At 35.8% G+C, this 124,459-nt stretch overlaps 5 protein-coding genes, 3 long non-coding RNA genes and 2 pseudogenes across 10 annotated transcripts; 2 read left to right on the top strand and 8 right to left on the bottom strand.

Moving 5' to 3' along the window:
- Positions 1 to 8,284: 8,284 nt before the first annotated feature.
- Positions 8,285 to 25,572, bottom strand: LOC125656665 (acetylcholinesterase-like; annotated as a pseudogene).
- An 11,251-nt stretch (positions 25,573 to 36,823) lies between these two features.
- On the bottom strand, positions 36,824 to 46,795 carry LOC125656719 (uncharacterized). The gene is made up of 2 exons (XM_048887313.2): positions 46,669 to 46,795; positions 36,824 to 38,529 (listed from the first exon to the last, which is right to left on the bottom strand). Exon 2 carries the CDS (start codon positions 38,515 to 38,517, stop codon positions 36,982 to 36,984), a length of 1,536 nt encoding a protein of 511 aa, XP_048743270.1. The 5' UTR covers positions 38,518 to 38,529; positions 46,669 to 46,795; the 3' UTR covers positions 36,824 to 36,981.
- A 5,745-nt stretch (positions 46,796 to 52,540) lies between these two features.
- On the bottom strand, positions 52,541 to 58,206 carry LOC125656821 (nucleoside hydrolase-like; annotated as a pseudogene).
- Positions 58,207 to 67,452: 9,246 nt separating this feature from the next.
- LOC125656805 (nucleoside hydrolase-like) lies at positions 67,453 to 81,085 on the bottom strand. Of its 2 annotated transcripts, none has more exons than XM_048887389.2 (6): positions 81,064 to 81,085; positions 78,101 to 78,409; positions 76,514 to 76,688; positions 71,696 to 71,812; positions 71,432 to 71,574; positions 67,453 to 67,855 (listed from the first exon to the last, which is right to left on the bottom strand). In XM_048887389.2, the coding sequence occupies exons 2-6, from the start codon at positions 78,281 to 78,283 to the stop codon at positions 67,526 to 67,528; spliced, it is 948 nt and encodes a 315-aa protein (XP_048743346.2). In that variant the 5' UTR covers positions 78,284 to 78,409; positions 81,064 to 81,085; the 3' UTR covers positions 67,453 to 67,525. The 2 variants fall into 2 exon arrangements, with proteins under 2 accessions (XP_048743346.2, XP_056004577.1); XM_056148602.1 differs by having other exon boundaries at positions 81,048 to 81,071.
- Positions 72,170 to 74,582, top strand: LOC125657115 (uncharacterized). The gene is made up of 2 exons (XR_007363191.2): positions 72,170 to 73,004; positions 73,614 to 74,582. It is a non-coding gene; the product is annotated as an uncharacterized LOC125657115 (long non-coding RNA).
- LOC125657142 (uncharacterized) lies at positions 73,844 to 75,574 on the bottom strand. The gene is made up of 2 exons (XR_007363207.2): positions 75,231 to 75,574; positions 73,844 to 74,804 (listed from the first exon to the last, which is right to left on the bottom strand). It is a non-coding gene; the product is annotated as an uncharacterized LOC125657142 (long non-coding RNA).
- Positions 81,086 to 84,830: 3,745 nt separating the features above from the next.
- LOC125656916 (B-cell CLL/lymphoma 7 protein family member A-like) lies at positions 84,831 to 94,792 on the bottom strand. Its single transcript, XM_048887541.2, has 7 exons — positions 94,632 to 94,792; positions 93,303 to 93,361; positions 91,736 to 91,758; positions 91,421 to 91,550; positions 87,696 to 87,866; positions 86,687 to 86,737; positions 84,831 to 85,107 (listed from the first exon to the last, which is right to left on the bottom strand). The coding sequence occupies exons 1-7, from the start codon at positions 94,721 to 94,723 to the stop codon at positions 85,037 to 85,039; spliced, it is 597 nt and encodes a 198-aa protein (XP_048743498.2). The 5' UTR covers positions 94,724 to 94,792; the 3' UTR covers positions 84,831 to 85,036.
- A 10,868-nt stretch (positions 94,793 to 105,660) lies between these two features.
- LOC125657181 (uncharacterized) lies at positions 105,661 to 108,614 on the bottom strand. The gene is made up of 4 exons (XM_048887876.1): positions 108,327 to 108,614; positions 107,735 to 107,979; positions 106,839 to 106,952; positions 105,661 to 106,754 (listed from the first exon to the last, which is right to left on the bottom strand). Exons 1-4 carry the CDS (start codon positions 108,612 to 108,614, stop codon positions 106,649 to 106,651), a joined length of 753 nt encoding a protein of 250 aa, XP_048743833.1. The 3' UTR covers positions 105,661 to 106,648.
- Positions 108,615 to 112,470: 3,856 nt separating this feature from the next.
- Positions 112,471 to 119,297, top strand: LOC125656448 (uncharacterized). The gene is made up of 4 exons (XM_048887054.2): positions 112,471 to 112,567; positions 113,982 to 114,162; positions 115,949 to 116,016; positions 116,225 to 119,297. Exons 2-4 carry the CDS (start codon positions 114,005 to 114,007, stop codon positions 119,170 to 119,172), a joined length of 3,174 nt encoding a protein of 1,057 aa, XP_048743011.1. The 5' UTR covers positions 112,471 to 112,567; positions 113,982 to 114,004; the 3' UTR covers positions 119,173 to 119,297.
- Positions 112,471 to 122,104, bottom strand: LOC130050052 (uncharacterized). 2 transcript variants are annotated; one of them, XR_008798439.1, is made up of 2 exons: positions 121,997 to 122,104; positions 112,471 to 114,151 (listed from the first exon to the last, which is right to left on the bottom strand). It is a non-coding gene; the product is annotated as an uncharacterized LOC130050052 (long non-coding RNA). The 2 variants fall into 2 exon arrangements; XR_008798433.1 differs by lacking the exon at positions 121,997 to 122,104 and adding an exon at positions 121,553 to 121,682.
- Between the last annotated feature and the right edge of the window lie 2,355 nt (positions 122,105 to 124,459).

Below are 124,459 nucleotides of genomic sequence, written 5' to 3'. Positions count from 1 at the left end.
ACTGATCAAAGGCAATGTTTTGAAGAGGCCGTCTCTTCTGACCAAGTCGAACGCCTCGGTCAGATTAACGAACGCTAAGTAGAGTGGTTGATTCTGTTCTCACACTTCTCTAGTAGCCGGCGGAGGGAGAATATCATGTTGACAAAGGATCGTTTCGAGCGAAAGCCACACTGGGATTCTGGGTACACCCTCTCAGCGAGCAGTTGTAGTCTCTGCAACAAGATGCGTGCAGTTTCCCAACTATGCTCAGCAGTGAGATGCCAAGGTAATTGTTGCAGTCGATGGGATCCCCTTTATTTTTGTAAAGGGTGACCATGCTAACATTCCTCATGTCTTATGGTATGGAGCCTTCTTCCCAGCATTGAAGCAAGACCTATTCGTCACAAGAGCAGATAATTAATGTTTTCCATATGAGATGTCTCCAACGAATACTAGGTGTCACCTGGCAAGACAAGGTTACAAACAACGAAGTTCCCGCAAGAGCCGGGATACCCTCCATGTTTACACTCTTTCGTGAAAGACGCCTACGCTGGTTAGGTAATGTACACCGAATGAAGGACGGGAGAATACCCAAGTATTCACTCTATGAAGAGCTTGTCGGTGCTAAACAAAGCGTTGGACGCCCTCATTAACGCTCCAAAGATTTCTGCAAACGCGACATGAGAGCATGCAACATTGATCCAAACGCATGGAAAATATTTGCTCATGATCGCACTGCATGGAAAATATTTTCTCATGATCGCACTGCATGGAAAAAAGTGACAACAGCAGGCTTGAAACACGGTGAAACATCATTTCGCATCAAAACACTAGTTACATCAAATACCACCAACAAAATTGTATCTGTCTTCACGTGCCAGGGCTGCAACAGAGCATGTAAATTTTAAAAAATGGCCTCAGTCTCCTTTGTGCAAGTAGAATTCTGATATGTTTGAGGGTGTATCTCTCAGGAAACGTAGTCAATCTCTTTACATGTATTTACATTAAACAATAACAAATATGTAAACTTGAGCTTGCTTCTGGAAGGAATCTGATATTAACTATATACATGTATATATAGCATTTTTCAAGTATTAAAAGTACCTTTTCTCTTTTCCATCGTTCAAAGATCTCTGCCATTGATTTTCCTCCCTGTGAGTGTCAGTTCGTTAAACACTGGAGCTGTGATATGAATTCACGTATGCTTGGGGAAATTAATAATTTAAAATTCATATACGATTAGTAAGATTGCATCAAAGGAAACACTAACCAAATATAAGTACCAGCCTCGTATTTTTTATTTCATTCAATGTCACCCGGAACAATGTGGTGGGGATATCTTTCATTTTTAATTTTGGCTTATATTCCTGAAGGTAAGTATAGGAAAAAATATTTTATCATTTATAAAAAAAAAATATCTTGAACGGAAAAAAAATCAATTATACTAAAGAATGAATTGATTTTGTGGTATAAGTTTTTCGCAATTCTAAAGAAATAGAAGGTATAGTGTACGAGACGTTGATTTCATGAACATATCACGGCAACAACGAAAATAAGTCACCGTGAAAATAGCGTCATTTTATATTATAAGGAATACGTTTCTATTTATAGTATTCCCCAGAGTCGTTTTCGACTCTTCCCCTAAGTTGATGAACATGGGCGTGTCACACCCTAATTTGTGCCTGTGGAGGAATCCCAAATCTGCATCAAATGTCGGGGAGTGTGCCAAACTGTGTCACGCGGACAGCAGCTGTTTGTCGTTCACATTCCACCATAAAGTAAGCCAGTGTCAGGTATGTGCCAGTTACAGATGCACCAACTTTGCTTTTATGTCAAGTTTCATCTGAAATATATTCGAGTCCCCAATATTGTCCATTTATTTAATGAATAGTCTAAAAACTTAACAGTGTTCTTGTGATGCAAAAAGTATTTGGAGGAGTATTGTTAGCAAGCTGGAGTGATTGAAAATAGTGTTTGTAAGCTACGAGGGAAGTCTGAGGAAGTCTTATTGATATAACAGTGGAAAACAGTAAAATGTTCATTCTGACGAATTAACGGGAAAAAAAACAACTGATTCAGGAAGGAATGGTCTTGAGAACTTTCATATACACATGTATTACATGTACTAGTTATTGCTAATGACCCAGAATTCATTAATATCTGCAATGACAGAGAGGAGTGATTATGATCTTTTCCCAGATCTTTGTTTCCATGTTTAACTGCCTCTGTATAAAAATAAAAGCTCCACGTAAAATTAGTGGTGATGTCTGCTGTAACTTTTTATCTTTTGATTCCAAGTCCAAAAAAAGTATACCTTTGTATGAAATCTTTTTATGGGAAACCGTTCACATGAAAAGCAATGAGGGACAAACGAAGATACACCCTAATCTATAGATTCTGCAATTTATATCTTTAGTATATTTTCTTTATGTACTTTAAACAATACACGAACAGAAAAATAAAATATTACATAAGGGAAAAAAATGGATTTGGTATATTGTTAACATTTGAAATAATAAACTCACTGCCACGTCAAACCGAATAGGCTTAGTTGACACAGACCACTTACGGTTCCTTCGCCAAGAGCTCTGTCTTACAAGTGATGGTCACGGGTGCTTGGAATATGACCTTAACAAGGCATGGTGATCCCCGTAGGCATTTGCATAAAGAACCTTTATGCCTTCTATATGATAAATCTAGAAGTTAAAACATGTTTCCCGCAGCTAGTTATTTTTCATCTCAACAAACAAGTAATTATTGTAGTTGTAAAACTGTCATTTATTAATGACAAGATATCAAGATAAACAATTAGGGAGATCCTACTTTCTTATCAAATTGTACATAGACTTGGTTTAGGATCTCCCAAAGTTACATGTTAAGATATAGTGTGAAAATTATAATCACTATGATGAAAAATAAGGTGGCAACAAACAATAGGCCACAACTATGGCCAAATGACAACGTGTAAAATATATACAGCAGGATGGTTGAAGGGGTGGCGGTGGGTATCTACAATAATATCACTTTATTTCTATGACCGTGAGCGCCACGCATATATCAAAATTTGGGGCTCTTGACTTTAGGCTGGTGAGGTCTTTACTGATAAGAACTTCTACACGAGAACACAGGGGCTAAGCCTGTTTGGGCCCGAACCCTGTGATATCACAGGGTTTGGGCCCAAAACGGGCTTAGCCCCTGTGCACGAGAAGAAGAAATTTCTTGCTGTGGCCTTCAGCTCCACAATTAGATACATCAACAATGTCTTATACCTATTTTCATTCACATGTCGTATCGATATACCCTAGTGAACTGAAATAAAAATCACCACAGAATCTTCCACATATGTTTATCTTTGGATGTTTTACTGAACATAGACTTTAATTTAACTTTATAACAAACGAAATGATTTCAGCTTCTCCATCATTAACTTCCCATATTAATGCTGCAATACTTCATTATTACCTGCAAATCGTGTTTATTTCTCCCAATTGACCGGTCGCGGTATCTCAGTGGTAGAGCGTTCGCTTCGTAAATGGAAGGTCGTGAGTTTGAATCCTAAATCGCATTTCCGTAGAATGTTTGGCTTATATTTCTTATATACAGAGATGCAGCAAAATAAGGCCATGACAACTATTGGATTTGTTTTTTGGTCTAATGATAATAAAACAGTTTTGGGTCAATCCCATTCTTAAACTAGATATATCAATATTTGGCCCGTTTCGATTTCTTCATGAATCACCTCTTGTCTGACTGTAACTATACACAGTTTGTTCTTTATCAGGGACACAATGTATTACTGGAGGAAAATCACGTGGATTTGAAACAGACTGATGGAGCCCAGTATTTCTTTAATTCCAACATCCCCACAAGTACGTAGTGTTCTGTATGATCTACCGATAACTGAGAAAAAAAATCTTCATTGCCCATAGCGAAAGGTACGGAAGCCGGTTGGTGCCAGGTGAGAAAATTATTTCATTTGGCTGCCGCCAAATAAGTTTCTGTCGTCGCCATATAATTATCTGGTGGCAGCCAAATATATTTCGGGCTGCTGTCTCATAACATTATATGGCGGTCGCCATTTAAATATCTGGCAGTCTCCATTTAAATATCTGTCAGTCGCCTTTTAAATATCAGGCAGTCGCCTTTTAAATATCTGGCAGTCGCCAAATAATAAAAACAACCGTCAGATATCGATATGACGACCGCCAGATAATTAAGTGACAACCACCAAAGGCGTATTTAGCGGCCTGTCAGTTAAAATTTATTGCTCACCTGGCACCAGCCAAATTCCATCGAAATGAGCACATGTATAGCATATACAAAGTAATTAAAAACAAAATTCTAATTATAAATATTATTGTATTACTCACTTCTTGTGGTAACGATTTGCTAAATAATCATCTGACCCTGGGAAATTATTTCAAATTCTAAAAACTTCGTTTATTTTTCTTTAAAGCTACAATGGCTACAACCACCACGCGGCAAGGAAATGGAAAAGGGAAGGATTAACAGGACGTCCTTATAAGGACTGTCGGAGGAACACTTTACCCCACCACCCCCCTTGCTCGTTAGATTCTACGAAACTCTTTTAATTATTGCATATATCCATCTCCATGATTCAAACTTTCCTTACGTTTTTAGCTCACCTGAACCGAAGGTTCAAGTGAGCTTTTCTGATCGCTTTTTGTCCGTTGTCTGTCCGTTAAACTTTTCACATTTTCGACTTCTTCTCCAGAACCACTGGGCCAATTTCAACCAAACATGGCCAAAAGCATCCTTGGGTGAAGGGCTTTCAAGTTTGTTCAAATGAAGGGCCATGTCCCTTTCAAAGGGGAGATAATCACAAAAATGCAAAAATAGGGTGGGGTCATTTAAAAATCTTCTTTTCAAGAACCACTGGGCCAGAAGAGCTGAAATTTACCTGAAAGCTTCCTGATATAGTGCAGATTCAATTTTTTTCAAATCATGGCCCCCGGGGGTAGGATGGGGCCACAAGGGGGGATCAAAGTTTTACATACAAATATATAAGGAAAAACTTTTAAAATCTTCTCAAGAACCACTAAGCCAGAAAAGCTGAGATTTACATGAAAGCTTCCTGACATAATGCAGATTCAAGTTTGTTCAAATCATGGGCTCCGGGGGTTGGATGGGGCCACAATAGGGGATCAAAGTTTTACATACAAATATATAGGAAAAATCTTCTTCTCAAGAACTACTGAGCCAGAAAAGCTGATTTTTACATGAAAACTTTCTGACATAGTGCAGATTCAAGTTTGTTCATATCATGACCCCCGGGGGTAGGATGGGGCCACAAGTGGGGGGGGGGGGTCAAAGTTTTACATACAAATATAGGAAAAAGCTTTTAAAATCTTCTTCTCAAGAACCATTGGGCCAAAGAAGTTGACATTTACATGAAAGCTTTCTGACATAGTGTAGATTCAAGTTTGCAAAGGGTAGTTTGGGCCATAATAGGGACTAAGGTTTTAGACGCAAATACATATGGAAAGTCTTCAGATATGGGCCAAGGTGACTCGGGTGAGCGATGTGGCCCATGGGCCTCTTGTTATATTTTGTGCTCATTGTTTTAGAATTTCCTGTCAAAATGAAAGGTCTATGGTTTTTATCGTGAAATATCTATTTTCACCTACTTTTTGTCGGGTATAAACCTTTGGTGCTTGTTTTCCTTTGGGATTCAGTAATCCCCAAAATGCCTCGGTCAATATGGAAAATATCATATATTAAGCGAATGAATATATTGCATTTGTGTGTATTTACAATTTTAACATTTAGTATTGATAATTAGCACTGTAATCCATCGACTAACCTATTTCATATTTATTTTAAAAACTTATAAAGGTTTTACCAGCAACAAAAAAACCTCTTCATTTCTATCTGGTTACACATAAGATATCAAGAACAAAACAGTTACCATGGGGACCGGGACAATATACCTCTTGTTTGCCGGGTCGATGAAAGATACAAAGTTTGATTTAGACCCAAGAGGCATTTTATGAAGTTGAAAGCACTGCACATTAGATTTAAGAGTACTTTTAGAATTAACATGATATATAAACTACACAGGTTTGGTTATGCGTGGTGTATCAGAGCTGGATTTCGCGAGTGAAATCTACAGCTTGAGAGCGCATTTCAGGATATAAGAAATTGAATCGATACAGAAATCGAGATTTCTAAAGAACTTTTCCGTTGAGAACAGTCGAATTTAAATCGATTTGAATTAACTGATCTTACACATCACATTTTTATTTCGAAATATTACCGGTACTATGAATTGATTTCCCTTCTTTTTAATTCAGGATCGATGTGGTATAACAAGCACAAAAGACAAACCATATTTACCTACATAAAAATAGCAGGGGAAAGAACAGATAATTAGTTTACCAGATATTAATTAATATTTTCAATCTCAAATATAGCAAATCAATCATCTTGCTATTTACTACAAAATATATATCCGAGTCGTTTTCAAAAATTGTCACATTTTCTGTATTATTGAAATGAGGAAAAAAAATCAATAAAGTTTCTATTTAAAGATGTCTTGTTTATCATAGAACGGAATGTTGTGTCATATCTTGTGAATGAATTAATTTGTCTTATCAATTATTTGAGGTCAACCGCAGGTCTCATTGAGTAAGTTTAGTTTGCCCCACACGATGATATTTTTGGGAGGGTTGTGACAAGTTTATGGTATATAGAGAATTTAGACGTCTCCCTTTGTTTCCAGACATTTACACAAGAATGGTGTCCTGTTGAATAAAACTTTTATTAGGTAACAAAGAACAAAATATGTCAAACCATATACATGTATTTGTACAATCGCTGCACCCATGGGGAGACAAGTAATAATAGGATTTCTTGTATTCAAAATATCCTTAATCCTTGTGGTTTATCGAGCAAAACTCCCGTAATGTTGACTTTGTAAAGACTATTGTCAATCAAAGTCTTAAAGACCAATATATTTAAAAGTGGATACGTTCGATTCTTCCAAAGGTATTACATAGGTATATACAGAATATTTAAAAAAAAACCAAACCCAACGTGAAAATTACTTAGGCGTTCTGCCACATTAAAACCATATAGATTTGTTTTTGATTATTTTCAGTTTTATTTTTATTTGTTTATTTATTTATTTTGTTTTATTTTCAGTTTTAAATATGTAAATAGCATACATGTATGTATACAACATACCTTCATATACTATTTTATATTGTATCTGTATAATACTGCTGTCTGTATATATGTTTTCAGGACCACAATGTAAACTAGTTTTAAACTAATTGTGCTATCCTGTTTAAATATAGGATATTATTATTATTTATTATTAAACATATTTGTAACATTTCGAACTGGTAACCACCGATCCCTGTTGATGTGGGTAAATGTAGATGGAGCGACAGTCTATGGAATAGAAGAATCTGTGATATTTGTAGATGTGGGTACATGTAGATGGAGTGACAGTCTATGGAATGGAAGAATCTGTGATATTTGTAAATGTAACAAAATCGTTTCCATTTGTTTTTCATATTTTCCATTTGTGTTGTGTAACTTTTCATTTGTATCGTATATTTTCCATTGGTATTGTATAGGAATTTTTTTTTTATTATTATTTGTATTGTAAGCCTATTTTTTTTTTTTTTTCATTTGCATTGCATAATTTTCATTTGTGAAGAAATTAGACAATACAAATAAAAATTATTTTATACAGTTAATTTTTTTTTACAATACAAATGGAAACTATAGAATACGAATGAGCACAAAATCCAAATGAAAAATTATACAATACAAATGGAAAAGATCAAATATTGCAACGTTTAGTATGTCACAGACTTTAAAAGCGCCTTGCATCGGTACATGTGCGTGTACTGTGGGGACATAAAAACTTAAACTAGCTCACATTTGATCCTTTGATCCCAGTCGCACTTTTATAGAAAAAACCAATTGTGAAAAACTAGGTCGAGATTAAAAGTGAACTCGTCTAAGTTCTATGGCCCGGGAGCGTATTTTAAAGAAATAAATTACAGTTTTGAAAATACATGAGGGTATGAACTGCGACGCTTCACGCCGGCATACTTCACGAGGCACGTTCGTGTTTCTGTCGATATTCCGATACACTAATATATTTATCTGCATTCATACGCGTATTGTTTACAACTATACTGTACAGCACGTTTATGAGGAAATTGTTATCATTACAATCTGTAGAGATATCAGAGGCAAAACATTAGAAATGTAAATATACATACGTGTAAGTTGTAAGTGAATGGGACGTAACACAACATGACACTCATTGATTGTCTAGAAATTCTATATTTATTGTATACTTTGGAAACATGCGATGTGTCCTTTAAACAATAAACACATTTGCTACAAATCTTTTTTAAATATGTGTATTTTTTTAGTTGTTGAGAAAGGCAAAAGGTGGCAATATTCGAATGTTGAATTCGCTTGATGTGAACAACAGTAATTTGTGCGTATTCGTTTTCCTTCATGAACTCTACTAAAATTTTAACTAACCAATAACTGGGACAGGGCGGTGTATTTTTGAAGAATTGTGAGTAGGGTTAGCGTAATAACTAAGATAATCAAAACTGTTCCATAGTGGGAGTTGACGCTGTCTCGGACTGGTCTGGAATTGGAGGGAGTTTCCTATAAATAAGAATTGCTTCTTTGAATTAAAGACATTCCACACAGCACCAGAGGGTAATCTCATTGACGAGGCATTGTTGTTCCTGAAACAGGATTTATATTGCAAGTTATAGATATTAAATGAGTAAATATCAATTGATAACTTGTGCGCAGTGGCCCTACTTTTGCACAAAATTCATTTGCTTGGAAACTTTACTTACCCCATCTTTGCAAAATTACTCCACACGTCAATAACTGTTTTACTAATAGCTGAATCCAGTTGATTCCATTGTTGATAAGTTTTCCAGATCTGAGGACACGTAATACTGGGATCTTCGGGACAAGGTTCCGATGTAGATAGAAGTGATCCGAACAGGTAGTACAGTTCCGCCGCATGGGGAACTCCTAACAAAACGAAAATGTACGTTATCCGTCCTACAGAAAAATATTGCCATTATATCTTGTTTTCATATGTACAGTATAGTATTCTTACCCATCCAGCTGGGTTCTGGGTAATTTTGAGATCGGTAGTTGAAATCATACAACCATGTTTTCGATCCCTGTGTGTTGAGACCAAAAGCTAACTTTATTTGGGGTATGATGTAACCATAATCTGACTTCAACTACAATTTAAGCAACAGGAAATCTATATGAAGAACACTGAGCAGTGCTGTTCTGCTTCAAAAAGAAAAGATTGGAATTCCATAAAAAGATTTTTACTCAATGAATGAAAACTTGGAAATTGTATTCAAAACATTGCTAAATTACTGTTGTTGCTGATGATGAGGAGGATGAGAATGATGATGATGATGATGGTGGTGTTGTTGAGGATTATGATGATGGTGTTGTCGAGGATGAGGATGGTGGTGTTGTTGAGGAGGATGGTGGTGTTGTCGAGGATGAGAATCGTGTTGTTGAGGATGAGAATGGTGTTGTTGAGGATGAGAATGGTGGTGTTGTTGAGGATTATAATGGTGGTGTTGTTGAGGATGAGGATGGTGGTGTTGATGAGGAAGATGGTGTTGTTGTTGAGGATGAGAATGGTGTTGTTGAGGATGAGAATGGTGGTGTTGTTGAGGATTATAATGGTGGTGTTGTTGAGGATGAGGATGGTGGTGTTGATGAGGAGGATGGTATTGTTGTTGAGGATGAGAATGGTGGTGTTGTTGAGGATGAGGATGGTGGTGTTGTTGAGGATGAGAATGGTGTTGTTGTTGAGGAGGACGATGGTGGTGGTGTTGAGAAGGAGGATGGTGGTGTTGTTCAGGATTATGATGGTGGTGTTGTTCAGGATTATGATGGTGGTGTTGTTGAGGATGAGAATGGTGGTGTTGTTGAGGATGAGAATGGTGTTGTTGTTGAGGAGGACGATGGTGGTGTTGTTGAGAAGGAGGATGGTGGTGTTGTTGAGGATTATGATGGTGGTGTTGATGATGAGGATGGTGGTGGTGTTGGTGATGATGGTGATGGTGTTGAGGTTGAGGATGTATGCAGTAACATATTTAGGGGGAGGTTATGGGGTTGCAACACCCTCCCACCTTTTTGGCTGAATATTTTGAATGAAAAAGGTGATTGTTTGCCATTTTGTGGTCTTTATTCTCCACCCTTCTACATGTGTATTTCTTGTGTGTGTGTGGATAATTGGATCGCATCCTTTTTCATTTTTTTTTTTTTTTTTGGATCTGCCCCCGAGTAATATTAACATTTACTTGCATAAATGTCTGCACGTTTTCTCTGTCATCCCTGTCTGTGGGTGCATAGTAACACGTGACTGCTGATTTGATGTGACTGCTGTGAAGAAATCGACTACTCCAGTCATCTAACAGTGAATTGTAATAACTGACGTCATATCCTCCTTTAACATTGAAGTTGGTTGGTATTCATTTGGAACGTAGCCAGTCATTACCCTAATGTTGTGGTTAAAGTTTCCTTTCTGAAGCAGGTTTTCAGGCACGTCATGTATAAAATATCCATCCACTCTGGGAGCAAACGCCGCTATCATTTGATGATGCTACATGTGTAACAGGAAAGGAGAAAGTGCAATGAGCTACGTCACACAGTGGGGTTTTTCCGAGGGGTGACAATTTTGGTTTATTTTAGCGGTTTGGTATCACCCCGTCAGATTTTTAATAGCTTATCTTGCACCCAAATGTGTCTGTTATCATTTATGTATTATTGCAAGAAAGATAACTTTGTATAGTAGTTAGTTCTTATGTCAAAGGTACATGCCCAGATAAGTATAGCGATATAATTGCATGTGGATAAGTGTAGCATTCTTCAGCTTAGGAGGTAAATAAACTTCTGGGTGTCTTTTTAGGTCAGTTGTTTCTGCATGATGAGAGTAAAATGTTTTACGGATATCAAAGTGATTTTAAAACACTTCACTGCTTTATCAATCTTTATGTTTTAGAACTCTGTCCATCAAAATATCTTATGAGCTAGAAATTCGCCAAATTTTACACCAGTGGGGAAAACCGCTATGCGGTATAATGGTGTCCTTGCCTTACAAGACTAGAATAAAGGTTTATTACAGCGATTGAATACAAACTTTGGGCTATGTGATGACGACATCATTTGCAGATTTTTGTCGCAAACAATCCACCATAGCTAGGGATGAATATACAGGACAATGTAACAGAAGAGCCAGATTTCTTGTCGTGCTTCGTACGGAGTGCGGAGGTCTGTAGATGGAGAAAGGACCCAACTCACACCCACTCTGGGGTATCACTGCCTGAAATAAACCTACAAGAGTCGATCGTATTTTAGTACATTCTAACTCGATGACTTACCAGCATCTTCGCTAGCCAAGGGTTTACCAGATGATTGACATTAAATTTTGGACAATCATTCTGTAACGTTTGATTAATCAATGGACGAAATACGGTGTCTAAATATCTACCCCCCCCTCCCCCCCCCCCCCAAAAAAAAAACCCAAACAACCAACCAAACAAACAAACAAAACATCATAAAAATGTAAAACTAACGTGAAACTCTTGCTTTTTAAATTAATAACTGGTCTCTTACAGTTTGTTTGCTCCTTTTGCAAAATTCATATTGAAATTCGTGAAGAAAATCGTAACTATTGATAATACTATATAGAGAACGAGGACTTTATTTTAAAAAATCAGACGTATATTAGGGGATTTTCGAGTTCTTCCGTTCCGTGCGTATTTTGTGTTTTAGAATCTACCTAAGTCACGTGATTTGGCGATTTTTCTAGGCATGCTTTCTTCCAGTTTAGCTAACAATCAGACGATTTCGTTCATTTATTTTACTCACTGGTTTTGATACCGAATTTAAGTACCTGCAGTGCCATTGGTGTTTGGCAGAGGGATGTGCATGTAATACGGATTTACGTAAGAGAGGAAAACAGGCACGTAGCATCGTTTTTCAGGGAAAGGGAGGGGGGGGGGGGGGTAGTCAGAGAAGATGCCTTCACACTACTTTGTCTAAAATTCTTCACAAGAATAAATAAATATATCAAAACAAACAAATCCTAACATGTTCATTTGACTAATATTCAAAATCTTTCAAATTTGAAATGCATGGATGAAGGTTAAGTAGTGGCATACGACTTATTATACCTCAATATATATTTTTTCACACCTTTTAAAATTCAGGAGGGGAGGGGTGAATGATTGATTGTTTTTACAACTCGTCGAGGAGTTTTCACTCATTTCTCATTTTAAGACACCAACAGCTTTAGGTTAAGTACTGCAAATTTAGACCTATGCTTAGCGCTCAGGGCCGTAGCAGTGAGGGTTCTTTATCGTGCCAACGCCAGGGGGGGGGGGGGGGGGGTGTAGGGTAGGGTAGTAGCGTATCATATATATTGCCTAAGATTTTTTTCCCCACATTCTGATTACTTCAATCGTAGGGAGAACACATTATGGATTCACTTCATAAATTGAATTCGTACCATTCACTTCTGCCGCCATGAAAAGTCGGAAGGGGGGGGGGGTGGTGGCTTGGTGGTTGTGTCAGGAAATATATCTTTATTTGTATATATAAATGATAGAAAGTTATGGTTGCTAAAATGGGGATCATTCCCTCCCCCTCCCTCGATCATTCTACGTGCATGCCTCAGAAGTACCGATATATCATTATCGGATTTGCAATGCCGAAGTCGCCGTTCATTCCAGTGGTGCCAATATTTGTAAAGATAAATCATGACATAATAACTTTCAATAGCTGGTATATCTCTTCATTCAATTTCCCCCCACAATTTTATTGATGATTTCCGACAACTCAATCATTCAGTCAATTTTCTTTACCGATCGGCGATTGATTTTCAAGAGCTTGAGATTATTTTTTATGTATCTAGGCTACACTAACATTTTTGGAAAGGATTTCCAAATTTATACCAATCGCAAGCTTACATAGCCTTTGTATGTTACTTTTACGGTAAAAGGAACAAGAAACACTTATCTGTAACAAAAATTTCTTCAGTTCGATTATACTTGCATAGAATCAACGTCCATCTATAGGCCTACACTTACACAAGACTTAGTGTATTTACGTTAACTACGATAAAACCACAGGCACTCGACGTTTTAAATATCTATAATAAAAAAAATTGTCTTCCTGTAAACATAATATTGACAAGGTATACCACGCCGCCATCTTGGTTTTCGTTTTTATCAGCTGCATCGCTTGAAAATTTCGGCGAAAAGTTCGATATAATACAATAATTAGAACCCTACCGTCTAGCAACAACTCTGTCAATATCCTATCTGTCGCATCGTTATGGAAAACTAGAAATAATGTCCATTGATCAGATATAATCAAGCATCAACTATCGTCTACTGCTCCTCAAAATGCGATGAATCCTGATCTAGGGACGGAAGTTGACATCATTATGCAAATGAGAATTCCCTTGCTAATGTACCCACTGACGCTTGTGCCGGGGGAGGGGGGGGGGCACTGAATGCAGGGTAGTTGCAGTCCTGCAAACAATAAAACTCTGCACAATTGTGTGGTTTCGGGACAGGCTGGCACGGGAAATTTAGTGAATCTATCACATTACCAAATAACATTGGAAATGTTCATGACCCCCCCCCCCCCCCCGCCCCGCTTCGACTCCAACCCACGTTTTGTCACCCACTGTGACAACAGATAAGCAGGACAGGACATTTGCATGAATGTATAAATGTTAGTGTGTACGTTTGAGAGTATACCCACGTGTAAGCGCGCGTGCGTGTGTGTGTAAATTCAATTTTGAAGTTTTCTTATTACGTTATGAAATTTACTTTCAACAGAAACGAATGCATGAATAAGTGAAGTTATCATGTTTAACGTTTAAAAAAATAAATGAAGTATATATTAATAGAATAATGTTCAAGATCTATTACCTCGCTCACTAGAACATATTTACAGCTAATTATAATATTTACTATTTTTAATTTTATCGACCAATGAAAAAAGGGCTATCCCAAAATTATGTCAACGTACGTCCACCTTTCAGCGATTTCTCGCATTTGAGAAGCAGTAGACGATGTTTGACGGTTGATTATAGCCGATAAATGGACTTTATTTCCAGTTCACCATGACGATGCGAGAGGTAAGACCTTGACAGAGTTGCTTCTAAACGGTAGGGTTCTAATTATTGTATTATATCGAACTTTTCGCTGAAATTTTCAAGCGATGCAGCTGGTAAAAACGAAAACCAAGATGGCGGCGTGGTATACCTTGTCAATATTATGTTTACAGGAAAACAATTTTTTTTATTATAGATATTTAAAACGTCGAGTGCCTGTGTCTGAAAGAGGAGAAAACATATGAAGTGAAACTGCTGCCCCTCCAGCGCTTTGACCAAAGAGGGTCACCTGATCAGGATTCCCACCAAAATGGCGTATGTTCCGGTTCACCCATTTCAGAGCCAGTACTTGGTCCAGAAGTCCCTGGTTACCACTGGTGACCGAATCATCCGTGGATAAAAATCCTATGTGTACACAATTCAGAATGTGTGAAGAAAACAATTGGATATATATATTTCAATATTTAGCACTGCTTGTAATGTATGGAGCGCCAAATTAACATAAACTCAAATAATTGAAGATATCTTCAATTCAATTATTGCTCTCTTTAATTGAATTAATGCGCGCATTAAATCAATTATTGCTCTCATCAAATGAATTAATGCGCACTTCAATTCAATTATTGCTCTCATCAATTGAATTAATGCGCGCATCAATTGAATTAACGAGAGCAATAATAGATTTGATGCGCGCATTAATTCAATTATTGCTCTCTTCAATTCAATTGATGACAGCATCAATTTTGTAGAAATATTGCTCGCAATAATTAATTTAGAGCTCGGTATAAATAATTTGATGATCTCTTTAATTCAATTGAAGATATCTTTAATTATTTACAATGCCTTTGTATAAGGAATTAATGCACGCATCAATTCTTTTAAAGAGAGCAACAATTCAATTAAAGAGATCATTAATTCAATTGTGGATATGTTGAATTGAAGATATCTTTAATTATATAGTTGCTCTCTCTAAAAGAATTATTGATCTCTTCAAATGAATTAAAGATATCATTAATTCAATTGAAGAGAGCAATAATTGAATTAATGCGTGCATTAAATGAATTACTGCTCTCATTAATTCAATTGATGCGCGCATTAATTCAATTGAAGAGAGCAATAATTAAATTAATGCGCGCATTAAATCAATTATTGCTCTCATCGATTGAATTAATGCGCGCATCAATTCAATTATTGCTCTCATCAATTGATTTAGTGCGCGTATTATCTCAATTATTGCTCTCTTCAAATGAATTGTAGCGCGCATCAATTCAATTGTTGATATCATTAATTCATTTGAAGAGATCATTAATTCAATTAAAGCGCGCATCAATTCAGCTGAAGGATTAATGCTATCATCAATTCAATTAATACGCGCAATAATTCAGAATTGACGATATCATTAATTATTTGAAGAGATCTTTAATTAAATTCTTGCGCGCATCAAATGAATTGATGATATCTTCAAATAATTCAAGATATCTTCAATTATTTGAGTTTATGTTAATTTGGCGCTCCATAGTAATGATCTGGACATATTGGGTGACCAGGTAGCGCGATCGCTTTTCACCTGTGCGACCCGGGTTCAAACCTTGTTATCGGTAGTGGTTGTGAGGGTTTTGTTTGTTTGTATGTTCTTTTTAAAAAGTTTTGTTTGTTTGATGTTTACGTCCCATTTCAGAATTTTTAACTCATATAAAAGCGTCATCAGCTTCAGATGATTTACCCTATGCATGGCGCTGACGGCCGTGTTAGTGAGGGTTTTTTTCTTGTACCAGTTCCTACCATGACACGGGACCTCCGTTTTAAAGGTAATGTTTGTAACTTTCACTTCTAAACCTGGGTCCTTGGTGAAGGAACAGTCGCGTCTTGGGTTTGGCGCGGTGTCGGGATCGAGAGTCGAACCTGGCCAGGACCTTCCATTACAGGGTATCACACCGGTAATTGTCCAATCAAAATGTAGTTCCATATATTTAAAAGAATTTTTTTTCATGCGCGATTTTTCTCATTTCCTCTTCTTCTTTTCCCTTAATTTTTGTACCCCTGATTAGGAGATGTTGTGTAATTTGTAGAAATAACCAAGTGTATACAAAGGAACTATTTGATGTTGGTAGCTGAAACTACTTCCTGAGGTGCAATCCGGCTGTTTACACAAATATGAAAAACACGTGAATTTGAGGGTAGTATTGTTTGCGGGTAATTTGTTTTCGAAAATGCCGCGTAGGGTGTTGTTTTTCCGGTGTCGACAGACGAGACAGATAACATAGAACATGTCCGACTGCGTTATTCGGCATCAATTCTACAAACTGATTTTTAATGATTTTTTCCCCTCTATAGTAATATATAGTGAAAATAATTACCGGTGTGATAGTACTGCTGGAACTTGATTCGCAGCAAAATCGGGCCGCCGGTCATGTGACCGGGCTGAAAATGAATCAAGTGTGGCGGCACCCCCAGTTCCAAATCCAATATGGCTGCGCCCAGCATAACCGCTACAGTTTTATACACATTTTCTAAAGAAGAGCTTGACGATGATAACGACGAAGTATTCATTGCCGCAACAATGCCGTATGTGTCAGTTATGTTAATTAGACATCTATTGATAGCATGCCATATAGTTATTTTGACACAATAATTGGACAACCATACATAAACTACTGTCTGCCCTAGCCTCTCTTGCAACTGCAAGTGGCTTTTCTAGAACTATTTATTTAACCCTAATAAAAATAAAAATTAGCAACTGACCTGCAAGATTGGATGAGTCGTAACTAAACAACTCACATTCTTTTGTTATTTCATAAATGTAGGGTCTTCGAGGTGTATGCATTGACAAAAGTGATGAAATGAATAATAAAAATATATGTTGTTACAAGATCTTGTAAAAATATATGCATAGTGCACTTATGTAGAAGCTGCTGTTCGTTAATGAAACTGACAAAACTTGCATATCTAGAAACGACGCCATCTTGGTCCCGCCCACGCCTGTCAAAAAATTCGGCGCCATCGGGCCGGACCGGTTGATGCGCACGCATAATCGGCTTCCAATCAAGTGTTCAGCCGGTCAAAAACCGGCGGCCCGGTAATAGCGGCGAGGTCGAATCAAGTTCCAGCACTGATACCATTAGCCTAGTACCCGAGGCCTTCCGAATGCGAGGTTTGTGTTTTGGAAGGCCTCGGGTACTAAGCTAGACCTCTTATTTGCGAAGCAAACGCCTAAACCACTTGTAGGGTAAGTAGTAACAGGACATAAATACGACGGTTCCTACCTAAAGCTCCTAGTCTGTAGTTGATAGTTACTACGATGACACCTCCCCTGGAAGCTAATAGTCTCCCATCGTACTCCGAGCCCGATCCATACCGGAACGATCCGCCGTGAACCCACACCATGACGGGAAACAAATGGTTCGGATTATTTGCATTCTGTTACATTCAAAACACATTCTGTTCAAAGTATTTGTGGCGCTTTGAAATATCACTTATGGAAGAAGCATTATAAAAAATCTATATAAATACTAATATATACATATCAATAATATGTATACGGTGTGACCGAGCGAAGCATGAAATGGTCATTCAGCGTGTCCCAAGTGATAATTATAATTTCGTTAAGTACGATAAATTACAATAATTCATTTAAAAATTATTTTTTATTTATGAAATTCCCCTTGCGCTAAACTCCCAGTAACATCTAGATATGAAAGGGGACATATGAGGATAGCTGCATGATCCGCCTATTCATTTAACGCGGGGAATATACCGCCAGGCGACGTAAAGCGTGCATTGTGACGTCACATTTAGCCTCGGCGTAAGCGTAAATATATCGTATGGGTTTTTTTATATAAAAAAAACTCATGAACTCGTTCATCTATTTACTCGTATTACTGTTTTTCTATTTGATGAGTGGCCAAAAAACTTTCACAATAATAATCATCCCATTCATTTTTAACAAACTAAGTGTATGAATTACAAATTACACGCCAGTCTTGCATTTTGGCATTCAAAATTAAAACACGAATAACTGTAGGAGCAGCTAATGAACAAAACAAAATGGCGACCCCCATATGGATCACAAAATTTTCAGTGAAAGTATGTTGAGATTATCTCTATTGATTTGCTGATTTTTTTTCTTTCTTTTTTTCCCCTTTTATATAAGCGTTACCGTTAGAGCCTTGCTTCGCGGACAGGCATTCGGCCCGTCCGAGCTTCGCTCGGTATAAACTGCCTCAACTTACTTTATATAGTATAAAATGAATAAAATATAAGATTAAATGTCCAAGTATTCTGTTTACATTTCTGTCCATTGAGAAGAGAGATATAAATAACCACGATCAAACTCAATACATCATAGAACCTGGTGCAAACCAAGTCATTCTAATAGAAAAGTTATGGGATGCTGTTATTGTTAAAATAATATACAACGAATATAGAATTCTGGGTATCGAAATAGATCCGTTGAACCAAATGGAGATTAAAATGGTGTTTCATTGCAGTCAGTTTTAGCTTAGTATTGAGTACAAACTTCAATATAAAACGCAATTTGTAACATAGTGAAATGTTATCACTCCAGTAATGAACAGGACAAAATAAATCATCAATAATTTCCTGTAAATGCAAATGGCTGAAACCAAGCAATACGATGTCGCTAGTCAGTGGTGGATTTAGCGAGGTTACGGGGGTTGTAACCCCATTTGGTTTAACAATTTGAGCAAATATGGTCCTATTTAGCCGGTGTGGTTCTTTAATCCTCTCACTTTTCTGGGCGAAAAAGATACAAACTTAGTATGCAACCCCTCCCCCTTTCGAATATTATCTTGGATCCACCTTCCACATGATGAAAAATGCAGTTTCCGCAAGGCTGAAACACTGCGGAAACTTAGGTATACATAAGGTTTCTGCCAAGTTTCCGCTTGGAAACTTCAAGTTTCAGCAAGATTCCGCACTCCGGAAACTTAGGGTGTCCACGAATCCATATGGTTTCCGCAACGGAAACTTTCTGAAACCTCAAGTTTCCGCGAGTTTACGCAGCCATAAACCATTGACATACATATGGTTTATCATAAGTTTCCGCAGTCGTAATCCATCAACATGCATATATGGTTTATCATAAGTTTACGCATACATAAACTATATTGGTTTATATATGGTTTACGTCAAGTTTCCACAAAGTTTACGTCAAGTTTCCGCATGCATAAGCTACTGATATGCAAATGGTTTCTGCATACATGCATTTGATATCAAGTTTCCAACTTGATGCTCAAAGACCTTCTACGGTACAGAGAATACAAGCCACAATTTGACAGTTTTATTCATTCTTAAATATTATAATATTCACACAAATGAACTTGATGTAATAATACTGATACACTAGTACTAAAGCAGAACAAATCTGTATAAATATATCAAGGTAACTCCATACTTGCAATGTACTCTGATAAAAGTATCGAAAATGCATTTATTTCAATTTATTAAAGTTTATTAAAGTTAAAATTAATAAATTATCAAATGAAATATATAGGTCATCACACTTTTTAAGATGCTAGACATACTTAAACAGTATCAAATATAAACATCCGAAAAATTGCAATTCTCCTTCAACAGCATTATTAAAATTTCAAAAAAACTGGTTATAACGGTATAATATTATTAATTGTGACCTTGACCTTGAGCCTTTGGCTCAGGTGAGCTAGAAATGAGGAAATTAAATATAACTATTAACAGTAATAGCCCACTCTTGAATGCTCCTAGATGGTGGGGTCATAGTCATTTCCGTTCTACTTCTAATGGCCTTGGCTTTTTGTCTCTTTGATTGAAGTTGCAAAGATTCAGCATACTCTCTGTCCAGGTCGCACTTAACATTACGTATCCTTTGACAAATCATACTTAAGGTGATATAAAACTACTAGGTAAATTTAGGATTCTATAAATCAATACTAGTTTTCAATGGGCTAAATATTGTTGTTTGGAATCTTTACTAACGGACATCACTGTATGAAAGGTGAAGATAACGAACAGTGATCAATCTCCTAACTCCTATAAGGAATACAAAATAAAGAGTTGGGCAAACACGGACCCCTGGATATACAAGAGGTGGGATCAGGTGCCTAGGAGAAGTACGCATCCTCTATCGACCGGTCACACCCGCCGTGAGCCTTATATCTTAATTAGGTAAACGGAGTTATCCGTAGTCAAAATCAGTGTGCCAAGAACGGTCTTATACTCCGGTGTATGGATTTTTAAATATGACATCTTCGAATGTAGAATCCCCTCCCCCCGAACTTTTATAACTTATTTCAGGACGAATAAATAACTAGTACAATGTCTGCATTGACTGTTGATCAGGTCAATCAATGCCTGTATTGCCAGTTGACCATGTCTAATGCTTGGTTGTTGCTTATGTTAATGCACGTGTTGGCTGTTGATCAGGTTGATTATGCCTGCATTGTTTGTTCATCAGTTCAACCAATGCATATATTGGCTTTTCATCTGGTCAACCACTTCCCACATTGACTGTTGATCATGTAGTCCAATACCTGGACAGGCTTTTCATTAGGTCATTGTTTAGATTAGCATAAACTGTGATGAGAAACGCATTTCCTATTGCATGAAATGCACGTGCAAGTTTGTTGAAGACGATTTTGATTTCACTTGGACACAATATTGCCAGTTATGCAGTTATTAATTTTTTAAACAGAAAAATATCTATGATCCTTATCAAATTTTGTTATATATATATATATATATATATATATATATATATATATATATATATATATATATATTTATATTAGTAGAGGTAACGGGATGATTTTAGCTTATTAATCGTCAATTCTTCCCATATTCATGTAGCAATATTCCATTATCACCTGCATATAGTGTGTATATATCTCAATTGATTCGATACGCTAGAGCTTGTTCTGCTTATGATTAATTTTTTAATCGAGGCAGGGTACTGACAAACAAGTTGATGGTGCAGGGGTCTCGTTTAAAGTCAGCATTTCGCAAATTCTACGGTCGTTATAACGATCTAGTTTGCCAATACATCCTATCATTGGGTCAAATGTTGTCTGATGTGTTTCATACCAATTGTTAGGCCGTTCTTGGCACACTGATTGAGTACGGATACTACGGATACCTCCGTTTACCTGATCAAGATATAGGGCTCAAGGGGAGTGTGACCAGTCGACAGAGGATGCTTACTCCTCCTAGGCACCTGATCCCACCTCTGGTATATCCAGGGGTCCGTGTTTGCCCAACCCCCTAATTTGTGTTGCTTATAGGAGTTATCAGATTGATAACTGTTCGTTATCTCAGCCTTTATATTGCAAAAAGTGCTTTACGTCCTTGTTTGGCAACATGTTTTTGTGTTTGAAAAAAAATTGCCATTGTAATTGAACAACATTCCTACATACTTAAATGTATTTACAACTTCAAGACATTGATTATTATACATTCATTTGTCAGTTTTAATTCCAATCATTAGAATGATTATAGAGAGAATGTAACATACTCTGTAACCCTGATGGAGTCTCCGATGTAATTACCATGTCGTCAGCATACATTAGTAAAACAAAATGTTAATCAATTGTAATTCAATAGATGGACAATCGTCACTAACGAAATTTATCTCAAAATCATTGACATGAAGAGCAAAGAGTAATGGCGATAACAATTCGCCCTGCACAAGACACATTTCATAGCTTAAATATTCGCTTAAAACCCCATCGAATTTTACTCATGATTTCACACTGCTGTATATAGACTGGATAAATTGAAGCAGTTTCCCTCGAATACCAACATTAGATAATTTGAATCATAACTTATACCTACCAAGCAAGATATCTCAAGAAAGGAACGTGATGACCCGCCTAACATAGGGGGACCTATTCCCCTCTGAAAATACCGAGACGTCACCAGCTGTAGGTAAAGTACAACACATTTCGACCTATGCATGACGCTGACGGTTGTAGGATTTTTAAAATTTATTTTTACCATGCCAACGCCCAACGTAACACTGGACCTCGGATTTTAAGGTCTCATCCGAAGTGGGGATTATGAAAATGTGTTTAGATATCGTTCAGACAAATCTAAAAATGTATGCAGCTGTACATTCTCTTTAAACATTTGTATTTTTTGTGTGCTTAAAGAAATCGCTTTACCTTTGGAGAAAATACATTAAGATAAAGACAGTCTTCGTCAACATTAGAGTAGGATTTCCCAAAGCTGTATCTGGAAGAAAACAATCTAATTGAAATTAGATGTTAGATCCGCTTGCATACTCGCTACACAAACATCTAACAACATTACGTAGAGGGTCACGTCAGAGGTCAAATTCAATTGACCAATGAAATCACCGCTGGCAAAATCATTGAATGTTTGTTGAAGCCGATAAGTCTAGAGTGATACCGAATTCGACCTCTGACGTGACCCTCTATGGGATGTTTTTAGATGTTTGTGTAGCGAGTATGCGAGCGGATCCAACATCTTATTTTAATTAGATTGGGAAGAAAATGAAATATAATTAGTAACCTGTTTAATCAAGAGCCTGTGTAAATCCGTTTCACTCTATACTTTAACCTACATTTTCAATTGTAATTTTTTTTAGATTCTTCATTAGATTCTTCATCCTATACAATCCGACATCTTGTCTAATACGATCTGTCAAAGCATATCCGATTAATGAGGTTTTACTGTACTCTTAGAATTATACTTATAACTCCGTCTAAAGCAAAAGTAGATAAACCGATATCCATCTTGTAAAATTAAATATATAACTAAAGAGAATAAATTATAATCAACTTTTCAATTTCACAAGTATGAGTTTTACAGCAAATTCAGAATATTAGTAATGATTTAAATTACGACAACAGTACCACATTTACTAGAAACAGGACCGCATGAACCGAGTATCGCATTCACCGGAATTAGTACCGCATTTACTTGATGATTTATGACCCGACACCTCCCTGGTGTTTCAGGAGCATCGATCTTTAATTTTAATCATATTGTCAGTGCTTCCAACACGTAATAAACGTAGAGCTCAATTTACGTTTGGTCTGCGATATTCCTACGGGGTCCGTAACCTGACCGGATGCGACATTTCCATGTGACCTCCGCGCACTAGCAGGCAGGGGCTCTAGGATTTTCGTAAGTAATCACGAGCTCTTTATCTTATATGATTTTGTTTAGTTGAAAGTTGAAAACAAATTTTTAAACATCGTTAAGCCCATATTTTGCGGAGAAGATGCGGATCGGACATTTTTGGAGTACACTGGGCTAAGAAAAATAATCGTACAGCTTCTGGACGCCAAGCGGACTCTGAACGATTTCCGTAGGGAACTTATGGAGATCACACGGAGATTGTTGTATAATTACACGGTTCTCGAACAATCTCCGCGCAGCCACCGTACCGCCTGACCTCTCGCCGAGAGGCCGTGCGAGAAATAACACGGTAGCCGTATAGTATAAATACACACATGGCCACCAGCTTTCTTCTCATAGCCTAGGTTTGATAACTAACATTTCATACTATAAGGTGAATGAACAGTTTCATGCTTGGCAATATTTTTTTTATCTCTAAAAATGTAAAAACTCAATCAGTTAATGTATTCTTTGTCATTCGTTTTAAGAAGACGTGATATTGTGAGGAATATTCACCATAAATAACTATGCCTATGTAGGTTCAAATGGCTATCATGAATGAAATAAAGTAAAATGAGGTTGATTTATTGTAATGTGACGTCTTGTTACTGGATTTTCACTGTACTAATTAAAATAGAACTCTAGCTCAGGCTTTTGATGTAAATCACTTTAATAGTATCCTTCCTCTAGCGAGGGTGAAAACTGTAACACAAAACAAAATCCTTACACAATTTTCACATAAACTGACATTTGACACATATAACTTTACTGCAATATAACACACAAATTCCATGAACGAAGGTGAAAGTTAGTATCCTTTGACTGATTGATTGATTTATTGCTGTTTTCCGCCACACTCAACAATTTTTCAGTTATCTGGTTGCGCCCAGTTTTTATTGGTGGAAGAGAGAACCCAGATACAATGTACCTGGGAAGAGACCACCGACCTTCCGAAAGTAAACTGGGAAACTTCCTCACTAACCGGCGCGAACGGGATTCTAACCCGCGCCGACTAGAGGTGAGAGGCCGTGTGATTTTAAGCGGGATGCTCTAACCACTCCGCAACGGTGGCCCCCAGTACAAAACTCTAAATTATTTTCGAAGTGAGTTCAAAAGTCGCATGGACGATTCTCGGCCAACAGAATATACATCGGTAAGTATGTTGTAAATAAAGGTACATACTTAATTTTTATGCCCCCGAGATCGAAGATCGGGGGGGGGGGGGGGGCATATTGTTTTTGTCCTGTCTGTCATTCTGTAATTCTGTCTGAAACTTTAACCTTGCTAATAACTTTTGAACAGTAAGTGATAGAGCTTTGATATTTCACATCCTTGTTACAAGACCTTTTCGTGGGTACCAACATTTTTGACCCCGTGACCTTGACCTTGGAGTTTAACCTACTTTCTGAAAACTTTTACCTAGCTAATAACTTTTGAACAGTAAGTGATAGAGCTTTGATATTTCACAAGGAATACTCATTGGTCATAACTTCTAAATGGTAAATATTAGAGTTTTCATATTGTACATGAGCATTTCTTGTGACAAGATCTTTCTACTGGTACCAAGATATTTGTCCTTGTGACCTTGTTCATCTTCGGAATTGGCCATTATCGGGGGCATTTGTGTTTCACATACACATCTTGTTTTTTACTGAATTCAAAAGCATTGTTTTGTTTTTAAAAATTATATGACGTAACCTTGGTGATGCAATAATTTTTTTCCATGTGTATATAAGCTTCTTGCGATGGCCATGACAAAAGTAAACCAGGCTTTACGACATATTTCATTGTCTTCTTCAATCTGTAGATTTAAAAAAAAAAACTGGTACACACCGGAGCAATATTGTGATATAGTAATTAAATGACTTACTGTTGCAAAAAAAAACACCAAAGGTTGCGGACAAGCGGGAGCGAAAGCAGTGGCATTTAAAATATGTGACCTCCAACTGGCTTTCTCCCGTGGTGGAGCAAATCGCAGTTTCCCCACAGGAGCCTCAGCGAACGGAATACCCAGGTACATATCCAGATATCCATCAGAGTGGGTGCTGACACGATGACCACGCACTTGTCCATTGACCGTGTCCGTGATCACTAGCAGGTTGTAGGAAGGAGGGACAAAAAGTAACAACAGTACTGAATGGACAATCATGGTCTTTTATTGAGGTAATTGCATTAACACGATTCAATGTGTCTAACTTGCGATAAGATGACCTAACCACACCTACCGTCCCCCGTGTCGGATCTGACCATATATACGAGGTGAAATAAATAAGGATATATAGAGCATCAAAATGACGAACGACACGAACAATATGGAATTCTCAAATTTTCGGGATCACCCGAATAGGACAACAGAAAATTTACATAGTAACGAAAGTCAAATTAATGTAATAACAAGGGGCCCCATGGGCCACATCGCTCAACCGAGTCACCTTGGCCTTACCGTTGTTCAATGTCAACACGAAAGTACAATGATACTAGTATCTTGCCGTAAAGAATCTATATACAAAATATAAAAGCTATCTTAAATAGTTCAGGAGATATTAGATATGTTAGGTTTCTCTGAAAGTAGGACAGCCTCCAAGGTCAAAAGATCAAACACCATTAAAGTATGTTACCAATGTCTTGCCATCTTGCCTATACAAAATATGAAAGTCCTACCTAAACTAGTTTCTGAACTGCCAGGAACAGAGTTTTTAAAGCAGGTGATAAGGTGTTAGTATTTTCGTCTCTCCTAGTCATTACAGGCCAGATGTCATGATTATTAAGAAATTGAAAGCAAGCTTAGTGACGTGAACTATAAGACCGGCGTAAATGAAAACGAATTTGTCACATGTAAAACATGTTAAAAGAGTATTTTGATAGATATGACTCAAATCTTGTAAAATAATTCTCCATATTGGCCAATGTCAAGACATTTCACGATTTTAATGAAATTTACATTAGTAGAGAGACTTTAATCCTAATGCCCGTTTGAAGAACGCCAAAATTCTTGCCAATCTTGATGCCAAGCTTCGACATTTGATAATTCACCTGAAAAAACAAGTTCAACATCTGATGACTGATTTACCTTCAACCTTTCTGGATGTTCCAAAAACCAATGCTTCTTTTTATAATGCTACATGTATGTTATGTTGGATGAGACTTTGTCGATCAAACAACATCCTTATCGTCTTAATACAATAAAATTACAGTTCCTAAGAATAGAAGTGTAGTACATGCTGGACAATGACTTTATTGAACCTGATAAATGTGATTGAAGTTCACCTGCGGTGTCTTTGACGAAAAACCGTTGTGAACTTTGCAAAGCTCTGAAAGAAAAACTTTGATGCTAAACAAGGTAAATAACCGTTAAAAAAAGTAAAGTAAATTAATTTTATTTAAAGTCGGCACTATATACATTCAACATATCAAACACAAGCTCTGTAGAGCTTTTTAGCCGACTATCCCATACATGTATATCAAGGACAAAGACACATAGCATGCATGTACACATATCTAAAGACATATCACAGATTAACAAAAGAATACAAAATAAAAGAAAACATTTCATGCAAGAATATACAGATACGAAAGCATAAGACTAAGAGGAAGAAATAAAATACTACAAGCAAGAGTATATGTATATAAAAATCATCATTAAATTTTAAGCCAATTAGCTATGTTTGTTGCTAATATTGCGAAAAGTGTAAGCTGTTTCAAGTAAAAGCTGGGTATATAGTATAAGAATTTTGAAAATAATTTAAATATAATTATAATCAATAATTGTAGTAAATTAATCGTATAAATATTTAAAATTTCATTGCTGATGGAATTAACTAAAAAATGAATAATAAACTAGAAAAGAAAGGTTTATTGAGCCATGCAAACGCTGTATAGATAAAAAGAGCAGAAGCAACATATAAAGCTACGTACACTGGACCTAAGATCTGCATGATTTACACTTACATGTGGGGCCAGACCAAGTGGAAATAAAACTTTTAAATTGATTTAAGGTGGTAAGATGCCTAGCTTCATTTGGCAAAGAGTTCCAGATCTCAGGAGCACTGTACCTAAAGGATTGCAACCCATACCTGGTTGTCCTGACACTGGGCACAATGGCAGTGTTTGTGTATCTAAAACTAAGAGTGATCTTTAAATGCAATGATGTCATGAAGAAACAGAGGGCTGGATTTGTTTATAATTTTATAATTTTCTATAGCCAGTGTGTGCATATGCCTTTAAACAGTTTAAGTGGTTTTAAAGATGTTATGTATTCCAGTAGCATATTGCTATGGTGAATTAATGTGTTCAGGTGCATGTACACAGAATTTTATTGAACTGTATTAAGGTAGGTCCCTAGTCCTGGACCTACTTGTGATTTCTCAAAAATTTGAGTTTAGATACTTAGATTGTTCATTTCAGGGTATGATAAAAACAAAAAAATGGGGGGTTGTCAGTATAATGAGTAAATTATGGTATTTTTATTACGTGTACCCCCATTTGTCAAACGGCAATATCAGAATTCATTGAAGAAGTCCTAGAATATGTCCATAAAATTTTGTTTGAGGTATGATGCTGCAATTTTTTTCCTCAAATATGAAATAAATATGTTTAACTAAATAATTAAAAGTGAAATTTTAACATAGTTTCATGTTTTTTAATAATGGTGGTACAAAATTGAACTCAATACAGGCCCTCGGCAGTCAAAAATACGGCACTGCAACACCACTAATATGAATATTTTAAAAATTTGACTTGTGATTTTTCATTCAAACTCACATATTATGTTCATATATGAATGCTTGTTAAAATACATTTAAAAAATCTGCCCTTTCTCAGCATAATATTTTCACAGCATCTCAATTTATATTTACATTTTTGGGCCAAAATAACCATTTTGAAGATGATTTTCACATAACAGAAGATAACAAATATATAACAAGATAACAAATATATAACAAATGCAGAATTGTTTTATTTAATTCCACAAGTGCATGACTGCATATCATGAATTTTTTTTAATTTACAGATAATTTTAACATGTAATACCCCGGCCTGTATATCAATTAAACAAATATGTACCTCTGGTTTTATGTGTGAATTAGATGACAAAAAATGGAAAGAAGATTGGATCCATAGTCTACTTAAATATAAGTGATGGAGTGTTATTGTATTCATTTTACTAAATTAAAAAACATCCAGGTAAATGTAAAAACAGTATAAATCCACCCAATAATAATAGTACGTGAACCAATACTGGAGTTCGATCCGGACATGACGTCACGCTACTAGACCCCTACTTTAATGCGTATTAAACTTCCCATATTTTGTTTTGTGGTCATGTACAGTTGCTAACTGTTGGTTGTAGAAAATAATACGTACGGGTACAAGAGCTTTTAGACTGTAGTAGTGTAACGGCACTCTATTACCGTCAATCTAGTATGAGTTCGAAAAGAACTTCTTTGCTTAACTAAGTATAATTTTCCTTCGATGAACATTCCCGACTCGCTTGTTTTGTGAAGAATTTCAGACGTCCCAAAACTCAAATGTGCAACATTACCATCCTTCGAATTCTTAGATTTGTTGTCATCTGTTGCTACATATTTTCTCCCAAACTGTGACTCTTTCGGACTATCTTTGGTTGACAAAAAACAAAAAATATCTGCACCCAGCTTTCCACAAAAATAACATTTAGGCCGTTTGCTTTGAAACTGGTCCCCTTGTTTAGAACTGCAGTTTGATGGCAAACTCTGGCTCTGGCTGTCCTTAATTGCTTTCACTTCTTTTTGAAGCGATGCTAAAGTGTCTGTTATTTCCCTCAAAACTTTGTCAGTTTTGAATCCTTTTACATTTACTGCATCATTTTCCATAGCTCTTACAAATCATTGACTTTCCTGCGTTTTCTTGTCTGCGTTCTGAAATGCCTGTAACTCAACGGCATGATGTAAAGCACCATTCAAATCCGCCGGAGCTCCGATTAGGAAAAAATTACCGCTTCGGTGCAACACCCTCTTTACATAGTAACGAAAGTCAAACTAATGTAATAACAAGAGGCCCATGGGCCACATCGTTCAACCGAGTCACCTTGGCCCTACCGTTGTTCAATGTCAACACCAAAGTACAACTACAGGAGTTTTACGAAGAGGCTTACTTTTACAATCGACGGCTGACTTTTACAATTTAAAGGGGCCTACTCCAAATATAAAAAAATTGCAAAATTCAAAGACTTTACCGCATTCAATTGTTGTATACATTGTATATTGTTTAACGTCCCTCTCGATAATTTTTCACTCATATGGCAAACCTTAGAAGTCAAAATACATGTAGGTAGTGATTGCTACTTCGCCAAACGCTCGGCATTTAGAAGACTAGTGAGGGTCACGGGTCGTTCAGGTATGACCTTTAAAACGTAGGTCCCGTGCCGCGGCATGCGTTGGCACGATAAAGAGCCCTCAATACTAAGGCGATAAGCGCGAAATATAGGTCGGGTCTACATTTGTGGTACTTCACCTACAGATGGTGACCTCTCAATATGAGTGAAAAATCCAGGAAGGGGCGTAAAAGCAACCAATCAATCAAATGGAGACGTCACCGGTCCCAACCCCCTAATGAATATTGACCTGTCCCTTACATTGATAATTGCACGATATAGAATAAAAGAAATGTGTTTTATTGATGAACGAGTCCTGCCACAGAATTTAATATAAAACCCTACATAAATATGGAAAGTTGACGATGGAGAAGCTGAAATCATCCCGTTTATCATTAAGTTGAGTTGTTAGTTTGTCGTTAATATCTATTTTCAATCAAATATGAAGCAGAAGTGGATGACTCTGTGATGTCTTTTATTTCGAGTTCACCGGGATACATCAAATCGACATATGAATGAAAAATAGCATTATTAATGGATTGATTGATTATTGTTGTACGTCCCGCTCGCGAATCTTTCACTCATATGGAGACGTCACCATTGCCGGTGAAGGGCTGCAAAATGTAGGCCCATGCTCGGCGCTTAAGGCCTTTGAGCAGGGATGGATTTTTATCGTGCCACACTTGTTATGACACGGGGCCTCGGTTTTTCCAGTCTTATCGTGCCACACATGCTGTGACACGGGACCTCGGTTTTTGCGGTCTCATCCGAAGGATCGCCCCATTTAGTCGCTGCTTACGACAACCAAGGGTACTGAGGACCTATTCTAATCCGGCTATCCACGGGGTACGGCATTTCTAAAGGAGAAGCACATGTCAAATGCTGATATCGATAATGTATAGAATATACAAGTATGCTAGGGAAGGTATCAGGACAACTCGCCCCCAAGACAACTCGCCCTCAAGACAACTCGCCCCCTCATCGGGACAACTCGCCCCTAAGACAACTCGCCCTCAAGAAAACTCGCCCCCTCTTCGGGACAACTCGCCCCATCTCTTGAGATATCTCGCTCCTTCATATCATACATATAATACATGTTTACAATTGTTATTTTTGGTCTAAATCCAAGAGGTGTTTTAGCAAAAATTAATGAATTTCTTATAGATAGTATATACATCACAGACAATAAGACGTGTTCACATAAACACCGAACTTCGTGTCTTTTTATGCAAGACGAAAGATTTTAGTGAAAATCCAGTGTTTGGGTTCAGTAAATTCATCATCACTTTTATGTACATGTAAAATATATATTTTCAGCGGAAATAAGTTAGCGTTTGGTATAGGGAGAGTATTAGCTTGGTCTACAGCTGACGTAGTATAATTATCAATAATCTGCCTCTGTTGTTAAATCTAATTGTTTGATTTCCCCCAAGCTGTTATAAATTTACTTCAAACGTTATGAGGTACTCATCATCAGAGTTCTTTACACTTTGAAATCGCCGCGTAAAAAGAATCACCCCGCGTAAAAAGAATCAGTAAAGCAAAGCCGTTATACAATTTCTAAAATGGGAATTTTATTATTTTTCAACGGGAATTAGTTGAGAAACGCATTAAAAGATAATTACATGTATCAGAATATTTATGCTTCACCTTTACACTTATGTACATTGTATACTATATCGATAAAAAAAACAAAAAAAAAAAACAAAAAAACCCACACCCTCAACCCCAAAATTACCTGAAGATCAGTAAATATAATTTTCCTTGCCAATTGATTTATGAAAAATATAACTTTTTCTGAAATGCAATAATCAAATCTGTGTATAATTCTATTAGAATTTACCATTCGTGTTAAAGTATGAAATAAAAAGACGTATCTTTATAGGGTTAAAAGTGTAAATAACACACACAAAATAAAAATAAAATGTGATAATATATTTTTATATAATATTGGGGGCGAGTTGTCTCAAGAGAAGGGGGCGACTTGTCCTGAGAGAGGGCGAGTTGTCCTAAGAGGGGGCGAGTTGTCTTGAGGGCGAGTTGTCTTGGGGGCGAGTTGTCCAGCATTCCTAGGGGAAAATCGACTTTCATGGAGGCCAATTTTCATTAATCATTAATTTACCACAAACATTGTTGATTCTACTGTGTATATTGATATACATGTATACAATTACACATCACGTATTGGTTGTCTTCATTTAGACCTAGAAATTCAACGCAAAAGAGAGGGAAACAAGGACATAACATTTTTATTTGAAAATGGGAGGGAGGGGCTATGAAAAATATATATCTCGACAAGCCTACCCCCAACTGTTTGGTCTAGTATAGAGCTGCCGTTCAAAGGTATGTGTGGGTGGGGGTTGCTTTGTTCCTAGGGGAGCCAGAATCCTAAGATGTGATATATAGAGAACTTTTAAGATTTGAGGGCTGATGACACATTATTTAGAAATGTCAGGATAACTTGAGTTCCCCTGCTTACATTGAGCGCACTGTGGTACACTTATGATATACAGGAAAACTTAAAACCTCTCACTATGGCAATTTTCTGGGTCCCTTTATGCATTTCTCAGCTCGTCATTCGCAGTTAATGGATTAATTTCGATAAATTTAACTTAATAAAAAATCAAAACTAGTAGTGCATTGCGAAAGTGTCGAACAAATGTAGAAAGAATAAGAGTTGCTAAAGAGTTTACAATACTCTATTAATAAACATAATGGTCGGTTTTGGTGTTTTTACTGAAACAGTCTGTATATTTATTTAGGTCCAATTTCTGTAGTTGGAGTTGATCCCTTTAAATTGTAAAAGTCAGCCATCGATTGTAAAAGTAAGCCTCTTCGTAAAACTCCACAAATACAGCTTCTTTCCTTGCCTAGCAAAGTTTTCACCAGAGTGATTCTGGAGAGGATAAAAATAATTGCAATTAACACTACTCTGAGAGAACAACATGCAGAATTCCGGGCCGGGAGATCATGTGAAGACCAGATTGCAACTCTACGTATCATCATTAAGCAATTGCTGGAGTGGCAGTCACCGCTGTATGCAAGGTGAAGATAATGAACAGTGATCAATCTCATAACTCCTACAAGCAATACAAAACAGATAGTTGGGCAAACACGGACCCCTGGACACACCAGAGGTGGGATCAGGTGCCTAGGAGGAGTCAGCATCCCCTGTTGACCGGTCACACCCGCCGTGAGCCCCATATCCTGATCAGGTAAACGGAGTTATCCGCAGTCAAATCAGTGTGCCAAAAACGGCTTAACAATCGGTATGAAACACGTCAGACAGCATTTGACCCAATGCGAGGTTGTATTGACGAACTAGATCGTTATAACGACCATAGAATTTGCGAAATGTTGATTTCAATCGAGACTGTTGAAGTCCCTGTACCATTAACTTGTTTGTCAGTAGCTTACCTCGATTTAAAAACTGACTATACCCAGAACAAGCTCTTGCATATCGAATCAGTTGAGATATATAAACACCATATGCAGGTGATAATGGAATATTGCTACATAAATGTGGGAAGTTGACGATGGAGAAGCTGAAATCATCCCGTTTGTCATACAGTTGAGTTGTCAGTTTGCCGTTAATGTCTACTTTCAATAAAATATCTAAGTATGAAGCAGAAGTGGACGACTCTGTGGTGTCCTTCATTTCGAGCACACAGGGATATATCAAATCGACATATGAATGAAAGCTATCATTGTTAATAGACAAAACGTCATCGATATATCTAAATGTCGAATTGTATGTCAACTTCGTCGATATCAAGAAGGCATTTGACATGATGGATCAGGTAACAATCTGGCGAATCCTCAGACACTACGGCATCCCTCAGAAGATCATCAGCATCATCCAGAGCCTCTACAGGGACACCAATTGCAGGGTCATCCACAACGCCAACCTGTCGCCATCCTTTGAGGTCAACACCTGAGTCAGACAAGGATGCATGTTATCCCCTCTAATCTTCCTAATGTTATTGACTGGGTAATGAAAACCAGCATGGATCAGCCTAGAGGCATTCAGTGGACCCTGATGAAAAACTTGAAGACCTGTATTTTGACAAATAATGTCTCTTCAGTGATGCTCAACCGAAATCTTTGAAATCCGAAATAACTATGAAGTTTTAGAGCTAAATCTAGCCAAAAAACAGCGTGCCAAAAAATAAAACGGAGAGTCTGACCAACGTAGCCAGGAACACAGGGGCGCGTTTTACAAAAGAACTTACAACTTACGACCAAATTTACATACTGGAATTTTCCAGTTTATTGTAAGATCATTCACTTCAAATGCAAAATATTTTTTAATGTTGCAAATTAAGCCTCAGAAAAGTTTTACTCCATTCACTCAAATAAATAACAGTGTAATACAATTTAAAACTTGCGACTTTGTCTGGAGATCAATGTAGGTAAAACAAAGAGCTTGCGGGTTGATACCACTCAAGAAGCATCCATCAACATCAATGGAAGAAGTTGACCACTTCATCTACCTAGGCAGTGTTGTCAGGAAGACAAGAGGAGCCGACGAGGGCATAAAAGCCAGAATCAGCCAGGCGAGACATGCATTCGTCACACTCAGACCAGTGTGAAGGAATAACAACCTTAGTCTACACACCAAGCTTAGGCTGTTTAACACCAATGTCAAATCCGTGCTGCTGTATGGTTCGGGGATCTGGAGACGCATAAAGAGTCTTGATAGCAAGTTACAAGTCTTCATCAACAGTTGTCTTCGCCATATCCTACACATCAGAACTCAACTCTGTAAAACTCCTATAAGCCATACAAAATAGAGAGTTAGGCAAACACGGACCCCTGGCTATACCAGGGGTGGGATCAGGTGCCTAAGAGGAGAAAGCATGCCCTGTCGACCGGTCGCATCCGCCGTGAGCCCTATATCTTGAAAAGGTAAAATGAGTTATCCTTAGTCAAAATCAGTGTACAAAGAACGGTCTAACAATCGGTATGAAACACGTAAGACAGCATTTGACCCAATGATAGGATGTATTGGCAAACTAGATCGTTATAACGACCATAGAATTTGCGAGATGCGGAATTTAAATGAGTCTGTTGAAACCCCTGCACCATCACCTTGTTTGTCAGTAGCTTGTCTCGATTTAAAAAGTGATCATACGCAAAACAAGCTCTTTCGTATCGAATCAGTTGAGAGATACATGTATCAACACCATATACAGGTGATAATGGAATATTGCACATAAATATGGGAAGTTGACGGTGAAGAAGCTGGAATCATCCAGTTTGTCATAAAGTTGAATTGTTAATTAGCTGATGTTAGTAATATATAGAATTTGGGGCTGCTTTGTTTCAAGAACACAACCACAATGAAGATATTAATTTTTCCAGAGACGGATCAAGCAATGACCCCACCCCACCCCACCCCCCTTTCCCCCAGTGAGAAATGTATTTCAAAATGAACAGGGTAATGCTTACTTGGCAAATCATTAATTCGAATATAATATCTTTGTTTTAATCTATTATTCAACTATACATACAGAGAAAGATGTTTTACAACAGTGATTTGCGTACAAGTAGATGTTAATATTGACAACAAGAAAACGATATCTGTATCAAACCGAAGAAACTTATTGTACACGTTGACTTTCTATCCCATAGAATTAAGGCTGAAAACAGTGCTGCGATGTAAATTTAGAGAGAGAGAAAAAAATAGTTCCGGCTCTGGTTGTCAAGGGGTGTATCCCCATACCAAACCAGATGACCAAACCAGGTTATACAAAAATAACCTGCGTTCCTCAATTGGAATTTGACCAATCAGAGACAAGGATACAATAAGAATTAAATTATATATATATAAGACTGTTTTGTGTGGGTTATGAGTGTTGAAATAGTCTTATACATGACCTGTGCTAACCCACTAGGAAATTGTTGCTTCACACCATTGACTGTCTGACTCTAAATGAGGAAAACGTTAGTTCTCAATAAGCTTCCTCCTTCAATTTCCATGATTTAAAATAAAAGAGGCTAATACAATAGCAATAACATGCACATCATTCACATTACATCTTGTCATTTCCAGGAAATTTTCAAGTTGAAAATCAAGTTTTAAACTGATTTTTAAACAGTGATACTTTATAATTAAATTTTTAACAACATAATACCTTTACAAAATTTGAGGAAAGAGGTTTCGCCAATCTGTGAAGAGGGCACAGATGTGAAAAATATTCAACAAGTTACGCTGCTTTCATAAACATTGATATAATACATAAAGCTGTATTCACAATTCAATGATAGCCTTGTAAAAAAGAAATTATCCTGGACATTGTGAAAAACTGTACACAGCTTCGAATTCGCTTCCTGTTTTTCCTGCATTAATTAATTTTCACGCAATGTTAAATTCATTGTTTTATGCCCATCTCATTCTTATACTAAGGAAATGCTATATAGCTAGATTATATCCAATTCAGTTCTTTGTTTCCCTTTGAGAATTCTTCACCTATATCTAGAAGTCACCAAATGTAAGTGATGTTCTACAAGTTTTGACCTACGCATGGTGGTCAGTGCCGTAACAGTGAGACACTTTATCGTGTGAACGCTTGCTACGATCTGTTACCTTGGTTTAAAGGGTTTCACCCAAAAGACCATCGTCGCAGGCCACGGCTGAAACGTATGCTCCTCTAGCTTCCCCGTGGGTGAAAGGGACGAGGGGCGTACGTTTCAGCCGTGGCTTGCGATGATGCCAAAAGACGTACACGAGACCCACGTTTTGGTGCCGGGCGTTTGTCAAAGGAGCAGCCACTACCTATTTTCATATCTTAAGTATGACGCCACCATGGCACGAATGGGGCTCGAACCCGTAATGGGTAAAAAAAATCGAACGCTCTCACCGTTGAGCCACCGCCATTTGGTGACGCTTGATTCACACATTAGAGTTGTTTGATGTTACGAAATTAAAGTAATATTAGCTCTAAATTTGAAAAATTTATTTTTGTTGTAAAAATGCGCTATTGTGGTAGTTTTGTATGTAACTTAAACTAGTCATTGATCAAATTAAAACTAAGTTAAAGATTTTATCAAAATAAAGATTTCGGTTCTTTTGAATATATAGCATTATATAGAAATCAATTTGTGTACGGGAAGACAATGTAATTTTGCTTCACTCAGAGCCTCTGGATAGGTTTTCTAACACAAATATCAATAACAAAAGTTTATAAACCTTATTTTTTTCCGTCATGAAATAGTAAATCACAATTTTGTAAACAAAAATATTCGACACCAAAATGACAGATAGTACTGCTTTACGAGCAATGCAAGACATTGATCACATAAGCTTGAAACATATTTTACTCTTCATGCCGTTTCATGAAAATCTGTGATAAAGACTGTAAAAATACATAGCCGAGTGGAATCTGAAGAACATAAACAGCGGGTAGACTATGCTCTCTAGAACGGACCAGGTGGCTTTGTCCTTGAATATATCACTTTGACCTTCCGATATAACTTGGCCATCAAGTCCAATAAATGTTGCGGTAAACCAGAAGCTAAGATTTGATATAAAAAGATAAATCAGAGTAAAACGTAATATCCGGGAGGAAAGGTTGGTCGTCTGCTGCCTGTAACGTGTCGAATCTAAAATGAAAATCGTTTGGAAGAATGCCTGAAGCAACGAGGACACCTCACTGACTTGAACCGTTGTACTCATAAGACAGTAACACCCACTGGCAGCGATTAATCCAAAAGTATCGTCTGCAGCCTGACCTGCATTGGTCAGAAGCAAGATATACTCAGATGCCCCGGGCTGCCATGCGCATATCTGTACTTCAGCTGTTCTTCGTAGAAGATGAAAACAGATGAAGGTTAAAATCAAATTTAAAACGTTATGAATGGAGACAATTACATGCCAGACGTCAAATGGAACGCCAGTGTCCCCCTTGTATACAGTAGCCATTAGCAGTGTCTGGATGAAGAATGGAAGGTTCGTAACAGATGCACATATTGCAGCAGCTATCAAAGTTATCCTCTCTCTATTTCCGGTGTGGTACGAATTCGAAGTGATTTCAAGTTCCCTTTCTGGTGACACGGAGACAACTCGAAATGTCGGCCACATCCGGAATACAAACATCGAAGCTAGAAGCAGGTATTCAATTCTGACGGGAATCAAATAGGGTTGAATTTTGGAACTAAATAAATAAATTTTGGATTTTATAGAACACTCCGAGTCCAGTGAATCGTTTTGTATTGGTGGTTCGGCATCGGTTGCGTTGAATAGCGCATGTGAAATTTCATCAGACACAACTGCACACCAAATCGATATATTACAGATTATCATCACAGCCACTGAATAATTTACCATCTTTCTACTTACGAATATGGAGTTTTGCAGATAAGTAATAAATCCCATTTGCCATACTATGTATAAGACTTTAAACATTGACGATATTAAACTTCCAATATAATATGTGGACAGAGAATCCTCTATTGCCAGGCAGTCAATATTTATAGCAGCAGTGAGCGCAGTCTGTAATATTGTACCACAGCCAAACAACCAAAGGAACTTCACCTTCAGTCTGGTAGCAGGATCCGGGCTCTCAGTGCGAGGGTCTACCCAGTTTCTCTTGTTTCGAAATATCATCAAAGACAAGAACACGATGCAGATTAGGCTGACCAAAACTAAACCCATAGTCAGGAACCATAGCAAGAGCTTGGCGCTGCGGTTGAACAATGACAAAGGTCCGAATACTCCTATGATGACCACTATTATGGCCAATAAGCAGGAGAAAAGAACAGCAGACGACACGTTTCCATCCGTTCTTCTCCTACCACCTGACTGTCGGATGTTTCCCACAGAAAGTGGCTGAATGACAATCGCTTTCAGAACCTCCTTTATGAACACCATTGTTCTTTGTGCCTATGAAAGAAAATATTACCGAGTCATATTTTTATTTAATTTATGAACACCCATAACGTTTTAAGATACCATACAATATATATATAATTGGGTGGGACTAGTTATAATACAAAACTTAGCGTGGAATATTTTGCTTTCCTTAGCCACGTGTCGACAGATGTAATATTTCAAAAATTGTTTGAATGGGATGTGAAAAAGAGAAGCCCCATTAATGAATTGTAATGACAATGGATTTGTAAAATCTTAGCATTTGCATGTATGAAAAGTGAAGATAACGAACAGTGTGATCAATCTCATCAAGCTATAAAGAATACAAAATCTAAAAGTAGAGCAAACACAAACTCCTGGACACACTGAAGGTTGGATCAGGGCCGAGTTTTACTCAAACGTAGGCGTAAACCTAGACGTAATCGTAACTTGCGAGTTTTTTGTGTTTTACTAAAAGTCGTAACGTACTTTTACGTGGAAAAGTACGAGAAAATCTACGGGTGTTTTGAGGCTGACGTAGATCTACAAGTAACTTTTAAAACTGCATGAAAGTATAGATGAATTGATGATTGACATGGGAATTATAAGAAACCTACCAAATATGCGATCATTATGAAATGACAAGATCCTAATAAATGACATAATCTTGTTCTATCTTCAAAGTGTTCCAAAACACGAAAACATTTCAATGACCAAAAAATAAATATTACAAAAAGAAATAATTATAGAAAATAGTTGGGACTCGACCTTTGCCCCAAAGACAAAGCTAGATTGAGATTATTGATTTTGATATGTGTTCTAATACGCATATCTAGGCTAATATATATTTTTTCAAACATGTATGCCCCGTTTCAAGTCTAGTTGACACAAAAGATTATAAAGCGTAAACTGACCCAAACCAGGTTATACTCGTATAACTTGCCCCAGAATTAAAATCATTCCTTAAATATATAATTTCTTTGGATTGCATTTGTCTACAAGAAATCGAGCGGTACTCTTCCACAAAATACTGTAGACATATTTAATTCCATAATTTCGCGGATTTTCATTTTTGGTTTAGTCTGCAGGTAAAAAATTCCGCTGAGTTGCTTATGATTTGCTTGAAAATAGCTTAAATGCTTCAAGTCCGCTGGTATGAAATTCAGCGGATTTTATGTGACCGCAGACTTGGCGGAAATAAGAACCGCGCGTATTAATGTACGTTTACAGTATTGATGAATTGCCAATCTGATTGAATGTATTCTTAGAGGCATCCTAGTTTCATCATTGTAGAATAAAGAGTCACTAGGAGTTGAATTTGTCCCAAAAATTGACTTGGTTTCTAATCTGGAAAATCTATGGGTCAATTCACAGAATCTGAAGCAAGTCTGAGTAAATGTCCTTGTAAGTATCATACCTGTAACATATTCAGTTACAAAGAATTGAACCTGGCTTCAAAAGTTTAACTTGGTTACCCATGCAGAAGATATAGCCCAATCGTGGACTATGAAGTACTTCTGATACTCTGCATCCCGAGTAACGGGAAAATATCTTTCACTTTTTAGAATACTTACGATGAAACTGCCTCCAAATACTCATCCTTTTCATATACGCCAAATGCTGCTCCCGAAACCTTATTGCACATCGGGAGGCAAACTAATAGATTCTAAACCCTAATCTGTAGTGTTCCAACGACAAGTGATCTTAAGAACCCCACCCCCTTTGATCACTATTTCGACCACTCGAATTTAGATTTAAATTCCAAAAAGTTATCAACTGCAAAATTTACCCATACATTTGCAAAGAGAACCTTTTTAGCCCCAAACTTTCAAGAATTCTACGGATTCGGAGCCGTAACATGAAATTTCAATTGTCCTATGTACTATGTACTCCGAACAAGTGAACAAGATGAATGCTTGGAAGCAGGTTCAACTATCGTCCTGAGGAAGGGACAGGTCGAAAGTTTGACAATTCACTATTGTTTGTGTCGTTGGTCATTTTTAGTGCTTTTTATATCCTAATTTATTTGACCTCGTATCTACTATTAGATTAGCTGCAGAACTGTAGCTCCCTGAAAAAATATTGTGACGAAACAGAGAGCTATGTACAGATGCACCCCTTATAAAAACTTTCGATTTACGGCGCACAAAAAGCTGCACACTGTTGAGGCCTGATATCGTTGTATTCTTGAGTTGCTGTCTCATAAATTTAATATAAAAATTCTTAACATAATTTCCTACTATACTTGTGTCCAAACATACCTTCAAATATTCCTTAAAGTCCCATACGACCCGAAAACTCACAGCTTCAAATGGTTTCGTTCAGAAATAGGAGATGAATTCCATTTTATTTTAGTGTCCAACTTTTTCACAATTAAGGAAAAAATACAGACAATTCTTTTTTTCTGATCTATTGTCAACTCAAGATATGAAAATATTAAAAAATCTCTGTGTTTTTATTTCTCATATTTTTGAGATTGCCTGTTGTTCTTCGTAATTGTTCTTCTGCTACCTCTTAAATGTATTACTATTATTTATACAAACAGTGCATATTATGTTCCCTCTGGTATCTAAGAAAGTTGCATTGTTCCATATATGAACCTCTGACAATTTTTCTTGCATGTATTATATTTCTTGTACCTCATGTACCGTTTAACATGGTTTGAGCGAATAAATTGAATTGAATTGAGAACGGAATGGAAAAAAGATGTTGTAACATTTACGTCTTAAAATAGTTTTGTATCCACAATATAATATGGCTATCAGTGACTGATCGCCTAGTGATTAAGGCGCCCGGGTTCAATTCTCCATTAAACCTAAGTTTAAGGAAGTCAGCCATCATGACGATGTAGAGTACCTCCTTAAACCTAAGACGTTTAACAAAGGTAGTGATTATGTTTTGCTAATCGCCCGATATAAGAAGTGAAGGTCACGGATCTTTCAAATATGACCCTTAAGAATGGAGGTCCCGTTTCATGGAAGCACAAAAAAGAAACCCTCACTGCCACGGCCGTGCGCGACATGCATAAGTAAAAATGTGACACTAAATCTATATGGAGAGCCAAAGAGTTCAATATTCTATCTTTGTAATTATGTATTTGTTGTTACTAAATGCGCCATTGGTTCTATGTAAAATAGAAAAATGTTAATCGTTATCTTGACATTTGTAGTACATAACGGTATATTCGTTATTTGAATGGTGTAAGATGTAAAGGAATGTAATGTCTGTGTAGATGCGTAACAAGTGAATGCATTATTTATTCAATGTAAATTTGAAATTAGATCTTCGTCATCCGTATTTGAGCATTTGCACATTGCAGTTGCGATTTACAGTAAATTTCTTTGGTAATCCGTCCGATGATAGTTCGACATTCGAATTTGCTCATTCGTTTACTGCATTTCAACATTTGTTCGTTGTTTTACCATTATGACGACAGAGGGCGCGCGCTACATCGAATCTTTTGGGAAACAGACTATAGAATCATATTGGAGGACCAGTTTATGTGACATTCCCTCGGAGCTATTATTTTCCCGGCCTTTCGAAACAGAGAAATAGAAGAAATTTGATTTAAAAAAAGACGACTGTTTACCGATGTACTGATTAATAGAAAAATTCGATTATCTAATCGAAATGGCCCCCGATTATAGATAATCTATTAAAATTTTTGATAATCGATTAATCAAAATATAACTTAAAGTAATTTATTCTCATGCTTTCTTGATTTATTTTCTGTGAATGTAACTAATTCATAAGTATTAATTTGATAAATGAATCCAATGATAAAAAATGCATTTCAGAAATCACCCCAAATTTTTTACCAATTCATTCTTCATTCAATAATAAACAAATTTAATACTTGAAATTAATCGATTATTAATCAATTATAGTGCGTCCGATTATACTGTAAATCAATCATGAAAAAATATTCCGATGGTTCATCACTACGACTGTTTAAAAGGTTGGACACAATTCCCTAACAGGGCAATTGTTGCACTAAAAATGGAATTGTTACTCTTTTTTTAGTGTAATTAACTGTATCATGGGATTTTCAGTTGTTTCCTCTCTATTCTCGTGTTTGCTTTGAGTAAAAATTTAAGTGCAAGAATACTTCTACATCCTCTAAATATTTAGAGTCTAGGAAGCATATATTTACATATGTGTACAAGGACTCTATATGTGGCCAACAAGGTTTATAAATAACCTCTAACAGCTAGACTATGAAATAAAAAGATAATGTTTCTTTCTCTGCTTTAAACAGACAAAATGAGTGGTTTACAATAAAGAGGCTTGACAGAGGACAACTGGAACAATTTTTTTGACAAGAGAAAAGTATCTCAAATTAAACTATATCAAAACACCCCCGGTAATGTTGATTAATGATACATTTTTAACAAAAATAGGAGTTTTGAAATTGGGGTGTCTGAAATTGAGTTAGCTATCTTGTGGAGAGAAAAAGAAGGGGGTGATCAGATACGAAACAAGTCCTTGTGGAAATAATGTAAAATTCAAATCTAGGCCATGGCTCAGGCTACTGGTTTTATGGCCTGGCCTAGTAAAAATTATGGAAATATAGCCCGACTGGTCTATTACATAAAAACTTTAAATACGTTACATGCAAGGTTGGCTGTCAATTAATGAAAACAACTGGTAAATGATAACTGATTCACTTTGTTTACAAATATAAAACCCATAGGCGTCGGAACCGGGGGGGGGGGGGGGGCCTAGGGTGGGGCTTAGTCCCCCCCCCCTACTTTTTTTGCAAAGATAGACATAATAGACATAATAACCCACCCACCCCCAAACGACGTAGAAACTTTTTTGTTGGTTTAGCCACACACCCCCCCCCCCCCCCCCCGACTTTCCGACGCCTATGAAACCAGAATAGTTTTTGCGTGTTTTAGAATACTTACCCAATGTACATATTAACTATTTAATATTGTGAATTACGTATTTCAGTGACAGTAATGCAAAAATGGTGGGGAAGGGGCGCGAAAACGAAAATCAATCCCAATCAAAGCAAATATGTACAAGAGATTTTGGTCTCGCACAAATAAATGTAACGTCCCTGGTGGTATATGGTTACTAAATGGCATACACTGTTTGTTTAAAGTAAACTCATGGAAAAAATCAGTCGAGTCATCTATATTGATACTTACAACAATGTTCTACATCAAGTCTCTGATCAAACTACTTCAGCAGCACATTTTCAACGACTTTTAGCGCCAACCGGTTAATGTTGAGTGTGCTTGACACCCAAGTAGTCCCGAGTGTTAACTGGTCCTCCTATATGATTCTATAGCTGTTTCCCAAAGGATAAGATGTAGCGCGCGCCCTCTGTCGTCATAATGGTAGAACAACGAACAAATGTTGAATTGAGCAAATGCGAATGTCGAACTAACATCGGACGGATTACCAAAACACATTTACCACAACTCGCATAGGCTTAAAGGACACATCTCGTGTTTTCAAAGTATACAGAATTATATGCATTTTGTCTTCCTTATGCTTATAGAAATTAATTGTAATAGTTCGTTCGCTGAAGTAATGCGATAATTAGCCACAATACGGACTTAAATCTAAGCCCCAATTTCAAAAAGCCTAGTTAATTAGATAGGTAGTCACGTGGTACAGTGACGTCATATGCGACCTTCGTCGATCAACTTGTTGTAAAAGTAGTGTTAGATATTTTTAAAAACTCGGGTTTTAGGAGCCTAATTTATTTACCATGGATAACATTCATTTCGATGTTGACAAATTTCCCGAGTCTTATATCTTTTAGCCACCAGTGCATACAAATAGCGACCCAAATATAGCAAGGAAAGCGAGTATGAAATCTGCATAAATTTGCGAGTAAATAATGTTTACATGGGATCACTGTCTAAACACAATTTGGTAATGCCATTTCTGTAAACAACTGTAATTAGCGGTGTTGCTTTTCTAAAATAAACAGTGCAATATATTATTAAATTTATTTTTGGAGAAGTTAGATAGACCTAAATTATGATACGATTATGTATCAATGACAACTAGGCCTGACTGTCACGGGTGCATTTCGAAAAAGAAAAAATAATAATAATGATCAAACTTATTGTGAAAATCACAATACTTTTAAATTATTTTATTAAAGCAATTTTATTAGGCCTAATCATTTTTTTTTTTGTTATCAACACGTTGTTACTTAGGAAGTGGGAGCGCGGCGTGCTGTTGTTGTAAACACGTACGCGTTCCTTAAAAAAAATGTAAGCATTATAATTCAATTCAAAGTCGGGAAATATTATATTTTATTATTTAAAATTGAAAGTTCAATTATCTTTTATCTTTAAATCTCTTTTTTAAAACTACCAGTTGGTAGACACTGTTAGCAAAGTTCTGCCTATATGTTGTTACAAGGTGAAGGTCAGTTGGTGCGAGTGTGTATTGAATTCGAGAGCAGAACGGAAAGCATATGCCGTAGGCCTATATGTAACAGTGCGTAGCTTCGATAGAACCATTTTCTCGCAGTTTATCTACGTATTTGTCCAAGTGCTTGTTTAAAAAAGTACAGGGACAAATTCTACTGGGGGGTTTTATGGCAAAGTCGTTGTGCCGACAAAAAATATTCATGTCTTGTCCCTCATACCTTCCTTCGAAAATTGAAAAAAACACAGTCCAAATCTTCTCTACTGACAGCAAGTACACCCTTAAACGGCACAAAACACCCTAATGCAGTGCTATTTACAAGCTGTTAATGTGATAATTGTTTGCTTGTCAATTAAATCTAATCTGTTTATGAAATGACTATCAACTGTTTTCAAATCTTCTCGCTCGAGGTCGCATATGACGTCACAGATAATGGCGCGTAAAATATCGAAGAAAATATGCATATCGCAAGATTTGAATTTCATCGCTTTCAAACTCGAAAACTACGCAAACTGTTTCATTTAAAACACATGTAAAGTAGTTTTAGGCATGAAATGAATTAATTTTGCTGAAAAAATTAAAAACTTTAAAAACATGCGATGTGTCCTTTAACAAACTACAATGTGCAAATGCTCAACTATGGATGACGAAGATCCAATTTCAAATTTACATTAAATAAATAATGCATTCACTTGTTACGCATCTACACAAACATATATTCCATTTACATCTTACGCAATTCAAATGACGAATATACCGTTATGCACTACAAATGTCAAGATAACGATTCATTTTTCTATTTACATTGAACCGATGGCGCATTTAGGAAATTACAAAGATAGAATATTGAACCCTTTGGCTTTTCATAAATCTACAGCTGGCGACGTCACAATACTAAAAGTGAAAATTCTCCAATGGGGCACAGGGGAACAAGGGATGACACGAAAATAGGATACCGGTTGTAAACAAATCTCAAATTCACCTTAGTTCCAAGAAACAGATCGAATCTTCCTATCCAAAGGGTGTTAAACATCTCGTAATACAAGTCCAACGTAATCCGATCCTTTCATATTTAATTTAATGAATTTTATAAACGAAAATAATTCAAGCTGTCTGCGTTGTCGTCGATCACGCACAGGAAAAGATAACTCCTGCAATAAAACTAACGTAGTCCAATCCTTTTATGTTCGATTTAATGAGTTTTATAGACTGAAGTGTTGTACACTGCATTTAAAATCAGGCTGAAATAAAATATTACCTTACAAAGAAAAACAAATCCCGTTTTAAATACCGTTATTTGCGTTAAAAAAATTCTAGATTTTTCGTCTAAATATAAACACTCCCGAGAGTTTCCGAAAGCTGGAAGTTAGTTTTATTGCAGGAGTTATCTTTTCCTGTGCGTGATCGACGACAACGCAGACAGCTTGAATTATTTTCGTTTATAAAACTCATTAAATTAAATATGAAAGGATCGGACTACGTTGGACTTGTATTACGAGATGTTTAACACCCTTTGTATAAGAAGATTCGATCTGTTTCTTGGAACTAAGGTGATTTTGAGCTTTGTTTACAACCGGTATCCTATTTTCGTGTCATCCCTTGTTAGATATTTATATATAGATTGAGAACAAAATGGATAAGAAGCCCCTGTGAATGGGGCGTAATTTAAGATAAAATACGTGTAATTTTGTATATTCTCGAACAGTAAAAGGTAAAATACACGTAATATTTCATGTTGTAAACAGTGTGTATTGAAGGTGAACGTGAACTTACCACATCAACATGGTCATTACGTCCTTTAGTACAGGAATATTTGTCCAAACACTGACATATACTTGTACAACCAGCTGGGCTTTAACTTAAATAAGGAAATAAACAGCGAATTCACCCCATAGTATCGAGCAGTGCGGAAGTATTTCTGTCAATACAGAATAATTACAAACTGAAGAGAATCATATACATATAGACATGCATTCAGACGGAAGTTTAAAAAAAGAGGGGGGGGATCGAGGCATTCAGATTATTTAAAAGAAGTATAAAACAACATACTCTACTCCCCAGAAGTACATGTATGCTCTTCTACAGGTATATGGTTTTGATAAATCTTTCAATAGAAAAACATTGAATAGAAAAAACAAGACTCGTGTCATGTTTTTGTTTACATAGGTTCAATATACTAGTAAAGGTTTTGTTTGAAGCAGATTTTTCAATTTACAAATTAAATCTGAACACGGTGTTTCTAGTGTTTGTCACAACTCATTTTGTTCTAAACAGGCTATTTTGTTTAAGCACGCTATATGTAAACAAAAACATGGAACAAGCCTTGTTCATACAACAAAGAATTGTGAGTGCTCTCTCACTTGTAACTCAACAAATGACATTCAAATTTTTGCTGACCATTAGAAATGCTTTGGTTAAGCATTGTAAACATTAAAAATATGGGAAATAAAATTTGAAAAATTTCAGTCCAAATCGTGTCCATGCCCCTTTAAATCAGACGAAAGAAATGTGCACAATGTTCATAAAAAAAATCCGAATATTTCACAGTTAATGACAACATGATCATCATACACAACAGTACATGTATTCAACGATTAGTTTGGTTTCTGTTATTGTGTCATTATGATATATTTTATTTTTCTATTTACATGTAAATGGTGAATATGCATTTCTAATTCATTCCATTATCCCAAGGATAATCATTGTGAGGAGAAAAGAAATCCTCTCAGACCTAACAGACATACACTGTATATTATGTATTGTCGTTGATTCAAAATAAATTTTCAATGTTGAACTTGATAGATCAATGGTCAATTGAAGTGAAGTTGCTCTTCAAATTCACAAGTATCACGTGCATCGCACCTAAGGTGTCGGACATTTTAAACGTTTGAAATAAGGACAAAGTGCAATGTGAATGATCTAAATCACACGTAATGTATTTTTCAAACATTAAAAAGACATTTAAAACTAACCGTTCAATTAAAGATTTTCAAAAGAATCACCAGAATCTTTATAAAATAATTATTCCTACATTTTTTTTTTTAAATTACAAATCACCCCCCCCCCCCCCTCTAATTTTCACAAACTTTCAACATGTTCAAAGGACACTAAAGAGAACGTTGAATCAACGCTGAAATACCAATATCAATCTAACATTGAAACTACGTGGAATTTTAGTAAATGAAGATATTTCTTTAATACAAGATATGGAACCTTGTTCCAAAGAGCTTGAAAAAAATGTTGTAGCTTAATTTCAGTAGCGGATTAAAAACAATTTTAAGAGGAGGGGATTGCTACTCAAGTTTATATACCTTTTCCGACCTAAAGGGCTGGTGATGAAAAATGACCATTTTTGTTAAAAGTATTCAATTTGGTGGGTGGGTGGGTGAGGGAGGTAATCCTCGTAACCCCCTCTAGATCCGCCACTGAACTTTTTTTTAAACGTTAACTTTCAAAGAGGAAACATATTAGTAAGATCTACGTTGTCAGAATGCTGTTCCTTCAATATTGTTCTAACGGTAGAATGTTTAATACACATTGAATTCAATCTCTCAATGTTGAAACATGCTATGTGCCTGCTAGTGATAGAGTTTTTAAGTTGGGGACTTTTCGACAGATGGTATTTGTTCATTTATCAAAGCGAGTCTGAGCATGTATATATGTTAGGTAGTACCTCATCTTAGATAGTAAGGAAACACTTTTTGTGTTTCCCATTCCACGCCATCTATAGGTATGGCAAATCATTTTCACAGGAAGAGAGTTCCATCATTTATCAGACCAGCTACCACCGTGGTGCTACTGTAAAGCACCTGTCTGTTGATTTTATCTTAAGCTGCTTTGTTTTGTATGTTTGTTTTGCATTAACATCATTTTTACCTTTTCCGCCGCCCATAGATATTCGGGCAGCAACAACGATATTGAGTAGAATATTGTTCCTCTTCTCATACAATGTATCATTTATATTATATGCCCTTCCATCGACATGACAGATGTTAGTTTCTTAGTTGGAGGTTGTCCTTAATTAACTGATTTTATTATACTTTCATGTAAAATACTCGAATCTGATTGGTCGAGAAGCATTTGAAAAAAACATATTGTTACCCTCTGAGAACAGAAAACACGAACCCCAGGGTGATAATATCTAGCAACGGGTAACAGTACTTGACAACGGGTGATATTATAAAAAATTATCACATGCGTCAAATTTATGCGCGTACGGTTCGCCGTAGATTGCTAGACGACGTCGATAAACGCGAGTACCCGCATCGAAATACGAAATATCGGCTACGCCTCGGTTGACAATGGTTTTCTCGGGGTGAAAATTTCCAATGTTACCCTCAACTACATGCAATATTTATATAGTACTGAAACTTCAAACATATATATCGGTCATTTAAGGAGGAATGACACACCAGAGAAATTTGACATGGATGAAAAAATGGAGAATATGTACTACAGTAATATTTTGAAATTGGTAACTTTCAAATTTACTTTATCAAGTAAAAAAATGCAGTTTTAATAGAAAGTAAAATGGGTAAAAAATAAATAAATACCCCTGCTGAATTATGGATCAGCAGTTACACATTAACCGACTAAGCCACCCATTTAAAAGGAATGTACAAATATTGCTGATATCTATATATCCATTCATGTTTTAAAATGAAGTCAGACATTATGACGGCATAGTATACCTCCTTAAGGAAAAGATTTCACAAATCCCTTAAAACAGAACATTGTGCATGATCATGCATTTAACTTACACTTCACAAGTTGTAATAAGACAGTACTAGTAACTCAATTTCAAAAGTCCTATGATATTGTAGCACAGGGTTTCGTCACTAGGGATACACAGAACAGAGGAATTTAAAAGATAATCATATTGTTTACAGAATATCAGATGTATAGAGTATATAAGTTGTTTAGAGTATATTAGCTGTTTAGAGTATATCTTGTTGTTTACAGTATATCAGCTGTTTACGGTTTATCAGTTGCTTAAAGTATATCATGTTGTTTAGAGTATATCAGCTGTTTAAAGTATAGCATGTTGTTTACAGTATATCATGGTTACAGTATATCATGTTTTAACAGTTTAGCAGTTGTTTACAGTATATCAGTTGTTTAGAGTATATCATGTTGTTTACAGTATATCAGCTGTTTACAGTTTATCAGTTGCTTAAAGTATATCATGTTGTTTAGAGTATATCAGCTGTTTAAAGTATATCATTTTGTTTACAGTATATCAGTTGTTTAGAGTATATCATGTTGTTAAGAGTATATCATGGTGTTTACAGTATATCAGTTGTTTACAGTATATCAATTGTTTAGAGTATATCAGTTGTTTAGAGTACATGTATATCATGTTTTAGAGTATATCATGTTGTTTAGAGTATATCAGTTGTTTACAGTATATCAGTTGTTTAGAGTATATCAGCTGTTTAGAGTATATCAGCTGTTTAGAGTATATCAGTTGTTTAGAGTATATCAGATGTTTAGAGTATATCAGCTGTTTACAGTATATCATGTTTTTAAAGAGTATGTCAGTTTACAGTATATCAGTTGTTTAGAGTGTATCAGTTGTTTACAGTATATCATGTTGTTTAGAGAATATTAGATGTTTACAGAATATCAGTTGTTTAGAGTATATCAGCTGTTTACAGTATATCATGTTGTTTACAGTATATCAGTTGTTTAGAGTATATCATGTTGTTTAGAGTATATCAGCTGTTTAAAGTATAACATGTTGTTTACAGTATATCATGGTTACAGTATATCATGTTGTTTAGAGTATATCAGTTGTTTACAGTATATCAGTTGTTTACAGTATATCAGGGTTTTTTTTATACAGTATATCAGTTGTTTAGAGTACATGTATATCAGTTGTTTAGAGTATATCATGTTGTTTACAGTATATCAGTTGTTTACAGTATATGGTGTTAGTATCACTGCGATTTGCTCTTCTACTTGTTTCTTGCGTTGTATGTTTAGGTCCTAACCATTATAACAGTGTGCTCAACGATGCTTACATTCCTTTCCACACATTGTAAATTCGAAGGGCATTGCATACCGGAAGTGACGATGCACTAGGTTTGACTATCAGTAATTGATATTCTGATCAGGTAGTTCGTTTACTTAACCAAATAGTTGATTTATTCTTCATCGAAGGTCAATTCGAAAACAGATAATCGGGTGAGGTGCAAGATTGGAAAATTGTCCTTTTTTGTTTATTTGTTTTACGTTCATTCGAAGATGTTTACTCATATTTATTTGAGACATCACTAGCTGCTCATGGCTGTAGCAGTGGAAGTTTTTTATATCATGATAAAGCCTTCTTTGTCAAAATATTGCAATTTAAATAAAAAATACCATGAGTAAGCAACGAAACTTTAGAATATTTTAATGCAATCATATTCTAGTACTAATTTCTTTCATTCCAATCCCCGTGGGGATCCGGGTTAGAATAGGTCTTCAATACCCCTTGCCTCTCGTAAGAGGCGACTAAATGGGGCGGTCCTTCGGATGAGACCGCAAAAATCGAGGTCCCGTGTCACAGCAGGTGTAGCACAATAAAGATCCTTCCCTACTCAAAATCCGTAAGCGCCGAGCATAGGCCTAAAATTTGCAGCCCTTCACGACAATATGAGTGAAAAAAGTAAACAATACTTATGCAAACAATCATCTTTCATTTCAGTCAATTTTGCTAATTCTCCTCTCCACTACTAAGCCTCTCCATAGAGCTAGCGACTTCTCTATGTCGTTTTGCTCTACAATGGTAACATTTGGGGTTTTGCACAACTTGTTTCTCCAATCAGCAACTAACGTGCCTTGAATATTCTGGTATGGTTTACACCTTGAATTTGTTATGTTTTCTCTGTTCAGATCAGGGAGGAAACGCTCAGTATAGCCACTATCAAGTGATAATCTCAGGAACTATTAAAGTTAACTGAAAATCAAACAACTGATAGTTTTGAAACATGTATACATATGTAGGGTCTGAACCATTCCAGTGACCTTAAGGTATCCAATGTATAATGACCATATTTCATATCTAATAAATGGATGGTTGAATATTTATAATCATGGTATCATTTTGAAGGGTTCATCAAATAAAAATAATCCACCATAGGAATTTTCAAAATTTTGTTTATCGCTTGATTTATTTCACATAGAATTTAACATTGAAACATATGGGAAAAGCATGTTTTGTTACAATATTTTAAAAACAAATTATATTTTCATACTAATCTCTTGGTAGAAAGTTACATACACTTTCTTTTTATGAAAATATGAAATAAAATTAATCATTGACCACACACATTTTTAGAAAATTAGATTATTCTAATTTTTACAAAGGGCAGACAACATTTCCAAAAAATTTTAAGTGCAAAAAGGTCAGCTTCTTATCATTTACCAGTCTTGTGAATTTCATCTGCTTCACTTTCATCATTATTTAACAATAAACTTTTAAGTTGATCTAAATCCTTCAAAATTGTTCATTATCCTTTCATTATACATGGAATACCTTAAAAGACATTTCCCGTCAGACCCATAGACCATGAATTTCATAAGAGTTGTCCTTTCTTTTTTAATACTGATTACGACGTAGATCTACTATAATTTCTATAAGTAAATTTCTATAAATAAGAACTTGATATCTAATATTTTATTGCAATCATATATACATAGTAGTAATTTTTCCCATTTTAATTAACTTTGTGAATTATTCACTCCAGTACCATGCCTCTCCATAAAGTGAGCGATTTCTTGGTGTCAGTTTTCTCGACGATGGTAACATTGGGGAGCTTGCACAGCATGTTTCTCCAATCAGCAACCAACATGCCCCTTGTGTTGCTTCCATTCAGCTCCACCACAGTGAACATTTTAACAGATTCCAATATAATAGAACTGTCAAGAGCTACCGCCATTGCAGTGGTATCGCAGGAAAGATAACCAGATTCTCCTCGGGCTTTCTGTTTCTCAGCTGTTGTTTTAGTGATGGCTTGAAGAAAATTTGACTTTGGAGTGTGTAAATTAAAACACTCATGAGCCTTCTCCTAAAACAAGAAAATATTTGAATATGAATCAATTAAGTACACGTTGTTGAACACTGCATTCTACGCAAGTAATGACGTCATAAAATGCATTTTACGCAGATAATGACGTAAGAACACTATATTTTACGCAGGTAATGACGTAAGAACACTACATTTTGCGCAGATAATGACGTCAGAACACTGCATTTTACGCAGGTATTGACGTCATGGTAACTTAAATGGATAATATGATCGAAGATACAATGACATGTATTCACAAAAGCTTAAAAAGAAATTACGTGTTCGCTCGGAAACTTTAAACACCAAACACGTTCGCAAAAAGATATGCCCAAATTGAAATCCATGTTCAGAAATAAAGCGACCAGTTGAGGTCGTATCAAATATCAAAGGGACTAAATTACCTTATGAATGCAAAACAGCCAAGTGACCTTTATCTTAAAATTAATAGGGATCGTCCCTTAGCCATGACCAACCTGCCATTCAAATATGACGACCACTTATCAATGGCTTCTCTAGAAAATGGTCGGACAACTGATGTATGCATGCTAGAAAGTCTCATGACCTTAATTTGACCTCATAATCACCAAGGATCATCTAAAACTGCCTATGAAGTTTGATGTTTATCATTTAATATTGGGCTCTCTAGCTATTAGTCGAACAACTGCTATCATATAAAGGATATGTGACCTTTGATCTGGCGATAAATAGGTGTCATCTACTTTTCATGGCTAACCTGCCTATGAAGTATGATAACCATTGGAGGAAAGTTTTTCTAGTAATCGCGGTCGAACACCATAGTCTATACAGACCGACCAACCGACCTACCGACAAATGCAACACTACAAATGTATATGGCCATCTTCGTCAAAGGTAAAGAGGCAGGGAAAACCCCATTTCCCCCTACAATCAGACGCATTGAAGTGATAAACATTTTCATTTGTATGAAATGTTTATTGTTGCCTAATGACACACCCATTTCTTCAGAACTGATTCGCGACCTTTCTGAAACACGCCTACCTACACCAACAACCACGAGTGCTTTACTGAAAAGGTGGATGAAAAAAATAAGTGAAAGGAAATCAAACAACGATAGAAAATTTCAATTTATTTTATTTTATAAATGACATGTACATGCATATATATATATATATATATATATATATATATATATATATTGTATTTGCATGTATATATTTGAGTACAGCAACATGACATATTTTTGGAAAGAGAGAGATTAAGTTTACTTTTAAAGAGGGTAAGTATTTTTTCTTTTGACGTCCGTAATATGGGAGTGAACCGGTATGAAACCTTGCTGTCCAAAATACTGAGAATGACACTTTCCGAGTTATTTTTGTCAATTGGACAGTCATTTATATCTCCCGAAGTAAAACTAATCTTCCATAATCATTTTTAGTTTGATTTGCCTCACGCCAGAATTAGAAAAGTATATATATTTGATGTTCCATCGACACATTTAGAAGAAAAACCCACGTACTTTTTTGCGTGGATCTTTAGAATCACTATATTGATGCTACTTTTTAATTCTAAAGAAATGGGAATGTGATTATGTCAAAACTAACGTTTATCAGAAAGCCCAATACATTTTGTACTATGTACTTCAAGGTCTTTGATTGTATTTTTTTTTATCGATTAAAATTCACTATTCTAAAATAAATCTTTAGTATTTAGTCTGCGTGCTACTAGTATTACTGGTAATATTGGTACTCTAGAGATTGAGATTTATAACATGTATTCAGAAAATTTACCCATGGATAAGTATTGGACAGACAGATTTCAAAGGAAACAATGGTGATCTCACACGCCATCTCGTGGATAACGACATATGCAGCTTCTGGGTCCGTGCCGAAGTTGAATTCCGAGGCAATAGAAGCGGACCTATTCCCTTTGCCTTCAATACATTTAAAGGAAAAACGTTTCTGTTACATTTCATCTGATCATTTTCAATTTCATGTGATTTGATCGATTGCACGTTTTGTTATCGTTTAGTCTATATGATGATGTTAGATATGTACCTTGAATGTTTCATCCCATTATTACCAAGCTTTGAAGACGTCGGGAAAAATCGGGATCCATTCGAAGGGCTACCCCAAGATTAGTCAACGGTCCCATCGCGACCATTTTAATTTCACCTGTTATCAACACTTGTACAGTAATCTTTCGTATAGAATGTGGGGGATATGTCAACAAAAAATGTGAGATTTTTTTTAAAGCACAAATTGTAAAATACATAATCATTTCAACCGACTTCATTTCTATATATAAAAAAAAGACGAAATTATTCACGCAATTTCAAATTGTGCAAGCAGAATTATATCACTTCTATTACATCATTACATAAATATACCGACTTGGGAAATTTTCAAGAGCACCAATTACAATATCATCAGTCCAACATATATTTCAGAAAAGCTGATAGCTAACCTAAAACTATACCATATATATTGATGTTCAAATCATCAGTACACATTAAGATCATGAAGACTACGTATACTTCCGCAAGTTCCGTAAATGACAGGATATGGACAACTTTAAATCTGCACAATGTTCTGTCATAAAATTCAAAATCATGTCTGCAATTTATTCTTTTTATACATTTTTATTCAATTTTTCACAATGTACTTATTATTACCATAAAATTGAACGCAATTAAAACGATTTTTGTTGAGAGGAAAATAATACAAGCATTCCCAAATGTAAACATTTGATACGTAGATCTTCCTTGATTTGCTATTAATATCTGCAAGGAGCAACATCCGGTGAAAATGCATTGCATTCTCTCCCGATATGAGATATGAACTTCGATCGGAGTAAACTTCTCCAAAGTCTAATACTTTGATATGTTTTGTTTCACATTTTAATTGATTGGTACTTGCATCAAACATGTATGTATTCTAATGATCAGTGTTGCAAGTTATGTACACTTTCCAGACTCCTTTCTACAAGAGCTCCATTCACCAGCAATGGTGATGTTTCCATATGAGTGAAAAATTCTCTAGCGGGACGTTAAATAATATACAACCCACCAACCATTAATAAGAGCTCCACTAAATGCGGGACCTACGATCTTGCATGTATCAAATTGTAACTGGTAATTTTCGGTGGAAACAAACCTAACTATATTACCTTTATACTTTTTTGTAAGTCTTATCAACGCATTGACCGCATGTTCCTCTTGAATACACGATAAATCCACTTCCGGTGGGTTCGGAAGGTCGCCCATGCCGTCTAAGCCATGGCAATGGGAAGCATCTTCTTCGTGAGGTATGATAGGTCTTGTGCATCCTCGAAACACTGGTATCTGATATAAGGTACCATGTTCTAATTATTCAAATCAATACACGTGTTCCACAATTTCAAGCACGTCACACTTTACCATACGACCTACCATATTGGGCTCGCGACGGGTGTGACCAGTCGACTGGGGATGCTCCTAGTCGACACCTGGTCCCACCTCTGGTATGTCCAGGGATCCTTGTTGCCCTACTCTTAATTTTGTATTCTTTATGGGATTTATAAGATTGATCCCTGTTAGTTATCTTCACCTTTTCATTGATAATAGTACGACACAGTCAAAATATTTTTGCTTGAAATTGATGAACACTTCATCATGATGAGTGAATGCTGATAGTCCTCCAGACTCTTACTCCTCGAGGAAATGGAAATAAACTATGTATGGAGCGCCAAATTAACATAAACTCAATTGATTGAAGATATCGTTAATCATTTAAAGATATCATCAATTCAATTATTGCGTGCAATAATTGCATTTGATGCGTGCTTTAATTCCATCGATGAGAACAATAATAGATATGATGCGTGCATCAATATGGTGAAATTATTGCTGACAAAATTTAATTTGGAGCTCGGTATAAATGATTTGATAATCTAAAGATATCTTTAATTGTTTACAACGCTTTTGAATGAGGCATTCATGCGCGCAATTCCTTTAAAGAGAACAAAATTCAATTAAAGAATCATTAATTCAATCGAGGATATGTTGAATTGAAGATAGTTTTAAAAGAATTATTGCGCGCATCTCTCTGATGATATAATTAATTCAGTTGAAGAGAACAATAATTCAATTATTGCGCGCATGGACTGAATTGATACGCGCATTAATGTTGCCTTCTTCAATTGAATATATCATTAATTATTTGAAGAGATTTTTAATTATTATTTGAGTTTATGTTAATTTGGCGCTCCATAGATATGACAGAGGTATTATGAGAACAAATAAAGACCATCGTTGCACATTTGTAAAATCATCATTGTCACAGAGATCGGATGTGAATATCCTTTTGAAAATTATCATACATTATAAACAGGAGAAGGACTTATCTAGCTGTAGTGTATAACATTTCCTTCTGAACCCCGTTGGGGGTCTACATGTAGAGTCCCCATTCCCTCAGTATCTCAGCCATCATTATTTTGCATTCCTTTTGGAAAACCCTTTGTCCATCATGACTGATGTCAAAAGTTATCAACTGAGTGTGAAATCATAGATTTTACATATATTACTGATAATGTAAGACACATTAGTACGTGCTTGGTGATGAGGAACACAATATATAAAACGATATTAAGAATCAACTTTGAATTACTTACGTGTAAAGCATCACAAACTTTTAGAACACGCAAAGTGTTACGGCAAACGTTTTCAATATCCACGTTTCCATTAACACACGTGATAGCTATGACGTCGACTTCCGGTCTGGATAGGGCCATCATTATTGCTTGGGCATCGTCCACTCCGGTATCACAGTCGATTATCATCTTCTGCTTCTCCATTTTGTCGAAGGTTTTCTTTCTTGATAAATGTCTTTTTCTTAATGTGTTTGTGAAACACTATATAGCTCCAAGTCCTGTTCGTAGTTCTCGTCTTTCTCATACAGGTAGATTACATTACAATTCTGGTGCGCTACAATAAATGAGATTTTGTGGTAATTTATACTGTTTGTTATCTTCTCCTTTCATGAAAAGTGGGTTCACTCTCCCTTTTCTCTGACGCAATTTGTATGCCTGTCAGAAGTAAGCAAATCTAACGAAGGCAAACATGTCTATGAATTTTGAATGACGATGAGACGGTACATTTTAATAACATACATATGGAAGGTTTCTAATGAAAATACAAATAATACGAACTTGAATTTTCATTCGGGTCCCATTTCTGTACTTATAGTAGTGTTAGATATATGACCTTCGTATTGGTTTTATCTAGACCGTTTATGCACTCTCATAACAGAGGCCCCCCGATTCCATCCCCCAAATAGAAGCCAAATATTGTCTGATGAATAATATATTTACATTTCCAATGTGTATTTTAAATGATAATCATTTTCTCGTGAATGTGAACGATGATGTTCGTATGAATGTTAATAAAAATAGTACTACTATTGTAACAGCTTAAAATTATCCGACAAAAATGAAAACTGAATGTAAATATACAAAACAATTCCATTTTTTAGAAATACATGCGATATGAACAGCAATGCATCACGCCGACATACTTTTCACGAAGATCTAACGCGCTTCCTGGCCCCAGGATCATGAAACATCTTAAGCTAAAGTCAAAATCTGAATATTGTGATGAAATGATTGAGAAGTCAATCATTCCAAAAATAATATTGCTATTCAATATTGTTTCATTGAATTTCTAGTGTCTGCAAATTAAGAGGTTCAGTTCAAAAGTAATGAATATTTTACAGGTGATTGAAAATTTGGCTTAAGTCTGGGTTTGTTACATGATCCTGGGGCCTGGAGTATGTAGGCGTAAAGCGTCGCAGTCCATATCCTCCTGTATAAAGCATGTAAGTTGATCTAGAACAATCGGCTGTGAATTAATTTATTCAACTAGGGGGGTGTCAACCCCATAACACCATCTAGATCCGCCACTGAACTTTTTAAAAACGTTCTTTCAACGAGGAAGTATATATATACATCTTAGTATGATCTACGTTGTCAGAATGTTGTTCCTTCAATATTGTTCTAACGTTAAAATGTTTAAAGCTGACATGAATTAATAAATACGTACACCTTTCTCATCTTATCCGCCATATTTCTCTCAGGTAGCCTAATTTACTCTACCCGTATATACCCCGAATGTGATTGTCACACTTTGATTTTTCTAGGTGGACTCGACCAGTGCACATCTCCGATAGTAATATATAGGGAATGAGAAACATTTTAAAACATGATTTCCTCAAATTACAATATATTTATTGTATACCAATGCAACATTCTGAAAGGTTAGATAATTTTGACAAAAATGCAAAAAAAAAAAAAAAAAAAAAAGAGCTTTTCTTGTATACTTGCAAGTGCATGCAAGTATTTGCAGTTTCTTATGAAATAAATGCGGAAAAATCATTTGCCAATTACATACTGATAGAATGGAATAAGCAAAGAGCATAAAATCTATTATTTATATCAATTCTTGCAAAACACAGGTGCATGCCATATGCATAATATGTAATGCACATGACATATTCGCCAAAAAAAAAAAAAAAAAAAAAAAGCGCATCAAATACGGACGTCTACTCAACAGATATCGGAGATGTGCACTTACCGAAAATATTAGATTTTCTTTATTTTGATAAATCCACGAAACAAAATGATAAACTCCATTTGTATCTCGTTAGAACTTTACAACACGTTGTCGTTCCATTATACAGACTGCGACACACTTCACCCGTGCCAAACAGGGTGTCTTCAATCAGGGAAGATGTCAGAGTCGAAAATTTTTCCTGTATTGAATGCTTGTCTGGTCGAGGTTTTGCAGTTTATAGAAATCGGGAATCTAACCATATACACTGAGAATCTGGTTGGATATATTGCGTGCACAATTCAAAATTTATTGATGATCATATACAAACTTGGATATACAAATAAGGGAATAATGATCGAAATATACACCTGTGTGAAAATGCGGGTATTGCATTTGCAATCCATAATAAACAGTTGATTACACAAAGACACATATAAAAGGAAATATATAAACAAAAAATAGTTTTATTGTCTCTTTGGGAACCATATAATTATTTACGGTCTATGTATGTCCATATTCATTGATTGAACAGGAGAGAGAGAGAGAGAGAGAGAGAGAGAGAGTCTTACTTCGATATACAATATATCATTTCACAGAAGGAAAGAAAATCGATCACTGATATAAATGTAAGCTTACAAGCATTAAAAATTTCCAGCTATTTAAAAATTTGTGAATTACAATATACATGTATTGGAAACTTACAGAAGTTGATGCTTATAATTGAATTCATTACAATTTAAAAAAAAAAATATTAGTTTGAACTGCGCATGTAGAAATTACTGACTTTGTATGTTAGAATAACGGAAAAAAGTAAATTGTCAAAAACGTGGAGGAGAGCAGACCAGCCTCCCTGCCCACCTCAACCCCCTGTATACGTGCCTGAAACAACATATCAATTCGTGTTGAAAGAAAGGTGCATACCTGCATTTCATTAAAATTCAAAGGAGCTCGAATTTATGTGTTCCCCTATTAATTATTTTGTATGCAAGATTCGTTCCCGAATTTAGAATCATGCTTTCAGTCAGAGCAAAAATTAATTCATTTTGAAGTACATCTAGTTTGAATGCAAATGTGGGGTTCCTTCTTTTAATTTCATCAGACTCATTAGAACCCCCTCCCCAAACTATGCAGCTTTGTTTTTATTGATATCTAAATCGGTATATGAATCCGGATATAAATTATATAATGTTTTTTCGTGAATATATAGATATTGATACTAATAATGAAAAAGGAAAATGTTTATACTCTTGCCTTTTGCATATCCTACTAATGCATTACAGTATATTGGCATTATCATATCAAATAAAACCTCAACACGAATTTTAATGATTTCTTATCGAATACATTTGAATTTTAAATTTCGACGTACAGCGGTATGTCTATTTTCAGTATATATCCATTGCGCCAGATCTACGAAATGAAAATATTTATGAATAAATTACACTCAAGCCTGAAAGTAATCATTATGGCATGTTACAGAAACGTTAAAACACACATATGATATAGTCCTGCAATGCATACATGCGATTTTTCTGAATACATGTATCTATGTATTCATGAATAAAGTACCTACGCTTGAAAATATCTTGGTATTTATGAATTTTGTTTTGTGATTTTGGTTTACCATTCCTTATACTGTGTAAATGAAGGAAAACTTGGTAAAGGGTACAATTCTACACCATACAATTAGTATAAATGCATGTGTTGCAAAGCAAAATATACATGTAATAACCAGACATGTATCGTCATTTTTATGGGGGGGGGGGGGGGGGGTACAACAGAGGAAAATTGGATTCGTCAAAATTTCTTGCCATTCAAAATAATTATTAAAAAAGATGAACGAAAACAGCAATAAAATAAAACAAAACACCCAAACAAACCAAGATGTTTGTCCAATGTTCGAAGTCCTAATGTGGGGGTGAAGGGTTAAAGAGTTGTTTACTTTGACTACCTCAATAATTTCCCCTACACTTCATTTTCTTCAATCGTTGGGGGTGGGATGGAGTGGTTAGAATCCTCTACTATGAGTGCCTCATAATATCTTCATAATTGGTGGTGGTGTGTGTCTTCTACTATTATATCAGAACTTTCAAGCTGGGGTAAGTGGGGGAGGGGTTGTCACTCAATATATTGCGAGACATATATCGTCATTTTTCGGGGGGGGGGGGGTGGGGGGTGGGTGGGTGGGGGGGTACAACAGGGGGAAAATGGAAAATTAGATTCTTCAAAATTTCTTGCAATTCAACTTGCCAATTCTTTTATTTGCATCACAAAATAACAAAAAATGAATATTGTTATTAAGGGTGGGGGACAGACACTCTTGTCCTCTCCCCTTGATGTTTAATAACGACGCATAATATGATAAACTCGATTATTACATTTTGCATTAGTACAATTTGCGTCGAGTTCGACGCAGAATGTAATAACGCAAAATTGCATAGATATATAAGATCTATTGAGCGCCAAATTAGCATAAAATGAAGTAATTGAAAATAACATTACTTAAAAATATGTTTAATTTTTAATTGTGTACTTTAAATGAATCAAATAAATCTGTATTATCAATTAATGAGAGCAATATTGAGTTACTAGTACTGTTCTCTTTTTATTGAATTAACGATATCATTTGTCTTAATAAGAGCACGATTATTACAAGATCATCGTCTCTCTCTCTCTCTCTCTCTCTCTCTCTCTCTCTCTCTCTCTCATCCCGTACACTCGTACAGTGTTGTATATGCAAATTTATGAACCTAAATGATTTCCTGATTTATAAATCTGCAATACTCTGACCAGTAAATCATATGGTATAAGGAGTCATGCACAATACAGGGTAAATATTCTACACTGATACTTCCCCTGATTGAAGATAGCTGATCGGCACGGGCTAAGTGTGTCGCAGTCTGTACAATGTTGTTTATTGTTGGAATTCAAATGGAGTTCATCGTTTTGTTTCATGGATTATGCAAATAAAGGGAGTTTTACTACTACTTGAATATTTTCGACAAGTGTACAAGTACATCTGCGGTCCTTTACAGATATTACGAGTAGGCCCAGGTAAATTGTCGTCCGCATTCGATGCGTTTTCATGGCGAGGAGACATGCCATGTTTATAAGTACAGTAGTATTTATGTATTTGCCTTTTACTTGAAGTAATTGTGAATGGTATAGATTGTATACCCTTTGCTTATTCCATTTTATCAATAGATAATAGATGAAATATTTCTTCGCATTTTTTGTATAGTTTTGACGTATTTAATGCAAATGTACGCACGTTCACGTAAAGAAAAAGCATTCTATATATATTTATCCAAATATATAATTTTGAGCACTGCGTGGTGTTCCAAAACGTGATTTCATTTCTTCTTGATGTCCTATAAATTAGTATCGGAGATGTACGTGTTACCTGTCGAAGCTACCCGCACAGGTAAATCGAAGACACTGATATGAAGTGAAGCGTAGCAAAGCTCGTCCCCTTATATACCATGCGAACCCTGATACATATAACAATAGAAATTCCAACTAATATGGCGGATTAGCAGAGAAATATGGTGGACATATAGAATTATACTATATTTATTAATTCATGTCAGCTTTAAATCTCTCAATGTTGAAACGTGCCATGTGTCTGCTAGTAATAGAGCTTTTAAGTTGGGAAGTTTTCGACAGATGTCATTTGTTCATTTATCAAAGGGAGTCTGAGCATGTATAAATGTTAGATAGTACCTTATCTTAGATAGTAAGGAAAACTTTCTTTTACTTTTCTTTCCCATCCCATAAGTATGGCGAACCAATTTCACAAGGGTTAATCATTCATCAGGCCAGCTACTACCTTGCTGCAGCTAGTTCAAAGTTGTCCTCCATTTAATTTCTGCGCGTTTTAAATTTGATCGTAGAAGAATAGCAAGCACATCATTATCATTAAACTTCTATAAATGTTGTATTCTTGATGGTGTGGCAGTATTGATCTCTAAGAAATAACGCACTTCATGAAGTATACCGATGTGAAGCGTCGCATTTCATACCCTCAAGTGTATCAAAGGAAAAAAATAGGAAATGTAGATATATTCAAATGCTTGAAATCTTTTTCGAGATTATGTTTCTATATATAAAGAGCTTGTCCCATCTACTTGACCTGTGAATCAACCTGTTCACACAATTGCTCACCGAAAAAGAAAAAGATTCATTCCATAAATCAGAATATAATGTGTGACGGAAAAACTTAGAATTGTGAATTTACTAGATGATGTTAATCAATATGGGAATCTTTGATATCTTTTCACCCTGGTAACGCTACATCTTCCATCTTTTCACCCCGCGTTATTTTCATTTTCAAGCATTTCGTCTAAATAAAGACTATCATGAACCCCAATTTAGTAAGAAATTGAATGTCTTTTTATATTCTTGTGATACAATATCATGGTTCAGAAGAAGACGTCACGTTCTGAAGAAGAAGAAAATGTGAAAAGTTTACGCCGACGACAGACAACGGACAAATTTTAATCAGAAAAGCTCACTTGAGCCTCCGCTTAGGTGAGCTAAAAACGAACAGTGATCAATCTCATAACTTATATATGGAATACAAAAAAGAGAGTTGGGCAAACACTGACCCCTGGATATACCAGAGGTGAGATCAGGTGATTAGGAGGAGTAAACATACCCTGTCAACCGGTCACACCCGCCGTGAGGCCAATATCTTGATCAGGTAAACGGAGTAATCCGTAGTCAAAATCAGTGTGGTGCCAAGAACGGTCTTAACAATCGGTATGAAATACGTCATGACACAAAAAATATGTTGTATTGGTAAACTAGGTCATTATAACGACCTTAGAATTTGGGAGATGCTGGCTTTAAATGAGACTGTTAACACCCCTGTGACATCAACTTGTTTGTCAGTAGCCTGCCTCGATTTAAAAAGTAATTATACGAAGAAAAAGCTCTTCCGTATCAAATGAGTTGAAAGATATAAACACCATATGCAGGTGATAATGGAATATTGCTACATAAATAAGCAATTGTAAGTTGACAATGGAGAAGCTGAGATCATCCCATTTATCATAAAGTTGAGTTGTTAGTTTACTGTTAACATTCTTTTTCAATTAAGATATCTAAATAGAAGCAGATGTGGAGGACTCTGGTGTATTTTATCTCGAGTTCACATGTATACATCGAATCGACATAAGAATGAAAATGGTTATTGTTAATAGAAAAGGAATGATTTGATATGGATGATAAAATGGAGAATATGTACTACAATGATATTTTGAAATTTACTTTATTTAGTTTTTAAAATTGCAGTTTTAGTAGAAAGTAATATGGGTAAAAACATAAATAAAATCACCTGCTTGAGTCGAACTCATGATTTACAGGTCAGCTGTGGAATGGTTAACCGATTAAGCTACCCAGCTATGCAATCAAATTTAAAAGAAAAGTACAAATATTGCTGATATCTATATTTTCATTCATGTTTTAAAAAGAAGTCAGCCATTATGACGATGTAGTATACCTCCTTAAGGAAAAGATTTCACAAATCCCTTAAAACAGAACATTGTGCATGATTTTTCAACTTACACTTCACAAGTTCTGTACATTCTCATGAAATTTGACATACGTAATAAGACAGTATAGATTACTCAATTTCAAACAAGATTTCGTCCTTTGGAAGGCCTAGAACAGAGATGGTCATGTTGTTTAAAGTATATCAGTTGTTTAGGGTATATCAGATGTTTAGATGTAAAACTTATACGGTACCAATTTTGATGCACCAGATGCGCATTTCGACAAATAATGTCTCTTCAGTGATGCTCAACCGAAATCTTTGAAATCCGAAATAACTATGAAGTTTTAGAGTAAATATAGATATATTTTATATTGTTTAACGTCCCTCTGGAGAATATATCACTCACATGGAGACGTCACCACTGCTGGTGAAGGGCTGCAAAATTTAGGTCTATTCTCGGCACTTTTGGCCATTGAGCAGGGAGGGATCTTTATCGCGCCACACCTGCTGTGACACGGGACTTCGGTTTTTGCGGTCTCATCCGAAGGACCGCCCCATCTAGTCGCCTCTTACGACAAGCAAGGCGTACTGAGAACCTATTCCAACCCGGATTCCCACGGACTTCATTGTTTAGAGTATATCACTTGTTTAGAGTATGTCAGTTGTTTAGAGTATATCAGCAGCTGTTTACAGTATATCATGTTGTTTAGAGTCTATCAGCAGTGTTAATATCACTTTGCTTGTCTAACGGTTTATTGCGTTGCCGATTTACATTCTTGTCATTACATAACATGTTTTCCGTTCCATTCCAAACGGACCGAAAAGACAGACGCCCCGTGGCACAGCAGGTCTGACAAGATAAAGATCCCTCCCTGTTCAAAGGCCGTAAGCACTGAGCATAACCCTAAATGTTGCAGCCATTCAACAGCAATGGTGATGTCTCCATATGTGCTCCATTGTTAGCTGACCTGTTTCTGTATTCATATGAAGCAGAAATAATTCAAAAATTTCTACGTGAGAAGAAAAACTCTCTTGCTGTGGCCTTAAATTTGACATTTAGATATATCGACGACGTTTTATCTATTAATAACTTTCATTCATATGTCGATTCGATATATCCCTGTGAGCTCAAAATAAAAGACACCACAGAGTCGTTCACTTCTGCCTCATACTTAGATATTTTATTAAAAGTAGATATTAACGGCAAACTGACAAATCAACTGTATGACAAACGCGATGATTTCAGCTTCTCCATCGTCAACTTCCCATATTTATGTAGCAATGTTCCAGTGTCACCTGCATATGGTGTTTATATATCTCAACTGATTCGATACGCAAGAGCTTGTTCTGCGAATAGTCAGTTTTTAAATAGAGGCAAGCTACTGACAAACAAGTTGATGGTGCAGGGGTTTCAACAGTCTCGATTGAAGCATCTCGCAAATTCTATGGTCGTTATAACAATCTAGTTTTCCAATACATCCTATCATTGGGTCAAATGCTGTCTGACGTGTTTCATACCGATTAGGTTAGGCTGTTCTTGGCACAATGATTTTGACTACGGATAACTCTGTTTACCTGATCAGGAGATGGGGCTCACGGCAGGTGTGACCGGTCGACAGGGAATGCTTACTCCTCCTAGGCACCTGGTCCCACCTCTGGTGTGTCCAGGGGTCCGTGTTTGCCCAACTATCTATTTTGTATTGTTTATAGGAGTTATGGGATTGATCATTATCCGTTATCTTCACCTTCATATGAGTGAATAATTCTCGAGCGGGACGTTAAATAAAATAACCATCTTTTCTTTCAATCAATTTTGCTAATCATCCACTCTAATCTAGTACCATGCCTCTCCATAGAACTATCAACTTCTCGGTGTCAGTTTTCTCTAAAATGGTAACATTTAGGGGTTTCCATAGCTTGTTTCTCCAACCACTATCAATTTGTAAAGTAATAATCACAGGAACCATTAAAATTAACTGAAAATCAAACATAAATATAGAATTTAAACCACATCCGCTAGGTGTGTAGCCATTCCAGTGACCTTTACAAAAAAAATTCGTTCTGACCATGAATTTCATAAAAAGTTGTCCTTCCTATTTGAATACTACTGATTACGTATTAAAACAAGACGAACCATCATTTCTAGACGTTAAGTTTTACAAATGCAACTTCATATTTAATATTTTCCCGTGGGGATCCGGATTAGAATAGGTCCTCAGTACCCCATGCTTGTCGTAAGAGGCAACTAAATGGGGCGGTCCTTCGGATGAGACCGCAAAAACCGAGGTCCAGGGTCACAGCAGGTGTGGCACGATAAAGAACCCTCCCTGCTCAAAGGCCGTAAGCGCCGAGCATAGTCTTAAATTTTGCAACCCTTCACCGGCAGTGGTGACGTCTCCATATGAGTGAAATATTCTCGAGAGGGACGTTAAACAATATTAAATCAATCATATTTAATATTTATTGCCATCATATTTTCGTACTTCGTTTTTCTTCATTTTAATTAACTTTGTTAATTATTCACTCCAGTACCATGCCTCTCCATAGAGTGAGCGATTTCTTGGTGTCAGTTTTCTCGACGATGGTAACATTGGGGGGCTTGCACAGCTTATTTCTCCAATCAGCAACCAACATGCCCCTTGTGTTGCTTCCATTCAGCTCAACTACAGTGAACATTTTAACAGATTCCAATATAATAGAACTGTCAAGAGCTACCGCCATTGCAGTGGTGTCACAGGAACGATAACCAGGTTCCCCTCGTGCTTTCTGTTTCTCAATTGTTGTTTTAGTGATGGCTTGAAGAAAATTTGACTTTGGAGTGTGTAAATTAAAACACTCATGAGCCTTCTCCTAAAACATGAAAATATTTGAATATGAATCAATTCACAGAAAGTACAGTATGAACACTGCATTATACGCAAGTAATGACGTCAGAAATGCATTACGCAGTCAATGACATCAGAACACTGCATTCTACGCAGGCAATGACGTCATGGTAACTTAAATGGATAAGATGATCGAAGATGCAATGACATATATTCACAAAATGGATATACAATGGCATAAATTCACAAGAGCTTAAAAATATACACATAAAAATTATATCTCTAGTTATATAGTTATATAGTTGTTCGGTCGGAAAATTTAAACAGGGTAAATTGGGGCAACTGGGACATCAGGGTAACTGGGACACTGTAATATTTTTCATCGGTATCTGAAAAATCCTTTATAGCCCTAGTATGAAATTCTTCTGTTGAAAACATTACCTCAGTGTCGTCTGCTAAAAAGTGAAATTTGGCAGCTGAAGACGAAATAAACAGAACAATTATCGGGTCTTTGATCCGAAAGGTAAGCACATTTTGTGTATGTTACGCAATAAGAAGGGGGGTTGTCGATGTAGATATTATACCTGTTATCATACAAATTATTTAACAATTTGATTTGTTAAAATTATATGGATAAACGTTCTAATCACTTTCCAATACCTCGATTTGTAAAACGTAACAAACACTCGCGAAAAATGTTGAGTACCATGCAATTTATCAATGACCCATTGCATTTCAGAATAAGAAATTCCTTCGGGATAAAGACACCATTTATTTTCATGACAGCTTTTACAAAACACAACCATGCACCTTATAAAATACTTAGAAGCGGAAAATTTATATGTTAATATTGATATAAACATTTTTTTGCAAAGTATTTATATCTTATCACATTAAAATTGACTAGAGTATTTACGAAAATTGAATTAATATACGACATCGTACCGGATGTTGTGGTCTGAGATATTGTGACGTCACAAATTGATAATTTTGATAAACACATTGTGCAATTAAATAATTGCGAATGGGGTTATTCTCAACCATTTCTGTTAAAACCACTGCTGTTTCCAAATCTTCGTTATTCATTTAACGTGTTGGTAGTAATGCCAGTACAATAATTACAATAATAATTATCTAAATGTATATTATTCTCCACATGATTATTTCCTTTTTGAATTGGGGTAAGTGGGACAGGTGTTCAAGTTGTATTTTAGAAAATCAGATTTTATGCATTTCAAATAAAATTATATCCTTAGATTTGGTGAATTGTGCAGGGTTTTGGATAGTTCATAATGTTTAAAGGATAAATAATAAATTTATAATTCTCTATTTTAAAACACAGCAAATTTGATTCAATTAATAATCTTAGATTTCAAACATAATAAAGGTCGTTATAATTTGCTTATGATTACATGTATATGGTATGTGCATGTTTGAACAAGTGTTTTGAGTAGGTGTAATGGCAAGACGAAAGAAAATCCAAAACCCCAAACAAGTAAAGTGGTCTTAATAGTCTATGAAAAAAGCATTAAAAATTAGGCCTACATGTGATAAACTAAGCTTTCGCAAAGCTGCAGAATTACTGTCTGCAATACTAAAATCTACGCATGAAATGAGTGCGAAATGAGAACAAGATACTGATGCCCCAGCCTCCCGACCAACCGTGTACTTCACATCGGATCAAGAGAATCAGCTTGTTGGTCATATTCTAGAAATGGCTAACTGTGGATTTGGGTTGACAATTGATAGGAATATAATTGAACTTATGCTCAATATTTAATAGATAATCGAATCTGAAGCACTTTGCCGGTTTTACCTGTGTTTAATGTGAAGATTGATCGGGAAAGGAGGGGGGGGGGGTTGGGTTGAAGGATCGAGGGAAGGAGGGAGGAAAACGGGCTGGGGAGAGAATTTAAGGGGCTGAACGACAAGATGGGATGAGGAGAGATTAGGAAAACGGGTTGGAGAGAGAGGAGGAACCCCTTGTTTGTCCTTGTCCCCACTTAATCTTCTAACTTTAGGTATCAACATTGTTGTCCCAGTTACCCCATTACAGAAGGGCAACTGGGACACTCAGCAGTTATACGATTTGTCTCCCTTCTTTTTGGAGTAATGCTTCTGAAAGAATTTCATACCTGAGAAATGAAATTTAACATATCTATCTTTTATTGCATGACATTAAACTTTTATAAATACATCTCTATTAGTATGGAATATCAAAAATAATCTAAAGTGTCCCACTTGCCCCAATTTCCCCCACCTGTACTTAAACAAAACATGTTCGGTAAAACAAAAACATGCCCCGAAATGAAATCCATGTACAGAAATAAAGCGACCAGTTGAGGTCGTATCAAATATCAAAGGGACTATTACATCCCAAATTTGTAAACATTTTATTTTTTTAAAGCAAAATTCATTCCTTTCATGCTTAAAATGAAATACATGTACTTTTGATGTACTTTAAATGAAATATTTTGCGTAGTTTTCGAGTTTGAATACAAAACAGCCCTTGACCCTTGTCTTAAAATTGATAGGGATCATCCCTTAACCATGATCAATCTGCCATTCAAATATGTCTTCTCTAGTAAATGGTTATTAGTTGAACAACTGCTATAATATAAAGGATAGAAAACCCGGTGACCTTTGATCTGGCGATACATATGTGTTATCTACTTGTCATGGCCAGCCTGCCTTTGGAGTTTGATAACCATTCTAGTAATCGGTCGAACACCATAATCTATACCTGTGTAGACCGACCAACCGACCGACAAATGCAGCCCTCTTCGTCAAAGGAAAAGCGGCAGAAAAAAAGTTTCCCTATACAATCACATGCATTGAAGTGATAAACATTTTCATTTGTATGAAATATTTATTGTTACCTAATGATACACCTATTTCTTCAGAACTGATTTGCGACGTTTCTGAGACATGCCTATCTACACCAACAAGCACGTGTTCTTGCTGAAACGGTGGATGAAAAAATAAAACAACGATAGAAATCTTCAAATGAATATTTTATAAATACAGATTATAAATGACATACTTATATTTTATATAATCGAGTTAAAAACATGACACATTTTTGAAAGGAGAGAGAGAATGAATCCCTGGATAAAAGGTAAGTATTTTTCTTTTGACAACACTTTCTTAATCTAGGAGTTCACCTGTAAGAATCCATATTGAATACCTTGCCTTCCAACATACTAAGGAGGACTCTCATCAGTTATTTTTGTGAATTGGGCAACAACAAAAATACCTCCCGGAAGTAAAACTGATCTCCCATAATCATCTGGAGTTTGACTTGCCCCGTGCCAAAAATTTAGAAATGTATATATATTTGATATTCCATCAACACAATTCTAAGAAAAACACGTGCTTTTTGGCCTGCCTAAATGTAGGTGTATCTTTACACTATATTGAGGTCACTTTTTAATTCTAAAGAAATGGGCGAGTCATTATGCCAAAACTAGCGTTCATCAGAAAGCCCAAAGATGGTACATGTATTTTGGTTTGGAAAATAAATTTTCAGCATTTTGTCTAAATACTATTAAACTTTGTATTCTAGAGATCGAGTTTCATAACGTGTATACAGAAAATTTACCCATGGATAAGTAGCAGACAGACAGACTTCCCAGGAAACAATGGTGATCTCACACGCCATCTCGTGGATAACGACATATGCAGCTTCTGGATCCGTGCCGAAGTTGAATTCCGAGGCAATAGAAGCGGACCTATTCCCTTTGCCTTCAATACATTTAAAGGAAAAACGTTTCTCATACATTTCTTCTGATCGTTTTCATTTTCACGTGATGTGATCGATTGCACGTTTTGTTATCGTTTAGTCTATATGATGTTAGTTATGTACCTTGAATATTTCCTCCCATTATTACCAAGCTCTGAAGACGTCGGGAAAAATCGGGATCCATTCGTAGGGCTACTCCAAAATTGGTCAACGGCGCCATTGCGACCACCTTTATTTCACCTATTATTAAAATATGTACAGTAACCTTTCGTATACATTGTGGGGACATGTCAAAAACAATTAAGAGATTTTTCAAAACAGAAATTGAAAAATATAATCATTTCCACAGACTTGATTTCTATTAGATAAGGCGAAATAATTCACACAATTTCAAATTGTGCAAGCAGAATTATATCACTTCTATTACATCATTACATAAATACACCGACTTCGGAAATTTTCAAGGGCAACAATTGCAATTTCAACAGTTCAACTACAATTTAATCTGGATTGATTGAGATTCTGAATTGTTCATTGTATCCAAAACTCAATATAACCAATATTAAACTACATAAATAATGTTACTGGGGATTTCTTATTTACTTCTGTATAATAGATAGGTCAATGTAAGCAACTTCAATATAAGTGGAGTAGAGTGTATATATTTCAGAAAAGCTGATAGCTGATCTAAAACTATACCATAAATATTGATATTCAAATCATCTGTACACAAGATCATTAAGACTACGCATACTACGGCAAGTTCCGGAAATGACAGGATATGGACAACTTTAAATCTGTACAATGTTTTGTCATGATGTTCAAAATCATGTCTGCAATTCACTCTTTTTATATATTTTTATATATTTTTATTTAAAAAGTTTTTACGAAATACTTATTATCACTATGATATTGAACGCGATTAACAGTTTTAAACAGTTAAATGATACTTTGGAGAGAGGAAAATGATACAAGCTAACAAGCATCCCCAAAATAGATTTTCATTAATTTGCTATTTTAAATATCTGCAAAGGAGCAACATCCAGTAAAAGGATATGGCAATCTTTACCGATATGAGATGTCCCGATTTGAACTTCAGTTGGAGTAAACTTTTCGAAAGTCCAATATCTTTCACATTTTAATTGATTGGTACTTGCATCAAACATACGGTATATGTTTTCTAATAAGAAGTGTTATAAGGTTATATGCACTTCCCAGACTGCTTTCTATAAGAGCTCCCCAAAATGCGGGATTTACGGGTCGGAAAGTCTCGTTTACTTTCACTTTCGATTTACTACTTCCGGGCAGCAGTCGATAAATGTCACTTTGTTTTGCTTTGGTTATGCTCAGATGACAGCATTAAAATGAACCTACAGCCAATATAGATTCCCAACTTATGCAAAAAGAGGAAGAAGTGGATTTATAGATGCAGGTAAACAAATCATAATACTTATATTTTTATAGTTAAATCGCCGATTGAGAAACTCAGAAGCAGTGAGCTCTACCCACGACCGGGTGATTGATCTAAAACATATTTTACTGAATATTTTTATGAGTTGGAACTAACATTACATGACACAATTATGCAGTATGTTATTTTTGATAAAGGAGACAAACTGAATGCAAAAGGGTCGGGGGGGGGGGGGGGGGATCGGGAATAAAACAATTAGCTGGGTAAAGTAAATATATGCAGGTATCTAACATTCACCCATACATTTAGATCTTAAATTAATTCAATTGAGATTGTGGTGTTTGAATTCTTCTTGAAAATGAAAATTTTGATACAAGATGTTTATTTACTGTTTAATAATGCAGTGGTGGGACAAGAGGGGGTGGGGGTGGTGCCATCCCCCATTTGGTAGTTCATATGTAACAAATATGGGGATTTGGGTTGCAATTTTGATAATTTTAATTTACACACATATTTCTTTTAGGGGGATAGTATACATTACACTTGCCCCCTCCCCTCCTTTGCAAACTTTCTTGATCCACCCCTGCAATACTTTTAATGATATTCACTTGATGTCTATGGTTGTTACAGATGCTGTTATATACATCATTTCCTTCAGATGTATCAATGTGTTGGTGACTGTTATGAAGAGAATGGGCCCATATTAACAACTTCTAGGATGGGCGGTACAAGGGTTCATACCAGTGATCAATTTGTCATGACTCTTATGAAGTTGCACCTAAATCTAGGGGCTCTACATTTAGCAGGCCAGAGGGCTCAATGCCGAATTTACCTCTGAAAGAATCGCAATGGATACAACAAACAGAACACTGGATTTAATTTTAAAAATGAATAACTAGTCATTATCTGACAGCAACTACATTGTGCAAAATTTGTCACACAGCAAAGGCTATCACTTGTGTAGCACAATTGTTCTGAATTGTATCCTGGATCCACCTTTGATGGTGACATTGTTGATCACTGAGGTGTATTGGAGATGTTGAAGCCAGATGATATATGATTCTTGCTAATAAAGGATTTGATATATTTGATAAACTTTAATCAGGAGTGACATTGAACATATCACCTTTTCTTTCATCAAAATCTCATTTCAGTAAGGATGAAGCACAGCTGTTACAAGACCAGGAAGAGTCAAATTCATGTGGAGTGTGCAATTTAATAATTAAAAACATCCATATTCTAAATCATATACCTTCACAATACAGACATATAGATCTGTCCACTAAGATTTTCAACTCTGTGTGACTCTTGTACATTTGCAAATCCTCCACTGAAGGAAATAGCTGATATGAATTCCACAATTTATTAAATCTTACCTTTGGACTTAAGATACTATAAATGTACAACTTCTTACTCACATTATTCTGCATTGTCAAGTTGTATTAAATGCATTCAAGTAAATGATAAAGTGAACATTTATTTAAGGCTGCAGCGTCTGCTAGTCGAAGAAATTGTTACAATGGTGATTCATGCACATCTTTATACTGATCATTTGTAGCAAAAACAAAATAAAACTATTGGAAGACATTTGAATTTTCACAAGTCTATCTAGTTGGTTATTGCAGAGAGGGCACAAAGGCTCGATCATGTGTGCCAAGTATAATTCCCATAATTCATCTCGAAGGATGAAAATCACTTCCATGTTCATTGGTGTTCAAACTATGAAATCACAAGTGGTGCCTGCGAGGTAAAGCTGATGGAGAACTTGATGCCCATAACCATGGCTCTCTTTGAGCTGCAGCGCACCTTCCGTGTTGCACTCTGAAATTTTTACCCCCCAAAAAAAAAATTAAAAGAGACTGACATCCACTATGTCTATATATTCTTTGATAAGAATACCAATGCTAGATAATTCTTATTTGGACATTCAACATTTTCTTATAGCATAATAAAATTTATTTACTTTTACCGCTGTCTGATAGAATTTGTAAAGAAAAACTTAATAATGATATCTGCATTTATCTAGTAAAAAATCCCTATATGTTTGCACAGACATCCTTTGCTGTTGCAGAGAAAGGATATTTTTAAAATTTCTATATTGTCTGGAGATGCATTCATTTTTGGTGAACCTTTATATTTTGGGATCACCTGAATTTACATGTATACAAGTATTCATTACAGAATTAATATCATTTAATATTGATAGCTTGACGAGCATATATTGCATAAAGAGCTCTGGTGAGTTACCAATATTCTGATTGCCTGGGTGGATACATTTCTCTCATTGTCATAGCTTTACGAGGTGCAGACTTAAGATGCTTTATCCAGCTGTGTTGCTTGCCCTTTTATATCTAAAAGATTAAGAAATTAACATTATAGTCATTGTCACACAAAACATGTAGATTATGCACACTAAAATGCAAATTGACTATCTGGACTAGTCAATATTTCATAATAGACATATAACATCTTCTATCAATTCAGCTGAAATTCAGATAAACCAAAATTCATAAGATATACATGTATTTATATCTACAATCTATGAAATATGTCATTGGCGGCCGCGGATTTAAGGGGAGATAAATCTCCACCTCATGAAATCCCCCCCCCCCCTTATTTGAATTCCTGGGTCTGCAATACTAGTATATATAGAATTGCACACTAAAATGTTTGTTGACCATCTGGATGAGTGATAATTGAACTGAAATTCAGATAAATAAAAAAAATCTTAGATGCCAGTCGCGGATTCACCCCCCCCCCCCCCCCACCCCCACCCCCCGAATTTCTGGATCTGTTCCTGTATGCAGTTTTACATACCAAATGTATATAATATAATATTATAAATTACTGCAGCTACATAGTGGAAACAAAACTGACTCATGGGACTTCCATATGTCACTGATATGATTGGTGTCAGTAAAAAGTTCTGTCTTCATTTTATAGAAATATCTTTATGAAATAATTTAGATAAATTTCTAAATGAAACTGTAAAACGTTCAAAATCATAGAATAAAATAGGGATATATATCCATGTTACGCACAACAGAAAAAGGTTTTATTCTTTTCTAGTGCTCTAGGGTTTTCACTCAATCAGAACTACGCAAATATATTGCTGAGATTTTGATCGAGGACTTTCGATATCTTGAACTAAACTCTGAGATATAGATGTATGGGTGCATATGATGCAGACGACTCTAGCTCTATGACGTAAACATACCTGTACTTTGTTGGAAAATGTCTCGTATTGACGTTTGAACAACCGCTGTAATAACTCAGAGCTCTATCTAGAACAAATTTTCTAAACTCAGTTGTTATCCACCGCTTTCTCGCTTTTTGTAGTAAGCTCTATGTGGGTTTGAACGTAGCGAGTCTAGTACATTATTGATAATGCCATCCTGACAACTGCCCGGAAGTACGATTTCACGTTATTTCTCGCGAGTCACATGACGAGACTTTCCGACCCTATTGAAAGGAAATGTATTACATTGTAATAAGTATCGTTTTGGTGGAAACAAATCTAACATTTTTACCTTCATACTTTTTTGTAAGTCTTATCAACGCATTGACCGCATGTTCCTCTTGAATACACGATAAATCCACTTCCGGTGGGTTCGGAAGGTCGCCCATGCCGTCTAAGCCATGGTAATGGGAAGCATCTTCTTCGTGATGTATGATAGGTCTTGTGCATCCTCGAAACACTGGTATCTGATATCGAATTGAAGGTACCATGTTCTAATTATTCAGAATAATGCACGTGTCCCACAAGCACGTAACTCTTTACATTGATAATTGCACGACATAGAGTAAAAGAAATGTGCTTTATTGATGAACGATTCCTGCCAGAAAATTTAATATAAAACCCTACATAAATATGGAACGTTGACGATGGAGAAGCTGAAAAAATCCCGATTATCATAAAGTTGAGTTGTTAGTTTGCCGTTACTATCTATTTAACAGAACTGGATGACTCTGTGATGCCTTTTATTTCGAATTCACAGGGATATATGATATCGAATCGACATATGAATGAAAAATAGCATTATTAATGGATTGATTGATTGATTATTGTTAAACGTCCCGCTTAAAGATTTTTCACTCATATGGAGACGTCACCATTGCCGGTGAAGGGCTGTATAATTTAGGCCTGTGTTCGGCACTTATGCCCTTTGAGCAGGGAGGGATCTTTATCGTGCCACACTTGCTGTGACACGGGACCTCGGTTTTTGCGGTCTCATCCGAATGACCGCCCCATTTAGTCGCCTCTTACGACAAGCAAGGGGTAATGAGGACCTATTCTAACCCTGATCCCCACGGGATAATTATTAATGGATAAAAAGGATAAAACGTCGTCGATATATCTAAATGTCGCATTTAAGGCCACAGAAAGAGACTTTTTCTTCTCACGTAGAAGTTTTTGAATAAATTCTTATTCACATGAATATAAAAACAGGTCAGCTAACAAAGGAGAACAATTCGTGTCCATGGGAATTCCAACAGACTGTTGGAAGACCTGATCGCCAACGACTACTAAGATATTGCCAATGAGGAACTCCAGCATATTTTTAATTTCAATTTCAGAGTATTTGTGCATGGAATCAGAGTGGTGTTTAACAAAGTAACTTTTTGGATGACTAATCACTAAATATGAATATTTTTGTTGAAGAAGCAACTGTCTATAATGTCAAAAAGTCTAGTCTTTAATTCATTGTGAGGAATGATCGTATACAGTGTTGAAAAGTCATACGTTTAGATGTTGTTGATATGAGAAAAGCTTTGCGATTTCAAGTTCACTGAAAGTTCTTTAGAATGTTTTAGAATCCACATTTGATTTACGCCATTCTGGTATATATAGTCGCACAGTATGTTTGAACTTTCCCCTTCATAGCTGTTAATATTTTCGTGATGAGCAAAGATAAGGGCTTGGTAGAACATTTACTGGAATCAGCAATGTGTCTTTGTTTGTAAGGGTTTTTATAACGTTTAGGAATTCAGTGTAGGTACGGTAACTAATATTCATCAACTATCAAGTGAGTATGAAATCTTAACATTAGTACGTGCTTGGTGATGAGGAACACAATATATCAAACAATAGTAAGAATCACTTTTGAATTACTTACGTGTAAAGCATCACAAACTTTTAGAACACGCAAAGTGTTACGGCAAACGTTTTCAATATCCACGTTTCCATTGACACACGTGATAGCTATGACGTCGACTTCCGGTCTGGATAGGGCCATCATTATTGCTTGGGCATCGTCCACTCCAGTATCGCAGTCGATTATCATCTTCTGCTTCGCCATTTTGTCGAAGGTTTTCTGTTTTGATGTCTTTTTCTTAATATGTTTGTGAAATATTCTATAGCTCTAAGTCCTATTCGTAGTTCTCGTCTTCCCCATACAGGTAGATTACATTACAATTCTGGTGCACTACAATAAATGAGATTTTGTAGTAATTTATGAAAACAAGTGGGTTCAATCTCCCTTAAATCAATATAATCTGTAACTGATGGTACTTTTTGAAATATCTAATTATGCATCAATTAACACCTATCGGTAAAACTTATATAATCCCCAACTTCTAAAGAAAAATTCAACATAATAAAGCAGGGAATATTGTTTGAAAGCATACCTACAATGAGCGTTTCGTATTATAAACCCTCATTGCGTTGTATGTAATATACAGGGACATGAGAACGATGATTGTCGAACATAATCGGGTTGCTGAGACCGAGGTTATATACAAAGACGGAAACTGACGTGAGTAACTACACGTTTCGTTTGTTTTAAAAACTTCATCGTGTCAAAGATGACTCAATCATAAGTGTAAGAAAGTAATTAAATAACGCAAATGTGCCACTGAAATGAATTTTTTAGTGAATTTGCTATGAAATTGGTATGTTTTAAAATTGTTTACAAATCTGACACGTGCGCAGTGCCTCTTTTTCGCATTTTCCCGAACTGGGGATTTCCGAGGCCAATCATCGTCGACAATGGAGGTCAATGCACATTGAAGTTACTGACAGGATTACAATGATTTTCTGCTGATTTGACGGGTTTATTTCTTCCGATTCGCTCTGATTCTATGAAGTTATATCTATATATTCAATCACAATTATATTAGATATTTGTTCTTTTATTTTTCAATTTATTTATACCGTCAGTTAAAATTACAGCTTGTATTGCTTTAATTCTCTGAAACAATTTGCATGCCTATCAGAAGTAAGCAAATCTAACGATGACAAACATGTCCATGAATTTCGAATGACGACGAGACAGTATATTTTAACATATATATTGAAGATTTCTAATACAATACAATAATACTAATCTGAATTTGAATTTTCTTTTGGGCCCCGATTCTGTACTTGTGTATATGTTGTAATATTAGATATGACCGTATCGGCTTTATTTAGACTATTGATACACTGTCATAACAGAGATTCCCGATATCATCCCCCGATAGAGGCCAAATACACAGACACTCCACGTTTTAAATATCTATAGTAAAAACAATTGTCTTCCTATTAACAAACTATTTACAAGGTATATCACGTACGCCGCCATCTTGGTTTATTTTTTACCAGCTGCATCGCTTGCAATTTTCGGCGAAAAGTTCGATACATTATAATTAGATCCCTACCGTTTAGAAGCAACTTTGTCAAAGTCTTACCTCTCGCATCGTAACCGTGAACTGGAAATAAACAAACCTGAATCTACGCTACAGGACTTGAGGATGCTTTCATTTAGAAATAAATTTCATTTTTTAAAATACATGAGGGTATGAACTGCAACATGCCTCGTGAAATATGCCGGTGTAAAGCGTGGCAGATCCTACCTTCATATATTTTTCAAAAGGAAGTTTATTTCTTATATTATTTCTTATATTAACATTCTACTTTTGTTTCTGTCGAAATTCCAAGCCGTTAAAATAGACGTAAAAATTTATCCAAATTCATACTCGCATTGTTTACAACTGCAGCACATTCATGAGGAAATGGCTATCATTACAATTCGTAGAGATATCAAAGGCAAAAACATTGGAAATGTAAATATATCAATTTGACAAACTGTGGTTCTTTATTATTTTCTTTTAAATTTCCTATACATGTATATGAAAGGTGAAGATAACGAACAGTGATTAATTTCATAACTCCTATAAGCAATACAAAATAGATAGTCAGGCAAACACGGACCCCTGGATATACCAGAGGTGGGATCCGGTGCCCAGGGGGAGTAAGCATCCCCTGTTAACCGGTCACACCCGCCGTGAGCCCTGTATCTTGATCAGGTAAACTAAGTTATCCGTAGTCAAAATCAGTGTGCCAAGAACGGCCTAACAGTCGGTATGAAACAAGTTAAACAGCATTTGACCCAATGATAGGTAGTATTGACAAACTAGATTGTTATAACGACCATAGAATTTGCAAAATGCTGATTTTAAACGAGACTGTTGAAACCCCTGCGCCATCAACTTGTTTATCAGTAGCCTGTCTCGATTTAAACACGCAGAACAAGGTCTTGTGTATCGAATCAGTTGAGAGACATAAACACCATACGCAGTTGATATTGGAATATTGCTACATAAATATGGGAAGTTAACGGTGGAGAAGCCTGAATCATTCTGTTTATCATAAAGTTGAGTTGTTAGTTTGCCGTTAATATCTATTTTGAACAGATCTCTATTTATCTGTCGTAGTTCCATCTTAAAATTTGAAGACTCTTGAATCTTCATAATATAAAAAGGTATCCCCGGCCCATTGATTCTGCCAAGTTGAAATCGGCGACATGGTTCTTGAGAAGAAGTAAAAAATAAGAAAAGTTTTTTTTTAAAAACGACAGCTTTTGATCATGTTTGGGATTTACACCATACAGCCACCATACTAAATTTTTTTCTCTCGAACCAATTCGTGCACATATATTTGCAGTACGTTCTAAACAAATAATTATCCTGAAATGTCTAAATATTGAGCGACATTGCAACAAAAAATGTGCACATGGTTAATATATGCCTACAATAACTATTAAGTGATGGTTAATACAGATCTGCGTCGAGATCAAAACACACCGCGATGTATACTTACCGCACTACGGTATGCAGATTGTGTCATCGTGTAATATTTACACTCACTGAATCTTTTCTCTTATATTTCTTTTGATTCATCATGCGATAAATAGTGTTTGTTGCAAACTAGTTCAATCCGGTTTTCTAGTAACACCTTGTCTGCAAAATTATAACCAAATATGGAGTGTTATCAAGGTCAAAGGGTACATTGGTTGTTCCATTTAAAGTAACAAATGGGTCAACCATATATTTTAAATCTTAATTTTAGTTTACATTTTTAAATAATACATGAAAATATAAATATAAACAATAAAATGTCTCTCTTTGTTGTTTTATCGAGTGATGAAGGTAGCAATCATTGCAGAAAACATTTGCATAACGCGGCTTATGCATTTTTTCTGCAACGCTAGCTACATATATTATATATATAGTATATATGTATACCTTCATCACCCGATGAAACAACAATGAAAGCAGTTCATTGTTTAAATATTGATGCAGTATGTAAAACGAACATTTATCCAAACAGAGTTGGTTCATTTAGTTTCACAATCTTGAGATTCTAATGATATTTATGGGGATAAGAATGGCCGTTACACAATGGATTGCTCTTTGTTGTTATTATCATTTCCAGTGAATAATCAACAAGACCTGAGCTAAATTACAAACTACATTCAAACATATCTAACGTCTCTGATTGTTAAAAGCAATACAAGCTGAAACTGACGGTATTTTTTAACTATCTAAGTATGCACCAATTAATACTTATCGGTACAACTACATTGTAATGTAAAACTTATACGGTACCAATTTTGATGCACCAGATGCGCATTTCGACAAATAATGTCTCTTCAGTGATGCTCAACCGAAATGTTTGAAATCCGAAATAACTATGAAGTTTTAGATCTAAATATAGCCAAAAACAGCGTGCCAAACAAGTGGAGCCAAATTCGTCCAAGGATAAGAGCTATACATAAGGGAGATAATCCTTAATTTTGAAAATGAATATAATGTATAGGCGTAAGAAATACAAAATGCATATAATTTTGTATACTTTGGAAACATGCGATGTGTCCTTGAAGAACTGATGAAAAATTCAGCAAAACAAGCATTCTGAGAGCATTGCATGGCGATACATAGTCCCCTACCAGTTGCAAAAAATTACTGTACCACAACAATATTCAAAGTTCATTATGTAGGTTATGGTAAAAGGGAAAATTGGGGAACCAGGATAGGAATGGTTAGAAATCAACTACTATTCGAGTAGAGACTAGACCAGGAAAAAAGAAAAAATTACATGTATAATTAGGTTTAGGTCTTTAACCAAGTCAATAAACTATGAAATGTAGGTGATCATGAATAATTTAGCTACATAATCCTAGAAGTGTTAATGATCAGGTGTAGTACTCTTATCTAGAGAAATAAGAAACTTGGCTGTAAACTAACAAGTCATGCTATTTTTCTGAGTCCAAGGGCCATAACTTAGTGAAAAATCAACGGACCAAGACGAAATTCAAACTTTATGGCAAAGCAATGTACCAAAATATCAAATGAATATCTGCAAGCACAACAAAAATAGTCTGGAAAACTGATAATTCTTGCGATTTTTCAAAGTCCAAGAACCATTACAAAGTGAAAAATCAACGGACCGGGACAAAATTCAAACTTGATCTGTAACTTGTTTTGGGAAAGCAATGTACCAAATATCAAATAAATATCTGCAAGAACAGAGAAAAAAGTGCGGAAAACTGAACTGACGGACAGACGGACGGACCGCAAACCTAATGTCATTAAGTATTTGAAGAGATCTTTAATTAAATTGTTGCGCGCATCAAATGAATTGATGCTATCTTCAAATAATTGAAGATATCTTCAATTATTTGAGTTTATGTTAATTTGGCGCTCCATAAAGACCGAGGTATAAAGATGAAAACTGACATAACTACACATTTCGTTTGTTTCAAAATATTACATCGTGTCAAGAATGGCTTTAAGTATGAATTTATATTTTTTCGTTGGATGGAGGAATTCCACGAAAAAAAGAAGGAAAACTGCATCATTGCGCGTAGCGCACATATGCAAACGTTTTCCGTCTTCTTCTTTTTTCATGGAATTCCTCCATCCAACGAAAAAATAATAAATTTATTTCTTATCATTTAATATTTTGAAACATTTAGTTTATATGATAAAACATTATTTAATTTGAGTTGAATTAACGAGTTATTGACTACATTCTATCTCATTTCGAGATGGGTGTAGTAATTTGTGAAAACACAACTTTAAAAAAAAACAACTAAATCCGTAAGGCCTAATGGCGACTTCCACGAACTGTTGTTTACTGTTGAGCAGACGGGTTTCTTGTGGACTGAAGAATGCAGTTTTAAAAGGATTAGTTAGAGATACTCCTGTTGAGAGAAAATTGCAAGAATTTTGTTGAGTGGAACTGGAATTAAGTGCAAAGTTCGATGTGGGTACTAACGGAAAGCTTGGGACACGTGCATAATCAAGATGTGGAATGCCAAGTAGGGTTCTCTTGAAGGTTGTCACAGCTTCCAGGTGGAAAAGTGAGTGTTACAGAGGGTTTTTCCCCGAGTTTTATCAGTGAATTCCTAAGGCTGTGACAGCTGTTGTAACATCGTACGGAAGCCTCGTTTCGGTGCCCACTCATAAACATATTTAGTCCGAAATATCTGACGATTTCCTGGCTTTTATGATTTTGATATTTACAGTGCCTGGCAGGATTATGGAAGAACATATTATACCGGAGCTCGAAACCATACTCGTTTTAAAGGGTACTAACGGCTACGATATTGCAGTATCTCTGAGGCAGTGTGCAATGTATCTGGTATTTGGGTTCGTGACATGAAGGTAGTTGTCGCAAGGTACAAACTGGACTATTGTCATCCCCGGTTGAATACATTTAACTCTCAGCTCGGAATTGCAGAAGCCACAGGCCTCTAAATTTCTATTAATATGCCGTGTGTTGTTATAGGGGTGGGGGTGGGGGGGGGGTCCTCAAATAGCCATGTTTATTTCATTTTTCATAATTAATCATTATTTATATTTGATATTTATTTTTGTTTAATAAATTTATATAGATCGATAGAATTGTTAAGTTTTTCTTTTCAGGATTCCCTAATCTAAATATAAATACGAAGCATCCAGAGCAATCCCCAACATTCCAATAGAAAGTAGTTCCGGCCATTTTTTTTTTCGTTGGAACAATATTCCAATAATTTTTAAACCAATGAAAAAGCGTGTAACATGTAAAATTAAATGATTCAGACAGCTGGGCATTGCCTCTCTTCCGCAATATTCCACACTAGTGACTTCCGAGGTAAATACACATCGGAGATTACGAACAGGAATTGCTGTCAGGATGACAACAATTCATGAATCGACATTTTCTGTTGATTTGACGGGTTTATTGCTTCAGATCAACTCCAATTCAATGAGATTATATTTCTTTAATCAAAAATATGTTGTTCTATGTGTTCTTTTATTTTTCAATTTATTTACCGCCAGTTACAGCTTGTACTCATCTCATAATTGAAAATACATGAGGGTTTAACTGAAACACTTCATGATTCAAGAAAAAATTGCCTACATAAAATGTTGCAGTTTGTACCCTGACGTATTTTCAGAATGAACTTTTTAAATACTTTCTGTTCGAATTCCCAGCTGTTAGAACAGAATTACTATATTTATCACATTGTTCGCAACTGCATTACATTGACAAGGAAATGACTATCATTACAATTTGTAAAGATATCAAAGGCAACAACATTGGAATTGTAAATATTTTATTATGAACACATGTTTCACTGTACACTAAGCATGATGATTCCATGTTTATATGAGAACTTTCTCCCCATCTGACAGATTTACAGTCACTAAAAAAGCAACAGTACAAGATAAAACTAAAACAATTGACACATGAATATGACCAATTACTCTAACACACATGTATAATTTATTTCTCCTTTATAAAATCAAGCATCTGTTTTGGGTTTTTTATTGGGTGGATCATCTTGTTCTCTCTCCAGCATGGGTGGTTCTGAATCTGGAAATGAAATGACAAATCGGTTTGAAGTTGAAAATATTTAAAACTAGATAATTCAAAATGTACAACAAACAAGAGACCCATGAGCCATGTCGCTCACCTGAGCAGCAGTTGCAAGCAATAAACAAGGTTGAGCAAAACCATCATTATACAAGCAGCCTGGTTTAGGAAATAACAGTGGTTCTTTAGAAGAAGATTTTTGAATATTTTCTTTATATATTCGCATCCATAACTTTGATCCCCTATTGTGGCCCCAACATATTCCCAGGGGTTACGATTTTAACAAACTTGAGTCTCCACTATGTTAAGATGCTTTTATGTAAATTTCAGCTTTTCTGGCCCAGCGGTTCTTGAGAAGATTTTTAATTGACCCCACCCTTTTTTGCATTTTTGTGATTATCTCCCCTTTGAAGGGAACATGGTTCTTCAATTGAACAAACTTGAATACCCTTCACCCAAGTTTAGTTGAAATTGGCCCAGTGGTTCTGAAGAAGAAGATGAAAATGTGAAAAGTTTAGGCCGACGATAGCCTTCAGCTCAGGTGAGCTAACAAAGAGACACATGTATTAGATATGATATGGACCTCTTTTGGTCATTAAAAATGGGAAAATTCGTGAGAAATCTAAATAACCCCAAATTTAAAATACTGCGCTTTCTAATTTCAATTTTTGTGTGACAAAACCATGATGAATAATATTGATGACCAGTTTCCCATCATTTCCTGTAATTTGTCATTAGAAGTCTATGTTTTATTGGGGGTTTTCTCCATTGAAAATGTCACTTCAATGCTTGTTTTTCATTTGATACACATCAAGCACATTGAAGAACGTTCACCATGTGTAGAAGAGAATACACACATATATTATTCTAGAGGCAGAAAAGTGCTATGTTAGGGTATAACTATAGGAATACCTATAGAAGTTTATCTAATACTCTCTTTCGAATTATGAAAAAAAGGTTTTTGAGAGAGAATATTAGTAAGGACATGTCCTCACACCACTTGTCCTCACTAACCTAATATTTTCACATGCTGTAGGTCACATTTATGAGGACGTAATTGTGAGAACATTTTTTTTTGTCCTCATTGTGCAATTCTTGTCCTCACAACGTCTGTCCATTGGTTAAAATTTATCCTCACTTTACACATTTTACTGCCCCCCTCTCACAATTGTATTAAGTTAAAAGATATATATTTAAGATTCATGTATCATATCATTTACCTAAAACATAAATAAAAAACTTTTTATTTAATATTGAATAACTTAAACAATATGACTGCATAACTTTCTTTTTGGAAGATTCCATCCCTGCCCTAGCACCAGATATCAAATGCACTCATATGTTTGCAAAAATACAAGTATTAGGAAAATATGCTCTAACAGTCTAACTCATCAAAAGTTACATGTCCTAGAAAAGCCATACATTTATGAAATCATATCAATAAAATATATCAAAAGTTGTAAATGCATATTTTGTCACAATAAAATAAACTTTGCTTCAAATAATATGTCAATGTATGGGGGCCACATAAGCCTATGACTTACCTAGCCCATCAATATAACAATTAACCTGTACTTACCATTTGTATCTTCTGAATTCTTCTTTCTATCATCTGTGATCATTCTCATAGCTGAAAATACAGAAAGCCTTGGAATTGATTTTTTAAATTGCTGATATTGAGGAGAATTAATGGTTCTTTGTGTTACAGTAACATGTGACACCTACCACACTATACACAGAATCATTCCCCATTATTTATTGGAATGTATTCTCTGATAGCAAAAATCAATATTTTTTTCCATGTGCAAGTTGCACCAAATACAAGTGTTGTGTGATACATTGTACTTAATTGACACCTGTGACCATGACAAGGTTCGAGACGATCTATTTTTAGAATGATGTTTGTCAGTTCAATATAAAGATTATGTAACCCTGTTTATTTGAGTCATAAAAACGAAAGCTCTGAAAAAACTTCATTATTGAAGAAATCAATTGTAAATTTTGTGCTTGGACTTCATAAGCATTCTATAGAACTACGAAATTTACATCTGGGAATTGATTGGATTGTGACAGATTATATTCTTATGTGGGAATTCAGCGCAACATTAAACCAGCATCAGACACTGATTTTGTATATCTATTGTAAGTTAGTATTTTTTTCATTGATATACATGTATTTTTCTTTCAATAATTGTAAATAAATTGTTAAATCTTTGAATTGTCTTTGTGATTGAATTCTGCTGAGTTTATTTAGGGTTTATTCTGACCCATAACAAATGTATTATGACAAACTTGTAAGGTTAATAACTGATAGTTCTACCTTTGAACTGAGCTCTTTAAACTGTTATTAATGTAGGGTGATAATGTAACAAGGAACACAAGTCTTTATTCACAAATTATATGTTTATACAATCAATCACTTCATTTCTAATTTGATTTTAAAATATCCTTGAGTGGTTCAATGGCAAATGTTTCTCTTACAAACGTTAATCAGAAAATAGTTGCTGGAATTTGTAAGCTTTTTCATTTTAGTCTGTTTTCTATAACAATTACCAATTCTCATGTCAACTGGTTGCTGTAATACTTACCAATTCTCATGTCAGTCTGGTTGCTGTCTGTGTCCTGTGATTGGGAGAATCCTGTGTTGCTGTTGTCAGGAAATGATTGGTATGAATCTTCGTTCATGTTGCTGACTTGATCACTGCAAATGGAATCTGGTTGTGATTGTTGTGTATTTTCATCTGTATAGACATGCTGGGCTACAATTGAAGAGCATTAAAATGAATAAGATGCTGTAAATCACATTATATCAGCAAGTACATTATTTATGAGTAATTTTGTAAGACTACCCATTCACAAAATATTAGTTCTCACAAATAAACACTTACACATCGAAAACTTCAAGTGGCATTAAATTAAGCTGTGAAAGTGATGGTAACCTTTTTTCTCAAAATCTCTCAATGGCATAGGAATATATATCAACGACTAATAAAAACATTTATTTTGTACAAAAACAAGAGAAACCTAATAAAACTATGTTAAATAACTGCTTTTAGTGTAAAGAAATACAAGACAATAATTAATTAATCTCCGAAATTATATATTCATGTGCCTGCTTTGAGGTTAAAAAGTTTTTTAAATAATTGAATACTGGTGTTATTACCAAAACATGATATAGAAAAATTTTCATTGAATTAAATTTTTGGTGAAAAAATGAAGCTATTTGGGGCATGGACACAATTTGTGCTGAAAATTTTCGACTGTTATTTTTCCATTTTTATTGTTTACATTGCTTAACTAAAGTATTTCTAATGTTCAACCAAAATTTGAATATCAATTGTTGAGTTACAAGTGAGTTACAGCACTCACAATTCATAATTATGTACCGGTAAACAAGGCTCGTGTCATGTTTTTCTTTACATATAGATTGCTAAATAGAAAATAGCATGTTTAAAACAAAATGAGATGTGCCAAACACTAGAAACTATTTAATTGTGTTCAGAATTAACTTGTAAATTGAAAAAACTGCTTTAAACGAAACTTTCACTAGAATATTTAACCAATGTAAACAAAACATGGCATGAGCCTTGTTTACGTAACAAAGAATAAAGAATTGTGAGCCCTGTATCTCCCATGTACCTTGACAATTGACATTCAAATTTTTGCTGACCATAGAAATACCTTAGTTAAGCTTCTAAACATTAAAAATGGAAAAATAAAATTTGAAAATTTTGAGTTCAAATTGTGTCCATGTCCCCTTAAGCAATACATAATGATTCGCAATGTGTCTCATGAATAAATACATCATTGTATCCATGTGAAAATAAAGTCTTGTGAAATATAAAGTGATCTATAGTACAACGCAGTATTAAGTCTTCCCTGGAAGACATGTGTCGCCTGCTAGTTGATTCTATATGTAATATATCACGTATAATGTTGAAAAAGTAAATTATTCAAAAGGTTTTTGTCAGTTTAATACTCCTTTTAAAGGTTTTGAGAATTACTAAACATTCTTTAACGATAACTTAATTGAAATTGAAAGATGAGACATTGTTATGCAATGGAATTTGTGGGAGAATCTGTTTGAAATTAAGACATTTATTAAATGTAGACTGAATGAAAACATATGTTTGAAAATATGTATCAACCTGTTACTGTGCTCTTCAAGACAATGGTAATAACCATAAGTAATTATCTGTTGGGTTTACTGCTTAGTCTTGTTGTCTTTTTATATATCCAATTTACTGTTTCTCAAGAAAAATCATAATTAGTGCTGTTGTGAAATCACATATACTGTCCTTCAGTATGGGAATTACAAATACTGTCCTGTTGTACATAAAAATACTGTCCTTCAGTTAATCATAAAAAAAAATCTTCAGCAAAAATTTTTTTTGCTGTAAAAAATTCTAAGTCCCGGTAAACAGGAAGTTGATAAGCGACAGATTCGAAAATGTCTTACACATTACAGTTGGCCACACTGATGCTCTGTGCCAAATATCAGGGAGTTGCCCCATGTGGTTCTTGAGAAAAGTGTGACAGAAATTTTTTTGCTGTAAAAAATTCTAAGTCCCAGCAAACAGGAAGTTGATAAGCGACAGATTCGACAAGAGGTACTGTGAGCAATGCTCACTAAGAATACCCCCCGCTTACCCCAATCTCCCAAAGGGTGTTGGTAATAGGTATAAACTACCTCTTTTCTGAGTGTAAAAAACAAATGGCATGACAAACCGAACTATATTGCTACTTCGATGTCCAGTGCACGTGACCTTTGACCTTTTGATCCCAAAATCGATAGGGAACATCTTCATCCCATGGGTAGTCCATATGTAAGATATGGTGACGTAGGTGGCAAGGATAGCACTTTAGAGCCCGGAAACCATATTGCTACTTCGATGTTCAGTGTGCTTGACCTTTGACCTTTTGACCCCAAAATCGATAAGGAACATCTTCATCCCATGGGTAGTCCATATGTATGATATGGTGACTGTAGGTGGAAAGGATAACGCTTTAGAGCCCGGAAACCATATTGCTACTTCAATGTCCAGTGCGCTTGACCTTTGACCTTTTGACCCCAAAATCGATAGGGAACATCTTCATCCCATGGGTAGTCCATATGTATGATATGGTGACTGTAGGTGGAAAGGATAACGCTTTAAAGCCCGGAAACCATATTGCTACTTCGATGTCCAGTGCGCTTGACCTTTGACCTTTTGACCCCAAAATGGATAGGGAACATCTTCATCCCATGGGTAGTCCATATGTATGATATGGTGACGGTAGGTGGTAAGGATAACGCTTTAGAGCCCAGAAACCATATTGCTACTTCGATGTCCAGTGCGCTTGACCTTTGACCTTTTGACCCCAAAATATATAGGGAACATCTTCATCCCATGGGTAGTCCATCTGTATGATATGGTGACGGTAGGTGGTAAGGATAACGCTTTAGAGCCCGGAAACCATATTGCTACTTCGATATCCAGTGCGCTTGACCTTTGGACCCCAAAATCAATAGGGAACATCTTCATCCCATGGGTAGTCCATCTGTATGATATGGTGACGGTAGGTGGTAAGGATAACGCTTTAGAGCCCGGAAACCATATTGCTACTTCGATATCCAGTGCGCTTGACCTTTGGACCCCAAAATCAATAGGGAACATCTTCATCCCATGGGTAGTCCATATGTATGATATGGTGACGGTAGGTGGAAAGGATAATGCTTTAGAGTCCGGAAACCATTGCGTCTACGGACGGACGGACAGACAGACGGACAACCCGATTCCAGTATACCCCCCCCACAACTTGTTGCGGGGGGTATAAAAATGTCTTACACAATACAGTTGGCCACACTGATGCTCTGTGCCAAATATCAGGAAGTTGCCCCATGTGGTTCTTGAGAAAAGTGTGACAGAAATTTTTTTGCTGTAAAAAATTCTCTAAGTCCCGGCAAACAGGAAGTTGATAAGCGACAGATTCGAAAATGTCTTAAACAATACAGTTGGCCACACTGATGCTCTGTGCCAAATATCAGGGAGTTGTCCCATGTTGTTCTTGAGAAAACTGTGACAGAAATTTTTTGTGACGACGACGACGCCAGACGACGACGCAGGACAACGCAAGACGACGGATAGTGATCCCTATATGTCGCCACTGCGTGTAACGCAGGCGACACAATGAGAACAGTGCACAAAGTTTAGATCAAAATACAATGATGACATTCCTTATCAAATGGGTTTACAACAGCTTTTTGATGAAGGTGCTAAATTAAATGCACCTACATGAATTCTTTACTGTTTAATTGCACCTTCATACTTACAGGAGCTGTTTTCATTCACATTAACAACCTTGCTGACATCACTTCCTTGTGAAGCATCATTGTCTTGGCCTGATCGTGTTTTCTTTTTAATGTTTGATCTTACTTTCAAACTTTTTCTAACGGCATTTGGCTGCAAAAGAGAAAATATGAAATACTGAATATAATCTTTGTGTGATTTTCTTTTCCTCTAAATTTTATCTCCTCAAAAAATGAGTCATAATCACAGACACACAAAAACTTTATTTTCATCTTTTTCTTTCATTAAGTTTATTATTATTTATTCTTCTTCCAGTATTCTTGATAGGGGAAACTTACAGGTAATGGTTCAGATGCAGACACTGGAAAATAAAAAAATATATATAGATAATGACTTTACAGCTTGTATGAATGACAACAACATCTATCAGATTATAAATGTCATTTCTTTGAAGGTGTTTAACATGCCAAATTTATACAAATACAGCAAAAATGCAGTAATTCAAAGGCAAAATAACCATTATAATCATTGAGAGCAATAAACAAAATGATCTTGCTATCAAGATATGAAATAAGCAAAATCAAAAATAGGTCTGTCTATCAAGAACCTTGGTGGCCATCTTGAAAATCTGGTAATTCCCAAGAGTTAGTTCTGAACAATGTCTTCATGAAACATGCTGCCTCCGAATGTATCCACATTTAATTGCGATAATATTGACCTTGACCAAGACAGGGGACTTTGTCCTTGACAGTATGAAGACTCTATATTGTATACATCAAATGTTATGACCAAGATTAAATTTTGGACAGATGAGGTAGATGGATGATAGACAGACAACAAGAAAATATCCATTCCCCACTTGATTTTGAAAGTTGAAAATGTGGAAAGTTCAAAATAATAGACTGGAAACTGGTCAATCTGATTAAAACCAGATCCTGAGATCTGCTCACTTGGATCGCTACACTAGGATCTGACATAACCCCATAGGGGGTCATGTCCGCATGACCTTTCGCTTGGAATATTCATGAGAACTATCAGCCAGTCAGATTGCGCCATACAGACAATGATGGCTATTTAGGTGGTTCCTGGCAATTCGTAAACAAATTGCTGTAATCTCTCTCCCATGAAGTTTATTCCACACTGTAAAATTGTATATTCTCGCATAACGAATTTTAAACTTTTGCAATAATGCCTAATCTATTCCGTTCATTCAAACAACCAAACGTACTATATGAAATATACCCAAATTAAATTAATTGTGAATTCCGATTTATGTATGAATAGGGATGGGTAGGATTTGAATAGTTTTCAAGATGGTTTACTAAATAACGTGAGGAATATAACGTCAGTCGACGTAAACGGTGCATTGTGATGTCGCATCTAGCTGAGATGTTTTCTTTCAAACCAAACAATCGCAGCCATTTTTCTTGAATTGTGAACTCCATGGGGATATATTAGCGTTTGAATGAAAGAAAACCCTCAGAGAATACAGACATTTAAATCGCATGTTTTGACAGGTGTGCAGTCGTCTGTCAAACGTGCAGCCATTTTTATTGCATCTCTAACATAAATAATGACGCAAACGTTCATGGGAGAAAAATTATCGTTGGTATAAATCGACAGGGTCAATTTGATTGGCTTAACGAAAGGTCATGCGGACGTGACCCTATATGGGGTTACGTCAGATCCTAGTGTAGCGATCTAAGTAAGCGGATCTCAGGATCTGGTTTTAATCAGATTGGAAACTGGTATGAAGACCTCACTGGAGTTTTTGGCCATCTCACTCAGATGAGTCAACTCAACCTGGCTCAGGTGGGCTAAAACATCTTTAACGTTCATGGAAATTGGGCCCAACACATGAGACAAAACTGGCTTTTAAAATCGTGAAACAAAATTGAACAATACCTGGTACCCATTTGTATATTCTCATAGTAGTGTCACCAATTGTAACCCATCTTTTCTCCCTATCAAATTACAAAAGAAAAAAACATCAAGTAAGATATTATACATATAAAATGCTTTTTGTTTTCAATATCAATTGAGGATACAAAAAATAATAAACAATGCAGTAATGTAATAAGTGCATAAATTCCCCAATATTTGATATATATTCAGTTACCATGTATTTTCCCCTATGCATAATGTTGGACATGGAAAAACATGTACTTAACCCCCAGAGTAAATAACCACATTTACAGGATGTATTTTTTCGTTTTGAATTTCATTACATTTTATTTTCATCTTATTTCATTTTATAATTTATTTTTATTAATACCACATATAAGGAGTGTTGGGCTTTTACTTGTGGGAGCACAACAGTGTTCAAAGTATGTTATGTGATATTCCTGATGAACATGTACATGTGTATGAGCTATCACTGATCTATAAAGAATATGATCCATGTATATACATATTGTATTTGTAGAAGTATCAGACATCTTAGCACTTTTTCTTCTTTTTCACGTGAAACACTAATACATGTAATCCTCAGGTGTTTTTATCAGTTGCACGGGATATATTTACTCTCGCTATTAAACAGGTTGGGAACACTTCCCCTATAGTGAGATATTCTCGCTAAAACGCGATTATCCCTCTTTAGTGAGAAATAAACATTACCATAAACAGGAGTTTTGGCGTCTTTATTGAAAATAATGGCAAATCCCGTGCAATGCTGAATAAGTGTGACACGCACTCAACCTGATGCGAATTGTTTCTATGAAATTGACAACATAGTATTGTAATGAAATTGCATATCAAAGTTGCTGTGTAAGAGGGAAGCAGTCTGAAATCCAATACACATCGTGAGTGTTTTTGTTTTGATTCATATATTTGCAGAAGTATCAGACATTTTAGCACTTTTTCTTCTTTTCACGTGAATCACGAAAAGATGTACTCCGCGGGTGTTTTTCTCTGTTGTACGCGATATATTTATTCTCGCTAAAGAGGGATAATCGCGTTTTAGCGAGAATATCTCGCTATAGGGGAAGCGTTCCCAACCTGTTAAAGTGGGATAATCGGGTAAATAGCGCAAAAGATGAAGATCTGAGACTGGCTATACCCTATCAGCTGTCTATAGGGGAAGTGTTAACAAAATCTGTGCGATATTTCATCACAATATGAATGAAAAAATAGTTTGGTAACTGAGAAAGACTGTCACCACAGGGACTAGTTATAAATGGTTATAAGGTTGTCGCATCAAATACAAAATCGGGAAAGAATCTGACAGGTACTCACCATTTTCTCACTTTGTCGATAGCAGTTATTACTCGTTTTATATCTTCCTTGGCCCTACTTCGGGTTTCTGCTCTAACTGATCTGGATAGCATCACCGCAACTAAAGATCGACAAAAGAACAATACACAATCAAAGCCGAAAAATAGCCGGAAATGAAGTTACACTTCATAAAATCAAAACCTAAACGATTGTACACCAAATTCCCGGAAAAGAAAAACTTTCTGTTCCGATCAGGACAGGGGCCCATTTCCAACCAAGACATTTCATTGATAAAAATATCTCGATTTCTCAAGATATTTTATGAATGTGTCGTTGGATATACAATTATTAGGGAGGGTGTAGTGTAATGGGTGTGTATTTTATTAACGTGCTTTTTACCGTCACCAGTGTCCAGGGCCGTAAATTACATGGAGGCGGAGGAGGCAGCTGCCTCCTCCAACTTTTGAGCCAAAAAAAATTAAAATTTAAAGTTCATTAGAATTTATGTTGTTTCCAATAACTAAGAACATGATACCTCCCTTAAAAAGCATTCCAAATCTTTCTTTTAGAATGAGTTAGTCAAGTAACATTTTAGAAGGCCCTAGAATCAAGGATTTTGCACGAAACGTGTTCAATGTGCACAAAATGTGCTCAGCGTCTGGGGGCCTGGGCGCCCAGGCCCCCGCCTAATTTCCTGCCTCCTCCAAATTGAAGGTTAATTTACGGCCCTGGTGTCACTATCTCTGTGTCACGCGCGTTACCGGTGACGTGATAACTGTATATTTTAATGTTAACTTAGAGAATAAATCGTTTATATTTATATCCAAATCACGGAGACTGCTTGATTTATCTTTTATTATCCTAAATTGACATTCGGGACAAAAGGAAATATATTTTCCTAATTTACGGGGACTGATGTTCTCATGAGAAGGATTTGAAATCCTCGTGCTACATGTACATCCATTCCCGTTACATGTAGCATTGAAACTTCAGCAAATTCAGCCGTACTGTCAATCAGATCTTCACTGGGGAAGTGTAACGGTTAGAGAACATTGAATTAGATTGGTGTACTGTTACTGTTAAGTATACATGAATTGTAAACTTATAGCCCATGAGCTCGGGGTGGGGTGGGGGGGGGGGGGGGGTCATCGGTACTAGTAGCTCTACCTAATTCAAGTATGGCCGGTTTTTTTTTTTTTTTAATACTTTGAACAATACCCTTAGACTTGGAAAATCTATAACATTTGGTGACACACAGCTTATGATGTGTTAACACATGGTATCTAATGGCATTCGTATTTCGTTAGAATACGAGCGTAGAGATTATAGGCCGTCATTTGGGATGAAATCACTGATCCAGACTAGGGAAATCTTCTTAGACGTTGTATCAGTGGGTTTTACCTCCAGACCTCCCCCCCCCCCCCCCCCCTCAAAAATGCATCTTGATCTCTATTACGAAGTATTATACTGACTACTGTATTCCTTTCCTTATTCACAAAGATATCGTGTTTGGAAGATCTTTTTCTTCTTTTAAAAACTCATATCAACATTGACCCAGAAGTGAGTCATTATTTGAACGATCATTGTGATGCAAAGAGATAAAACAAATACCGTTATATTAACGCTCTGATCTTCATTCACAATTATTCAAAATTTTAAATCATAGCTTATCATCATCTGTACACGCCACACCGGCTTATTCCAGTTTCTAGTCTATAAATGTTCAAATGCACATGATCAAGAACATCTTAAAAGCTCCACCCCAATTCTCACTCCATCTGCACCTCTAGTACAAACAGTTTAATCCTCTTCATTTTCATCATCATCATCATCATCACCATCAAAAAAGTTTGGCAGAGCAGTGTCATCGCTAAGTGGCAGATTGTCACAGTCTTTCATTTTGCACATATATCTGTACATTTTCACCCATTCTCTAGGCAGACACAGATTTTGATATCACAGTTTTTGGAACATGTGCACGCCAACAGCTCTAGAATGGCGTCAGGTGCTGACTGGACGCTCATCCAGTCTATCACTAGAATATCCTCACTATGCTGATTTTCAATTTTCCACCCACTCTGGGCTGTGTCAGGAGACTGTAGATCACTTGTGAGACAGCGTCGCATAATCCGGCTTGGTAGTTGACTTTCTGGGCGTGTTTCAGCACGAAGTCCTGGCAGGGGGCAGCTAGTGAGATTCAATATTTCCGCTTTTCGCACAAAACAACTGGTATCTGGGCTCCAGATGTTGGCTGCTTTGGTGCGTACAGCTAACAAGTGAGCTTTTCTAATTTCTTGGATAGTTCATGGGACAGTTTCTAGTCCTTGATAAGGTCACAGAAAGCCTGCTGCACCTCTTCATTTGACTTCAACATATTCAGTACAGCCAGTTTTCCCTTTCCTGGGTAAGAACTGACAGAATCACAGCCAGTGTATGCATGTATCCCTTGACGAGCAGCACAAATAGAAGATCCCAGAGAGGATGCAACTTTACCGATGTCTATCAGCTGGGTGCGGATGCCTGTTCTACTCTTCTGGTACGCTACAAAAGGCGAAGTTCAATACAGGCACATCTGTGTAATTTGAGCTGATCATCACAGCTTCATATCCACCTCCAGCAGCATGAGCAGCATAAAGGAGACGGCCATGAGCTTCCTCCTGGGCGCATCCTAGCTCTGGCACTTCACGACACTTGACAGCTGAGAGTCGGTAGCATTTTTCTTCACAGGTGACAAAGAGGACTTTGCGAAGACTACCAAGCTTCTCTAGGTATATACTTTTCGCTTCTCCACGCCTGGACCATACTTTTAATCAGACTCATTTTGTTACCCTCTTGTGCCAGGAATTTACGCAATTGCCTGATCCTCTGACCAGGCGCAATGTTCTGTTCCTGTAGTCCTGCAATCCCACCCCCTGTCGGCCCTTTTATTGTACTTGATAGACTAATATGTGTCAAAGGCGAGATCCATTCTGGTGCTCATTGATTAATCAGACTCATTTTGTTACCCTCTTGTGCCAGGAATTTACGTAATTGCCTGATCCTCTGACCAGGCGCAATGTTCTGTTCCTGTAGTCCTGCAATCCCACCCCCTGTCGGCCCTTTTATTGTACTTGATAGACTAATATGTGTCAAAGGCGAGATCCATTCTGGTGCTCATTGATGCCTCACTGATGGCCATCAATAAGATACGATCGGAAGCTTCATCAAACGTAGGTTGCTGGCCATCAATTTTAGCTTGCTGGAGAGGGGCCATTCCATCGATTATCGTGGCTGATATTGAATGGGGAGTGAGTCAGCTAATGGCGCATTTTTCTTAATGCTTGTGGCCAAAACAGCTTTGTTGGTTTTTCATAGACTTCCATCAGGTGCAGTCAGTTACCAGGGCAGTGGTCCCAGAGGAAAGCACAGCATATTTTTCATGTTGAGATCTCTTTTCTGTCCCATCAGGATCATTCTTCCAAACAGCCATCTGTCACCTTTCAGGATAACTGATCTGCCATCAGCACATTCTGTCTGCCTCTTTTTAGTAACTGATTCAAATGTCTTTAAAGAACTCTTTTTCATAGGATCATGAAACTTCTTTATTGGTGAATCCGTCTCGAGTCTTTCTGCCTTGAATGTGGTGTAAGCAGTAAGCATTTACTGTGTGCATTTTTGAGATTCTCAGCTACCTCCTTCGGTGCAGCAGTCCCTGTTGAAACACTAAGTAAAGGTTGCTCTTAAAGGAATTGATCCAACTGCAGTGTTTCTTCCACTAAGGAGACTGCCTCTTCGTCTTGGTCTCGCCTCGATTTCTGGAAATCCGGATGAGCAATGCCATACTTATTGTGCTGAACTATGTTCCTGAGTATGGTCAGAAAATGACTCCTATTCTCGGCTGTGAGGTGATACATGTGACAGCTCGAGTCTTCAGACTTAACCTGGTGGTACCACCTACTGTCTGGGTCTTCCTGTTTACGGTTACATCAGTTGTTTGGTCAACAGCTATGCAGGCCAAAGGGATTAGATTCTATGATTTGAACACTAACGTTGCCTTCTTTGAAAGCCATGTAAATGTCTGGATGAGTGGCAGGAAGATTGGTCATTCGAGCATAGTATGCAGGGAGGTATCTTGCGTAATTCAGTCTGTCATACGCAAAGCACCAAGGGATCATCAGTCGGATGGCGTGAAGATGCAGAGAGGCTCAAAGCAGGCCCAGGAAGATGTCCTGGATGATGTCAATACATGTCATCCAGAAAGCGGAGAACTCTCCGTTGTCATGACGCAAGTAGCTCAGAAACTCATTCCATAAATGAAAGACATGAATAGTCAGCACGGGCTATTCCAGCAGTAAATCAAACGCAGCGTGTCCGACATCATCATTGAAGTTCTCAACTCTTTAACAGCTTCCAGCATTTCAGGATAGTTGTTTTGTACCCACGGGAGGAAGCATGTGAAGAAGGGCTTCCAGGACACATTAGTGCACCCTGACACTTCTTTTGTATGATTTGCCTTCAAATACACCAGTCGCAGACCCTTGTGCTAGGATTGCTGATTTAATGTAAAGAAAGTGTTTCCCCACAATATGTCATATATTTTATATACATTCAGAAATCAATATTCAAACTCATTTTAATATGCAAATATTTTACTCCATAATCATTGCTTACAGTTGCATGGGACATAGTCCAAGTGTAACGAAGTGAGATAGTCGTCATCTCATCTGCTTCAGCAAGGAGCTTATTTCACAATAGTGTTTGATATTTCTAACAGAAAGACTTATTTTGGCATTGTTTAAGCAAAGTTTGGTTGACTTTGGTAACATCATCACATTTCTTTTGATGATCAAACTGCACTTCCCTCAAATTGTACGACCAGTGTTGCGCGTTAAAAAGTAATTTGATAACACTTAGAAAGCTGTGTATCCTGAAGTGTTATCATACTTTATTTTAATCTAGGAGTAGGATCGAGGCTTTTGAAAAATATACACCAGAACTAGTTAGCTCACGTAGTACAGATGAACCCCCCTTGGCTCATAGCCTATTATTGTTTTCCACTGTATACAACAAAAGGCCCACAGGCCTCATTGGCCACCTGAGTACTAAGTTAAAATTATCATCACTAGTCCCAAGGGCTATGAAATCTAGAAGAAAAAATATTGTTCTGAACGAAAGGCTTTATATATGTCACAGGAATCATTCTCACTCAGTACATTTTCTAAATTAATAGACGATAGATAATTATCTATGCATTCATCTGATATATTATCAGACGAGTATAGACTTTTGTAGAAATCACACATAGCACCCAAAATATCGTTGGTGTTTTCTATGCGAGTATCTTCATTAACTTTCAATTCTTTTATGACACTTTGTTTCTGCCTACTTTTCTCTAAATTTAGAAAGAATTTTGAACATTTTTCGCCTTCCAGCATCCATTTTGATCGTGACCTTACGAAGGCACCTTTACATTTTTTGTCATATAACTTATCTAGTTCTGACTCTAGATTACGTTTTTTATTCATATCTATACTATAAGAATCAAGCTCCTCTATACCATTTATTTCTTTTTCTATTGATTTAATGCGATATTTTGTATTTAGATTTGATTCTTTTGAAAACTGAATAGAAAAATCCCGAGATTTTATTTTGAATGTTTCCCACTTATCTACTGGGTCTAATTCTTCATTATGTATCTCATCGATAATTCTATGAATTTCATTTTTATAGTTTAAATCATTTAAATGGGAGTTATTAAGTTTCCAATATCCATTTCCCCTTTTATTTGCATCTATTTTAAACGTTATTTTTAATGACCTATGGTCAGACATTCTTTTCCCAAAGTTTGTACCTGGAATTTTTCGTATGATTATATTGTTTAAATCGAATGTAAAGTTTCTATTCAGAAATATATAATCGATTCTACTACTAGGGATATCCTCTGAATTACACCATGTATGACCTTTAAAAGTTGGATGTGTTGATTGCCAAGTATCATACAAATCAAAAGAACAAACAATCTTTTTAAGCTTCGACGTACTTTGGTCATGAAAGTTATCTGTTTTACAGTTAAAATCCCCGCATATTATGATATTGTCATCTTCTGTTATACCTTGTTTTTGCAGAAAATTGTTCAATTTTTTAAAGAATGTGCATCTTTCTTTTATAGTGTTTGGTGCGTAAATATTTACAAGTGAAACTATTTTTCCATGTATTTTTGCTTTTAAAAACAATCTTCTTCCGTCCAATGATGCGTGTTTTTCAATTATTTCTAGTTTTAATTCTTTTTTAAAAAGAATGCTAACACCTCTACTAAAAGGTGAATCACTAAAACAATGAACCGATTTACCGAACCACCTTGAGTCATATTTAAATATATTTTTCTCAATATAGTGTGTTTCTTGTAAAAAGATAATATCTACATTCATATCATTTAACCATGTATATAACTTAACTCTTTTTTCGTCCGAGTTTAATCCTCGAACATTTACCGACAGTATTTCAAACTTATCCATTTAGGCTATAATTTGAGGAAAAATACAGTAATATGTAAATACATGCATATGTATATAAGTTGAAGAAAGTTTGCATATCTATAAAATTGCAAAAAAAAATATAAAAAGATAGTTTTGTATAAGTTGTAGATATCTAATTCCATTGTCCAGTTTCAGTCCGTGAATCGCAATATATGATTGTTACCTATCCGTTGTCACTGGTTGTGGCGTATTGACAGATTGATCACATTCTTTTTTTGAATTAACACTATTTTTTGTGTTCCTGTTTCGGGAGTTTCGTCCAGTTCTCGGCTTTTTAGCATCGTTCTTTTGAATGCTGCTGAGCATGTCTGAGATGTTCCTCTGGTCCGACAACTGAGTGTTCCTGGGGACGGATATTGATCGACTCGGGGGTCTGTTTTCACAAGCGATTTTGTGAGTAAGCTTACCCATGATATTTTTGCCGGGCCATTTATTGTGATCTGTGTGATCCGTTCCTATCCGATTTAGGCCAGTGCCCCAGAAATCGTCGTAGACGGCTTCAGCATATATAGTGGAGGGCGTACTTTTCTTCAGTACAGCGTGATATTCTTCCACTTGATTATATTTAGCCTTTAGAATTTCCTCCATTACTTCTTCTCGCTTAGACAGGAATTCATCACTGCTGTGAATCTCTTTCCCCAATTTTTTGGCTTCTAAGGCTGAGTTTACATCTTGAATAGCCTGCGCTTTTTGGATGTCTCCATTTCGAATGGCCTTGACATACTGAAATGCGTGTTCGGAGGATTGATGGTGAACGCCAAATACATGTAGGGAGCACGGGAAAAAGTTGGAAAGAGGATTTTCAGAACCAGCAAAAGACATTACTTCCTTCTGGTTTTCTACAAAGGCATCACATAATTCAGATCCTGGATCATGTCCTTCTTGTAGACAGATTCTGCAGCGTTTGGTTTTCGTACACTGGGATCTCCAATGCTCGCCCCAGCAGTTAGTACACATAGGCGTCTGTTTATTTGAAGGTTGACCTTTGTGATAGATGAGACATTTTAAGCCCGCACAAATAGCTGATCTTGGCAAAGATTTTCCCTGGGGAAGAGGTTTGGCATAGACAAACCTGTTTCCATTTAGAATACTTGTCATTTTCCGGGTTATTGGATGCTTAATAGATATACTTACTAAATTCCATGCATTGAAAGCTGCCTGGATACCGCGACTTATAAAAAATGACGGTCATAACTTTATACGTTCACACCTTGATAAACTATTAAGAGCTTATAATGTAAATCTAGAATATATATTGAAAATGAATTGTACTGATTTAAAGAACTTTGATATATTTACCAAACTTCCACAATTTTATAAAGAGGTGTTTATTTACTTTAATCAATGTAAAAAAATTCCTAATGTGCAAAATATGAACAATAACGAAATATTACAAGAACCAATTTGGAACAATAAGCATTTTTTGTTTAATGGCAAGACTATATATTTTAAAAATTGGATAAAAAATATTAAATATGTAAAAGATTTGTTCAATGATTGCGGTTTTAAGACCATTGATGAAATAAGCAAAGAAATTTGCAAAAAAGCAAATGTACTTTGTGAATATAAAATAGTCAAATCAGCTTTTAAATACATAAGAGAGAAAATTCATGGATACGAATCAAAATTTATAAACATAAAAGATGAAAGATATTTCAATTTTACTAATAAATATTGTACGGTTGAAAAACAAAAATGTAAATTTTTCTATGAAATACTTTTGAGTAAATTGTTTATATCACCTAAGCACCATAATTTATATCACAAAGAATATAATGTCAGTAAAGAAATGTGGAAACACATTTATCAACAAAAAATCAAGTTAGCTTTAGATAGAAATATTGCTGAATTTAATTATAAACTGATGCATAATTTGCTTTCCTGTAAAAAATACATGTTTAAATGGAAAAAAGAATCTTCTGACAAATGTTCTCTGTGTCTAGAAACAGAAGATATGAGACATCTTATATATGAGTGTAAAAATGTTTCATTGGTTTGGAATATGGTGTCTTTGGCGTGCAAAGTCAATATTCAATGGAAAAGTATTGTTATTGGTTTTTATTTTGAATGTAATCAAAGCACACGCCTGCTTAATAACTTTATTTCCTTCATTGCTTTGAAAATATACAAATATAAAATGTTTTGTAGACTAAGTAATCTTGAAGAAACTGAATATAGCATATCAAATCATGTCAAGAAGTGTACAGTTTTGTGGTGTAAAGTTATAAAGTATAGTAATTATGCATTGAAAACAAATGCTATTGAACATTTCATAAAACTGTTGTAATTTGTATCTATATTTTTTCTGCAATGTATTGCATTGTACCTGTGCTATTGTACTACTGATGGTATTAATATGAGTAATAAACTATGAAATCATTAAAAAAAAAAAAAAAAAAAAAAATATATATGTCACAGGAAGGGAGACAATGCAACGGACCAGACTGGAATTGGACACCCCCCCCCCCTGAATCTCTAGTCAGGTGCTCTACGAACTGAGCTAACTGGCCACCGGCGATCGAACCTGGGTGACCGCTACACATATGATATACATGTGTAAAATATTAAACGATATGACTAATTTGGACCCATCCTAGAGTCAAAACCCTGGGGTTGCTAAATTCACCATTTTTTGTACATCCTTCTCTGTAGTCCGAAATATCTGACGTTTTCTTGGCTTTTTTATGATTTTGATATTTACGGTGGATATCAAAATCATAAAAAAAAAAAAAACCCGAAAACGTCGGATATTTCGGACTATCTTTTCTGCTATTCCTAAATATGGATTTAGATTTTATACAGGATCAGCAAAAGAAGTCCTTCAAATCCTGAAATCAAACCCTTACTCCCTAGCATCATGAAATTTACAATTTTGGTAAAGGCGGACTTAACCTACTCCTTCTAAATATATCCATTTAGTTTCAATTTAGTATCAATGGCATTAAAGCTGATACCATTTATATGTTTTGCACATATACACTATATATATACCAAGTTTGGCCCCACCCTGGAGTCAGAACCTCTAACCTGAGGATCCTGAAAATTACAATTTAATTGCTTTTAACAAAAGAACTTACGACTTACGACCAACTTTACATACTGGAATTTACCAGTTTATTGTAAGATCATTCACCCCAAATGCGACATTTTAAAACAAAAATGTTGAAAATTAAACCTTAGAAAAGTTTTACTTAATTCATTCAAAGTAATAACTGTGTAATAGAATTTAAGACTTGAGGCTTTGTCGTAAGTTGTTTTGTCCCAAAGATGCTCCATACCAAATGTGAAAAGAATTGGAACAGTAGTTATCAAGAAGTCAAAAACGTTCAATTGTTAACACATGATGACGGACGACAACCAATTGCAATAACTCAGGTGACCTAAAAATTCTAATCATAATGGAGGTGACCTTCACATTTTAAATAGGGGCCGGATTCTGCATCCTTTACACATGCACTTGTTTCTGTAAATGACGTCTGTATATATAAATATATATTATACTAATAATAACACGTCATAATTTATTCACAGAAACAAGTGCCTGTGATCCTCAATCTGATTAAAATCAGATCCAAAGATATGCTCACAATCGCTACAGTCGACGATAGGAGAAGGGGGGCTGGTTTTAATCAGACTGACAATCGCTACTGTAGGAGGTTGGTGTTACACAGAGTATACGGCGCGGATCTATGAAGTCCGATTTTAATTAGATTGCTGTGATCCTTTACACAAATGATTTCTTTATCATTTGATATACTCAGTTTTAATACTTTTCCCACTGACCTTAACAATGTACATTTTCTTAGAATTGCCTAAAGACAAGCAAGTCATTCTACAATAAATGCTAGTATCTTTAGCGCTATCAAGGTGTTGCCATGGTCCTACTGGAGACTTCTTGGCAGCCCCTGCCTTATTTTTAGGTCATATGCCACAATAAATGTACTTTTAAAAACACTCCTCATACAAAGGTTATGACTCTGCTGTTATTGAGATAAGAATTTTGGAGGCCCAATTTGAACAAACTTGAATCTTCACTACTTAATTAATCATGGTTCTGATGTTATTGAAATAAAAGTTTTTTCCCTATAAAACTTTGATCCCCTATTGTGACCTTACTCACAGAGACTATGATTTGAACAAACTTGAATCTGCACCATGTCAGGAAGCTTTCATGTAAATTTCAACTTTTCTGACCCAGTGGTTCTCGAGATTTTTAAATGACCTATTTTTGTCTTTTCTTCATTATTTCTTTTTGAAGGGGACATGGCCTTTTTTTTTTTTTTTTTTAAAACAAACTTAAATCCCCTTTACCGAAGAATGATTTGTGCCAAGTTTCAAATTGATTGAAATTGGCTGAGTGGTTCTGGAGAAGTTGAAGATGTGAAAAGTTAACAAGAGCAATCGGACAAATTTCAGTCTGAAAATCTCTCACTTATCGAGCTAAAATTCAAGACTTCCTTGTAAATATTCTTGTCATCCACAACGTTGGCAACTAATCAGTATCTGTAATGACATAAACAACAAATACAAATATCTTGATTGTTTAGTAGCTTTGCGTCTTTAATAGAATTTCAAAATACACATACATTACGCATGAATCTCTAAAGAAACACATTTAAAAGCTTTTAACTTGTATTATTATTAAGGATCTCTTCTTGACCTGAGGTAGTCTTAATTGACTAAGAGTACTGTGTTAGAAATCTCATTGTACAATACAACAAACCAGCAAACACATAAAATCTACACTAAATTCAAATCAAACCTTGAAAATAATTAAAGCACCAACATTATTTTATCAAAAAATGATTCTTTCCACCCATATCACAAATGCCCCCTACAATGGATTCAGTGGTACAGAATGAATTTAAAAGAATATTGGTTTTTATATACCCACAATGAAGTTCTAACACATATCTTGATTCATTGCAGTCTGACAAATACTTCTGATTTCTGAAGGTTCTTCCAATTACTACATGTAAGTAATGAATTAAAATTCCAAAAAGCACTGCTTTCCATAAAATCACTAAAACTATGAGGGTTTATATAAAGTTAATACATGTACAAATAAAATGAGATAAAAAAAAAATTGCACATTTTATGCATGTAAAACTATAAAATTTTACACGAAACAGACAAAACCACATTTTCCAGTTGTCTTGACTACTAAAATTTCCAGCTTGCGTGGATGAAATCACAGTGAAAGAAAGACAGCAAGAAGGGAAAGGAATTCACAACTATCCAAGTATGTTGTCATTAAGGTAACATAGTACATGATTATATGTACAAAATAAAAAAAAGAAGTAACATACATATACATGTATAGAATGCCAATAACTAATATTAACATAGCACATATACCCAGTACATGTACGATAATGTAGCAGTACAATTTAAAAGTTTAAAATTTTACATTATCAAATATTTCTGAAGTACATGCAATATACATAATGTCCAAATTAGTAAAAAGGCATGCATATTTCATAATTGAGATGACTTCCTCCAAAACTAAAGCAGAATAGTGATTCACAGGAGGTTTGTTTCCATCTTCTGACGATTCTGTAATCTCAGACTTGTTCTAATTCCTGTTCTTTGAAAACTCCCATTGGTCAGCGGAGATTTCCCACGTTGCCTACAATTTAACACAGCATTGTTTGAAATGTATCTTTCGTACAACTTTTCCATTATTCTATGTAATATTTAAGTGTTGTGTTACCTGGTTGCCCGTTGCTGCAGCTCATTAGGAGAGAGTGTGGCCAGAGCCTGCATATTGGCTGTAAGAGATTCAACTTCCCTCCTCAGTCGAGTCGGAGTCTCCATCTGGTGAAATCTGAAGCATCCATTTCCAATATTGAATGAAATAATTTGTTTCTAGATATGAACATCTACCTTCATTAACTTTTTTAACCATTATACCATCTGTATTAGTATTTACATTTACTATTGTAACATCATGTTTTGTCAGTAATTAACCTTTACTGTTTCAGTGTACAATGTATTTCATTTCTCAATGAAAGCATCAACCTTTCACCTTGACATAAAAACCTATTTATTACAAATATGTATACGCATTAAATTTTTCAATCTGATTAAAATCAGATCCCTTGATCCGCTCATGTAGATTGCCCCCAGGATTTTTCTTCTCAACATGCAAAAATTAAGAGCCCCTATTAAATGCAGTATGCCTTACCTTATCCCGGTAATAGCTATCATATCTGTGTATTTACTATGTTATTTTGATGATTTGAAATAATAAATTACTAATTAATACCTGAGTGGATTACATTATCATAAAGGAAAGTATAACAATAAATCATTTAGAATTCAATATATATTCAAACATTTCTCAGAGTCAAAACATGAATGGAAAATTCGAAATATTTCAAAACAAAGTTCTGAATAACCACCTCTCTTATCCAATTTTCTAAGTGCTCAGTAGGATGAGTATTGTATTACAATTTACTGTGTTTGCCTTGGAAATTAATTATTTACATGTTCAAAGTGACATATATAGCTTTCCAGAAATGTCAGAAGGGGAAGGGCTACATTAATATGGCTAGTAAAAATAACATAAATATGTTTATAACATTCAATACATGCAAGATGACTTACTGCATACGACTACGTGTTGATGTCCTTATACCAGGGGGTGTTTTAGCTGGTGGGGTTTCAATTGCAAAAGGGGAGTACAACTTCACTTCTCTGTAAACAACTGTACTCTTTGAATTTTTAGGAGTAGCTGGGAATTTGGAATTGCTTTTGCTCCTTTTAGGTTTTCTTATCTTTGAATGGGTTGGTGAAGAAATCTCTTCATGGTCACTGAATCTCATTCGTCTCTTTGTTGTTGTTTTGAATTTCTGTGGAAAAGAAAATAATTAAACATTCTTCTTCCTTCCATATGTGGAGTGCAGCCGCAGTGTCCACTTAGTTTTAGGCATTGTCCAATTCAAAAAGCATGAACACTTGTTAGAATATTCAACAAGAATGAAACTGAGGTGCCATATCACAAAAATATGGTATATCATACTAGTATATTGGTAGTCCATGTCCATCTACCATGTCTACGGAAAACATTCTTTTAAGTGAAATTTAAAAGCAAAGCACTTAACTTATTTCCTGAAGATAACACCCCACTATTATTTAATGAAAAGAAATTGGGAAAATTATTTAAAAGTATATGTTAACTAATCTAACACAAACAAACCTGTCGCAATGTTCCTACTACGTCCCTCACAGATCGCGTCAGACTTGTGTTGCGCCGAAGTTGCCTGGGTTGATCTTCCTCGTCGTAAGTATCTATTGTTTCATCAATCTTTGAACTCGGTGTATTATAATAAGAGTTTTCTTTCCCCTTTATTACATTATACCGTTTTCCAAAGTTCCAAGGAAGGTGCAGCTTTTTGAAATTCTCCATTCTGTCCGTTTCAAACAAACCGCCAGAGTTATTAATGGCTTCCTGAATTAGGTCAAGGCCACTCTTTATTTTTCCCATGGGATAGATTAAACATTTTCGACCGGATAGAAACGGATTATATTGTGCAAATTTGTAACTGCTACTACATTCACATTCCTTTATATAGATTAAATTTGATAGGATATTCTTGAAGAAAAATTCTTAAAAACTTTATTTTACAAGAAAAAAAGGAAGAAACATGGAATAGAGGGGGGGGGGGGGGGGGGGGGGGGGGGGAGCCCAGACCAAGTTTCTAGATTAGAGTCCCTACCTTGTATTTTATTTCACGGGGGCTTCAATCCTGTATATAGTAATGTTCAACGAAACTTCCATGCAGCGTCTTTATCGATCCTCCTACATCTCCCCCGGCAAGTCTATCGAGGGGTTTTCCGCGTTTGTGGGGAGTGGACTGAAACCCTTGACTTGCGAAGATCCCCCCCCCCCCCCCCCCCGGGTACTTCCACGATGTATCACTTAGTGTATATATATGCTTCACTGTAGGAGGTTGGTGTTGGGATCGCCGGCCCCGTCCCATTATGTATGATTTGATTGACCAGTTTATATCACTTCAATTGTTCCTTATACCTAGGACATAAAGAACTAATTAGGGGAATAATTACTTCACTTATATGTACTATGCGTATTAGGTTTTTCAATAGAAACAAAAAACAAATAAAGCATTTCCACATTGTGCTCCCTGAAATGCTGAAAGATCTTCTAAAATATTCCGTTTTTGCCCTGGGTATATACAATATATTTGAATCAGAATTTCTAGTTTGCCTCTGACTGACTTCTGATACATATTTAAAAACATTTAAATAATCTGGCATTATACCATGTAAAACTTTATACACTAAAATGACTTTTTTCTATAGACAAAGTACTAGTAATCTGATAGAGGCAACAAGTTAAGTTCTGCAAACATGGCATTAGATGGTGTTTCAAAATTTCTGATGTTAAGATTTCAGTGATCGTTAAAGAGGACCCACAGTCTTTAAAGAAAGAAAATTAATGTACAATTTTTCACACAGTCTTATAAAATGAAACTTGGGTCCCCGCTATTTTTTCCCCATTATTATATATTCATAAATGTGGATTGGGTGTTCAAAAGTATAAATGAAGGCCAATCAAATTACTGGATATGAGGAACAGTTAAATAGCGACAGTTTAGAAGAGCTTATATAATTCATGTATAGATCTAAATCGTGTGAGTGTAAGTATATCCATCGTTACTTGCGCTGTCTTGGATTTTTAACTACAGTGGCTGGTTTAGTGCCAGTGGGTGATTTTTTAATAACTGTACCAGTGTGCTAGTGGGTGATAATTTTTTTTTCACAACTACGAGATCAAATTTCGTTCTAACAATGTAATTAAAACTGTACTTCTTAGATCCGACCCGTATATTCTGCATATACGGTGCAGATCTAAAAATTGTGATTTCCATTAGATAGTTCGTTCTCACGAAACAAAATTTTTTAAACTTTCAGTCATATGAAATATATACAAACACTTCCAAAATTGAAGTTTTTAAAAGAATATACAAGTTTGATTTTATGAATGAATTTAATGGATGATTTTCATTTCAGAGATATGTAAATGTTCATGAACGTATTTAATAACTGGGTACCTGTAAAGTGCGAAACGAAATCGAAATGAAGCGAAACGAAATCTACCGAAACGAAACGAAATCTACCGAAACGAAACCTATCGAAACGAAACAGATTGTATAACCCAACTCTTTTAATTATAATAATTAAAAATGGTATCTTAGGCCCCTGTGAAAGTTACCATATATAAATAAAATTCGCCTCCCCTTTGATGTAGGCTTTCGGCTTGACTGATACAAAGTTTTAAAAGTTGGAAAGGTAGGGGTGGGTGGGTTAGTAAGCACCAAGTACATATCCGAAGTGGATTAAATACCATGTGCAATTAGTTTCGGATCCATAAATTTCAGAACGTAGGTTACAGCCTCGGAGGTATGGGGAAACACACTAAACGAGGGGTGGGGTCGCCGGCGTTGGATCCGCCTTTGGGCATAGATACATTGTTTGAAGAAGCTGGTGTCTGAGAAAGTTGAAAGCAGGAAGAGCTCTTAACCTCTTATTTTGTCTCTAACTGTTGAGGTGTGAGTACTTTCAATAATGGAAAAAATTAAATAATATACCATATTATATCAGGGGCGGATCCAGGAATTGCGGTTACGGGGGCGCCACTTTATGAGGCAGTGGGTCCAGGGCGAAGCCCTGGTGGGGGTCCAGGGGGCAAAGCCCCCGGAAGCTCCTGCATGATTTTACAGATTTTATGGGGCTTGAAATATTTCTCCTATTTAGTCATTTGTACCATTTTCTATCATTTTAATAAGGTGAAATTAATAAAATGATACAAATTTTAAGGGTTTTTTGGAAAAAAATTAAGTTCTCCCAAAAAAGTCATCAAGAAATCAAAAGAGTTTGTCATTTATTTCTCCTGGAGTGGAAGAAATTGTTGTTTCTTTTATCGTTTAGTACATTTTCCGAAACAAGATACCGCGATTTACGGGACATAGATTTGTCTTTAGAGCAAAAAATACTGAAATGTATTTATGCCCAAAGGCGGATCCAATTAACGCCGGCGATCCCACCCCTTGTGTAGTGTGTTTCCCCAGACTTCTGACCTGTGAGGCTGTAACCCTCCGTTCTGAAATTTATGGATCCGAAACTAATTGCACATGGTATTTAATCCACTTCGGATATGTACTTGGTGCTTACTCACCCCCCTTCCAACTTTTAAAACTTTGTATCAATCAAGCCGAAGGCCTACATCAAAGGAGAGGCGAATTTTATTTACATGTGGTAACTTTCACAGGGGCCTAAGATACCATTTTAAATTATTATAATTAAAAGAGTTGGGTTATACAATCTGCTTCGTTTCGTTTCAGTGGGTTTCGTTTCGTTTCGGTAGATTTCGTTTCGATTTCGTTTCGCACTTTACAGATACCTTTTAATAACATAATTATTGATTTAAAAACTAGCATTTCCTATCAATTTCCAGAATCTTGATAGTTCAATCACGAAATTAATTAAGTTGGAACGATTAATATTTCATGCATGGGAACAAAATTAATTTCATGAGAACGAATTTTATTTTCTAGGAACGAATTTCATTTCGTAGGAATAAAATAAATTTAGTGGGAACGGTTTTTCAATATATAAGATATCTCGTCCACATTTCCTAAACCAGCCACCGTATTTTGTGCATGTTGTTTGAATCTTACTGCTGCTTTTTATATACATTCAATTCTAATGATTGTCGTGTTTTATTTCTTCCTCTAAATCTTATGCCTTCGTATCTGTATATATTCTTGCATAAAATGTTTTATTTTATTTGTGTTCTTTTGTTAATCTGCGATATGTCTGTGTATATGTGTACATGCATGCCATGTATCTTAATTTTATCTTTGACATGTATGTGATCTAGTCAGTTAAAAATTAAAGCTCTACAGAGCTTGTGTTGGTTTGTTAAATGTACATAGTACCGACTTTAAAATTTACTTACTTTTTACTTTACTAACTAATTTCAAAACTACTTTGTAGTAAAAATAGAGATCTACGTGTATATCTGCTGCTGCTGCATGATGTTCGGACAAGCTCCGCACCGTTAATTCAAGCTGTTAGTGTTAATGCTCCTCTGCTCCTCTGTGGGCCCAAATTGGTTGAATAAATTTATGTTTAGCCGATATGAAACAATACGCATATCCCTTTTTTGTTTTTTGTTTTGATAGGAGTCCCATCACTCTTTTTAAAGATTAACGTGAGAAGTGTACATCTTGCAAGTGATACTAAGAGAATGATCAGTCATCATTTGCAGCAGTAACACTTATGCCACACCCTGTAGAAAACTGTGGAACTACGAGTTATTTCCCTTTAATTTTGTACGCACTGCTGCATGCTGAATTTTGCTGCTTATGTGTTTAATTAAAAAAACAACATGATTTCTAAAGATATGGATAAGAGGTGAGACAAGGAATTCTGTTATTAAATATTAGCGGGCCAGATGCAAATGTATGCCTTAAAGCTTTTAACATTTCATTGGTAATATTTTATGTGTACATCATACAGCGTGTACGCCATGTTGAATAAATGTACATTCTTTGTTGTACATCAAGCGCTCAGCAACCCAAATTTTATTGTCAGCCGTTCCGTAACGCAAGGGTGGAATAATGAAATATCACAGCATTTATATAGTATAGTTCGTCTCATATGAAATTATTTCATATGGTTGAATTTGATTTGGTGTTGTAGTTTCTTTCTAGCATTGTTTATAGTTTCAGAAGTATAGGGTGGCTCAAAAGCATACATCTTGACGTTTATTATAATTCTCACTACTTTTAGTAGTATTTATATTTAATTTTTAATCAGTACGGTTATATTGGATCATGTAGTTCAATGTAAGTGCATGTACTGAAAATTTATCTTGTGCATATATTATTTATTATTTAAATTAAGTTATGTAAATCTATTTGTAAATATATTTATAGTCGGTTTTCAGATTAAACAGCCCATTTGAGCTTTCAGTTTCATTTAGACTATTGTTAAATGTACATATGAGCCAACTCTAAGTAAAACCTAATTCATATTTTTTATGATTTCATATACTTGGAAACAGAGTGGAATGTATTTTAAAAAATATTCATTGTAGTGTGTATGTGTGTATTTTAAAAGCCAAACTTTGCACAAAAGCTTTCTAATTATATCGAAGATTCAAGTTTGTTCATACCATGTTTCAAAGGGCCAAATAAAGGGTTTGAAGTTTTCTATTGGAATAAATATTTTGAAAATTTTGAAGGCTATGTTTTGTCAGGTGGATACACACAAGCATTCTTATGAAATGTAGAATTACATTTTTTTGCACCAGGGCAGGGGGCACAATGGAAAGGGGAATAATAAAAAAAAAATTGAAGTGTAAAAAGCACCTGCCCAGGTGAGTGGTGTTGTTCATGGGCCTATTGTTTTCCTACCATGTTGAAATCTTTTATAATTAATAGAGGCTGTCTACCTTAGTGCAAAAAAACCCAGAATGGACCAAATCGCTTTGTGGATTTGCTTGTAGGAAGGAATTTATATATAAAATGACATGGAATTCTTTTAATTTTTCTAATACAAACTAAGGTTCTAAATAGAAAATTGTACTGTTTTGCGAGCTATGCATCAATCCATCATTGGACTATACAATATTGCTTTATAACTTTCACTCAGCAGAATTATTTGGTAAAAAACCTTTTAAAAGCAATGCATTTTCTTAATGTGCTAAAATGTTATATTTAAAGTGTTTGCACCCTGTTTAGGGGTTTGTAATTATACACAGAGGAACAATCATATAATGGTTCTTAATATTGTTTCTCACTTGCAAACATTTTTTTTTATACAGGTGAGAATTTTTAGCCACAAAGAATGACAGAGTCTGCTGACAACAGGCACATCCACGATGGTGAGTTGCGTTCCATCATGGTCTGCCAGGATATCCTCCAGCGTGTTGAAGCTGTGTCATCAGAAAGCAATCATCCACAATCCTGCGATTTGATGGAATATTTTCTTAACCTGCATGAAAGGTAAAATAAATGTGTAATGTACGGTTTGTGTATTTAAATTTTATGCTCCTGTAATTTGAGGTTCAGGGGCATGTGGTTTTTGGTCTGTCTGTTTGTCCACAAAAACTTTAATCTTGGTCATAACGTTTGAATGGTTTGTGTTAGGGCTTTCATGTTTCACTTGTGTATTCCTTATCAGTTGTGAGGAGACCTTTCTCTAGATACCAGAATTACCTGGCTGCTATATGGGGCCATTAGTTTTCACAAAAACGTCTTGTTTGCAAATATGTACAGTTTTCTGGTGTTTTGATTTATGATACAGTTAAACCTTTGTAATCTGACACCTGTGTAATCCGACACCTGTGTAATCCTACACCTGTGTACTCTGTCTCATTATAAAGTCAGGTTTTATTTTCATTCCCTATCATCTATTTTCATACTCTTTACTTTGAGTAAACCAACATCCTGTCTAATCTGACATAAAAGTTGTCTCCCAGTGCATGTTGGATCAGGCAGGTTTCACTGTATTTATCGGTTCAAATGGTGGATGATACTGTGGATTAATTGGATTTTTAGTGGATGCAAATGTGGATTGACTGGGTATTTAGTAGATGATACTGTGAATTGATTGGATTTTTAATGGATGATACATCTGTGGATTGTTAAGATTTTTAGCGGATGATACTATGGATGGTTTTGATTTTTCATGGATGATATGTGGAGTCACGCAGGGATCGACATTAATGGTTGCCCGATTGCCCGAGGCAAGTGAAAACCCAGTTCGGACAAGTGAAACTCAATACACACTTGCCCGATGGGGCAAGTAATTTTTTCAGTAGGAAATGTGATTATCATAATAATTGTGTTAAGCTTGATGAATATCAAATATTAGAAAGTAAAGCCCAACTCCATATATTGTTGTTTTCTTTATTGAATCGTCAGATTATAGCGAATGCCCATTCTAATATATCGTACTGTATCACCAATTGACAGAGAGAGATATTAAGATAATTAGAATTACAGGTTGAGAATTTAAAATATAAATCGGACAACTAAGTTTTTCATTCGGACAAGTAAAACTTCGAGTTTACTTGCCCGAAGAGCAAATGTGGGGAAAAGTTAATGTCTATCCCTGGATTGTTAGGATTTTTAGTGGATAATACTGTGAGTTAATTGGATTTTTATGGATGATATGGTGGATGGTTGGGATTTTAACATGGATGATACTGTGGATTGTTAGGATTTTTAATGGATGATATTATGGATTGTTTAGATTTTTAATGGATGATACGATGGATTGTTAGGATATTTAATGGATGATACTGTGAATTAATCGGATATTTAGTGGATGATACTGTGAATTGATTGGATTTTGTGGGCCTCAATTTTGGTGGATTTTGTAGATTCTGTTATTCAATAAAATTACAACCACAATGAAATAAACAATTTTCATATTGCTCCAAAGTAAAGCATCCACATATACAAAATTACATTGCAATGAAACTGTGAAGTCTTGGAAGTTAGAATCCATGATGAATAGTTCCTTGCCATTGAATTGATTTCAGTTTTTAAGGCTGTTTTTTTCTTTCAAGTCCATTTCTGTGGCAAAAATGAAAAGTTTGTGAACAGGTTTTTTTATAATTCTGGTATCTCTGGAGTCCAAAATGGGTGTACTCTATAGACAGTGTATGTGTACCAGGGATGACTTGACACCTAACAGGGACCAGCGTTCAATGCCTTTATCTGATGAATTACATATATGCATGATTTATTTCAAGAAATGTAATTTCTTCATTCTGAATTTTAGATATAAACTCTCCAAAAGTGCTCCAACATCTTCAGACAATACTATAGAAACTAACTGGAAAATGTCAGGTATACTTGCATCATTTATTTAAATAAATACATGTTTAAATGGGAGTAGTGGAAATGCCTCATGAAGTTATCTTTTATTCATATAAGGTTTGAAAATCTGTCACAAGAAATTATCAATAAGACAACAACATGGTATAAATTAACAAACAAAAATGTCAGGATTTGGATTTAGCTACAATCTTTATTCATGAATCAATATCATTTCTAGGTTTGGAGAGTATTTGTTTCCAGTCTTCAGGGACCAGCAAACATAATGAAGACTTGTCAACTACTTCCAAAAATTTCAAGTGTCCAAACTGTTATATTCAGTTTCAGTCAAAATTAAAAATGCAATTTCATCTTGCTTTAAAGCACCAGAGTTGTCTGAAGAAAACTCAAGAAAAGGGAGAGGATAAAGTATTATCTTGTAGAGCCTCCTGTCCATTTTGTGGAAAAACATTCTTGCATTCTAAAAGTTTTGACTTTCATAAACAAATCTGCTCACAAAAATTTCTGTTTGGAAAATCTAGACGGAGAGCAGCACATTGGGTTAGATTGAACAAAAAGCCACATTCAAACAAACTGTACCAGCCTCCATACAGCTGTACCTGTGGACAAAACTTCCAATGGAAAAGCTTGTTTTTTCATCACAAGAGAAAATGTAAGGTGGGAAAACAAACAAAGCCTTGCAGATTACCTGGAAAAGATAAAAACTCTTGCCATCTGCAAAAGGAGGAATCAAAGTGTACCAAACCATTCACTGGAGATTTTATGGATGTGAAATTAAGTGACAATCTCTTCACTCAAAACTCTTCACTATCAAACAAGATAGAAGTATTAAGTAATAGTGAATGCCTAAACCTACCAAGCAGAGGTCACGAAGGTGATGAGACAAGCAGATCAGAAGAAGATCCAAATTTAAGTTCATTTAAAAATGATAGTTTGCCTTTGTATACGCTGGACAAAAGTCTTCCCTATATCAGCTGTAAGGAAGAACAACCAGAATGTGAAGAACTGGACAAAGAAGAGATATCTCCGAGAGATTTACAAGAGAGCAGAGGTTTAACAACAAGCAGTTTGTCAGCCAATGCTGATACACTGGTGTTAGTGAAGGAAGAGCAACCAGCAGATGTAGACTTGCCCAGTGTGCTTACAGAAAAGAAAGGCAGCAGTGTGGAGGAGGAGGCCTGTTCTATGAAGGAACAGAAAAGCAATAAAAAATCTCCAGATGTGCTGGATGAAGTTCCCGCTGATCAGGGAGTAAAAGAGACATCTGAAAATTTCTTTATGGAAGATGAGGTGGCGGTGGTTGATTTATCAAATATGAATGTATCGATGAGTATCTCCAGAGTACAGGAAGAAAAGCGTGTCAATGCGTCTTGTGAATTTAAAAAAGAGAGCCAACTTCATCATAATAAGCAAGGCGGAAATTTTGACAATTCATCACCAAGTCAAGTGAATAGGGAGGACCAAAATGTGTTGAATCTCAGCAAGAAATCAAATTCCAGAGAGGACAAATTAGAAATGCAGAGACATTATCATACATCTGTACAAAAACAAGTTAATCAAACATTTTCACAATGCCCAAATTGTCTTGGATCATTCAAGTCTCCACAAGAACTTTATGTTCATATCCAAAATTCGCAGTGTAGATATATATTTGATGTACCAAATACCAAAACTATTCAACACAGAATTTGCAGGATATGTAACATGACTTTAGGAAGCTATCCCGCCTATGTACAACATCTGCAGGAAAGACATGGAATTCAGGGTGTCTATCACCTGAAGCCAAATTCCCAGATGAGGCCTTGTAAAATATGTGGCCAGAAATTTCTCTCTGAAGCCTATCTTAGAGAACATGTGCAAGGAAAGCACAGCAATATCAGGAGATATGCCTGTACATGTGGCAAAACATTTAAGTGGAGGAGTTCCTTTAGTGGACACAGGCGGAGTTGTAGTGGAACAATTTCCTGCATCAACAAACCGTTTCCAACTACAATGTGTAGATACACTAGGAAAAGGCAAGGGTCGTTCAGTATTGCCGATTCATTGCCATTGCCTTCTGTCTCCAGACAAGACAGAGAACGGCCATTACAGCCCAAGCAAATAGAAAACGACAATGGAACAGGAAAAATTCCGGGTGTACATACCATCTTAAATGACCTAAAGGACAAGTTTTTGAAACCAAATTCTGTTGATACTTTCACAGATTCCCAACCCAAAGATTCATCCACTTTACAACCAAGAGTGCATACAGAGGTGGCTCCACTTAAACTAAGTAGCAGAGCCCAAACAAACTCTTTGAAGACGGATCTCAATTCACCTGCTACACAGAAAATTATTGAAAGTTTGAAACAGCGAACAAATGTGAAATGGCCAACCAATAAAAATACTTCAAAATCTGATTTTCAGTTAAGCCAGCATAGTTCACAACCTGCTGAAATACAACACACACCGCATGAGCCTTCAAAGTCTACAAGCGTTTCCTCTGCTGCAACAAATGCTGATTTTGAATTTCAAAAGGAAACAAAAAATACATTACAAACTGAAAGTAACATTTTCATGCAAAATTCAGGAAATCCATATGGAATGGTATTTCCCATCGGAGATTCAATGGTCAATCTGACTCAGTATCTGCAATATCAAAACTCTTTTGGTTTCGGTGCACTTAATATGCAGCAGTTGTATCATCAAATGTCATCGTCACTGTCCAAGATATTCTCATCACAGAGTGTGAAAGCTAATCCAAATGAAGATGAATTTAATAGAAATACACACAAATCATCTTGTGAAAACTTCCCAGTGCAGTATGTCAGCAAGACGCAAAACAAATCGATTGACATGGCAAAACATAACTTTACAGGTAACCATGGCGAGGAAAAATCTGCACATTCCTCGGCTTCATTTGCAGGAAGCCCTTATCCTTGTCCAAATTGTAAGATGCTGTTCTCGGACAAGGCATCAATGGAAATGCACGTACTAAAGTGTAAAAATCGGGCAATGTCCATTTATACTTGCACAATCTGTGGGATGAAACTAAGGGGGAAGGCTTCACTGCGGGAACATACCCTGGGAAAGCACAGCGCTACTCGTTACTCATGTTCCTGTGGCATGAAGTTTAAGTGGCGAAGCTCTCTGGGGTCACATCAGAAGCATTGTAACAAGTATATATGAGAAAATGTACTAGTGTTTTTGTTAGAACGAGCTTATTTCAACAGTTAGTGCCATATGCATCAATAGTATTTGTTAGAGGTAGGTTTTATTTTTTATGTGTCGATATCAATAAATTTTAAAGTTTTGGTGTTTTTCTTTTTTCTTTTTTGTCATTTAGCAATGGATGAATTTAATCAAAGTTACAGTTGACACATCAGAGAAATCTGATACAGATGAGGAGTTGAGGATGTGTTCTGTACAAAAATATTTTGACATTTAAAACTTTCAAATTTACTTCATTTAGTTGAAAAATGCTGTTTTAGTGTAAAGTAATGCAAAAAGAAAAATTTAAAACCACTGCTGGACTTGAACCTGTGATCTAAAGATCCCAGCAAGGCAATCAAATTTAAAAGAAATACATGTATACTTACATGTATACTGCAAATGTTTATATTTTCATTAGTATTTTAAAAGGAAGTCGGCCATTATGACAGTGCAGTATACCACCTTAAACCGAAACATTTCATTAATTACTAAACGTAAAGCATGCCAGAAGTGTTGTAAATCAAATGAGGATTCTAAAAGATTCTAAAGAACTTTTATCAGTAAATTTGAAATCACAAAGCTTTTCTCAAATCTACAATATCAAAACATGACTTTTCAACACTTTACATGATCATTCCTCACTGTAAATTAAAGACTAGACTTTTTGACATTATAAACAGTTGCTTCTTCAACAAAAATGGAAGAAGGAAATATTCACCTGTAGTGACCAGTCATTCAAAAAATTACTTTGTCAAACTCAACTCTATGCACAAGTATTCTGGAGCTGATAGATCCTGGAGTTCCTTATTCACAATACCTTCATGGTCTTTGGTATTCTGATCTTCCAACAGTCTGTTGGAATTCTCATGGGCACGAATTGTGCTCCTCTTAGCTGACCTGTTATATTCTTATGAGGCAGAATTTATTCAAAAGCTTCTACATGAAAAGAAAAAATCTATGTACATTTAGATATATCGACATTTTGTCTATTAAGAATGATAATTTTCATTCATATGTTGATTCAAAATAACTCAGTGAACTCAAAATAAAAGACACCACAGAGTCTTCCACATCTGCTTCGAAGATCAGGGGGCATATTGTTTTTGTCCTGTCTGTAATTCTGTCTGAAACTTTAACCTTGCTAATAACTTTTGAACAGTAAGTGATAGAGCTTTGATATTTCACATGAGTATTCCTTGTGACAAGACCTTTCCTTGGGTACCAACATTTTTGACCTTGTGACTTTGACCTACTTTTTAAAAACTTTAACCTTGCTAATAACTTTTGAACAGTAAGTGATAGAGCTTTGATATTTCACATGAGTATTCCTTTTGACAAGACATTTCCGTTGGTACTAAACCCTTTGACCTACTTTTTAAAAAATTGATAATAGTCATAACTTCTAAATGGTAAATATTAGAGCTTTCATATTGCACATGAGCATTTCTTGTGACAAGATTTTCTACTGGTTCCAAGATATTTGTCCTTGTGACCTTGGCCATTATTGGGGGCATTTGTGTTTCACAAACACATCTTGTTATTGAATATATTGCCTGCATATGGTGTTTATGTCTCTCAACTGAAGGTGTTTGTTCTACGTATGATCAGTTTTTAGATCGAGGCAGGCTACTGACAAACAAGTTGATGTTATATGGGTTTCAACAGTCTCATTTAAAGTCAGCATTTGGCAAATTCTATGGTTGGTATAACGATCTAGTTTGCCAACACAATCTGTCTTTGGGTCAAATGCTGTCTGACATGTTTCATACTAATTGTTAGGCTGTTCTTTGCACACTAATTATGACTACGTATTGCTCCGTTTGCCTGGTCAAAATATAGGGTTCACTGCGGGTGTGACCGGTCGACAGGGGATGTTTACTCCTCCAAGACACCTAGTTCTACCTCTGGTATGTCCAGGTGTCCTTGTTTACCCAACTCTTAATTAGGAGTTATGAGATTGACCACTGTTCGATATCTATTTAGTTTACAATTTGGGTCATTCATGAAATACAGTGAAACTTCTCCAAACCGGCCCCTCAGAAAACCGGTTCTCCCTGAATATCGGCCGATTTTCAAAGTCCCGGCAGAAACCTTAATATTTCCTTACAAAGAAAGTCTCACAAAACCGGCCACCCCTGAAAACCGGACATCGGCCACTTTTTAAAGTACAATTGTTAACAAACATGTGTAATTTACCCTTATAATACCGGCCACTATTTGAAGACTAGAAAATTTTGGCCAAAGGGGTGATTAAGATTGGCCAGGTGTGAAAAATGACTGACCTACCGGCCAGGTGGGAAATTATCGACCGGAGGTGTGAAAAACACAAGTGGCCTCTATAAGTTCTTTAGTTTACCTGTGCTGTCCAGGGTGCTAATTGGTGCTTATCTAATCCAAGGGACCCTTTCAAATTTCGGTACGAAATGTTATAAACAAATATGCACATATGGAATGACTACATTCAATACGCCATATTGTTGCACTATGGATATAAGCGGAGTTAATAAACAACAAACCCATGACTGTTAATGATAATTTTCAGTAGATAAATAATTTTTTGGAGGTTTCCATAGACTTAAAATTCCTAAGAAACATCACAATTAAAATTATATTTTTACTACTCTACTTTTCAAAAACGTCAAAACAAATTTGTTAACGATATAAGCAATGGACGTAAACAGAGTTTTTAAAGGTAAGAGGAATTCCAATAATAGGCCTCTGTGTTTTCTTTATGTATCATGTTATAAATTTTAAGTTAAAATTAGATGATTACAGCAAGACTATTTCTGGTAATAATTACCTGTAGGTACAAGCGGTCTAGTTTGATCTCCACTAATAATTGATCATAGATCCCCATATCAAAGTGAGCAGTACCTACTCTGTGTATTAATTGCAGCAATCAAATGGCTATGTGTTTGTTTTGTTTATAAAAACATAAGCTGAAATTCTACATAAATGCTGCTAGTCTACAGATTTCTATACCTGTATCAAATGCAGTTTTATTTAAACGGAATGTTTTCCATTATTTATTCATGTCAATGTAAAAATGTTTATTCATGTTTAATTAGTTTTAGTGCTATAAATTGAAAATAAACATGTTAGTAAATTATTTTATTTCCAATAGTGAAATAATAGTCCTTGAACACCATATTATATGGTTTGTGGTATGTCAATGAAATATCTAATAAAAATTGAGCTGAAATGTCTCTAAATGCTAAATTCTCGGTATAACGGCCACCCCTCCAAACCGGCCGGTTTTTTTTCGGTCCGACAGCTGGCCGGTTTAGAGAAGTTTCACTGTATTCAATTTTGGTAGAGAGACCTTTCTACTCTACATGACTATCATTTAGATTTTCTTACAGTTGTGCGGTTTTAGAGAAGATATTTGAAATTTGGTAAATTTTTGGCAGCTTTTGCCCTGCCCCCAAAGCCCAGCAGGTGCAGGAGTCCTCAATTTATGCTCCTCTTGTCCTAAAGATGCTTCATACAAAATTTAAAAATAATTGGAAGGATAGTAAAACGATGTTATTTAAATGTTTTACACATAAAGACTACATGTAAATGGTAAATTTGGCCCGCCCTAGAATCAAAACCCCTCTACGCCGGGGATCATTGGAAGGGTAGTTATGGCGTTAGAAATGTTCAATTGTTAACGGACGACGAACACAGACCGACAGTAATACTGGATATGTCGCCTAATAGAGTTTGAATTCTAAGGAGTAATATATGAATATCTTGGTGTCCTAAATCCATAAGATGAGCGAGATGGTTGACCAATATGAGTATTAATTATGTCTCATTGACCTTATTTTTTTTTTTCTTAAACCCAGAAAATAAGCAGTGGTAGCGGGTGCTGCTTGGTCTGTCGGTGGTTTGGTCAGTTTTGAAATTCCGACAGAGAAATTTCACGGGCACGCCGAATACAACTATAGCCAATTTCTTCGAAACGAGATGTTTGTAAAACACATATGCCCCCCATGGTGCAAAATTGAAAAGGGTTATACACACACATCATTTAATTGAGAGTAGTATCATCAATTCAAAATATTGAGCAGACAATATCTTCCTATGTCAAGAGTGGATTGACCATGTGACGTAAAAATCAATAGGGGTCATCAACTCCTGAAGATGTACCAGTGTACCAAGTTTGATGTCTGTCAAGCAAAGGGTTCTCAAGATATTGAACGGACAGTATATTCCTATGACCAGTTTGACCGTTGGCTTTTGACCATGTGACCTCAAAATCATTAGTAGTCATCTTCTCCTGAAGATGTACCAGTGTACCGAGTTTGATGTCTGTCAAGCAAAGGGTTCTCAAGATATTGAGCGGACAGTATATTCCTATGTCTAGTTTGACCTTTGACCATGTGACCTCAAATTCAATAGGGGTTATCTTCTCCTGAAGATGTACCAGTGTACCAAGTTCGATGTCTGTCAATCAAAAGGTTCTCAAGATATTGAGCGGACAGTATATTCCTATGTCCAATTTGACCTTTGACTATGTGACCTCAAAATCAATAGGGGTCATCTTCATCTAAAGATATACCAATGTACCAAGTTTGATGTCTGTCAAGCAAAGGATTCTCGAGACATTGAGTGGTCAATATATTCCTATGTCCAGTTTGACCTTTGACCATGTGACCTTAAAATCAATAGGGGTCATCTACTCCTTCATAATGAATAGGCATATGTGTACATATATTTGTAAAATTTACTAAATGAAATGCAATGAAAATAAACTAGAGTGTACCAAGTCTGATGTCTGTCAAGCAAAGGTTTCTCAAGATATTGAGCGGACAGTATATTCCTATGTCCAGAGTAGATTGACCCTTGACCTTTAACCTTTTGACCTGAAAAACAATAGGGGTCTTCTTCTTTTCATAACCAACCCACATGTGAAATATCATTAAGATCAAGTGAATGGTTCTCAAAATATTGAAGGAGGGCATAAATATACATGTACATGTATTGTAATTATGTCATGTAAATTTCAAACTTTATCGTTCTCCTTTTTATTCTATTGCAATGAAATCTTAACAACCGACATCATTGTACTATGTGAATTTACACACTTTTCCGATGATGAATAAAAAGTGATTTTTTTGTCATGGCTACGGTGGTAATTGATGACGTACATTCTTGTATGCATGTATATAGTTATGCACGTTGCACTTTATTTCAATAGAATTACTCATAACTGTAGGTGTAGATAAATATTGACCACGCTGTATTGAATTACTGGAGGACATGTTCGGCATTTCTG

Source organism: Ostrea edulis, chromosome 1 (genome assembly GCF_947568905.1).
Source record: "Ostrea edulis chromosome 1, xbOstEdul1.1, whole genome shotgun sequence".
In the NCBI taxonomy this organism is placed as follows: Eukaryota; Metazoa; Mollusca; class Bivalvia; order Ostreida; family Ostreidae; genus Ostrea; species Ostrea edulis.
Note: the sequence above shows the minus strand (reverse complement) of the source record. Positions and strands in the feature narration are given on the sequence as shown.

Excerpts from the sequence above, each read along its gene's own strand:
- LOC125656719 (XM_048887313.2), bottom strand. The coding sequence starts at position 38,517 with ATGGTGTTCATAAAGGAGGTTCTGAAAGCGATTGTCATTCAGCCACTT.
- LOC125656805 (XM_048887389.2), bottom strand. The coding sequence starts at position 78,283 with ATGGCGAAGCAGAAGATGATAATCGACTGCGATACTGGAGTGGACGAT. Across the intron at positions 76,689-78,100 it reads AAGTTTGTGATGCTTTACAC|ATACCAGTGTTTCGAGGATG; the intron begins GTAAGTAATTCA and ends ATTCGATATCAG. Across the intron at positions 71,813-76,513 it reads ACTTACAAAAAAGTATGAAG|GTGAAATAAAGGTGGTCGCA; the intron begins GTAAAAATGTTA and ends TTTTAATAATAG.
- LOC125656916 (XM_048887541.2), bottom strand. The coding sequence starts at position 94,723 with ATGCTATCCAGATCAGTTAGAGCAGAAACCCGAAGTAGGGCCAAGGAA. Across the intron at positions 86,738-87,695 it reads CCAGACTGACATGAGAATTG|CTATGAGAATGATCACAGAT; the intron begins GTAAGTATTACA and ends CTGTATTTTCAG. Across the intron at positions 85,108-86,686 it reads GAATTCAGAAGATACAAATG|ATTCAGAACCACCCATGCTG; the intron begins GTAAGTACAGGT and ends TTTCATTTCCAG.
- LOC125657181 (XM_048887876.1), bottom strand. The coding sequence starts at position 108,614 with ATGGGAAAAATAAAGAGTGGCCTTGACCTAATTCAGGAAGCCATTAAT. Across the intron at positions 107,980-108,326 it reads TAGTAGGAACATTGCGACAG|AAATTCAAAACAACAACAAA; the intron begins GTTTGTTTGTGT and ends TCTTTTCCACAG. Across the intron at positions 106,755-106,838 it reads CTGCAGCAACGGGCAACCAG|GCAACGTGGGAAATCTCCGC; the intron begins GTAACACAACAC and ends GTTAAATTGTAG.
- LOC125656448 (XM_048887054.2), top strand. The coding sequence starts at position 114,005 with ATGACAGAGTCTGCTGACAACAGGCACATCCACGATGGTGAGTTGCGT. Across the intron at positions 114,163-115,948 it reads TTTCTTAACCTGCATGAAAG|ATATAAACTCTCCAAAAGTG; the intron begins GTAAAATAAATG and ends TCTGAATTTTAG. Across the intron at positions 116,017-116,224 it reads AACTAACTGGAAAATGTCAG|GTTTGGAGAGTATTTGTTTC; the intron begins GTATACTTGCAT and ends TATCATTTCTAG.